Consider the following 144,179-nt stretch of genomic DNA (forward strand, 5'->3'; position numbering starts at 1 on the left):
CAGGCAGTGAAGTCTTTTTAAAAGATGGAGTTCAGATCCCCAGTCCTGGGGCATGAGACTTCCAGAGATAAACAAAACTATCCCCAAGTAGATTTGGTCTGAACTCAGAGTCTGTTTCCAGGTCTGTCACCTGTGCTCCTGCAAGAGATCCCAGCCTTTCCCTCCACTCTAAAAGGCAAGCAGGCACATGCATCTCATGGTTCCTTCCACACCTGGACTCAGCAGAGCTCTTCGTGGTGCACAATTCCTGGGAAAATACCTGCTTGATTGGAAAATATCCTCTTGATTTCAGCAAAACTTACCCAAGTAACCCTGGCTTCACAGAATGCTTAGGGATAGATGAATGGGGGTGGTTTGGCTGGGAATGGTTTGTCTGTGTCAATAACAAAGTGACAAATCGTGAAAGTGTATTGTTTTGCCAAAAGGAAAGGTTTAGGAAAAAAACATGAAATTTTTGCCCAGGTGCTGTGTCCATAGGAGCACTCAAGCCTATTTTTTGCACCAGGAGAACTCACTTAAGCTTCCTTCCTGGTGTCCAGATGGGTCTTTGCATGCAACTTGCTGGGTTCCTCCTGCAGTTCCAGGTAGGCAAGTTATTTATTACTTCCTCTCCTGAGCTGCTGGGAGCCTGTTTGTACACTGCTGATGTTTGCTTTCTCAGTTCAGGACTTGGCTGCATTTCCAGAAGGGGTGCTGTTTGTGAATGGTCAAAATGATCTCTGGTGTCAATCTCTATACACAGCTAGAAACAATGCAGCAGTGAGGTAGAGATTTCTTGATGTGAAAATATAACAGAGAGCTTGGAAGTCCTGCCTCAATCCTGCCTCCACGTACCATAAAATGCAGTGTCCTTCATATTCTTTTACACCATATATAAAATAATGCAGTCTATACACTGTTGGAACACTATTAATAATATCTTGCACCTTTGCTCTCTGATGTCTTAAAAAAACACCACTGTGCAAACCTGTGCTGAGTATCACTGTCAAAGCCCATCAGCAGCTGATAATCCCACTAACCCAGACAAACAGTAGGCTAGCTATAAATAATAGGCTGACAGCAGATGTCATTTCTAGGGGAGCTCACCCCTCACCATGCTCAGTGTGTTAGATGAAATGAGGAAGAGGAGGTGGAGGACAAAGAGTTCTCAGCCCTGCTTCCAGTGCTGAGGCAAGGAGCCCCTCCCCTCCAGGGAACCATGAGGCTTCTTCAGTCTGCAGGAACATCTGGGCCATACAATAACTTCTCACAGGCCACAAAATTTTACACATATGGTGTGTGTGATTCACTCCTGGGTATTGCCATACCCTCAGTGAAATCTCACCAGTGACTGCAAAAGGAGAAGGATGAAGATGAGTACTTCACAAAATCCCATGTGTGACAACACTCATGGATCAGTTCCAGAAGCCTTTTAAGGAAGCACTTGGGCTGCCTGGAGCCTGGTTACTTGCCTGTCTTCCCAGGCAGGTTTTGCAACTTCCTGGGAACAAAGTTCCGCCAAGGCTGGATGGTTACTGACATCCACTCTGGGAGCCCTTTGGGCTGTGTTTTTGCAAACAGGCCTGGCTGCAGCACAAACACCCCAGGGGCCTGAACCCACTAGGATTAAACAAAGATTCATGATTTGGCCCAGGAAATAGCATAAGGTGTGATCTCGGGTCTGCCATCTCCCTCCTTTCTTCTGCATGGTGGTTTGGAAGCCCAGGCTGGACTGATCCTCCTGTGTATTTGTATCCTGTCCCAAATCCCACAGCTTCACATGCAGCAACCCACAGGGCCCATTGCCTGCCCAAGCCTTTCTGTTGCTCACTCCTTGGACCACAGAAACTCTACTGGGGACCCAGCTCCTGCCCTGGGGCACCACTCATCCTCATGGCAGAGATCCCAGCATGAGGAGGGATGGAACACTGGTCCCAGAAAACTGTACCTAACTGGGACATGCCTCAAGCTGGTGCTGCAGAGATGGAATTAGAGTCATAGAATAATCTGAGTTGGAAAGGAGCCACAAGGATAATCTAGTCCAACTCCTGGCCCTGCACAGGACCAACACAAGAGTCACACCATGTGCCTGAGAGAGTTGTGCAAACACTTCTTGAACTCCGAAGTTCAAATCCCTCTGAATTGTGGAGGGATGGAAATGCTTAAAAAATAATAAATTATTTTCTTTCCTCTTCGCTGCCTTACTAAAAGTGTCTGGGCAAACATTTTACCCCTCAGGTTTGTTGTCACTCTTTTCTGAAGTTCTGAGCCTTTCACCTGCTCAGCACCCATCTATCTGCTGGCACATCACAGATTGAAGGCACATCTTTTTCTACTCGCACACATTGAGGGGAAAAACTCCATTTGTTGAAAGACATTCAATTGAGTTTTGTGAAAGAAAAACCTCTTCCAAACAATGCTGCTGCAAAGGTGAGACTTGCATTTATTATGGAAGATAAAAGAGCAGATTAGCAAGTCCAGCATGTGTTTTGCAGTCTGGCTGCTGAAGTAAAGTACAAATAAAAAGTCTCTCAACAGCCACCACAGAAGCCAGTGGATTGCCTTCTTAAAAAAAGGAAAATCTATCTTTGCTTTAAAAATTCACTCAATGCTCCCTTGATCACTCTGGCTTCAGGTAGCTGGCAATGCTCCTGAACTCCTGGGCCAAGATGGATGTGTCCTGGCTCCTTGTGGAAGGAGGGGCAGTGGGGACTCCAGTGGGAAACTGCCACCATCCATCTGCTCTCCCATCATCACAGCAAGGGACAGGACACTGCAGTGCTTCACTGCTCTGCCATGGACTCAGCCTTCACCAATCCAGGTGCTAAATGAAAGGATGGCTCCAGAGATTTGTGTTCTCAACATTTATCCCTGGTGTGCTTGTCCTCTGCCAAAACATGGTACAAGTGTGCTCACCCCGGTTTCTTCATCATGTCTGTAGCTTGGAAATAATTTACACTTTATATTTTTTAAATTCCCGATTTCACATTGTCCTAGTTTTGGCCAAGGCCATGAGGAGGGTGGAGCCTGGAGCTGTGTGGGCATGTCTGGGTTGTTGTTTTACACCACTCAGATCACTGAAGGGGGTAGAACTATGGAATTCTTACTTCCAACGAGGATAGGGGATGGCTTGCAGTCAGGAAGGAAAAGGTGCACGCAGAGGGTCTGGGGGACAATTTCTGTTCTTGTCTCAGGAGCTGTGTGGCACCAGCTCAGGTCTGTGAGTCAGTGAGAATGGTTTTTGTATGTAAATCACCCTCTTTTTGTATACTTTTGTTATTAATATCATTGCTGGTGCTGTCACTCTTTGTTAATGATTCTAAGTCATTGCTGTTTCTAGTAAATTCATATCAGCTCAGGATTTGTGCCTTTTGTCTCTCTCACCAAATGGGATGGGGGGAAGGGAGTGGCTCTGTGGGGCTCAATTTCCAGCTTAAACTATGACGGACATTTACAAGTTACTTCAATTTTAAAATCACTTAACAGAGTGTATCCAGGTTTCGCTTCTCTCTTCAATCTTTATTAATAAATAAAATAGGCCAGGGACCATTTGCTTGCTCTGGGGCAGAGCAGCACAGTGCAGCTCCCATCCACATGGCTGAGCTCTGTTCCTGCCCCTATGCACTCTGGCTGAGGTAAAACCAACCACAGGGAAAAATCATTGTCCTGTGGTGCTCCTTGGCTGGTTCAGGGTGCTGCTGGAACAGTTCTAGGCAGTATAAGACAGCAGGAATGGGGTCCATGTTAACAGCTGGACATGCTTGTCATGTGTGCCTGTGGCTGAACCCCCACTCCAGCCTCATTTTATGGACCTGGGGAGAATTAATTTATTCCAGTTTAGTTCTCTTAATCCTGATGCCTTCTAGATATTTGTAGCATATGCTTCTAAATAACATGGATGGAAAAAAGTTGACAATTTTATTTAATTTATGTCATGATTTATCTCATTAATTTTCAACTCAGGAACTTCATGGCTATGGCCAAGCAGGGTGTCAAACTGTGCAAACGTGGCTGGTAGAAGTTTAAGAACTGCATCTGCAAAGGTGAGAAAGTCAGAAGAAATACACGGGCAGATGGCCCAGGGGACAGAGCACACACAGAGAACGTCTAGGAAAACCTGACAAAAGAAAAATCATTCTGAAATATAACACCCACACAGCCACTCCAGCTTTCACCATAGAGAATCATAGACAACTTTTTCTTAATTTTCCTAAGGGATCCTACCAACATCCTGGAGAACAAGAAAGTTAATCTGCATCCTCCAATGGTCAAGGACCACAAGGTTTTCTTTAACAGGACTAGATAAACTTGATACATTTTCAGGAAGAAATAAAGCCCACAAAGACGATTACTTTGCTATTTATTCTTCACTGAACACCTTCGTGTCTTGGATAGCTTCAGCCACGGAGTAAATGGGAGTGTGGGCAGGTGATTTTCCAGGCAACCCCTGCACAGCCAAAGCCCAAGGGCAGGTTCCTATGGTGACTGAGCACTGTAAAGCTTTTTTGCCTGGCTCTTAGGAAGCTTTGCAAAGTGGAAATGAAACACTACTCTGCTTAAAATCTTTTCCACAGGATTTATTCACCTGTGGCCTAGCAAGCAATTAACCAGCAGCATTGCTCCTGAGGCAAGTGATAGGCACTTGAAGCCTTGAGTGTGTCTCTATTAGTCCTTAGGTGTAACCATTTTTAGGACTCAGGAATTGCTAGGGCTGAACCTGCATAATTCTTTTTCACAAAAGAAGATGCCCTTACTGAACTTACACAGTTATATTATGGATGGCATCTCATAGAGCAAATACATTGTACACTGGTGGCAAAGTGGGTATTAATGTAGTTTATTTAATTTTCTAACAAAAACAATGAAGAGTCAGACTACACTTCATGTAATTCACAGTGTATGCCATTGAATTCTGAGCCTGTCAGCCCTGTGCCAGTGAAAAAAATTACCATCTCTAGCCTGGTCATAGTAGTTTGAACTGCAGGTTGTCAATATTTTAGCCCCAAAATTCAACTTTAAGCTTTTTCATTTATTGGCTCAAACGATGCCTACCACATCTGCCAGAGGAGGTGAGAGGTGATCTGCCCCTCTGTTTCCCGTGTGGGTTCCCCAGGAATCACACACCCTGCCAAACTCCTGCTTTCCAGATGGATGATCAAGAAGTACCTGGAGATTCCAGGAGCTCCGTGTGCTGCCATAACCAGCCACAAACTCATCCCTTACCCGGCTCACTGGTGCCAGAGGACATTCCACCGGGCTGGGCTCACCTGGACCCTGGGCATGGGGACTGCCCCTCAGGTCTGCTGCTCTGCTGCTGGAGCCAAACACGCCCCCAGGTTTGATCTGACCTTTACAAATCGCTCCTGTCACTCCCTGTTAGGAATCCTCTGAGCACTGACAGGAAAAACAAGTCACCCTGTGAGTAGCGGGACTAATTGGTCGTTTCCTGTGCTTGAAGCATTCATTACAAAGCTCTTTCTCTCTTCATTCAGTTATCTAACATGGGCTGAACTCTGCAGCCTCTCCCTCAGTCAGGCACTAATGGAGTCAGCTTTCTTTTCCTATTTCTGTGAAACCCATGGAAAATAAAGACCTTTTGCAACAGCTTCCTACTGTCCTGACCGTCCTGTGAGTGCAGGGTTTTGTGTAGGTGTTGTACCTGACTCAGCTGATCAACACTGGGTTATCACAAATGTCAGGGTCTCTTCCCTAGGAAGGGAGTATTGCTTAATCGTGTTAATTTAATCCATTTTACCATACTTCTAATCTTGGTCAGTGTAGGAGGACCTCTCAAAGTGCTCCTGTACCTAACAAGCACACACAATATCCATCTGCTGTCAGCAGCCAGGAGTGCATAGAGGGGCTGCTAAATGTACTAGAACCCTGAAATGGTTACAGATGTCCTGCAAATTATTGCTGCTGAAATTTGGTTGTGTGTAAACCTATTTTGCACACAGAATCACAGAAAGGTTTGGGTTGGAAGGTACCTTAAAGACATCTAGTTACATATAGTTACTCCCCTGTTGTGGGCAGGGACATCTTCCACTATCCCAGGTTGCTGAAAGCCCCATCCAGCCTGGCCTTGAACACTTCCAGGGATGGGGCATCCACAGCTTCTCTGCACATCCTGTTCCAGTGTTTCACCATCCTCACAGGAATGAATTTCTTCTTAACATCTAACCTAAACCTACCTTCTCTCAGTTTAAAGCCATTCCCCCTTGTCCAATCACACTACACCCTTGTAAAAGGTCCCTTTTCAGCTCTCTTGAAGCCCTTTTTGGTACTGGAAGGTGCTGTAAGATCTCCCCAGGGCCTTCTCTTTCCCAGTTATTTTGACATGCTTACAGTCCAGCTGGCTTTTCCCCTGCACTGGCTTTCCATCAGGAAAGCAGGCACACATGAAGATCCATCAGCCAGCTTCTGCCTCCTGAATTCTATTCTCTGCGAAGAATATAAAGGCCCAGGTTTCAGCAATTAAGACTTTCAGAATGGTGGTGTATTTCACCAGGATTCTTGCTCCTGGAGGACTTTGGGTGACCCTTTGGCCTTCCTCCCTTGCATAAGCATAACCATGCAAGAACAACAGGAATATAAGAACCTGCATAGGACAGGCTCCTTCAGTCTGAGCTCTCTGGACTTCAAAAGCCACACGGTGACACTGACCACAGGCCGGACAGACAGACAGGAAATTCCACCAACCACAGGCTGCTGGCATGAGGCTGCACTCCTGCCCCCTCAGCAGATTCCTTCCTGCCTGTTTCTGATTCACCACCACCAGATGCTCACATCTCCATGCACTGACTGTCCTGCCTGGTGGCCCTGGTGAGCTATTCCAGAGGAGGAGTTCCACCCTGAACTTCAGTTACTGTTTTTTCTTTTTCCTTTAGTCAGATACACTTTGATTACAAATATTGTAAAACTGCTTCATTTTTTAGCATCAAAGTCAGGAAATATTGGCAGATCCTGGTGGTGTGTGATTTTTCCCAACAAGTGAGCATTAGCCATGTCTGAATGGGGTCAGACCTCACACCACAGGTGATGCTCACTGGGTACATGAAATAGCACAAGGCTTTAACCAAAGAAGCCAAAGGAAAAGCACAGCAGAGTATGACAGATCTCAGGTGTTGTATTTATTTCTCTTGGTTATGGCCTATCACAATTGATATTTGGTAATTTCTAAAGAAATGAAAATTACATTTGGTTCAGGTTTAGTAAGTTCCATGAAACTTTTGTCCTGGTATGTATACCTAAGATCTTCCTTGTTATCTGTGTGCCTCATGTAAACAGCAGGTAGGGTTTAGCTGAACTTTTTTTTCAACATAAATATGAATTTCAAACCCCTCACAAACTTGCATGGTCTGAGGTCCCACAGGATGGGCCACCTGAGAGATGCCTCATTCTGGCCAAAGCTACCCATCCCTAGGGCTGACCAAGCACCTCAGCAGTGTTGTAGGCAGGAAGATAACTCCTCCAAAACCCAGACTGGTGTTTCACAGACGTGGGACTGGTAACTGAGGAGTAATGTAGAATGAGGCACTCATGCCCTTTGTTGCTTCAGCAGTGGTGCCAGCTGCTGAGACTGTATTTAGGACTGAGCACAGATTCTTTCAAACAAATTTATTTTATCAATTATATGCATATATACAGACTTCTGCTGTAGGATTGTAAAACTTTTCAGCCTTCTCTCTACTAACTTTTCAATCAGCGCTGTAAGGCAATGTTTTTTTCCTTAATAGAGGAAGATATTAAAACACAGAGGATGAGCTTGGTGGAGAACAGCATTACCACATACAGGATCCAAAGTGGATTGATTGTGTATCAGAGAATCAAGTTGGGAGGGACCTCAAGGTTCATCTGGTCCAACCTTCCCTGGCAAAAGCATGGTCTAGGCAAGATGCCCTCTACCCTGTTGAGCCAAATCTCAGAAGTGTCCAGTGCTGAGGAATTCACTGCTTCCCTGTAGAGATTGTTCCAGTGGCTTGTCTAGATTGTAACACATCAGCTTCTCTAGGAGGAGGCTGAGGGAAACTGTATCAAAAGCCTCTGAGAAATCTAGGTAAACAATGTCCACTGCTTGCCCTACATCTACCAAGCAGGTTACTTTGTTGTAGAAGGCAATCAGGTTTTCAAGCACAATCCAGCTGTGGTGAATCTGTGCTGGCTTTTCCTAATAATATGTTTCATCTGATTTGTGCCAGCCCCCAGGAGGAGTCACTCTATAACTTTCCCAGGGACTGAAGTAAGACTGATGGGCCTATAATTTCCTGGGTCCTTCTTTAAGCCTTTCTCAAAGATGGGGGTGACCTTAAGCTTCTTCCATTCCTCTGGGATGTCCTTCCATCTCCATGACTTCTCTAAAATTACAGACAGTGACCTCAACTATGACATCAGCCAGTTCTCCTGACACCCTTGGGTAGGTGTTGTCAGAGCCCGTCAATGTGCAGGGGCCAAGCTCCTGAAATAGTTCACAGACTGACTCTTCCTTCACTGACTGTGAGTCTGTGTTTACCTCAGCCTGGACTTTTGTTCTCAAGGCCTGAGGGTCCAGCAGTGCTGGTAAACACAGGAGTGAAGAAAGTGTTGAGCCTTTCCAGTGTTGTTGGTGACTAACTCAGCTCTCCTGTTGGACAGCAGGCCAATCAATATTTTCTTTCTGTTTCCTCTTGTTGTTTACATACCTGGAGAACCCTTTCCTGTAGGTTTTGACAGCAGCTCTTGCCCATGGGTAGTTTGTCCCCATGCAGCTCGTTGGGAGTGCAGAGAGCAGCCCAGCCCTGGGAATGTGACTGTGCTCTTCCTCTTGCAGGGGCAAGAGGGATGTCTGGTTTGGAGACCCTCAGCTCTGCCACCACCTCCAGACTGCAGGGACTAGCCTTCAGGTGCCTTTCGTTACTATGCAGTGCAAGAACTTCTGAAAACATATATTTGTTCTCTGTAATAAACACGAGAATATTTGGGTCCAATATGGTCAATAGCATTAAACTGGGTGAGGGAAGGCAGGGGAACAGGAAAAAGTTTAAACACTTATTCCTGAAACTTCAGCATGCTTTTCAGCCCCCTTTTGGTCCTTGTGTGCCTGAAGAAGAACCACAGCACAGAAGGCTGTGTAGCTATCTCTACAGGGAGAAATGCCAGCAGTGTCTGTGAAGATTGTACCATGGCGTTTCTCATTGCTCATACCTCGTTTAACATGGATGAATGCAGTGGAAAGGAGTTCAAGGATTGATGGGAAGACAAACTTCTCAAGAGGCAGTGCTGAAATAACATGCAAAGTGCCCTAGCTGGCCAGAGGATTGTACTGTGCAGGATTTATTTTCCCATTTATGAAAACTGGGGATCAGTGTAGGAACCCTCTGCATGGAATAATTTCAGAATTTTTTTTCTGTCCTAGATCAACAGTAATGCCTCCATGCTCAAGGTTAAGTTGGCGCTTGTGCTGCATCATTCAGAGAAAATATGAGGAGCCCCAGGTAACCTTCTATTACTGCAGGTAGGGAAGGGGAGGCATGGCCTGAAATGTGCTACTGGGGTAGTAGGAAAACAAGCTGGAACAGGCATTAGAGGCAGTGGTGTTTGGTAAGGAAGGAAATGAGCTCAGTGCATAGAGAACACACACTTTCTCTGAACAATACAATGTTATGGTATTATGTAAGTTCCTACCCCAGCCTAAATTCCCTTTCCAGGCAGGAGCCAGGGTGAGGACATGGCTTCAGAAATCCTGTTGGAACCACAGAAACTGGCTGAAGATTCCCAGCTTCAGTTCCCAAACACATGGACAGCACTTTCAGAAACACCAGGAAGCTGGACTGCCTTGTTCCCAGTGCCCAGTTCTCCTTGATGTACTCAATAGGAATCTAAAGGAACCTCATTTATTTATGTGAAAGGGACTTTGTTGGTTGCTGACTTGCAATGGGACATGTGACATAGGCCTGAAGCAAATCAGTAAATACAGAAATTTTCTTTTGAGAAGACAAGGGTGGGGCAGAGGACATGGTAATTACATTCTCCATGAGTGTTGCTTTTTTTTGTTTGCCCAAAGCAGCTTTGGAGAAAGCATTCCTAATTGTGTATTTCTCATTTGCACTGCCTTTTTTGTATTCCCATTAAGAAGGTTTGTCATTCTTTCCATGGAATCCAAGAGTGGTGGGGGGATAACAAAATCCATGGTTGGTGGGTGATGATCTGGGATGCTCTGCTGGAAACCCTGACTTGTGTACTGTGACACCAGCAGTATTCAGAGGCCAAAGCTCCACGCAGAGTGGCTCTAACACATCACATGTTCCTAGGGGGTTTGCTGCTGTCCTCTTTTTCCTTCTTCCCTAAACTCTCCAGCTTTGCTACCTCTGAGAAGATGGGAAGACAAGGACTTGGAAACTAAGTGTCCGATCCATCCTTTGCTGAGAACTGCGCAGAATGGGACAGCTTCCATGAGAAGGACAGAGTGAAGGATGGGGACAACAGTGATGAATGGAAGGAAGGACAACAGTGATGAATGAGGATTTCCTGTTGACCAAAAAGCAAGAGAACTTGCCACAGTGTTTAGTTGTCATCTTGGCAATGAACAAGGGTGTTCTTGTTCCTCCCAAACCAAAAGTTTCTAGCCCTAAGTTATCTTTTGACATCGTCTGCTTTGCCTCAGGTAGCACTGGAATCATGTGGCTTAACACTGGAAGAGTGTGAGTACCCCTTCCCCTGCCAGGACCTGCTGGTTTAGAGACACTGGCTGACTCTGCATTACCTGTAAGACCTCTGTCCACCAAGGTCGATGGAAGTGGAGAAGGTAGGGGAGTGCCAGATGCAATGCACCTCTACAGGAAAGCGAACATGCCAGTGAACATTCTGTTGCACAATGCTGGAGCAAAATGGAACAGAAACCCACCTCTTTGGAAATGAGCTGCAGCCTCAAAGGCCTCAGTGTTTGGCTGTAATTGTCCCATAGATGTGTTATTACTGCTGTGGTTAATGTGTGACTAATCCTCACTGTGCAATAACCATACAACCACTCCTTAGAGCAGTGTGAGCGCATGGCGCATTTGGGTTGGAAGTAGAGATGGCAACATCTGAAAGGAATATTTAAAACTGACAGCACTTCTGAGCAGGGCTCTAATCATTTATGTCATGCCTGAGAAACTTGCAGCCAGGCTCCAGTGCATATATATATGTATAACAAAAAAAGACAAACCACCTCTGAGAACAATAAACAGTTCAAAGGCTTGTGTTTTCAGGCAGCTGCTATCAAACATTAACAGCACTATTTGAGCAGGAAGAGCAGACTCAACCAGCACTTTCAAGAGCATTTGCAAACTCTCTTTTCCTCCAGTAGTACCCTAATAGCAATAATAATAATAATAAAGCCACATTTTCAACTTGAGTAAAAGGCAGGTAATGTTGCTCCAAAACATCCGTATTTTTCTCTGTGCCGCACTGAGAACAACGAAACTCCTAGAAGTTCTTGAACCATTGCTCTGTGCAATGAAGACTGAACAATCAACTGAACAATCAACTTCAAGTTATTCATAGAGGCAACTTCAGGCCTGGATGTACTGAATGAGAAATGACACCAGGGCTATGTGCTGCATGTAGCTGCATGTACAGTCCTACTCTCTGTGTGACACTCCCTGAAGGGCTGGCCAAGCCCTGGTGTCCATTCAGAGGTGGGCTTTGAAGGCCCCTAACCATGACTGAGATGATATTTGATTGCCAGCAAAGTCAGCTTTTCATGGTATGGACAGATAAGCAATTAGACAGGCCATCTGCTCCCTTGTTTACATACATGCCAACTCTTTCATTTTTTTTTCTTTATTTTGAGGAGTTCTAGTCTGGTTGGGGCAGGGGGATGGTGGTAAAATACAACAATGTTCTTTAATTTGTATTGCACAGACATCCTAAGCTTCAACACTTTTAATCTTTCCTCAGCTAAGGTGTTGTGTAAGGCAGTTTGTGTGTGTGTGTTAGAATAACAAACTGTGTGATTCCTTGTGCTCACACTCTGGCACCCAGCACGCCCCCTAAGCACAGCAGCAGGTTCATTAACAGTATGTGTCCATGTTTAGGGAGCATCTCCAGAGAAGCAGCCCCTTGCTCTCAGCATATACTACTTCCAAATCTGATGGGAGTCAGGTGCCAGAAAAGAGAGGTATCTTATGTAGAACCTGCATTTCTCAGCTCCTGCTGAGTTTCTGCTGGCACTCAAACCCTCTCCTTTCAGAAGAGATGCAACCTGGTTTGCCACATGAAGGGAACAGCTGTCCAGTCTCCTAAGGCACAGGTTCTCAGGCTTTGTTTAGAGGGAGAAATGCACTGGTGGCATCAGCATAAGTTTCTTCCAGGCTGCCTCACTCCTTTCCTCAATGTACCTGCCCTCACCTCAGTCACCAGCAGCAGCCCCAGCTCTGTGCACAGGAGGAATCCAGCTGGCTCCTGCCGGTGACTTCCAGAGGTAAGGCAGGTGAGATAGGTTTTGGTGGTGGATTTTTTGAGGCTTGGGGGTTTGTGATTGTTTTTCTCTGCACACTATTTTCAAATGCATTGCATATCAGAGGGGTACCACAGTTTGGGACCCCTGGCCTTGTGGCACATGTTAAGCATACCACTCTCTCCCACACAGGTTCTCAGGGGCCAGGAATGCTTTGATGGTTGGCTCAGACAAGTAGGGGTTCATGCTGAGGACATTTTTACACAACAGTGTCATGTGGCTTTGGTTAAACTGGAACAGCTGTGTGCTGGGGTCCAGAATCTATCCAGATCCTAATATTTATTTTTAAATCACACCTATTTATCCCTAGCTCTATGCAATTTTGAAGTAGGATTTTCTACTTTTAAAAGCACTTAATATTTTCTGATTTTTTTAAAGTTTAGTCATTTAGTGATTGCCCTTCTCTTGTTCCTATTTTAATTTCTCATTAGCACATAGTTGTGTGTCCATGCAGATGCATAGGCATAATTACATGTACATGTATATACATGTGTGTGTGCACAAAGCAGAGTACATTGGTCCAAATCACCTTTTGTTATCATCTCAAAGAATGCTCCAGAAGGCTGCTCATCTGCTTTTCCATGCTAAAGGAGGAGAGTAATAAACTAGAGTAAATTAAAAAACAAACCAACCAACTAAAAACAACTGGGTAAGAAAGAGGAAGGGTTTTTAACTGGTCTCTGTGTTCTTTGCCCAGACTATTGGTTGAAAGACATCCCACTGGCTCAGGAACATTTTATACTGTAATCTTCCTGAGCATCCAGCTTTTGTACTCAGTACTTATGGATCATTTCCCCTCACCATTAAGGGAATGATTCTCAAAGTTTCTAATTTTTTTAATGTTTATACTTGCCAATTTTTTTTCCCTTGTTCCCGAATTATTTTTTTTGCCTAAATTGCTCATCCCCATCTTTGGTACTGTCCTGTAGCATGACAAACATGCAGACAGTAACTGTAGGACCCTTCAGTCTGTGTTTCCCAGAGCTGGACAAACTAAGTACCATTACCTTACTGTGGGAAAACACTCTGTTCTCCCACATAATTTTAATGTTTTTCTTCTGTTCCTTCCCAACATGAGTTAACCCTAGACCATGTAGGTGATGGTAAGCAAAGGGCTCATTAATTCTTTGTATAATGATACCCATGATGCCAACAATTCCCTTTACTTGCTGGAAATATTTGCTGGCTACTACATCCTGTATTGACTTATTTTTTCCTCTCTTACAGCTACATCACACATAATTATTCTAAAACTGACTAATTCACCTAGCCTTCCCTTTTTATTCCCAGGTTACAGCAGAAATTCCTTTTGTTACCCCTTTAAGCCTGACCTCGTTAGGTTGAAGTTGACTCTAAATGTTACTTGTCAGAATACTAACACATCCTTCACACTCTAAAATGTCTAGGGTGCCCGAATTCCCAACAGCAAATGTAATTTTGTGCATTTCCTTCTATGTCAGACAGTATTTAAAAAGATGCCCCAAAAATGATGTATTTTCTCCCTACTAACTCTCTGCCTTGCAGAGCCTGCTGCTCCTTAGCTCATTCCTCACCACTTTACAATTCTTCCACTAATCCCTGGCTTCCTCCTTTTGACTATTCATTTTCTGTGTGGCACTGATAACTTGTTTTAGTGAAGTTCAATTAGGAAAGATTGCCTTTGACTGAAAAAAACCTGCTATCAAAAAGCAAGATATCTGATTAGTCAGGCACAATCTAATTTTGGTGAATTTATTTTGTGCTGTATTATCATCATCCTACCTTTTCATTTCTCTGTCCATCAGATCCTTTTGTAAGACCCTGCATACTGCTGAGGCTGCACCTTTTCCTTCCCTCTACCCTTAATGAAGACACTGCAGTTCATTTTCTGAAGTAAAATTGCTGTCCTTTAACTTGACAAACTTATTAGAAATTCTGTCCATCAGGCTTGCAGTTTTATGACCAAAACACTACCCCAGAATGCTAAGTAACTACTTGATTTTGAGCCTCTGCCTCACCTCTTGCATTTTTAAAAGCCTGGGTTGTTGTTTTTTTTTTATTGTTATTATTTTGTGGTTTTCTGGGGTTTTTTGATTTCGTTTGTTTGGTTTGGGGGTTTTTTTGGGGGGGTTGTTTGTTTGGTTTTGGTGGTTTTTTAGGGTTGTTGTTTGTTGTTGGGTTTTTTTTTTTTGTTTTTTTTTTTTTGTTTTTTTTTTTTTTTGTTTTTTTTTTTTTTGTTTTTTTTTTTTTGGGGGGGTGGGGGGGTTTCTTTTGTTTTTATTTTTGCTTTGTGGGGTTTTGTTTTTCAGCTATCTCAAATGGAGCAAATTCTACCCTGCACCTTCATTCCACTACTCATTTTCATCAATATACACACTAGTCCTGGTGAAGCCTCAGATAAGGCATTTATGAAATGCCTGACATAGTTTTTCTTCTCAGCACCCCTGCAGAGTGGCCCTCTTTTTTCTCCTGTTCTCTATTTCAATTACAAGATTATACACCCTTTTAGATTTGCTTTAGCTTCCTTTATAGGCTCTAATACAACCTGACAAAGTGAGAATTGTGAAAAGTCTTCCTTCTCTCATAGTTTGCCTTCTTTGACATTCAGTGCATTTACACCCTCCAGCTCATTTTTCCAGAACAAAGAAGGGGTCAAATTTTTCTGCCAGCCACATTCTTTGCATCTCACTTGTGAACAAGAGCAAATGTGATAATTGCTCCAGCATGGATGAAGAAGAAAGTCAGGAAACACAGTGAAACAGAAATGTGACTCAGGAAAACCCAGGCCAACCTGTGCCAAAGTACAGGGGCAGACCAGCCCTCCTGTAAATAATTCTCTCTTGGTAGAACAAAATTTCTCTCAAGTGCACACTGAGGATAAGACAAGTGTTGCATTTGCAAGGATTTTCACACAGGAATTTCCCACTTCCCTTAGCACTTCATTTTATTCCCTTCCTGCCACCTTAACTTCACACATTATCACTGACTGGAACAGAAGAAAAAGTCCTGGTAGCCCCTAAGGAAGTGAATTCACAGCTGGTAAGGCCCTGCAATGCAAACCAGCCAACTCTGATCTTACAAAAGTCTTTACCCTGTTTAAGGGACTGGCAAAGTTGGCGTGGAGTTAAAAAGCACTTTTCAGCTGTATTTAGCTATGGAAATAAGTCTTCTGAATTCAATCCTTCAATCCTTTTGCCTGATCTCAAAACTTTGTCATTACCAAGATTCCTCCAAATGTTTGTGTTTTTTTGTAAACACAGCCCCCCATGGTTCCAGAGTAACTAAAGTGAAAATACAGGGGCCAGTTACAGAGCAAAAATTAAGTTTCTTGCAGTTCAAAACTTTACAAAAGAAAGTAAGTGTAAATCTGCAGTTAGACTCACCCAGACAGACAGCAGCTCCTGACTTCCCTGTTTTGTAAAGGACATTTTCCTCTACTTCTGTGTTGCTCCATCTCCCCCCACACAAGCCATAGCACCCAGACTAATTGATGCTGCACAGCAGAATACTGAGGACAGACCTGCTCTGTTCTCCTTCCTTGGGGGTACAATCTCCAATTATCTTGGAAAGCAGGTTTTAATAGAAGGCTTGGGGCTGCCCTCCTGCAGTCCTCTCTGCTCTCAAACTCCTGAGGGCAGAAGACAAGGAGCAAGGGGAAGCCCTGTGGAAGATTTGCAGCTTTTATCACCATTTTGGGGATGGTAACACTGCACAAGGAGAGGTCCCAAATCCAGCATGAAATGTTGCAGGGCTCTAACAAAGCCATTTCATTCCAGCCTCCAGCAGAGCCCAGTTGTATCCCACACCAGTGCCTCCAGCAAGAGCAGCTCACTGCTACCAGGACACCCAAGGCAGGGTGGGAGGGAAGGCAGGCCACGCTCTTCCTCTTCAAATGCTGAACTGAATCTCTGTGTCTTTAGCCCCAAAATTCATAGTTCTGTGACCCAAATTCCTTAAAAACCTAGGCAGTCTTAAAAACAACATCTACTTTTTGAACTAATACACACATCAGTGTTCACAGACAGATTGTGTCAGACACATTCTTGCCAAAATGCCATTTATTGCAGTATACCTTTACATGGCATACAGATAACCCAATGTTGCATCTTCTGTCAGAACTCATATTTCATTTGTACCACTTAAATAACACAGAATGTCATGTTTGTTTCACAAACTGTCAGTTAAGACTACCAAAATATACAGTTTTTTTCCTTTCCCCCTAACAAGGTTGTGAGGTACAACTGAATTTTACTACTTTATCTTCCTGTGCTTTACAAGAACCTTTTCATAGACAGACCTATCAAACATTTCTACATTCCTATACAAAGCAAAGAATTACAGCTGAAATTAACACCATCTGGTCATTGCATTAATCTATAAAAATTCATTCAGTTAAAAAAAAAAAACAAAAACAAAAACAAAAAAACCAACAAAACAACCCTAACAAAAATCCCTAATGGTTGTTGCAGCTTTATTTTAAAAAACCAGCCAGCTACACATATGCACAAGTTCTCCATGTGCATAAAGAAGAGTTTGGAATCAAGACATTTTGGGTTTTTTTTCCTTGTGTTTGCAGAGAAGGCACCAATTTTAGCTGCATGGCAGCTCAGGAGTGTTTTATACTTCATTTAAATTACACAGGTTTTTAAGTTTGTCTGTTAACGTGCAACATTTGTACCAACTGTTGCAATATTGTCCAATATACTCCAATCATTCCCTCTGGCTCAACAGTACAAATATTTACATCAGTTGTAAACACTCCTCCACCCACCCCATACCTTCTGCACTGAGTGACGAGGAACTGAAGTGGCAAGAAGCTTCCCAAAGGCAGAGCAGAAGTAAGGCTTGTACAGAACACCACACTTTGTGTTCGCTCAGTTTGAGATAGTCTGGAGAGCTCCAGACCCCCAGTGAGGCCCCAGTGCCTGACACCTGACAGCACACTGACCACACACAGCTCCAGGCATCCCGACTTTGCTCAGGAGGTGCTTTTCTGGTCCTTACTAGCCTGACATCCCTGGAGTGGCTCCTCTCCAAAGTGCAGGAACAGCTTCCAAGGAGCTGCTCCGGAGTAGCGAGAGTCAAGCACGCCAACTGCTGTATCTGTTTAAGGCCACCTACACTCAGCCTTCCCCAGGCTCATTTCAGATGCTTCTCTACTCCTTAGCTGCAGTCATGATGTGCTGCTTCCCACCTCCCAGCCCTGTGTGCCACAGCCCCCTGTGGCACAGAGGGCAGACCGTGTTCTGAGGCAGCCACAGTGACCGGAGGTGCTACAACACGTCCCCGGTCACCTGGTACTGCATGGGGAAAGATCAGCTACAGCAGGAGAGCCAAGCTGCACTCAGCACCTGGGAAAGGGAATGTCTGAGATGAGACTGCTCAGAAAAATCTACTTCTTACCTAAACCAGGAGAGGGAGAGAGGGGGTAGTGGGACAGCCCAACACTATTGGTAAAATTAACTCTCTGCTTAGTTTTAGGGGTTGTTTTTTGCTAGTGTGTGTACCAGCTGCTTAGGAGCTGGTTCTGAGTATGGGATAATGCTTCCAAAATATAAGTTACTTTAAACCACGTGACAGTCATTTGTTTACCCTGCCCCTCACACCTCCTTTTCAGCAGAGATCAAATTCAGCTTGATGTTTCATAGGCATTAAGTGCTCCAAAAACAGCTGTCAGAAAGAGCTAGAGGATAGCCATGTACCAAATGTCTGCCCAGCACAGCCACTTGTTACACTCAAAACACATCTATGAGTTAAATAGTAAGGAATCCCTGCTATACAGAATTTGAGCACTGAAAATCGGTTATTCTTGCTAGCCCTTTCCCTAAATATCAAGAGTTTTATACATACAGTGCTCCCTTATCTTCTCCCCACCGCCCGTCCCAGCAGTCTTTAGATAAACCAAAGTGAGTTTAGGAACTTGCAGTTCCAATTCTGTTAAAAAAAAAAAAAGTTGTGCAAGAAAGCAGGGAATGTTCAATGAATCCAGATCTACTTTGTAGTTATAAAATTTCCAATGGCAAAGTGGTAAGGGCAAATAACCCAATGATCATATGGCTTAAGTTTAATGCAAAGCACACTAGGAGGTCCACGTGCAGGGAGAGAAGAGTCCAAGAAAGATGGAATAAGAAGCGTCCTGAAGATCAGTGTTTATGCATAGAATTCCTCTTGTTTGTGTGGTTTTTGGTATCCTCCATTAGATTGTTTTGGTTCATCCAGTGAATAGCTGCCTTCATCTTTTTTCTTCATTCTGTACAGCATAAATGCAACTAGAAACACTGCGAACACCAAGCCTACAAGTCCTCCAGCAATAACACCTGGAAGGGGAGAAAAAGACACAGTTTACTCTAGATGCCATACCAGATAGTGCTACTATGGTTTTAAGTTCCAGATTGTTCCTCACCTGCCCATGGCTTAATGACTTAAATTAATTTGTCCTTCTGTCCCCTCCTAAACCAAACACCATTATCAAGCACCTGCTCAAATACAGCAGCCAGTCCTAGGGACATGGATCTCCCACTGGGCTATGGTTTTCAACCCTGGTAATTTGACTGAGGCAGAACAGAGAAATTTTACTTTCATTTTTCAGGAGTAAAGGAAGTGGTTTAAAGAAAGTTGCAGCTAAAGCAGCCACTGCTAGCTGCTATTAGCAGACTAATATCTGCCCCTGTTAAGGTTCTGACAACACAGAATCATCACCTTCCTTTCAGAGGTCTAACATAAAAGGTTGGCCTCCTTGCTCAGAGATGTATTTGCACAACTGCAGCTTCTGCTGCCTGGAGACTCCTACAGCAATCTGTTTTCACCAGCTAGAAATCCAAAATATCCGGTACCTCCAAGAACTTCTTTTCTGTCCATAATTCCTGAGGCTCCTGCTGCTTTGGCATTCCTCTCAGAGTCAGCCAGTACTTCTGAGTTCTGGGTGGGGACGAAATCCTCATCTTTAGTCAAGATGAAGTCTCCCTGTTGGGACATACAAGGCAGGTTATTCATGTTTCTCATCATGTCTGTTTCTGGAGACTTTCCAGCACACTGTTTTTCTCATCTAAAACCCTCCACCAACATAACCTATTAAACCAATCACTGTTTTTGATAACACCCATGCCCACCAAACCAACTTACTACATGCTACTAAATCATCTCCCTGGAAAGGGTGTGATAACTATCAGTCCTCACCGGGTCTCCAGAGCCATCTTCAGAAACCTCCTCCTGTGTAGGAACGACCTCCTTTGGAGCCGTGGCCGCGGGGGTGGCAGCGACGTCCCCCTCACCATGGACAGTGGAGTGGGGCTCGGGCACCTCCTTGGTGTCTGGCACAGCAGAGCTGGGGATTTTAGGTTCCAGCTCATGGACCACAGCAGAGGCTTCTGAAGGAGTCACATGAACCACAGAAGGGAAGTGAGCAGTGGGGCTTCTCGCTGTTGTTGTTGTGACTACATGGCTTGTTGGTTTCCCATCAGGTGAGCCCATGATGGGTACTTCGTCCTTCACAGCTACTACTGGTTCCTCTGTCACGAGATTACTGGTTGTAGAAGGAGGTATTACTTCCTTTTCAGTTCTGCTCTCAATCCCAGGAAACGGCTGTTCACTGAAATCCACTGGTGCTGCCAGTACTGAGGAATTAGTCGATTCTCCTGGGATTCTCCAGGTGTGAGACTTGTCAGTCAGGGGACCTGCAAAACAAACAAGTAAATATTATCCTTAGCCAGTTTAGATGCCTATTAATTTTATCTTCAGGACACTGGTCTAAGGAGGATGCTTAACCTTCATAGTCAATTTTCATAATAACAGCAGTTCAGTTTGTGGTTCCTCACCCTTTTCAGTAGAATAAGGAAGGGAAAGACCAATGTGCTACCAAGCAATACTTTGTTAGTCATCTGCTTCTCCCCAAGGCAAAAGTGCCCGTCTGTGGTAAGGTTGACAAGGGAAATCTGCTTTCAGTACACTGATTCCTCAGGGTGGTTATCTGAGTCTTTTTCCATAAACACTTTTATTTGATTTAGAGCAGTCACACCTTCAGTCTCTACTGCACTTAGCACTGATTTCAGGGTCTTAATTTCTGGAGAATTTAATGTAATTTACAAGGTTGTGGCTGGGAGGAAGCAGAAGGATAGCATGCTTCAGCTTCCAATAGCTTGCTCTTTTCTCACTAGCATCCCCTCAACTTCAGTACTGAACACCAAGAATCTCTCTCATGCAGTTCAGCAATTATTTTTATATAATTTTTAATAATTTTCCCCTACCCTAAATCTCTTTTATCACTTATCAAAAATGACAGCCCATGGGAATATGGCACATCTGATGACAGATAAAGTTTACACTTGATACATGTTGGTAGGCTGGGGTTTACACACCCTCAAACATTATCTCCTACCTGCTCATAAAGGGCCTTGTTTTGATCTCTCTTCCTCATCAGTGAAGAATCAAGACATTCTTCACACAACATCTCACATTAGCAGTCACATGGACTCTACTTCTGCTTCTGCTCCCTTTCAGGTCTCCTACAGCTCATTTTCTACTAATTGTTAGTATCTCAAGGAAATCCAGATTAATAGATTAGGCCCCTTCTCTGCTCCTAGCTCTCGTATTCTGGGGCAGGGGTGTGTTTGTGGATTCCTCCCTCTACCCCCCTTGACTTGGGGGCTTACTGAGATCTCAATTGCCACATCCTAGAAGGACCAAGCACTACCAGCATAGGTGCAAATAACTCACCTGCACCTGAACCTGAGAATGCATCATCTTCATCACCAGATGAGTCAAGGTCTTCAGGGGGAAGGTTCAGATTTGTAGTTTGCTTTAAAGAGAAGAGCAAAAAGATGTGTCAGTGATGAGACTGAAATGATCACCTTTCTTGCACAGAGTCCTCTAGGGGTTCCTAAAGGTCATGCAAGCTTTTTTTCGTTCAGATGGCATTTTTTCATCTTCCCTCCCCAAAAGAGTAACTCTGGTTAATATGTTTGGGGTTGTAAAGGTCAGTCTTGCTGTCTCCCTTCTCTGCACTGCTTCCAGGCTGCTGCTGCTTTGGGAAAAAGAAGAAAGCAAGGAATCCATTCAGTGCTGCATCCTGGTAGCAGGCAATGCTCAGTCTTTACCAGCCTGTTTCAGGTGCTGACTGTTTGTGTCTTCCCTATCTGCCAACCATTCCACCTGCAAATCACTGCATTAACTCTAAGGAGCAGAAGGGAAGGGGAGGGGAGGCAAAATAGTTTGTCATCTTTCCTTTTTTGACTTAAATATTGGTCACATATTTGAAACTACAGCACCTAGCTGGAAGGAGAATCAAAGTCCCTCAAAGTAAGTCCAGAGATAGAAGCCAGCCTTCACTGTTGGAGAGTAAGCCCTGAGCTTTCTCCACTTACACTCCAAGAAGTGCACTAACCAGCACTGAAATTCAGCTGCTGAAACAAGAGGCCGAACCCCTGTTCTATGGCACCTTTTTGTAAGAGCATAAAACATCAAAGCTATTCAGGATCTCCAAAGATGACACGACTCTTTTACTGTTTACTAATTACAGAATGATTACTTCATGCATCTCATTGGCCTGTGCTATATACACTTACTGCTTCTGTCACTACAACATGACTCTCAGCTCATGACTAGCCTCAGGTTTATTTCTGCAGGGCTACCATTACCTAACCAGTCATTTTCTCTTCTCAGATTTCAAACCAAAGCCCTGTAAGTCACTTCTTCCAGATTTCATCTTCTTGACATCCAACTGCATTCCCTGTTTTCACAAATTTTGACTTCTCTCTCATCCTCAAGTCACCTTCATCATCCCTTCCAAGCACTGCCATCTGCAAGATTCGTGGTCGCATTGAATCATCCAAGCTGTGGGACCCCTATGATACCCAGAAATGCAAAGTCTCATTTTGTTACGTAAAAAAAGGACATATATTCTTGCCAGCTTTGCAGCCAGGCCCACTGTATTTCTCTAGCTTGCATTAACATAGTGTCATTTAAAAATGAATATAACATTCATCCTCATCCCAGGAAGAAGTTACCCAGCACCAGTATATACTGTCAGAACAATCCAGCTCTGTAGTTGTCACTTTATTACCTACAATGGATGTGTTTGATCCTATCTCCTTCTTATTCTTAAGATACCAGGTTTATCCAGTTTTGTCTTCCATCCTTAATACCTTATCCCTTCCCCATATTTCTAGTTTCCAAGGTGGTTAACTAGCCCATTAGATTCCACCTCTCTGAAGACAAGCAACCAAGTTGCCACCAGCCTATTCAGCCCCAAGATCTTACCCCTTCTAGGCAATTACTGTAGTTATATGATTTTTTTTTAGTAACAATAAACTAGGAACAAAACTCCCTCATATGGACATAATTTTTTAGCTCTTTTCTTCCCTACTGAAAATAAACCCCTAAAGCACTATTCCTTAAGCTTCTGCAAGCATACTTCTAGAGTGAATTGCCCTTCGATCTCTTGCTTAACTGCAAGTCATGAGGTAATTCCGATTTTTAGATTTGTCCCTGCTTGTTTGCACTGTGCTTTTGCACCTTCCTACGGAAAGTAGGTCAGATAAGTACTTCCCATGTGTTTTCCTTCTTGTGTCGAAGGGTGGTGACTCACACAGGCTGATCTCACTACACTTCAAATATTAAAGAGTACGAACTGTTGGTGCATAAAGAATAAAGAAGGAACTGCCAGGCTGCCCAAACCTGGCTCCCTCATGTGCCCTTTCCAGTACATTCAGAAGTGAGGCCTCAGAAATTGCACTGTTTTTGTTGATAGGGGGCTGGGGACAATTTTTCTTCCTCACTTCTCACACCAGCAGTGGCAAGCACAACCCTTTGTTCTTTCACTCATCCTGGCTGAGTGCAGAAGGGGAACGTGTTGCTAAAGGTGGGGGTTGCATTCTCCTCCCCGTGGGAAGACTTCCTTCAAGCAGCTAGAAAGCAAACTTCCCAGCTTTTTATTGAAGTAAGGGACTGTCAGTACAGTGTAAGATTGTATCACCATGCACTGTCAGCTAGGATCGAGGCTACCATATTCTGAATATTCAGAGGTAGCTCATATGGATTTCCAACACCTGGACAGACTGGTCATCTGCAGACCTCAACAATCCTCCTAGAAGGATCACAGGCTCAAGAAATAAAATGGCAGCTCTTGATCTTGACTATTGAGCCTGCACCCCCCCTTCCCCTCGAGGGGTTAATAGGTGAGGCTTGTTCAGTTGTGCCACACTTCCTTTGTTCTTACTTACCCCTCCCCTTACCTCTGAGCCTCTTCCCAGGCTGCTGTAAGCTCTGCTTCTCACAGCCTTTGCTATGGACCCATTTGATTCCTAGTTTGATTTCTGTATCTGTATATAGATATCTCTATATAGAGAGGTTCTCCTCAGAGGAGAGCAGCCCAGTGTAAACCAGTGGCCACCCAAAGCTGTCCCAGGGCAGAGCTGTCCAGCAGCTGCCCAGCACCCACCCTCCAAACAGGACCAGTCCCAGTCCCCTGAGGTTTGACTGCTGCACTTAAGAGAATAATAGAAAACGTGAATCAGAATCAGTAAAGCCTGCTTTCCACAGTTTTATATGAGAACTTAGTGAAGTTACATGTCCCAAAGGGTCTTTTCCTCAGCTGCTCCTCTGGGCATTGTGGCACCTCCCTTTGACCAGGCAGTTTGAGACTTGGGATTTGAGAAGAACTTTCTTTGGCCCAAATACTCAAGGGACAGTGTAGGGGATTGTGCACATGTGGATAGCAGTCAGAATACCCACAAAGTGCTGTAATTTTGTGACTTCATCCAATTTCACGACACACGAGCATTGAGGAACACTTGCCCAATTTATGTAACAGTGTAGTTTTATAAAAACTACATTTCTTGCTCCATAAATTACAGCTTCAATGGGCATAAAAGATGGTAAGCACCCCACAAAACACAAGTACTGCAGAAAGGCCATGCTTCCATAATGATCTGCTGCTGAAGGATTTCAGACACAGCAAGGTTAGAAAACACTGACTCAGGACAGCATTGGACTGAACTAATTTGGGTGTGCATCAGGAAGACAGACCATGCTGTTCAAACACCAAACACCTCACGGTCAAGGTTTTTCCATGACCTTTTATTGAAGCTGACTTACACCAATGGGAAAGGTTTTGATTAGCCAAGAGGATTAGGGGCAGGGAACACTGGGTTATGTTATCATACAAAAGAGCTGAAAATAATTCCAGCTTAAAACGAGCTTACTCCACCTTTCAGACAGTGGATCCTTCGAAGGATCTCTTACGGTATCTCACATGATCGAGTCAAAAAATCTTTACATTCTTATTGAGCACCTACAACATGTTGCTTTTTTACCATTTAACAAACTTGAATATTTTTGTCGGGTTTTTTTTTGCAGTTCAGACAACTGTTTGGAAATACTTCTGATTTGCTGCCACTGAATTCAGTTGCATGTGAGGGGTAAAATTTTTTAACTGTATTTTTGATATGCTTTAACCAGTTCTCATTAACCAGTGGAAGACCCTCTTCCGAAAGGATCAAAGCAGCCTGTTTAGGGGAAACCCTGGGGTGACTGTTAGCTTCTGCTCTTGCTGAGCACTGCATTGTTGCAGAACAATAGTTATTCAGTTCTGCTGGGACAACCAGAAAGCTGCTTAGTGGCATCTTCAATTTAATCAACAATGGGCCAGGCTTTCACAACTCATTAGCAATATTATTGGATCCAGAAGGCTGACATCCTCCAGACTTCTTCTCTTTTTTAAAGTATCATTTTTAACTATTCTTCAGTCTTCATCTTGGTCAGAGTCTCAAAACATGAATGCTTCTGGGCTTATCCCACCAGCTGCTACAGAGCTCCCTCCTGCTATAGCAGAGATCTGAAGCACTCTCTCATGATGAGGGGCAGATTTGTAGTTGATTAGTTGATCTAACCCTGCCCCAACTGGGAACCACATTTATTTAATTTGATACATGCAAAAGGAAAGAGCTTTTTTCAAATTGCTCTTTGAGGTAAGCAAAACCACTGGCTTTGCCACAAGCTGCTACAAGCCCTTAACTAGATTAAGGATGATTTGTATCCAACTCTTATTAATCCAGTTAGTGATCTGCAGCGTCAAAAACACTTGAAATCCTCCATTATCTGAATAAAGCTGTTAAATTTGCACATTTATTTCTCCTAATAAATCCTTCTTACTCAGCTGAAAAAGAATGAACTGTAATGAGCTCTCCCACCTCAAACACCTCCCTAACCATCCTGTGAGAGTATTCCAACTGCATGGGAAGGAAAACCAAGTTTGCTCTTGTTTAAGAGATACACAAGAGCAAGACAAGCATTTGCCCTGTAATTTGGCTACAATAGAGCATCTAGAAGAATACTTTCACAAGGGTTTGAACAATTAATTCTTAAATAAACTCAAACAGAAAGGTTTGTCATTGTCTTTTCCTATACACTGAAGAGAAGAAATGCTCTCTGAGGCAGAGTAGCCTGAAGAGCTTCTAACCTCAAAGTAATATTGGTATTAGTGTGGGGGGAAGACAAAACCACCTGCTGAAGGAAACTTTAGCTTTGCTAAACTTTGATATTCTGCAGTTAATAGCCCATGAACAATTAACTCCAATCCCAGATGTTCACGGTCAAGAGACAGCTTAAATGGTTAAGGGGGAAAAAATTAAAAAGAAAACCATCCAACAACCAAAAAAACCCCACCCAAAAACCATATAAAACCCACCATCAGCATCCTCACCTATCCCCCTTCTTTTACAGGCATACAGACTCTGGAATTAAGTTTGCCATGCAGACCTTCTCTTTTAACAGTCAGCCATAAATTCTGGAATAGCAGAAAGAGAGCTGATGTTTTTAAATGGCAAGTCAAGAATAAAGCTTGCATGCAAGCCTGTTACATCAGAACTCAGCAGCAGAGTGGCACCACTTCACCTAAATTCTCTTGCTGTTGTTCCTCCTGCTGCTGGGTCAGAATAAACCCTGATGCTCCTTGGTGATCATGTATGCTAATGAAGTGTTTACCTTCCTAGAGGAGCCAAAGATGCAGAGTAACTGCACGGGCCAAAGAGTGCAAAGACAGCTACAAACCACAACGCAGTCTGGATTTAGGCTGGACAGTCTAGATTTAAACAGTATTTTATCCCTGGCTAGTGTTCCAATCAAGGACTGCCTTGATGACAGGGGTATTGGAACTATGTGATCTTTATGGTCCCTTTCGACCTAAACCCTTCTATGATTCTACAAACTAAGTCACCAGCCCTTCTTACCTCCTAGTGCCCTTCCTGTTTCAGACCCTGGTGTTCCCCTGCACCCTCAACAACCTTTTGATGTGTATCAACAAGCTTGAGCATCCCCACCCTTCCATCCATCAATCTGTGTCACCTGGAACAAGGCTGGTTAGTGGCTCAGAGGGTTCTCCTTTCAAAAGAGAAGCAAGTGAAAGCAAAGGGGCTCTTTTGCTCAGCAAGGCAAGCACCATTTTAGCAGTCAGGAGGAAGAAAGCCAGTTAATCTGGCTGCTTGTCTATCAGATCATTATTAGTGTAAAGAAATATGGAAAATCTTGGTTAATTGCATTCTTACTGGCCTCCTCTTCTATTTTTGCCTGGTGACTTGAGAGAGGAACTATCTTTGAAGGAGAAGTCCTGGTTGTGTTTGAACTCCCTGATCATCACACAGTAGTTTCCTCTTGGCACTCAGCTTTCAAAGGCAGTGAAACACCTTCCAGGAGCTGCTCAAAATAGGATGAGAGCTCTTAGGATCTTTTCCACTATGGGCAGAACAAAACAGACTGTGGACTGCCCACTGTTCACGAGGCTTTGATCCTCCTTTTCTTCAAGCTGTAGGAGCACAATATGCAGTGGCCAAGGAAGAGCACTCCACAGGCAGAGCAGCCAGTGTCCCAATGCTTCTAGAGGCTCCACACTATTGCCCAATCAGCTTCACATTTTCTCCTTAGAGTGACAGGGCAACTTTTTTAATTAAGTAGGGCAGAAACACAGCAATCAACATGCCAAGAACAAAAATGAACCAGCCTGTCGCCATCAGGTTAAGTTTCACATCGTACAGCAGGGCCCTTTTAACTCCCACCTCCCACAAGAGCATGTCACTTCATGTTTCCTGGACCATCCCCTGCATGTCTGTTTGTGCACTCTCATGGTGAACCAGATCAGGGAACTGGTCTTGCTAAACTAAACAAAAGGGAAAAAAAAGCAAAGAAAAAAAACCCAAACCAAACAAATGAAAAAAACCCAACAACAACAAAAAACCCAAAGAAAGTAAAAAGAGGATAAAATATCATGCAAAGAATTTTCCAGCAGGACCAGTTTTCCAATCCTACTCAGTGCATGAATGCACAAGTGCTTGTGTTGGCACAGGGCAGAGCGTGGCAGCCAGGGCTGCTTAAGCATTCACACAGACTCGCAGCCCGCGCTCTGGGATGCTGACACTCATTCCCCAGCCCGCCATGCATTATGGAAATGCTCATCACCAGACTGCAGGCAACTCACAAATCAGAGCCTGACTCAGAGGGCCACACAGGTTCATACAAAAATGAGCAAGGACAGGGGCTGTAGGGAGAGTTCTCTTCTGCAGCGTTTGCTCACCATGGATAATGTTTGTTCCAAGGTCTGACAGCAGTGCTTTTTAGTCCTTCCAGTCTTCCTGGGAGCAGGAATACACAGTAGCAAATGATAGACAGATGTTAAAACAGGAGCGATTCTACTTTCATCCTGGGCCACCTAAACTTTACAGGATGCCCAGTGCAATTGCCATTTATTCCTGGACAAAGAGTACACTGAACATCCTTCATCAGACAGGGCTGAGCAATGCTGGAGTAGCTGGAGTGCCAGAGGGCTATGGATTCCTCAGCAGGGGAAGCTCATGGCCACGCACAGGCAGCAGGGACAGCACACCAGCTCTGCAGGGGAGTCCTCCATGCCAGAAGTGCAGAAAGCACCATGCAGGTTCTGATGCAGAAGAGCTCAGCTGCCTCTCCATTCCCTCTCAGCCAGCCCTACCAGAAGCCTGCTCAGTCTCTCAGCAATACAGAGAAGTGAGTTACAGCCTGTGCTCTTGCTTTTTCACCTGGACAATATATCAAACAATAAAATTACACACTGCTTTCACTCACACCAATCTGCTCCTTCCAGTCAAGCAATGCAGCCCAGGCCAAAGACTGAATCTCACTGCAGATCAACACATCCACAGAAGCGGCACACAACTCAGCTCTGTGTCAGTAACAGGCTGTCACAATATGGCCAAAAGTGGGGTCCCTTTTGTCTCCCACGTTCAAGGCAGCCTGTGCTTTGAAGATGCAGTTTAATGAGAAAGCTCATTTCCCTGCAGCTAATCTCATGAGAAGCAGCCAGTTCAATTTTATGTTATAAACCACTTTCCTTTAAAGATCCTTCCCTGCAGCTCTTTAACATACTTGATAGTTCAGGCATTTGTTTTTTTGAGTTAGCACAAGAAAGCCACAGCCAATGTATAAGCTCAAAGGGTTGTGCAAAGTAGGTGCAGCTCACTGAGGCCATCCATCCTGGGAAATTAATTTCAATCTACTTAAGCTGGCTGGAGAGATGAGCAGTGAACTGCCTAAGTCAAGACTAGGCAAACCTAGCTTGTCTTAAAACTCTTTGATTGAAAGTCACCAGCACTTCTTACTGCCTAGTGTAGCAAAGTCAGCAAAGAATATTCATTCTTCAGTCACTTCACCTGCTTGTTTAGAAAGGAACAGACTAAGAATTGCTTGGCTTCAGCAGAGGCTAGAGGGGGGCACCAATCCCTGAAACCTGACAAAGTGAGACTAAAGAGGGGAACATGCTGGCAGGCAGAAAATCTTTATGATATGGAAACCTATCCAGCAGAGAACTTCAGCTCAAACCACATTACTCACACATACTGGTAACTACAGCACAGATAAATGGGACTGTCTTGCCAGCAGAAGAAATTAGAAGTGACAGTATCTAAATACCTGCTGCCACTTCCTCCTGCACACATGCAGCCCCTGCTGTAGAGTTCAGGTGAGAAAGAGCCTCACACAAGGCATCAGCAGCCACAGCCACTTTAAATAAGAGACTGGACTCTGCAGTGTTGCCTCCAGCACATGTAAACACACTGAGCTCATGTCTTCAGCATTCTTTGCCAGTTATTCCCAACCAGCAGACCTGTGGTGGAGGGAAATTCCTTTCCTTGCCCCATCTCTTGACACACACTCACCCTGTTTAGTGTCCAGCACTGAGGACTGTCATTGCAGTTAAACTTGCTACAGAACTAGAGTTTCTGACAAGTGAACAGAAGGCTTCAGACTGACTGATTGCTCTTTAACAGCATGTGTGGGCTGCAGTAGCCAGGCTCCTCTCTCCACACACCTCAGGAACCACCCAGCTCCCAGTGCAGCAGACCAGTTGGCCTCACAGCCCCGAGGCTGCTGAATGCAGTCCAAGGCTGGGTTTGAGGGAAGAGCTGCAAGCAGCGAGTGCCCCCACTTGTTCCATTTGGGACTGGCTCCTCCCAGCAGCCTTGGGAGTTCCAAATGGTCAGCCTGGGGCTGTCAGCCACCTGCCAGGACTCAGGGAAGCTCAGCCCTGCCCGCTCCTCCTGCCCAGGACAGAGCACAAACCTGCAGCTCACCAGGGTCAGCACACTGCAGAGCCAGCTCAGAGACTTTGGTCCCACAGGAGCAAAACTTGCTCTTGTCATCTTCAGCTCAGAAATTGGAGGTGTGGCTATAGCAAAGCAAGATGTGGTCTGTGGCATCTCAAGTTTTCAAATCAGGATGATGGCACCCCGTCCATCACTGCTGCCTCTCAGCAGCACCAGAACACATGTGCCCCTGGCCTAGGGAAGCCTGTTTGCTGGTAACAAATGCTGTGCAATTTGGCTGGTGGAACTACTACCCATTTCAAATAAGCTCCATGCCAGCTTTTATGTGATCAGCAAACTACCACAATCAGTGCTACAGCTGCACAAGTGCTCTGACCTGAGCAGATGTGGTCCCAGAAGTCAAAAACCACCTCATCACTATGCTACACAGTATTCTGAGGGGGAAATAAGCTGTTCTGCTTCACCTGAGAAAGGGAAGCCAACATGCAGCCAGGAACAATTGTGAGACAAGAGTAAATGCAACAGCCTTCAATGTCCACACACATGGATAGGAAAAGACTCAGGTTTTTATCTCAAGAGTTTCTCTTCTCCACTCTGAAGTCCAGCTATTACCTAATGTGAGATATGCCAAGGAGCCAGGAGACAAAGCTCTAAGATTTCTTGAAGGATCACAGAAGCATTTTCAGTCTATTACTGATACATACATGTTTCTAATTTGAGCAAATTGCTTGCAGTGCTATACTAAATTAGCAAAATCCAAGTTTCAGATAAAAATCCCTAGTGTACCAAACTAAGAGCATACTTAGGGCAGGACCTGTGGTTTCTAGCAGCTAGGATGTTGTTTAAACCTCAGCAGAAAGATGATCTTGCAATCCTGGAGTACCAAAGGTCTCAGCTAAAGCCATTGGTAAACTCAAGTGAGACTACTCAAACTTAGAAATACTTACCCTTAGAACAACAAAAAAGCAGACCAGGTGTTCCAATTAGCTACACAGAGTTACAGTGGAACTTTCCAGACAATGTTTTATAAGAGGATATATCCTACAGAAACCGGATATGCATAAGACAACAAAAGTTACCTTTTATTTGCTTATACTTCAGTGACAGAAACACCTGCCAGCTGCAAGCCCTGTTGCTATCAAACTCTGCATTATCTTCCCAGCTGATCTGCTCACAGTCTAACTTACAGAACTTACATCAGCTCCTTCATATCATGACAACAGCTCAAGCCTCAACAACCCAAGACATGGCCTTCTTGACTGCTTTTGTGAAAACTCCACATTTTCTTCAGAGGGATGCACAATCCCAAGTCTCCAATGCTTGTGAAATTATTTTTTTTGCTAACAATCTGTACACACATACACACATCCCAGACGTGTTCCCTTGCAATACTGTATTTCACACTCAACTTCCCAGCTGCAGCATTACCACCAGCCCTTTCAACCACAACCCCCAGTGATGAGCTGATGGATCAGGGGACTGGAAGCACCCAGAAGGAGCTGCCTGGCTTGAACAGGCACCAATGCAATCCCTCTCTCACATGTGCACACCAGATGGCAGGACCAGGGACATCCCAAAACCTGATCCCTTGGTGCTGTTACTTGTCAGTCTAGTACAGAAGACCTTTGACTATTTGTAAGGGAGTTACAGAAGCAAAACTTGGCCATCAAAATGAGCCAAGAGTTGTCATTCCACAGAACCTTCTGATTTAGTCTTAGCCAAGCTTCAACCAGTTCTAAGGGACTCTGTTCTTGCACAGCAGGGCTCACAGCCCAGTCTGTTAAGAATGAACTCATGAGTCTCAATCAACAGCCAGTGGCTGGACTCACATAGACCATGCAGACAACTTTACATTTTGTGTTTGACCCAATGCAAGGCAGTTCCTGCATCTTGGCAGGCCTTGCACTAGCACACAGTGGACTCAATGATCCTTGTGGAGTTCCAACTCAGTATATTCCACAATTCTTGGTGTTCTTTTTATATTTGTTTCTATGGCTCACCATTGCCAGCTTAGATGTGACAAAATCAAGTTTCTCCCTACATTATGAGGCATGCTATCACATTTGTTTTATCCACAGGATCTCAGTGTTGACTAAGCCAAGGTTGTTTATAATGCATAAGTCATCCCTGCTAACAGATGAAGTTACACCACCATGACTAAGTCATTCACTAAAGGACTGAAACATCTCCACCATATGCAGGAGGCACATCTCAGATCAGAAACACCCTGCTCCCCTGTCCCAAGAGTCTTCTTAAAGAGGCACTTTCACCATTATCCCCTCCTTCCTCAACAGTCCTAGCAGCTCCTGAAAAAAAGCATCATGCAAGTGTTTTGGGTGTGGCAGCTCTCCTTGGAATAAGCAGCAGCAGCTCAGATGGTCTTTGGACACAGGCTGGACCACATTTCACAGTTATTCTAAGGTGGAGCACAGTTCAGACTGCATGGATTCCCTTTGAGAAACATACATGCTCACAACCACTGGAGCACACAGCCAGGGATCTACCCAAATGAAATGGCACAGATTAAGTTCACAGCACTTCCTCCTAGGACACTAATTGTCTCTGTGCTCAGGTTTACAGAGGCATTGCTAATCCTGCACATACTACAAAGTCCTAACAGCAGTTGCTTACTGACAGCAGTTGCCCTATTCACAGTCACATTATGCAACACCTCAGTGAGATTATGAGAGCTGACTGGTGTACTTCCATGCTGAGTCACGAGGGTGTTGAAGTATCATTTCAGTGATGAAGCATCAAATGAAATCCTCCCATCAGAAACAGTCTTAAGAAAACCTGCTGCTGCAATTCTGCTCCAGTCACCTATTGTTCCACTCATTTATAATTAATGGACATTAGGCGTTTCTTGACCAAACACCTACTGGATCAAACTAACTCTGACCTAGTCACCCAGTTACACTGTGTCACACCACATCTGTACAGCAGAGCCCTGAATAAGGGACTGTTACAAGGGCAAAACAGATCAGAGCTTCCTTTTGATCTCAGCTGTTATGCAAGTCTCACCTCACACTGTCATTTTTGGGAATACAGCTTGTTCACCTGTCTTCCCCATGGCCTTCTTTCAGAGCAGCCACCAAATCAGGTGGGGAGGTTTGAGTTTAGTGGGAGATGCTACCATGTTTGTGCACTCTAGATGCTCTCCTGCATCTTATGGGCAACTGTAAAATTTTAACATCCCTGGGGATGTGAACATCCCTGAGTTTTACACACACATACTGTGAAAAGACAGAGACCACTAATGCCACCTCTGAAAGATTGACAGGAACCACGACAAGTGAATAAAACAGTGCTAAACTTGCAAGACAAGGTGAATGCTTTACTATGAAGTTACTCCTAGCACAGCATGTCCCCTAGTCCAGATCACTTTCTGTCAAGAGCTATCATCAGCACAGCCAAGATGTGATATAACAACAGATCAAACTTGTAAGACACTGTTCAGACATCATTAAGTTGAAGATGTTTCATATATATGAATAAACTTCTGGGTCTACTCACTAACTACCAACTCCAGCCAGCACATTATCTCTCTAAATAAAACAGAGCACAAAACGCTGAAGGACCACTTTATTGGCCAAGTGTAAAAGCACAGGCTGAACCACTGGCATGTACCAGCACCATCCAACAACACTGAAGGCTGTCTCAGATGTGTAGCATTCACCCTGCAATCCTCAGCTGAGATGACATAGGACTTCTCACACAACTGTACTTGCTCATCTCTCTGAAGTATCCAAAACAGGTTCAGTTTCCAACAGAAGACTTGTGATCCTCCATTGTGAACTTTCACTTTCTTTTACTGGATACTGCAGTTTTCTTAACTTCATAATATTCTGGGCCTGCAGCCAGAGACCCACTGGCTACATCACACTAGTAAATTAAATAACATCAGAGAACATCCCCAGGCACTAGAACACAACCAATACCATCGTATTACTAGAATGATTTATGGCATAGTTTTGAGCCTTGCCAACCAGTATGCCCCCAAACAAGCACAGGAAGGTTCTCAGCAGGCACTCTGGTGAGGGGGGGTGCATTACAGACCAGAAAATTAGATTTCCTACACAATTGTGACTCTAGCACTTAAGTTGGTCACAAGACCTTGTGTCTAACATGCTTTACTGTAGTGGGTTTGCATGGTAAGATTTTGGTAGCAGTGGGACTACAGGGATGGCTTTTGTAACAAGACAGAACTTCCTCCAAGCCTGACAGAGCCAGGACAGACCCACTGCTGGCCAAGGCTGAGACCATCCCTGACAGCAGCAGTGCCTCTGGGATAACACAGTCAAGAAGGGGAAAGAAGTTATTGAACAGGAGTAATTGCAGCCAGAGAAGAGAGGAGTGAGAATATGTGAGAGCAGCGACCCTGCAGACCCCAAGGTCAGTGAAGAAGGAGGGACAGGAGGAGCTCCAGGTCCCAGAGCAGAGATTCCCCTGCAGCCCCTGCTGCAGCTGTGACCCCATGGGAAGCCCATGCTGGAAGAAGCTCCCGGCAGGACCTGTAGCCCCCATTGAGAGAGAAGCCCACAGCAGACCAAGTTTGCTGGCAGGACGTGTGACCCTGTGGGGGATCCAAGCTGGAGCAGCCTGTTCCTGAAGGACTGCACCCCATGGAAGGGACACAGCCTAGAGCAGTTCATTTAGATCTGCAGCCCATGGGAAGGACTCACACTGGAGAAGTTTGCAGAGACTACCTCTTGTGCAAGGGACTCCACACTGAAGCAGGGGAAGAGGCAGGAGCAGCAGAGACAACATGTGAAGAACCAACCACAGCCCCCCTTCCCCATCCCTTTGAACTCCTGGGGGGGAAACTTGGTGAATTTGGATTAAAGATAATCCAGAAAAAAAGGGGAAAATGGGGACAAGGTGTTTTTAAGATTTGAGTTTACATGATCGGTAATAAACTAATTTCCTCAAGCCAAGTCCATTCTGCCTGTGATGGTCACTGGTGAGGGAATCTCCCTCCCTGTCCTTATCTTGACCCACAAATCTTTCGTTATATTTTCTCTCCTTGCCCAGCTGAGAAAGGCAGTGACAGAGCAACTTTGGTGGGCACCTGGTGCCCTGCCAAGGTCCACCCACCACATTTACTTACAAACACCAGTGTAGGAACGTTTGGTGAGTCTTTTTAACCCCTTCTGGCTGCATGCTGGGGGGGAAAGGGCACACTGAGCATTTAGCATTTTTGAGCTACTAGAGTAATAACTTCTAATTATTCATAATCGCATCTTCCAGCTTGTGTAGCAAGAAGCTCACCAGTGTTTCACAGCACAGTGCAACTACAGATGCAGACTGGGAACGTTTTGCAGGTTAAACACACTTCAGAGGGAGCCAGTGCTGCTGCAGGATTAAGCCAGCAGCTTTCTTCTGCAGGCCATGAGTCAGTCGATGTGAGCACACGATAGCACAGCACTCCTTGCCACTGCCCAGACATGCCAGAGTCAGCCTCTTTTGTTCCATGCTTTGTTCACTGATGGGAAAGTAGTCACGATCTAGATGATTCCTCCGTTAGGACAGAAAGAGATTTAGAAGTCAAAGCTGTCTAGCTGCAGGCTGTTAGGCAAGTTTCGATGCAAGCCTCATCACCACTTTTCCACTGCATGTGGTTGCCACTTCCACGCTGCTAGAGCCAGTGAGGTGGACAAATCTCACTTGTCCATCAAATCTGCTGGTGTGAGAGTCTCTATCACAGTTTCATAAGCAACAGAGCAGAGCAAGTGAGTGAAGAATATCACATATATTAGCACCTGTGTTAGATAGGAATTCAAGTAAGCTTATGGTTCCTCTCATTTGGGCTTTTACCCATCAGTTTCCTGACTGAAGAAAGCCTGGACTCTGTCCCTAAAGAATAACCCTGTTAGCTGGTCAGTGGGATAACGGGTTCTCTCCTCTGTAGATGCTTTTACCAGAGACTGATGTTTTGGTAGATCAACAGGCTGCTCTGAGCTCCTGTGGTTGTGCAGAGCACAATCTCCCAGATCACCATGCTGGGAACAGGGCACACAGCCTCCAAATTCTGCTGTCAGCTGGATGACAAGTAGCACATAACAGGTATAGATGTCTCTCTCTATAAATATATACATACCTATATTTGTACTTCTCCACTCTGATCTCAAAGCATAGAAAAAGGCAGCATGGGATCCTGTTCTGGGACAGGAAAGAGCCATGTAGTCTCTTCCTACAGCAGTGTAGCTGCCAGCTCTGATCCCCAGAGAACACACAAAGGCTTCCTACCAGCACAGCCCCAGCAGCACCACTGCTATGACATGGAGCTTCACAAGAGCTCTCATCTGGAACTCGTTACATTAATCACCACTTGCTCTCTAGAAAGCAGACTGGCTCCACTCACCCCTGCCCACCTCTGGCTTCAATCTACAGTCTGCTCCTCCAGTAAACCCTGTATGCAAGGGGCTGAACTGGAGCTGCTGCCTGGCTCTGACCAGGATGTGTACAGCCACCAGCATTAGAAACTAATTAGCAAGAGCCTTCCCGTGTACAGCACAGGACAATCAGGGTCTGCAGTGCTGCCCGGAAAGCATTCAGCATGCTCCCCTTCCAAGTGGAATGGAGTTCAAGTTTCCTTACATTTAAAAGAGGCAATAAGCTCCTCATCACGTGGCAGAGGCAGACAAAGAGCAACCCCCAATCTCCAGCTCTGGTTTGTGTGTGCTCAGGTGATGGAGCCAGCACACTCTGAGGAGCTGTTGTGTGAACTGGCTGTACTTTGCAGAAGGTTAGCTGACAGGAGTGTGTGCCTGGGACTGCCCACAGCTAAAAATCACCCGCCTTTTCTTCTATGGCAATCAAGACATTGACACTACTGCACAGGCGGTGTAGAAAAGCTACACAGTGGAGTATGACAACACAGGGCCCCCATGCAATGCAGGATACCCATGAGTATTTTAAGGTGGTTGGCAGGCGTCTCTCTGCAAGAACAATCTGGAAGACTTTCAGTTAGAAAAGCCTGAACACCAAGACACAAAATGAATGGACATTAAAGAGAACCATGTTGCAAAAACATGGGCTATGCAGAAGACAGTTCTGCCAGAGAGCAGAGCAGCAAGACAGAGATGAAGCAGCAAGAGTTCTTCAACTGATAATACCCCAAGGAGCTTCAAACTAGAAGCCCAGCAGGGAAAGCCATGACTTACAACACCTCCATGACTCAGTTGTTACTGCAGCTCCAGTGACTCAACGGAAGTTCTATTGCCAGCTCCATTCCAAATCCCACTAACACACTGGTTCCCATCCAGCAAAGCAAGCCTCACTGGTGAGACTGGTCTCAGCAGCAAGATACAAACATTACAGTGGAGCATGGCAAGGAGCCCAAGCTAACAGACTCCATTGGACCCGTGCCGGTTCCACAAGACCCAGAACGCTGACTGCAGCCAAGCACTGCTTGAGAAACAGAGAGCTTGGGAAACCACCACATTAGCAGATGTTGCCCCACAAGAGTTGCTTGTAGGAGGTCCAAATGTTATCTCACCTTGAGGTGAGGCTTCAGAGAGCAGTAACTTTTCCATTAGCATCCCTCAGAGTAAAAAGTGCAGTATCCCAGGTTTCTAGCCAGGCCAGATAAGGCTCGTTGCTGTGGTACACCAGTAGCCAGCAGAGCAGCAGTTCAAGTGAAGTACACTCACCAGCCCTAACTTAGAGACCTGTTAACAAAGCTGACACTCAGCACTCCAAAGGAGGCACCACATGCCTTCTATATTTAAGAGTATCTTCTCAGCTCAGAAGTGAACCTATAAGAAACATCAGAAGTCTTTTTGCACTGTTGGTCAAAACGACTTCCTCACTGTTAATTCACTGCCTATATCAAAGTCCAGGGAGTAACAAAAGCTCCTCTCGTCTAATCCACAAATAATCAGTGTCAACACTCTGATGCCTACTCAACAGCACACAACCACCCCCCCAAATACAATCACTTGTGTTTCTGCTCATCTCAGAATGCTGAGACAGGACCCAGCTCTAATCCCTAATTTCTTCCACAACCTTTGACAGAGCAAGACTACAGTTACACTAGAACAGGAGAGAGCTGCTATTCTAGCTAGCTGATGTTCTCCACTGCTTTGCTAGTTCTCTGGCAGGAACAACACCTGTCCCATCTGTTTGTTTATGGAGAGAGTTACCATAAATTTCCACAGATAAAAAGTCCATCACTTTGAGCTAAATCGCTCTCAGATAAAGGCACCAGAGTAAAGGTGTCTTATAGGCAGCTTGAGATCTAGCCAATAAAGCCCTGACAAAGCAACTCACCTTGGAGTAGACGTGCAGGGGCTGGTCAGATAATCACCCTCTTTGGCTCCACTGATTACATCCCCTCGGCTCTAATGAGGGCTTAAGCACCCAGCACACACAGACATCTACATTTAGGTGCCTCAGCTGAACGCTGTCCTGAGGGACTAGTGCCATTTGAACACAGCAAGCCCATCAATCTTCAGCTGTCATGGAGTGCTGTATTAGACGACTTCTACTCTTTATTATCTCAAAGCTATTAGGACGAAAACACTAACGCTGCAATGCTGAAGCTCTGCAATTTTATAATTGGCAGCACCGACTCAGGAAAAGGCCCTATCTTCTCTCTCCCAAGAAACTCCCTCCTCCCTGTAAGGAGGGCCTAAAATCCCAGCTCCTCAGATGTCAGAAACAAGTGTGGAATGTCCCTCTCAGGGGTATTAGTATGGTTCTTGGACACAGGAATCACTTCAAACAAGGTCAGGACAAAGTGCTGGCATACAAGCCACCTGGAGACATCTGAGTACAGGCAATGCAAAACTCATACTTAAAATGGACCGATTTTGCTGCTAAAACAGCAGCCTACATTTCAGGTTTGTGCACTAACTTAATTTTAGAAGGCTTACAGGTTTCTTGCACTTGCTGCAACTTGTCTCAGGTTGTTAGAGAGGATTGTTTGTTTCCAGAAATTTCAGAGTGCTGCCATTAAAAACGTTAGCTCTTCTCACCACTTGAAACTGAGAAACCTGGAACAAAGGCTACAAAACTGCACCAGAACCCCCCTTACACCACACAAGCTCCAGCCCATTTGCTGCTGCTCTACTCAGATACAGCAGTCACCGTTTCACTGGGAGGTGGCCACCACCAGCAAGTCAGTGTTCAGATGGAGAAGCTCTGTTTACAGTTCTAGGTGAATATTGTGACACTGCTCTGTGCATGCTATAGAAGAAAGTGTTTCCTCCCTATCCACTGCCTGCATGTTTAACAAGCAAGCTGGACTACCTAATTTCTTCTAATTAGTTTACATTCAGATAGCAATGACATCACCCTTGGAAAAAGGTTTGGCCTGCTCTGCTCAGCTTGTGTCAGCCACCAGCATGCACCTACACCAGAACCCTCCTTCTCTCACCATAGGGGCTGGATTGCCCACTGCCCTCCTGCAGCAGGATGGGCATCTTGGCTCACTCGGCTTCCTGGCAGTGTTACACTGTGTAAAAGTTTCCATTTGAGAGAATAACAAGGTTAAAATGGTAAGATGTGTCAGCCTTCTTATTTCAAGGAAGTCCATGCCCCCATCATAACAACAGAGGGCAATTACTCTCATAAAGAGTGTTTTAAGCAATAAAGTGTCACCTTGAAAGAGACTGGGAACCTCCGCAATAATTGCTGCAGGTAAGAGTACTTGAGAAGAAAACAACTATTGTTTGGCCACTTTCTTGCCAATGTTTGTTATTCCAATGACAATATGCATAGATGAGTCAAGTTACACAGCAAGAGCCAAGCCATGTGCCAGCAGCAGTGGCATCCATCCCAACCATCAGACCACCAAGAACCCAACACAACCATGGCAATGCCCACAGCACTGCAAGTCTGGCAGAGTCAAAGCACTGTGCAAGGACACTCTGCTTCTGTGTCCAACACAAGAGGTTTTCAGCCACTCAATGCAAAATCATAATTATTCCAGATGGGTGGGAAAGGCAGATTAGTCTCTGTCACCGACATTCTGACATGGAGAAAAAAGCCATGTGATCACCAGAAGGGAAGAAGCCTCAGGGCTGAGTCACCCTGGAGAGCCCCGAGGACTTCTGCTCCTCCTGTGCTCACCCCAAAACCCCTCAATCTGCAGTGCCAGCCAGGCCTGAGTGTCTCCCAGGCACAGGAGAGCTCCAGACAAGCACTTACTTCATGTCCTTACGATTTCCAGTAAGGAATATTTATCACAGGGGAATTTTATCCAAATACAGCACAGAGGCTGCAAATTAACTGCAGTTTTCCCACTTCATTAAGCAGAAGCTTACTCAGAAGTTGAGAGCAGAGCCCTCCTCCCATGGAACAGTGCTGCCTACACTCACATGTTTGTAATTTTTAGCCATCTCATAACGACCCACTGCCATGTGGGCCAGGAGGGTCCACATCCAGAGCTACAGGCAAAGTTCACAGACAGAAAGGTACAGCAAAACCAGAGGTATTTCGAGCAGCTCAGATCCCACTGTGCACTTTGTTCTGCCACTCCTTATTCGGCTGGTGCTGCAGTTCATCCCTAGGCAAGTTTTAAATCAATCACTTCAGAAAGAAAAAACCCTCCAGTTTTACTTTGATGGCTCTGCCTGCACAAACTACCTCATGCTCCACTTTTCCCTCCTAACTCATCCAGAGGGGAAGACTCTGGAACCGGTGCACGCTCAGGTCTGGTGGGGGGGGCACACAGGAAGGAAAAGCAGCGCGTCCCTGATCTCAGAAGAAAAGGATGGGACTGGGGCTTTGTGCCTCTCGAGGGGCGGCCACAAGGCTTTTCCCCCGCGCCCTCCGCCCGCACAGGGGCTGGACGGGGCCCGGGCTGCCGGCACGGCCCCGGAGCGGCGGGCACGGCACTGCACAGCCCCCGGAGCGGCCGGCAGAGCCCCGCACAGCACTGCACGGCACTGCACAGCCGGGTTTCCGCGGACGGGCGCTGCCGGGCGGGCGGGAGCAGGAGCAGGGGCAGAGCCATCCCCGGTCCGCCGAGGACACCTGGCGGCTGCTGCTGCCCCGGGACCGGCGTGTCCACAGCTCGGGCAGCCCCAGAGCCGCTCCCGGGACACGCAGCGGGGTCGGGCCGCGGGGTCCCCCCGCCCCGGGGACACTCCGAGCACCGGCCCCGGGGATTGCCCGGCCGGGTACCTTTGTGTCCGCGGGCAGAACGCGGGGCGCACCCCGGGCCGGGGCTCCCGGGCACAAAGGCGGGGGCAGCTCCTCGGGCTGTGCCGGGGCAGGGCAGGAGCGGCCCCGCTCTGGAGTCACCGGGACTTGGGCCACGCCGAACCACAAAGGGCCGCACGCCAGCGCTGCCCGGACCCGCCGCCAGACACGCCGGGGGGACGGCGGGAGCATCCAACCCCCCTCCCATCCCCATCCCATCCCCATCCCCACCGCGGCCCTCCGGGCACACCGAGGGTCCCGGGGCCGGCCCGGGGTGCGGGAGCGCCGCCCGCCCAGGGGCCCGGGGCGGAGCCGCCGGCAGGTCGGGAGCCGCCGCGGCGGGTCTGGTTTGAATTAAGGCTGCCGGGGCAGCCGGGCTGGAGCCCGCCGCCAGCACAAAGGCCACCGCAGCCCTCCGCCCCGGGCAGGGCTGGGCAGCGCTGTGCTCCCCTCGGGGAGCCCGGCCAAGCGGGGACCGATCACCCGGGGGTCCCCCCAGCCCGGTTCCCCGAGCCCCAGCCCCAGCCCCAGCCCCGGCCCCGCTCGGGCCCCCCAGCCCAGCCCGCCCCACGTGCGCCGCGCCCGCCCCGCCCGGCCCCGCTCACCGGGACGGCAGCCTGGAAGCACAGGGCCACCAGCCACACGGCCACCACGGTCATCATCCTTCCTCCGCCTCGCCGGGCCCCGGGAGCGCGCAGCCTGCCCCTGCTTCCCGCCGTCTGCAGCGCCGTTCCTGCCTCTCGCTCCGCTCCTCTTGGAATTGTTTTAAGTAGCTGCGGGTTTGCTCCCTTTTCTGGTTTCTTTCTTTCTTTCTTTCTTTTTTTTTTTTTTTAATTTCTCTCCTTTTCTCCTTCCTTGCACGCAGCCGAAGCAGCCTCCCAGCAGCGCTCTGCCACGACGAGGAGTTGAACTCTGTCTTTTAATGAACCCACTGCAACAACCTTCACCTTACGGCCACCCCCTGGCCGGCCCCGCCCCGCTCCCCTCCCCTCCCCTCGGCTCGGCGGGGCTCAGCCCCAGCCCGGCTCCCCAGCCCTGCCCTGCCCTGCCCGCCCCCGCTTCCTGCCGCCGGTACCTGCGCCGGTGCCCCTTCTCTGCCTCCCTTCTTTCCCTCCCTCCCGGCCGGTCCCCCGGCAGCTTCCCTTCCCTTCCACTGCATTCCCAGATTTCCTCTCTGGCAGAGCCATCGCTCCCGTCGAGCTTCCTTCCCTCTCGCTAAAAATAATAATTCAAAATAATAATAATAACAATAATGATGATGATGGCGTTAAAAGCCCTCCCTTCCCGTCTCGCTGTGGGAAAAGTCCGGGGGCGCTCGGGGAGAGGGGCGGGGGCGCTCCCCGGTGCCCCCCAACCCTCCTGAGCCCGGCCACCTCCAGCGGGGCCTTCTCCCCCAGAAAACGCGTGTTTGGGGAAGTGAGGTGTCCTCCCTCCTGCCCCTGGGGCCGGCCCTGTAACCTCTGCCCGTGCCTTGCTCCGCACGCTTTTCTGCCTCTCAGGAACAGGATTTCTGGCAGTGTGAAATGCTGCGAGAGGTTTGCGGCAAAAAATGCCGCTTTGAAAGAAGCGCCCTCCTGCAACTCGCCCCTTTTTTTTTTTTTTTTTTTTTTTTTTTTTTTTTCTGGAGTTAAAAGCGACTTCAGTGCTGCTGTGGCTTGGTTCTTCGCACGTCCCGCCGAGGATGGCAAAAATGAGGCAACAACCATCCAGCAAAAACACACCGCGGGACAAATTGTATCACCCTGCCACAGGGTCAGGCCTGGAGTTCCTGTTCCAGTCCATTCATTTGTCTTGTTTTATTTTCTCCGCTTGTGCCAGCACATGTTGAAATATTTGCTATAAACAATGCAGCTGAATGTGTGTGCAAATGTTATTAAAAAAAAAAAAAAAGGCAGTTTTTAGGAATTTTTACAGCTGCTGTAAGCTGTAGCAGCACACACTGGCCACATGGCCAATGGGCACGGCATGGCCATTGGGGCAGCTGGATGGATGAGGGATGTGGTTAAGCCTGTAGCCATTGGGCTCTGCTGCTCTGGAGCTGCTTGGGAGAGGGGGAACCAAAAAAGAGCCTAAACTGGTGTTTCTTGGTTGCTCTGGAGGCTCTCGGTGAGCATTGGTCAATCTGTCCCAGACCCAGGATCCCTTCCCACACCTGTGGCCCAAAGGCTTTATAGACCTAATTGGATATTCAATGTGGCTAAAACTGTTAAGATTTTATCACATCTTTAATTAGCTTGCTTTCTTTCCCTCTCTCTTAAATTACTCATGCGGCTCCTACCACCCCGCCTTTCCCTCACATGAGCTGTAGCCACCATGTTCTTCTTCCTGCCACGTCTTGAGCCTGGTGCACCCAGAACATTTGACATGAGACTTTTGGGACGAGGCTTGGGCCAGAGGTGCTGGGCCCTGCAGAGCAAGCGGCTGAAAGCATCACCCAGACTTGGTGGGTGAGTGGTGACCTCCATCTGCATGGTCATCACTGGCAATCAGGAAATGCATGCTGGGCATGCCCAGCAGATTTTGATGGAGCAGGGGTCAGCTGGGCCAAGGCTGCATCTGGTGGACCCTGGCAGCACAGAGGAGAGAGAGAACACTCCCACAGCACTCCTGGGAGCAGTGGCAAGGCACTGCTGGGGTTGAGTGGCACGTGAGTTTCATGCCAGTGTGTGCCTGTGTGCGTCCTCGATCAAATAGGGCCGTGTTGCTTCTTGTTGGATTGGCCAGAAAACACTTCGAGCTTGATCGGGATGTTCTGGTCGGGATCTGTGAATGGGGTGAGAGAAGAACAATGCAGCGTTTGGGAGCCAAGTGTTTTCAGTGACATTCCCGTGCCCTCTGCTTGATCATTGAAGCATGTTAAGTATTGTGGTTTCAGTCAAAAGAACTCCATGCTGAAAAGCCAGATGAGACTTGCATGGAGAGGAGTTTCTTGGCAGCCTGGAGCTCAGGGGATCATAGGAGCTGGTTGCCTCTGCCCAGTACAGTGGAGCTGTGGGGATTTCCCAGAATTGGATCAAGGACTTCCAGCAGTGTAGCCCAATTGAACTCAGTCTCCTTGGGGGAAAGGAGCTGGTTTGAGCTGTGTGCTGCCATGGGAAGAGGGGAAACACAGCGGGAGGAATCTAGCCCACTGCTTCCCCTACCACCAGAGGCCAGCTGGGAGCAGGGATGGCAACTGTTCCTTTTGGGCAACTGCCACCCTTCTGCACTAGGTTCTGGAGCAGAAGCTATGGACCCCTGCCCCCCAGGGATGTGAGTATCACAGAGCAGCAGGAGCTGCCTGGCTTTCCAGGTGTCAGACCCACCCACAGCAGAGTGTGAAGATGTACCACTGTCACTCTGTGTCCTCACCTTGCAGCAGTGCAGCCTGCAGAGCAGATGACTGAGGACTCCTGGTGCCATGTGTCCTTAGATGGTTTATTAATGTACTGTGACCAGGTGGGTTAGGGTTAGATTCTGCTTTGAGTTCCTTAACAAGGGCTGGATTGTACCTGGGGCATCAAGCTGGACCGACTCACACATCACATCTCAATGATTTCATCAGCTGAAAGACTGAAGTGTGGTACAGCCTGACATCCTGGGATGGAGAAGAGAAATATATTCCCTAAGACACAAGACACAGTGGGAGGTTAGAGTGCAAATATTGAGAGGGGAGGTTATGTGCAAACACTGAGATTGCTCTAAGTGTCCAGGTTGCCCACCTACTGGGTTTGACAGCTCACTGCTCTGTGCTATTTCTGGTTGGCTTCAGGTACTTGGCTTCTGAGGTGATGATTGCCATTTTCTCTGTTGTTGCTTTTGTGACAGAGAAAAAAGTCTGGTTTTCCCCCTATGTGGTTGCTCAGTTGGCTAAAGGGGATTTGTAAGAACAGGAAACTCACAACTTTTGTGTTTCACTTCTCAGGCATAACGGGTAGGCAAGGCTTTAGGTGAAACCATGAATTTATGTGGTGATTGCTGAACAGGACAGAGTGGAAAGAGGGTGCATCTGGACACATGGGGCAGTAACAGGATGTTAAATATATTTAGTTGAATCCATTAAGATTCAGTCTGCCCTAGAAACTTCTTGGAGTGAGGTGGAAGATGCACCCAAAAAAAAAAAAGGATGGTGTCTGGGAAGGGCGAAGTTTACTGTCAGTGATATCAGGTTTTTCCCATGGATAGTGCCTCAGAATGGTGAGCTGGCAACAAGAAGCTTTGATCAGTGAGCTAAAACCTGGAGAAGGAAGAGGAAGGATTGTCCTGACAGGAATAGTTAGGACAGGGTGGCTGGTGGCCTATTTGGAGACTGTGTAGACTAGGAAGATTTGCAGTTTCATTTGCTTCTAGCCTGGAGCTTCTCTTCTTCTTCCCCTTTCAAGTTCCTCAGGCCAGTGCCTCTATTATCCATGGCCCACACCACATCCTTCTTTTTCTAACTCCGTGCAGTAACAAAGGAGAATCTGTCCAGTCACTAAACCAAAACAAACATTAGGAATGGGTCTGAAGAGGAAGCAAGCTGGACCTTCAGCCTCAGATTACCAAGAGCTTTTCTGCCAACGTTCAACATTTGATATCCAGCTATTATGCTACTCATCTTCTGGGCCCCCAGACACAGGGCTCCCCTATTCACCAGGCCACTTCTCTTTGTTCAGGCTGGTGGCACCAACTTAACACTTAGGTCTTCCTAACTCCTTGCATGCCTTGGCAAACCCTGTGCAGTTTAGTTTGGATGTCATTTTGCACTGATGTAGAAATAATTGATTCTGCCCCTTTCATACGCAGCTGTGACTTGCAGCAGGATCACCTGAACGCACCCACTTTGCTTGCACAGTGGTATCTGATTTTGCTTGTTCTGTCCGGCCGCCTTTGCAGTGAGTCAGACATCTCTGAGCAACTCCATCTGCCTCCTGGCTTTCACTCCCAGGAAGTGAGAGACCAAAGGAGACTCCCCTGTGGCCCACCCTAAGGTGTGGAGTGTGAAGTTAGCCTGAGGCCATGTCTGCTCTGATCTCCCTTCTTCTCCCCAGTGTAATGCTCCCATGGAAAGGAGGCCTTGCTTACTTAGACAAGAACAAGCCTTCTTGTAAAAAATCTGAAATTGGGGTTTTTTTCCACTTAAACAATGCAAAGTGTAGATGGTCCAAGTGTAGGGGTAGCTGTAGTGTTGGCTTTATGGTAGACAACTCAATCAACTGGACTGCCCCTCTCAAGAGTTTGGAAACCTTTTTCTTTCTCCTCTATCCCTTTTCCCTGTGTTCTGCTAGTGAGAACTTCTGTGTGGACACTGAAAACTATATATAAATATGTCTGTGCCACTAACCAAATTATTCTTGACCTAATTAAGCAGAGTTTCCTTTGGCAAAAGCTCAGCTGGCAGCGGCATGCCACTTTTGTGATAGTTTTCATAAACAGCTGTAATAAAAGCAGCTGCATTGCTTTGATGCTGCGTGTGAGGGCCTGGTAGGATCCTGCATGCTCATTACAGAGAGCCTCAGAGCTGGATTTCGGGGGCTGGTGCGTGGAAACCTACGGAGGGGTTTCCCATTAGCCTGAAGTTACACGGGAGTTGCCCACAAGAAAAGACTGACTCGCTCTCTCTTAATGAGGACTTTTCCTGTAGTACTGGATGCTGCTTTCACTGTTCAACAATTTTGGCCCACCACTTTCAGAGCTTGTGGACTAGGCAGGTATTTCTGAAAGCATTCACATGAATAACCACATTTTTTGTTGTTCTTTCCCTTGCCCAGTGGTCAGCTCAGGGCAGCTCACTCAGGGTGACTCATGCTGGCTCACAGTACGTGATCCCTCGACCTCCGTGACCCTAAATAATTTGAGCACAGAATGGGATTTGCCATGGCATGAAAATGAGCATGGAGAGAAGGGTATCACGACTCCCAGGAACATACAGGCAGCTACTGTGAGCTTTGGAGAACAGGCAAGCAGCATAGGGAGGACAGAGCTACCCTGTTTCCACAGCACCCCCTGCTTGGTACCTGCTGCCTTGCCCTCTGGCAGCTGCCCCGCCCTCCAGAGGAGGTTTCCATTGATCCTGTGGTCCTCCTGGGGACAGGAGCTTTCTTCAGTGCATTCAGTGGAGAAGTGCTGAGAAGAAGTTTAGCAGATTGCCTGAGTTGCAAACCCTCTGACCATGAGAGAAGTTGGACCCTGCACAGCTGCCTGCCACCCTTCAAAATAGGAACTGTGATACTTGGTGCCTTTACAGTAGTACCTCAATAAGTGCTATGACAATAAAATATGTGTATTTTTAATCCTACAGTTGGCTCTGGCAGTGTCACAGAGACCCATTATTTGCCTGGGAGAGATGGGACTCCAGATGGAGTGAGGTATAATCTCTTGTCAAAGGCCTCCTGTATTTTCTCTGTATTCCTTTAATGTCCTGAGTTGTGATAGAGGCTTAGGCTCTATTTTATGATAGGTTATGATTTAATAACTTGCACAAAACTTTAATAAAAGATCTTGTGGAATGTGGTCCCTATCTGACCATACTTGATATACAACAAACCCTTAAAAATTAGCTATTGGTTTTTGCACAAACTAGAGCTGTACTTCTGGTTAAAAAAGTTCCAAATGAAGGAGAAATGAAAGTGTTTTGACCAAAATGCTGAAGTATTCAGTCCACATGAAACACGTTGACTGTAAGTTTCAAGACTGTCACCTTTAAACAGCCAAGTGTCTTGAGTTAGGTGTTTCTGCTACACAGAGAATTTGAGTAAGCACGTTGAACTCCAGGAGTTCTGCCAAAGCAGGTTTAATACTCCTACGTATGCAAAAGAGCTGGTCTTGGGAGAAGCAGATGCTGCAGTTGTGAGAGCAGGGTTAGGCTGCATCAGAGATTTTAGTTCCATTTCAGTAACAGCTGCTTAGAACAGGTATTTGGAACATTGTAAAAAACAGTGTTGTTTTTTTGTGCATTCATCAAGCTGAGGTGATCTCAGACTGGCTGAGGGTCTTTGAGGAATGATGGCTCTGGGGACAGCCACAGGTTTTACCATTTCCTCTTGCTACCAATGGTGACTACGCCATGGAATTGATACGATATAACCAACAGGTTTTCTTCCTGATTAACCAAACGGATGCATCTTGCTGCAATTATCACCCTTCATTTAGCATTTCAAGGCCTCTTACCCCCTTCTTCAGGCATTGGCTGTCTCAGGGCTGAGTGTAGTCACTCCTGGCCGAACCCTCCAGGTGGTGCAAGTGCCTCCCAAGCCCTGGCTGTCAGAGCATTGATTCACCCAGCGATCCCACCCATCCTGTCTCATCATCCCTCACCCTGGTGCTTGTCGTGTATTCACCTGGAGAACGCCCTTCCCCAGCTGCTGGGAGTGGAGATGCCCCATACCCCAGGTAGGTTGGTGCTCGTGTGCTGCAGGGATGGTGCAGGTGCAAGGCTGAAGCAGAGACCAAGCTGTGCCCCAGTGTCTCCTGTCAGCACCTTCCTGGGGATGAACCACCTCCATGGGAGCATCTGCCCCGGGGGGAGGCAGGCACAGGGCCAGAGGGAGGAGGGCAGGGGCACAGTGGGGCGCATCATTGGGTGAGGAGCTGCAGGGAAGGAGAGGAGCAAGGGCTGTAACCCTGGTTGGGCAGTGGGGGGTTCCTGCACTGCTGACCTAGATGCCTGTGGGGAAGAGAAGGCTGTGTGTTTACCATGGGTTTAAGCTTAGTGTGGCATGAGTGCCTGATGCCTGCTCCAGTCTGACAGCACTGACTTTGGCAGGGTGAACACAGGTATTTTAATTGCTTCATATTTTATGCTCTTTTGTTTCCTTTTTTTTTAGTTTTATTTCTTTTTAGGTGACTGTGAAATTAGCTATACTTCACTAGGAGGCCTGAAATGAAGGTTTTGCAGTGCATGAGGCATCTTTTTACTATTATTACTATGTTATGTACTTTTTAAAACCACCATTTGGTTTTCAAGGTGCTCCTTCTGCCTTCCCCTCCCCTTCTCCCATTATTTGTAATCCAAAAGCTCCTTATGGCTGTTTATTGCACAGTGGTTACAGTAGCTTTGTGTGTGTGTGTGTATGCTTTATTTCGCCACCTCTCATCCCATTCCATTCTTCGGTATTAGGTTGTTTTCACTCCCACCCCCAGCAAACTCTTTGGGCCTAGACTTCCCTTCCCTTCCCTTCCCTTCCCTTCCCTTCCCTTCCCTTCCCTTCCCTTCCCTTCCCCATCTTTTAACCATTGATTTATAAAATGTTGCTTATTGTTTTCTGGTACATGAGAAGTGATGAGACCCACTATATATATTAAGGTGTCCAATGCCATCTAAGATTTTTTGTTGGAAAAAAGGTTTGGCTGAGGCAAGCTCCTAGGGAATGTTGCCCTGCCTTCCCCAGGTGTCTTGGATGCAACAGGATCTAAGTATGCAACAGGATCTGTTCCCAGTGTGTGAGCCTGCCTAGAAGTGTCCACATTTAAACAGAAGTGGTTTTAAACTGGGATGGTATTTCCCCCATAGCCTCACTGGTGGGGTGCAGCTGCATGGCCCTTGTAGGGGTATCCCTTCTCCAAGTGGCCATTGGGGCCATGCAGCACTTCACAGAAATGTGGGGTGGGTCACCTTGAACACCCTGATCAGACCTCTGGACTTTTGCATGTGGAGCCAGTAGCACATGGGGTAGGGCTGCATGATAGACCCTTTCCCAGCAGGATGTGAACTTGTACGGCTGCCAAACTGGGATGAATAATCAAACCCTTAGTTCTCATGAGACACATGATGTTCCAAGGAAACAGGAGACATCATGTGAATGTTGGAGTACTTAAGATGGTGAGTTTTCATACAAAAAGGCTTTTTAAGAACCAAATGGCCCACTTGAAAGAGATCAGTGTATAGCTTGGACCTCTGACAGGGTTGAACTCTGCTCAGTTCATCCCATCCCTCCATGCAAGGGATTGCAATTGACTCTGTGATTTGCACTGTTTGCCCATCCTCAGCTCCTCAGCCCAGCTTCAGCCCTCTGGTTCTTGCTCATTGGGCGATTGCTCTGATTATTGTACCAGCAGTGGATCCACTTCACACACAGGTGTGGAGCCAGGGAACAGCATCTAGGCACACCCACCAAAACCGAGCCCAGACAACGGGCTGAATCCTCCTCCAAGATCCAGCCTCTATGAATAGATGGCCCCCCAAAACCTTCCTCTTGAATTGATCCTGTGTGAGGAGGAATGAAAATACTTTCTGATGCTGTATTTTAGCTCTCTTAGAGAAAGGGGGATGAGAATTATACAGGGGAGGAAAGAGAGATCTTCATTCCCACCAGGAAACCTCTGATTTTTGATCCTCCAGGTTATTCAAGGAATAGGATGTCTATATTTGGGAGAAGAGAATATAGCTGTGAAATGTGCTGTCATCATCTCCCTGTTAACCAGACTGGCTAGTGCTTTCTGCCACCACCTGTGTGTGTTCCCTTGCCATAACATGGCCCTTCTTAGTTTCCATAAACCCTCAGTAAGCAGTTGTATGTCTTTGGAGATTTTTACTTTGGGACCTGCAACTGTTCTGCTTCCCAAAGGCTGAGGAAAGCCCTTTGACAGGAGCAGACAGTGGCCTTGCAGCCTGAAAAGACACAGCCAACATCACCAGTAAGGAGAGGGACCTCAGCAGGCTTGGCCAGTTCCTCCCCAGTCCCCAGCAGTGACATTCCTCTGTGGCAGTCAGGTACTGGGGCAGCTCTGTGGGTTCGATCCACAGCCAGTACTGGGAGTGAGTGTGAAGCTGAAGCGTGTGAACCTGTCCTGTGATCAGCAGACACGCAGGCAGCCTTCCCCACAGCCCCCACTGCCCGAGCACTGCTGTGCCGGGGAAGGGCTGCCTCGCTCCCCGAGGCTGGGCTGGGAAAAGATCCAGCAGCCAGGCTGAGGAAGGGCTGCGGTGCTGTGCGGCTGCCAGGAAATCTGAACCCTCCAGGCAGGTTTGAAGCTCAAACGAAGCTCATTAGGGCTCAACTCTGTAAGAGGTGTCTCCCTGTCCTGTGGTCTTGTACACCAGCTGTGCCACCTGCAATGTGCCCCAGCTCTTGTCTGCAGATCTGGGGAGTTTAGGGTTGGGTAGGCACCGTGTAAGCAGAAGAGACAGAAGGCTTCCTGTGCCCAGAGTACTGATGCTGGCGAGGTGAACATTTTATTCCAATATTTGTTCTCATTAATGAAAGGAAGAGGGTCTTTAGAATAGGTCTTCCTGCATTTCAGCTGCTTTTTATAAAGCCTCTGGAAAGTTTCCAGTCTGATAATGATGGGGGAATGCTGCTCCCAAGATATATTTTGCATTAAGTGAGTCTGGGAGAATCGAGGTGGAGACAAGGATCTCAGGTGCAGAACCTACTAACTCCCACCTGCGTGCTTTAGGAGTCATGCTCCATCTTGTGCTCTTTGTGATGCAATGAATGGTTAAAGCTGTACTAAAAGCCCAGCCCAAATTCAGGAGTAGAAAGTAAACCCGCCCAGATCCTTGTGGTTAGGAAAATGCCTGTGAAGTGAGGGAGGTGGGTTCAAAACCCTGAGGCTGGTAATGGAAACTAATTCAAGCATCTCCTTTGCTGGGCAAGTTCCCTGACCACAAAGCGAGCCTGCAGAGGGAGCAGGCTCCGTCCAACAGAGGAAATGCTCGTGCACCACCTCACCGAGGAGAACCAGCAGCTCAGTTAAATCCCTAAGCTTGGAATCCCCTACCTCTCCTTGCCTCGATGCAGGGTGGTCACTCCCTATCCCACAGCCTCTGTGTTCTGGCACCAAACGTGTGATGTCGGGATGTGGTTCATTCTCCTGGCTAAAGCAGTTATCTCTTTTACTGCACCAGCTCAGGAAACCCCCTGTCCTATATTGGCAGTGCTGTCAACACTGGATGGATGGACATCCTTCCATCTTTCCATGTGTGACTCTTCCTGTGACAACAGTGCTGGTTTTTAACTCCTTCTGATGGGGAGTTGGAGGGGCCTGGGCTGCTCTGCTGCAGAGGAGAGCAAACACCGCAGGCTCACTCTGCAGCATCTCTGATTGTCTCTTCCTGGGTGGCAGGATCTACACTTGCCAAGTTCTCCCACACCTCCCTAGCCCAACATCAGGAACCAAGCAGAGCTGCAAGAGGGATATATCCCTGACAGGAACCAAGCTTCCTCATTCCCAAGCCAAGAGGTGCTTGAATCAGCATCCTTTGGGCACAGATAGTTCCTGGTATCTCAAACTGTTTGGGCTGAGTAAAGCACTGCCTGTAGCTCATCACATCCGTGCTGCCCACAGACTAATGAGACTTGAGGTGGTACCAGCGGCTTGGTACAATGTGAACTGCTGTCTTAACAAACCACAGCCACTCCTGCCCTGCCGTGGGCTGTGACAGCTCAGATCACACAGCTCATGGTTCTCCTTTCCTTCCTCAAGCAGCAGCAGAGAACTGTGTTGCCACGAGAGCAGGATCTGCCACTTGCAGAATTCTGCACTGGAGTGCTCCGTCTGCCCTGAGTGCAGGGGCAAAGTGCTGCTCTGTAGTCTGCCCTGAGTCTTCCCCCCAGATGCATGACTTACATGCAATCTGCCATTTCAATGACCAGTTGCTAGATATTAAAATGCTTTTGCATTCTCTCAGCTTTACTTCCCCGAATGACAGGGTGGGAGCTGCTGTCACCCCACTGTAAACCCAATTCCTGAGTTGCTGGAATGCTGAGCATCAAACATCCTTGTGGAGCCCAACCCCACTGCTGTGCTACTAGGCTGTGGTGAGCCATAAGCATCTCTTCAAATGCATGTTCCGTGATGAAGGGAGAACAGTGACTAAATTGGTTTCTAAATTTGCATCAGCACTTTAAAACATCTAAGCATTATGACCCTAAAACCTCAATTTTCTCCATGCTCTGATGGAAAAGGCAGGGATGGACGGATGGGCATTATGACTGTTTTGTCCACAGGGGCCCCTTAGGTGAGTTATTTCCCACCAGGCTCATTTCCTGTGCTGTCAGTCCACTTCACTCCACACCTTCAGCTAAAAATGGTCTTTTGAAAAACCTCCTGGGCTGTAACAGAAATGAGTGTGGATCCAGGGATGCCACAGAGAGCTAACGATTTCTTCTCTCATTTGAAAGCTAACCCTCTCAAATGCTCCAGAACTCATCCTGGATCCAGGGATTTAGGAAGAAACTGGCAGGAGGCTGTAAGCCTTAACCAGTTGTCAGTAAAGATGTTGTATAAAACAGGAAGGTTTAGCTGCTCAAAACTACCCTCTGAAAATTTAATCATCTAATCCAGGGTTCTTCAATAATTGCCCAATTCCCATCAGAACAAGTGACTGAGCACCTTCCCAAAGCTGAGCTCCACAGACACAGGTAAGTCACAACTGAGAATATGGCTGGTTTCCTACAGGAAAAACACAAGACCAGATATATTTCACACAGTGTTATTCACACATTTTCATTTTGATTTTTACAGTATATACACGTGAACATTACATTATTCAATACGAGCCACCTGGAGTCAAACCTAATCAAACTGGTCCGTAAACAATCTATATCAAAAAGCAATACTTGAGCAAAAAAGTCTAGTGGTTCTACCCAAACCCTAAAATAGTTGAAAGGAAATCCAGTGATTTTCATGTTCCTGGATAGAATTTGTGCACAAATGATCTCAGGAGAGCAAGTGGAAGATTATACTCAAGATACTGAAAGCACCAAGGATGACAGTTACAGGACTGTTTAAATTCAACCATGGCATGAGTGCTGCAAGGACTAAGTACAGGGACATTATCAGTTTCTGCCTGGACATCCCCAAAAGCCTGACGTACTGTCTTATGTGTTGAAGGAATGTCGGCTCTGTGGATTATAACACACAGCACAGGTACACAGGGTAAAGATAGTCACTGAGGAGAATTCATGTGCCCAAGGAAGTGGCTCAGAAGTCATCCTTTGGGTGACTATGGGAAAGCTCTGGCTCCAGTGACAGGGCTGGTACCTCTGGGGAGGAATTTTGTGAACTGCCATGCAAAAACTACTTGGCAATTAGAATTGTGCTTACTCAAAATAACAAGGCCTACTACTTCACTTCATGCAGGCACTGGAAGTAGGCCAGAAGAAACTTTCCCATTTGCCTATTAAGGAGTTATCACTACCATTAGAAATGCAGCGCCTCAGATGTTTCCTTTAGTAACAGTTATATAACCCTGGTATCAACAGTAACATGACAGAATTCCTCATACAAGTTTATACCACTACTATTTTCTTTCTCATGAACACACCCCTACCAAACAGCCTTTTATTTGATCAATGCCCAAGACGTTGTTTCCAAACTACCACGTTGATCAAAACTTTAGGTTACGCCATCCAAATGAACATTTTACACAAAATACTTACTTCAACAACATACAAAGCACTTTCTTTATCTTTCAGAAACTGAATATACAAAGTAAGCTTTTTCCAAAATATTTCCATAGGCAAAGGATTAAAAAGGATTTTAATTATACACATATGGTCACAATTCTGCCTTAAAAAGATCATTGGGAAATGTACATAAGGCCGCTTGTATATGTACATCATCTTTATGTTACTGTTACAATGTCATATGTCCAGAGAAAAAAATCGACAGTATCATACATATTTGCTTTACGCTGCGAGAAGGCTATTCAAAAATACAGTACTCTTCTGTACAAAAAATTCATGCCACATTTATTAAGATGGAAGAAGCATTGGTTTCTGTGATAACCAAATATTTCAGTCCACTTCTTACTATGCTTATTTATCCTGATTTAAAATTTGAACAGATTGATTTCCCAAAGTGTCCATATGAACAGATTCAACAGCTATGTTACAAACAAAACATAATGTTTCTCACAATAGATAAAAAGAAAGCCGGTTCATATTTTTGAAACCATATAAAGATAGAATTTTAAAAAAATCACTCTTGATTTGCTGAAATAAATTTACATTATACAACACTATATGCCAGGGGGAAAGAAGGGAATGGGGATATGAATATACACTAAAATGCAAATTTTTGTCCCAAAAAGGAGTAAAACAAATTACATTTACAGCATGAAGGTTTACAAATGTACATCTGTACAACCAAGGTAAGCATCACTACTAAATTAGCAAGGCTTTGTAATAAACATCGAAACGAGAGATTTGTTTTCAAACTGTAAACTTACACCTATTAACTACACGTATACAATGCATATATTTATAGGAAGCAAAAAGCTATCTGAATATTTAATCAATCATGCTTAAATGTTGAGCTATCGAGTTTACTTTTCAGTGGCCCCTTCTCTTTAATCATTACCTATTTTTCGCATCTACAGTGAGAAAGCAGAATAAATGCTCAACACTTTCAAATCCTTACAATTCTATATGCAAAATAAAAAAATACATATCTCTACTCTTCCTGCCTTGTAAAACTGACTGTAAAGTTAATACAGGGTTCACTCCTTTTCCAACAGAGTACTTTGCTGAATGAAGTACCACCATCTTTTTAATCCCTCTACCTTGTACAACAATTAAATATATAAGTATATACAGCATTTTAGTTTTAATACATTGCTAGAGAAAACCTTAGGGCATGATTTAAAAAAACCTGTATCCACAGCAAGTGCCAAAAACTAGTCTTTTAAAGTTTCCATTATTTTGTTCTTCCCTACTTTAATTTGCTGTGCCCTGTTTATTATTGGGATAGGATGTTGTGAACCACCAAAATACAACTTAACTTTTCAACATGTTAAATAATGTTTATGCAGCTGATCAATTTTAATCTGGTATAAAAGACTTCACACAAAAGGGAAAAATAAGGATTAATTCTATATACAACTCTATAAACCTGTTGTGCTATGATGCTGGGTAGACCTACCAGATTGCAAGCCAGTGTATTAAAAGAATACTGTACTTTTTCCCTTTAAAAACTATTTCAGTGACTTTACAAGGTAAAAATTTACAAAATATGTGACAGCTATTTTGATACAATTACATCATATACAGGCATTCTGTGCTTTGCCAGCCATCCAATCTGATAGGTCTCCGGATCAGGGCTGGAGATATTTTTTTCTTTTTTTTTAAACAATTCACTCCCCAAAAATATACACAAGAATAAAAATTTTACAAATGGATGAACAAAGTCAATAAATAGATTTAAAAAAATCAGAACATTTAGAGTTAAGTTGTAGGTTTTGATAATTCACAATTTAATTTTTCTTCCATTTCTCTTTGTCTTTTACAGCATCCCATTTGGTGGTCCACCAATTGGCCCCAGATCAGCACTGTTCTTCAGGTAATACTTTTCCAGCTTGGCCAGAATGTGTTTGCCATAGGTGTATTTACGCAGAGTCGTGATGTGGGGTCGAATCTGTAATAAGAAACACGTTTGGTTTTTTTTGACATCCACACTTTTAAGTAGAGGTGACTACACTTCAAAAAAATTACACAAAAAGATGCCAAAAGCCTGTATTTTAACGTGCTGGAAGTTTCTGGAAGGATGTAAAACTGGTGATTTTTGACTCATCAAATAACTGATGTTCCTGTTGCAGGAAAGGGAGGCAGTACTTTTGGGAGAGCCTGGTCTGTTGGTGACCAGAGGAAGCAGAGCTTCTGCAGGAATATCTTGGGCCCTGTGTTAAACAGCCTAGGACCATTATGGCAACAGCACATTTCTCCATGTCTGGATATTCTTAAGGAGAAATGTGCCTGTATGCTAGGAAGTGTAGGAATCTCTTTTGGGGGAACTGCAGAGTGGATTTATATCCACAACCAGGAAATAAAGAGAGAAAGCCATATTTCTTCTGTTATATTAACAGTGATGACAGATACTACATTTTCCTGTTAAAAGTATTTTCACATAAAAGCTGGCACAAAGACAGGAGATGAAATCCAGCTACTGAAACTTCCCTTTTTTAACTCAGTGTTCAGAGACCTGAATATTTTCTGCTTTACCCAGCTCCACTGAATATCATGGTTATACATCAATCACAAATCACAGAATGTGTAGGTTGGAAGAGACCTTCAAGATCATCGAGTCCAACCCATTCCCAAACACCTCAACTAGATCATGGCATCGAGTGCCACATCCAGTCTTTTTTTTAAACACATCCAGGGATGGTGACTCCACCACCTCCCTGGGCAGACTATTCCAGTATTTAATCACTCTTTCCGTGAAAAACTTCTTCTTAACATCCAACCTGTATTTCCCTTGACGCAGCCTGAGACTGTGTCCTCTCATTCTGTCAGTTGCTGCCTGGAGAAAGAGACCAACCCTCAGCTGTCTACAACTCCCCTTCAGGAAGTTGTAGAGAGTGATAAGGTCACCTCTGAGTCTCCTTTTCTCCAGGCTAAACAATCCTAGCTCCCCTCAGTCGCTCTTTATATGGCTTGTTTTCCAAGCCCTTCACCAGCTTTGTTGCCCTCCTCTGGAGGCGTCCAAGTTCTGGATCACAGAGTTTTACATGTGCAGAGAAAGGTGCTCTGGCAGAAAAGGGGGCACACTCTGAACCACTATGCCCACACACACCTTGTGCATTATGATTTTCCTCTGTGCGGGCTCGGCCATGTCGATCATCTTCTGCACGACGTAGTTGGCGTACTGGTCCTTCATCATGGTGTATAAGGCACTGTGCGGGCCGTCGTTCTGGCAGCACACCTCGTCGATCAGCAGCGCTCGCTCCGCGCGCGACGCGTGAGTCACGCACTTCTCTACCACATTGCTGAAAAATAAGGCGAGTCCGTGATGGGACTGGAGGTGTAATGTTCTTTCAGGTAACAATTATTAGTTTATCTGGTAGTTTGTCAGTTCTTCAGGGCTCTTAACGCCAGTAAAAAGCATATTGCAAATGCATCAGTTCCCCATTTCCTAATCTCCAGGCTAACAACTGAGGAAGTTACAGGGTTATATATCCCTATTTTATTTCACCCATGTGAAAAGGTTATTTTCTGATTATTTTGTAGGAGAGACTTTTCCACTAAACCTACATAGGCATTACATACTGGACATTAGGCCGCAGGTGTGTGTGTTCTAGCACATCTATTTTGGTTGTGAGCCCTTTGAAGACACAACAGAGAAAGCCAGATATGAGGATTCTTGCTCTTTGAATAAATGCCCTTTTCAGGAGGAGCATGTCTACATCAGAGATTCCATCAAATATTCTTTTGTAGAGCAAGTCTCTGACCTTCCAGTTTATTTCAGAAGCTGGAAAAGTCATCAAAGCTTGTAACATAGCAAAATGATCCCAGTCCTAAATTTGTGCTTTAGAAATTAAGCAAGTTAGAGGGTTATGAAGAGTTCTATGCAGGCAAAGAAAAATAAAATCCAAATAAACTAGTTTGCTAGCAATTTTTAAAACAAATGCCCCCATAACATCACAGTGCATTTCTACTGCATTCTGATGACAAGGTTAGTGTCACTGAATCACCTAGAATGAGTTCTCAGGTGTATTATTCCTTTGCAAAAGGCACATAATCCATATTTCAGCCAAAAGCACAAAAGGAGAGGTTTTAGGTTCCAATTTCAGAGTAGTTCTGGCCTCCTACAGCAGTCTTTCAGACTTTCTAAGGCAGAAAATCCTTGTGAGACTGAGCTACCACTTTTCAAAGCTAGCCTTGTTATACTTGCAAATTGCTAGGCTGGATTGAGAGTCAGCAAGTCCCAGCTTATCATCATCAGCACATCACCCAAGTTCCAGCAGAGCTTTCTACCTGGCTCTGGGCATCCTTATACGAAAACTTGGAACCTGTTCCCTGCACTTGCACAAAGTGAACAAAAGCCATCTCATAACCCCACAAAACCTCTTCTGTTTTGCTACAGAACATTTCCCTCTTCCCTTCCCCAAACCTAGTATAAAAATATCACTACCATTCATCTCTATAAAAAATATGAAGTTTCAGGAGGCAAGATAAACAAACAAAATTATCACATCCCTTTTGTAACATAAGAAATAAATCCAGTATTACAACTTTACAAGGTTAATGAATCTTTAATATATGAAAGTTGTGCAATACCTGGCAAATTTGTGCTGACTCAGAGCTAGAACTTTTCCTCTTATTTCTGAAACAATTTTGCTTTTGTCTTCAGGACGACCATGCTCCAGTACATGTTGAATAACGTAATTTCCATATTGATCCTGAAAATAAGATTACTTCAATTTTCTTTTGTGTTCATATCAAGTAATAAATACTGACAGCTTTTGTACATGAGCATAGAGTATGAAATTACTATTTGCATGGATATAAAGAAAATACAATAATGCCAACATTACAGAAGCAAAGTGATGCAAGAAATATTTCATCAAGAATTACTTAACAGACCACAAATTTTACATGAAAAATGTAAATAATCTGTAAAACCAGTGTTTTGCTAGAGTATTTTTTATCCTCTTAAAGAAAGAAGTCCTCAAAGATCAAACTTTTTTAACAGCTGTGATATTCCCCTGAACACCAAGCTACAGTCAAAAGTATAAGAAAAACACTGTTTAGATCTTCTTTGCCTCCCAACTTTCAAATTCATTTTCATTAAAACTATGGAAGGAAAGAAAAACAAAAAATCAATGTCTACAAAACTAAAATGAGGTAAATGCATTTTAACTAGGATACAGGAGTAAATGATGATAACAAAAACCTCTAAAATGCATTAAAAATGGGCATAAATGCACTCACCTGCACCAGCTGTTCTGTGTGTTGATGCAATTCTTCTAAGATTGGCAAAGTCTGCTCAGCAGTGCAGTGCTCCAGAATACGCTGGATTACTCTACAACCATATGGGTGAGTTGAAAGTACAAATACCTTGAAAACAGGATTGCAAACCGAAGTTAAACCAACTGAAGCTCACATCTCTTGCAACATTGCTGTATTCAAAATGGAAATGAACATATTAACTACTATTAAAAAAAAGCTTTGCCTGCCAAGACCAGAATTCCATTTCCAGCAAAAGTCAGGAAAAGATGAAAAAGCAAGTTTTTGTGTGTCAAGGACTCCAGAAAACATACAACTAAGAACCCAAGTGTTCATAACAATGTTTCTAGCCTATATAGCTGCAAAGAAAAGCTTGGAAGTATGACTCTTAGTTAAGTGCTGTTCAACTTCCAAGATTTCCTTTTTACTTTTTTTTCAAGTTTTAAGACTTTGACACTTATAAAAAGGATTTCAATGACAGTGATCAATTTTCACCCATTTCATGTTCCAGCACACACAAGAGACTCCTAGTTACAGATGCAAAGTTTGTAAATAACTACTCAAAACCTACAGCCAAATCTTGTTTATTCCTTCTGATGGTTTCTCCAGAAGCTATATTTGTGGCTTGGAGACTAATTCCAAAAATTTCAGTGTTGGTCAGGACTGAACACAATCTTGTATGATTAGGCATCAATTCAAATGATGCAGGCAGGAGAAAATATTAAGTAATATCACATAAGTGTCATTTGCCATTTTATGTTAGCTACTACTTTCTATATATAATTACTTGGTGCTTAGAATGGATGTTCAGTAAATAAAAAAACTCACACTTCAGTCAAGGGGCTCTAATTACAATTTAAAAAATGCAACTCATGTACCTCATACACACTTTCTGTTGTAAAAAGACCAAACCCTAGAAACCTTGGTATGTAATTTAGTACTATGTAAAACAATAATTCAGGTATTGCTGTTGTGCAAAATGAGAAAGATATTGTAGATTTTATTAGGAAATACATTTGGCCATCCATTAAAGTAAAATTTAGTTATATAGCCACATTAGTAAGATTTTTACAATTCTTCTCACGACTATAAAAGTACACACTTGTCTCAGAGGATTAACATGTTATTTAGCTGCAGCACATTCACTAGCCTGCAGCACAATATCAATCTTACAGTAATAACATTTTTTGGAAACAAAACAAAAACCCCAATATGAAGTAAACAAATACAACACCCCCTTCACTCTACACTAGTCCATATGTAGGGAACAGATTAGTGAATTTCCTCACTTCCTTCCTTAAGGGCTGACATTCATTGGGAAACACTGAAAGACACACGTGCAACACAAGCAACAGGAGAGGAAAATGTAATTTTAAATGAAAAATATATAGAGAGAGCATATATGTTATTATGATATCAAAAATGGCCCTGCCAAGAGTTGTGAAGAAAATGTGAAATGGTGTTATCACATAACACAAACACAAAGCCTGGGCATGCAAAGTTTCTACTATGTATTTATATTACATCAATAATTATTATTATTATTTATATATATCAAAACATGTTTTTCTAGACCCTCCTCTCCAACAAAATCATCTTTTTACAGCGTGTTAACTGTCTCTCCAATTCCTTTTCCATGTCATCATCCCCTTTTTCCTTCTAAAAAGAAGCCGAGTGCAAAGTGGCAAACACTATCTTATACATGCAAATGATGGACAAAGACCTGTAAATCTTTTTCTGTGCAATCTAAGCAACCTGCAAAGAGGAAATGAACCACTGACACTACCTGTCCTTTGAATGCATCAATGATGAACTGGAGCGACTGGGGCTGAACACACTCAATGCATTTTTGTACAACGTGGTTTCCATTTTGATCCTTCACACATTTCAGAACATGGCCATCCAGCTCTTTCACCATTTCATTCTGGAAAAACAAAGATTATCCTTGTCTTTATGATGGTATTCCCCACCCCCTTTAAATGGGGAAAAATTTCATTTCATCTTGACTCCAACCTTCATATTCACTGGTATTAACTGTGTACCTCAGTACTTTCATTTTAACTATTTTAGCCCCTAGGATATTTCATGATGAAGGGAATAATCAACAAGTTAATCAAGTAAAAAGTGGGATACAATAAAAATAAATAAATAAAATTTAAAAAAGCATTGCTCTAACTTACAATTACCTGCTGGTCAGGTGAGATTGACTCAAGTGCTTTCTGGATGACACGACAGCCATACATCTGGAGGGCCAATGGCAGAACGTGACCACGGATGCGTGTTGCGAGGGCTAACTTTTGATCCAGGCTTCCAAACTAAAAGAAAATAAATATGCTGTTAACAAATGACAACATATTGCGGACATATGCTGGAATTTACATGTCAGATTAAATATTTTCAAGATGTACATCACTGTAATATTTGAATAATTTTTCAGTTTGTATTTTGGTGGGGATATTTACCAGCAGGTTTTCTTTTCTAAATGCAACATTTTGTAATATTCCACATCCAGTTCACATACCTGCTATCAAATGCATGACCTTGAAAGACACAGAAGAAATCAATATAGTTTATGTTTGTCTGTCTGTAGGAATATTTAAGTGCAATAAATCACTTTTTCAAATAAGTTATACCAGCAAAATGATCACAGGTCACTATTAGGTATGAATTCAAATCAGATTTTCTATCTCAAAAGTCAGTGTATCTCACATCTTTAAGAGAGGACACAGAAGTGACCTCCTGGACAATCAATTGGTGGTACAGCAATATACCTGCAGCATTGCTGAGAACTGTCAAACTCCACAGCTGTAGTCAGCTCTGAAGAAAGCTTGACCAACAACTTCACCTGCCTACCTATACTGTAAACTGAGGTCCCCTACTGCATGTAAGGCCATGTGTGCCTTTTTCTTGAGAAGTGTTCTGCTGAATTAAGATGAAAACACTTAGCTAACAATGATTAGCTATGTATTCACTCTACTTAACATTGTGGAAAAACTAGAAAATGATGACCCTTAAGCAAAATCAAGATCTTATATATCGTATATCAGTGACACTTTACAGAAGGTATTTTGATTGGTTAATAAAAAAGAAGTAAAAAAAGTGAGCACATTGTTTTATAGATTACTAAAAATTACATTCTTGTTTACAGCAAGTATCTTATTTCTTACTGGACATCTTCCAGCATCACCTTCTCTCCACCACTCTTTGATATGACCCTTAATTTGAAGTACACTATACTAGATACCTTTCCTACATATAACTTTTCCCAGGACACAGTTATTACTTTTCTTCTCTCTGCAAGCCAAACCTTCTAATTCTTTGATAAGGCTTTTTTTTTTTTTACCACGTGGTTTTTAAGAGAAAACAAATCTGTTTTAAATACTAGTTGTTATAATATTGGATGTATCTTATGATAGATACCCGTTACTCAAAATTCTTCTGCCTCAATACATTTTATGGGAGTTTCCTCATACACAGCACCGGATGAAGTTCACACAGCTATTTGAGCACAAGGGTGTTTTCCAGACCCATTCTGTACCATGATGGAGTAACCAATAAAAAGCACCTTTCAAATATTTATGTTCCCTTTCATCTGCTGAAAGTCTCTCTAAGTTCTGCTAAGAGGTTTTTGAAGCCTAAATGTGCAGCCTGTGCATTCACTAGTATTCACCAACACATGCACCACCAGCGCAGGCAGAAACTGTGCCCATTATAGCAAAAAAACGCCTGATACAGAACAGAAAACATCTACACAGAGTTACACATTTGGGTTCTGTGGAAGTCATGTTATGTTTTAAGTTCTGCTATGGTGTTAAGGAAAAGACCAGGTAAATTTATCAGATTTACAACACTCCATTTGCATGTCCATCCATACACTTAGTGCTATGCTTACCTCAAAGAACTTCTGTATTACATAGTTTCCAAACACATCAGTCATCAATTGATAGGCTGCTTGCAGGATCTCATTAAATACCATCTGGCGCTCAGCTGGAGTAGCTCGCTCCAGCTTCTGCTGTATAAATCTAAGTGCAAATAAAGGTACATTATGCTTTGCATCAACAACAGGAAAACCTCTCAAACACTGTTTCAATGAGACACCTCAACACTCTACAGAAAGCAGTCAACATTTATAAAATTTATTAAAATGAAAGTAGTTCCTTTGCATATAAAAGGATACATTTTAGTAAAATTAAGACTTGAAAACTTTCATTTGAAAAACATTAAAGATGAAAATAACAGTAACTAAGCACCCAATGATATACTGACAAAAAAGTTTTACATTCCAGATGCCACATACTTTGTTTTCTTAATCAATGCCTTTTTGATACCTTAATACTAGAGTTTACAAGTCTAGTTATGAGACTACTTCTACACTGAGAACTTCTACAGGCAGCTAAATAAATACCACTTTTACAATGAAATTTCTTAGAGAAGCTCAGCCTAAGAGTATGTGCTCCAATTATGCATGCTTTGAACTAAGACGACAAGCACCTCGTTCAAAATTCGACATTAATAAAACAATATTAAAGCACTAAAATATTATTAACCATTCTCATAATAATTACCTAGAACCATGCTGGTCTTGGGAAAATTCAACAATATGTCCAACAAGGTCCCTTAGTTGAAGGTTAGGGAAACGGTTGTTTCTGAAATCTTCCAGCAATCGGCTGCGTCCCGAGGGCATAATGTCAGACCTGCTGTAGCGGAGGCGCGAGGGAGGGAAGAGCTGGCTGGTGGAGCTAAAGAGACTGGAGGTGCTCGCCGCACTGCGATACTTGGCCTCGGCTCCGGGGGCTGCAGAAATATACCGACCACTACCATTTGTCAGTCCTCCTACAAGGAAGCAGCTCTGTCAGTAACAGCCCGGAGGAAAATAAAGCAACAGCAAAACAGCAAGTGAAACTAAAACTACGGATACACCCTGGAGCCAAAGAAAACAACAGCGTTGTCTTGTTATTTATCATTATCCTCATTATGGTTGGAGGAGTTAGATAGCTTTATCTCGCAATAAATAAAACCATTCTCCTCCTCATTTTTAATTTATGTGAAGGGCACCAGGAAAAGAAATGTCATTAGAAGAATATATCAAGGCAGGTAAAGTGAGCACCCACTCAGCCTTACAGAAACTTTAAAACTGGGTGGGCCTTTAGCTTAGTGGGCAGATTTCCACTTCACAAGTCATACTGGCTTATACCCTTGTTAGTAGTCTTGGTGTTAGCCAATTGTGACAAAACAGACCATGAAATCTGAACTACCCTTCAGTCCCTACTGAGATAATCTTTCCAGAGTGTTAAGGGCACTTTTGGGGAGGCACATGTGGCGCCTCTAGTCAAGCTGTACCTGTCCTGCAGGTTATTTGATGACTTCAGCATCCCAAGCTTTCAGTCTGGTACCTCAGCCCTAAATATGTCAAATTTCAAACCAGGTATCTAAGAATGCTCTACTTAATTATCAAACAATCACAGATATATTAAACTGAAGCTCCTTTTAGAAACATGAAGTCCTTTCCTTGCTGCACAAACACTCATCACTCTCACTTCATCCTGCCTTACTTTCTAAGAACTGAATTGCCTTTCTGTGTCTAGGTCCTACTCCCTTTTCCTAGTGATTCCACCTACAGCTCTTGTCACTCTACAGTCCTGTGCATTTCTCCTCACATCCTGCTCTCTGATCAGTTTGTGTCACTCTGAACTCCTCCAGCAGGCCTCTCCCCTCCGCTTTACAACAGGCAGCAATTATCATAAAAAGCATCCTAAGCATCTTTCCCAGCTGCTGTATGACTTTTTAGAGGAATACTCTTACTATACAAGCAGAAATACTCAAAGACAATTCCCATATAGAAACCTCAATTCAACTACTAAAACCAAACTAAGGAAAGAAAAAGCCAACACTCCCTAAAAGTATTGACTACAAACTGGAAAAGGAAAGCATTTTGTCTCCTTGTCTAGGAAGTGATATTATAATTAAAGCCCTTTCAAAGTCAACAGAATAAATATCTACATTTGAATTTAAAACAAATTGCAGTATGTGCTGTTTGAATGGTGCTCTATTACAAATTTAATTTTAAAAAAGAAAAAAAAAAAAAAAAAAAAAGAAAAAAAAAAAGAAAAAAAGAAAAAAAAAACCCACACCGAAAAAAAACCCCACCAGCTGACTGTGCCCCAGCCAAGCCTTCTTTTGGTTCCAAGTATTTATAAGGCTAGGCAACAACAGTGTTACAGTGGACTGGCAATGTATTAATGGTAAAGTTATTTGTTTCAAAAGGTCAAATTCTAGTACCAGAATCTGAGATGTTAGTCCTCTGGAAGACACATGAAGCATCACATTTATTACAGTGTATAGTATTTTACCCTAAAATAAAAATAATTAGTATTTTTTTTATAATTAGTCTTCAAAATTCTGTGATAAACATCAATAAATACTTTATGCTCCAAAATATCTTTTAAAAACCACTAGGTTTTCTTTTAAATAAAAGCCTCTTAATCCTCTATGGCCAGGAAAATCAAACTTTTGAACTATGACTTTTAGTTTCTATTGACAAACATTATGGTACTGGCAAACAAAAGAAAAAACCCCAACATTCTGCAGGTGAAGCAGTGTGCAGAGTGAAGCTCTGCCATAATTTCTCCTCTAGGAATGGCGTTCTAAAGAACAAAAAAAAAGTTCTGCAGCTGAAATGACGGTATTTCTCATCTGGACTATGTAAATACATCAGTGCAATCCTGGCTTCCCTGTACATGCTCTGCAGTAACACTATTTAATATCACGAGAGGGCACCAGAGCCCATCTGAAAGGAAAGTATAGGCTACTTTCCTATTGCAGCATCTCTATCACTCCATTGATCACATACTCAATTCTGTGCCAGAAACTAATAGGGCAGTTTTGGTCATATGCTCACAGTCAACGTACACAGTCATGGAATTGCATGTGTGAATCAGGAATGGTTTCAGCTTGGTTTTTTTTAACTGAGTCTTCATCTCTATAAATTAAATGCAACAATTAATCCAGCAACTAAAATAGAAATTAAGAAACTTGGTCTCTTTTAACAAATATGCTATATATGTGTAATATACATTTCCTCCTCAGAATTATTGAGCCTTTTTCCAGTCTAATTTGGGAACCATCAGTTTTTTAGACTTGTAAGACAACTATGCTGCAACTGGGAGGCTCCTGTCTAGCCAGTCAGACTATTTCAGATAATCACATTAAGCAGGACAATAGTACAGGAAGGCTGCATTAAGAAAGCACATCCATTGTGCCTAGAAGAATCTGTGGTACTCAGAAAGCAGAATCTTGTAAAACACTGGACACTCTTATAAATAAGAGTAATTTAATTAGCTTCTATTTTCACATAACCTTTAACAACAGCAATGTTATGGCTCAGTGGCAACTCTGCAGATTTGGAAAACAGTAAAACTCCCAAAATGAAGGCATATTGTCTTAGGTACTTATTACATGCAGACAAAATTGTGAGTACAATGGCCTATTTTCTTCACCAAACTAGGAAAGTAACAGCCTATGTCTTGTAAGTTATTTGGGGAACATACCCTACTGAAAAAAGCACTGAAATATTAAAATACTTATTAGACATCAGTATAGCCAAACAATTCTAAACTCTTGGGGAATGAAATGTGCGGTTCATTCTTTGGATAATCAATTAGCTCTCACTTCTGATCTCATAAAACAAAGATCTCCGAAGCACTGAGTAATATTAAGTTGTTTTACAATTTAATTGAACCTAAACCCCCATGGATAATCCACAGGGAGGAAAAGGCAGAGAGATGTAAATGGGATATAGATCATCTAAATCAGAGCCCAAGTTTCAGGGACACAAAGCATGTTAAATTATTGACTCCTTAACATATTTAATGTTAAAGAGAACATGAAAAAATGTTAAAAGCTAGATTCAGGCACATTTATTTTGACAGCATTAGTCTGTTAGTATTTATTAAAGTATTTTTTCAATTATTTCTAATAAAGACAAAAAACACATCTACTGCAAAGTAACTTATTTACATGTGTCAGCAGTATTTCCTAGTAACACACAAACATGTACAGAAATGCTTTAAACTTAATTTCTATAAAGGATTTGTTCATCATGTAAAAAAGTAGCTTCATCTAATCCTAAGCCAGAAGTTTAATTTTCATATGGGAAACATAATTACACATATCTATGTACATTTTAGGAATCAATGCACATGTTTGTGATGCCTGGTTTACTGCAGCCTCACAGAGGAGGGACAGGCAATGCAAAGCTCCCCACACTGCCTGACCAAAGGGCCTTTACTCTTACCCAGAATGACCATCTCTGAAAGTGAAGCATCAATCCCAACTAACAAGCTTGGCTCCCAACACACAAGAAATAATTACCTCCAAAAGCCCAGATTTTAGAAATCCTATTCAACAACAAAAGTCTACTCTTAAAAAGCTGCAATGTACCATCTAACAGGGTAAGGACTACCAATCTAAAAGGATTTTTTAATGACAACAGAAAAACACTTCCTCTTGCAGTTTCTTGTACTTGGGAGTGAAAGGGTAGTTCAAATTCATGACCTTACTGCTCCAACTGATTACAGTAAAGAAGCAGTTACAGACAACTGACAAATCCCTTCAAATACAGGAAAACTGACACTAGCACAAAGTCATTAGCACATTCCTATTTCAAGATGTCGGATAAAAGTTGGTGAAAAGAGATAAAAACAGTAAAATATCACAAATTTCTTGTAAAAGGGAAATTGTTCTTTTAAGCTACAAATTGCAGCAGTGTCTGACAAAGGGGTTATAAAACCATGCACCCTTTCCCAGTGTTGTGCTCTAGATTCTGGTGGCTGAAACAGGAGCAACCGAGTTTGATGCCCATTTTAAAACAAGAGTTAAACTTAGCTGAACCTGTTGATACAAGCAGGCAGGACAAGTTTGGAAGGTGGAGGGAGAGCTGCATTTGACAGGCATTATCAGAATACCAATGGAAACTGCATGCAGACATGAACTTAGACTTTGTTCTACTCTGAAAAGTGACTACATGATAACCATACCCTTCTTAAAATACACTCCCTGTTTGATTTCAGGTATAACTTCTCACTTGATGAGAAAGCTTTGATTTTTTAATTTTTTGTATATGAAAACAAAACATGCTTCCAAGAGTGGTTGATGAACACACCATAATAAATATAACAAGACAGACAATTAACTGCAGAAACAGTCTTAAACTCTGAGATGGTGCACTTTGAATGCAACTGTGCAAAAATATGGCACAGGGCAAAAAGGCTAAAAAAAATTACTGCATTTTTCTGCATTTTTTGTGAAAGCAAATATCCAAAATACCTCCATTTCCAAATTTCAGGCTGATTTTGTAATATAGCAAAAAGTTTATCAGTAATCAAGGTCCACTTCACTTGGAGGATGAAGAGGACACATGGAAGCCAACGAGGTTGTGTCAATTTTCAGAGTACAACTGTATATTCTGGCAGTTACACACTGATCTAGTACATGATTTTAACAAGCTATTAGGCTTAGCTCACACTGCCAAACAGTTCAAAATGGGTCAAAGTCAGTATTTAACAATTTCTGCTGATAGAGGCAATCCTCTATACTGATCACAGCCTATTTTCTCGGAACTGAAAAGAAAGTCTTTTAACATTTATCAAATGTGAAACAAACAAAACTTTGAATGCTTTAAATTTTAGATAATGCCTTCCAAAATTTGGTTTAAATATAGTTTTCAGCAATATGAAAACTATGGTGAGAGTACTTTGAAAAGAAAGAAAGAAAAAGATTTCCATGATAACCCCATTGTCAGATGTTCAGAACTTTCTCAAAAGCCTCCATTTGGGCTGAAACTTTCCATGCTTGGTCTCAGCCCAAAGGTGCACTTTGTAGACCTGAAAAAGGAAAAAAGGTAAGTAAAAAAAAATAAAACGTGCTGAAACATCCCCTTGCCCAGTTTTATTTCGGGTATTCAGCACTTAACCTTGAAGGGGATACTGTACTGCAAATGTAATATATTTTAATTATTTAACCTTGTTATACAAATCACTTATACATTTCTCACTTAAGGTGTATTCTGGTAGGCATTTAAATTTTTTTTCATGTTTTATTTGCATTATTAAGTATAGGGGATTACATTGCCTATTGCAAGCACAGAACTGGCATTGAACAGTTACTGGAGCAACTGGCCACTCAATCTTGAATTACATCCAGTCTCACTGAATGATTTTAGCATCCAAATTAAATGACTGCAAATATTTGCAGCAGAAAAGAAAAACTGTATCAGGTAACCTCAGGTTAGAGGCATTATCTTCTAAATATACTTAATACTGTGGTGGGGTTTCTTTAGATCTTTTATTTTATTTTAGTTTTTGTTTTTTTTTAAAAGAAAGGTTGAGCTCCCATGTCATCTTACTAGGCAAAAAAACATTTGAGAAATTATTTTCAGCATTCCTTAAAAAATACATATGATAACAGAGAGCCACCACTAACAATGCCTTTGCTACTTCTTTGACAAATGCCTTTTTTTGTCTCCTTCCATCAGCCTGGTGATAAACTACTGTATTCCTGGCAAAGTATCTTGGCCAAGAGGTTGATGTTCACGAAGTGGTAACACAGTGGAGGAGAACCAAAAATAATGCACCTTTGCTTGTCATACTGTGGAAACATAATAGAAAAACGACCAATAATTCTTACTGGGCTCCCTACTGGGCTTCTGCAAGGGAAGAAAAATCAGTTGTTGGCCTGATACTGCCAAAAGCTGAGTGCCCTCCACTGTCAAATCAATGAGCATCTGAACATGCTCTTCCCCTTTCAGGAATGGCCCCTCTTCATTACAAAACTGTTTAACAGCAAAGGTAATGTGACATCTCTTATGCAACATATATTTTACACATAGAAATACATACACACATACAAACAAAAAGTGTTTTTTTGGTTTTTTGTTTTTGTTTTTTTACCTAAATGCAAACTGGATGAGGATCCATGTGATGAAAGTGATGGCGGTGGCGTAAGTGAATGTCCTGGCGTTTGGCTTGGCAGAGGCATGCCTATTGGACTTGGAGAGGAGGAAAATCCCAGACTATTGTAAAATGGCTGCCCTATGGGTGCTAGGCTGCTACTAGATCTTTTGTACAAGTCAGAGCTAGTAGATAGAGAATCTCTCCTTGTGGCACTACTACTTGCAGAACTGCCAACTGAAGAAGAAATAAAAAGACCCTAATTACACAGTGTCAACTGAATAAAACCTATCCCCAACTACAGCTGGGCAACAACAGATGCGATCACAATAATTACAGCAATCGTTATGACAAAGACAGTTACTGTGATAACCACACATGCTTTAAAGTAAAACCAAGTGGGTATAAACGTACCACTGGCAAGTAATTTCACCAACGTCCATGTCTTTCAACATTTCACACTAGACTTCTCACAGTAATATTGCAGTACTCTGTTTTAAATGCCTGACTTCAGGCTTTGGGACAAATATGGAATCTTTAAGATTAGATTACACTGTCACTTTATAGGATAATTTATTCTAAAAATATTGCCACTAAATCATTTGATTTTTTTTTCCACCACAAATTATTAGTCAGACAGTGACACTCATTTCAGGAAAAAGTCTAGAGGAAATTAGTTGTTGTTTAAGGGTTCACAAAATAATTTATATTGCTGTTCAGCTGTTTCTGAACTTTCTTGTTTGTGAATCCTCACCTGTAGAAAAAAAATTACTACTTTAATTTCCCTATGAGAATTATGGCTCTCAAAGAAGTGTTTTGTAAAGATATTATAAAGAGGGAATAGGCCAAGAAAGAAGATGAGAAGCACAGCAGAGATAGGAAAATTAGGTGAGAAATTAAAAACATGATTTTTCTCCTATCATTGTTTCTGAAAGTCACATTAGACTAGAGGCTTTTGATAACAGTGTGTTAGTGAAGGACTGGTTATCCTGCACAGCATCATTCAGCAGGGCGATGAGCAGTCTGGGACAAATTAGGAGAACAATAAAAAGATTTTAGAAATGTTAAATTCTAGTATCTGCTGCATACTAGTGAAGTATTAAACTAGAATGCCTGTTTTAAACACTCAACATTATTATACTCATGAACCAAACCAAGATTATGGATATTTTAATAACAAATCTTTCTTAAGCTGAATTTAGAAAATAGATTACTACTGTTGACTACTTCAACTTAAAAAGGAAAGGTCAGAATTTTTACTTCCATAACCTTTAACCTTTTCAAGTACCTTCCTATTAAAGCTGGCAGCATGGCATAATATAAAGGTCGCTTGAAACTTCCCATTTTAAGACATTAATTTGTTTTCTCAAAACATTAACAACTTGGCTAATATTTTTCATGGCAGGAACTTGCTTGGACAAAGTATTTACTAGAATTTCTGTCTGAAAACTGCCATTTCAGAAATACTGGCAAAGAAAGCTGCAAAATAATCTAGCTACTTTGAGAAGCCAATGCTTTCATGTATTTAGGCCAAATATGCCAGCAGCAGACCTTTATTTTCACACTCTCGGGTTGAACTAAAATCCTTTGCAAAATCACAGTTCATCCAAGTTCAGCACAGATCTGCTACAGATTCATGGCTGAAAACTTAAATTCACAACCATACCCAGCACACCTGAGATGGTTGATTAAGGCTGTGCCTGCAATTGAACTTCAGTGTGCCATGTCAAAAGCAGACTCTGAAACTGCTGTCCAAGACTCCACCTTGTGTTGGAAAGGCCCATGAGGCAATGCAGAGAAGAAGTTTTCTATTTCAAGTGCAGGGGAGACAAAAGCCAAACACAAGAAGTAGACTAGGGAGGGGGGAAAGAAAGAGAAAAAAGGAATCCAGAAGGAGGAAGAGAGAAAGGTAAGACAAAGGAGCCAACAAAGAGACTGCAAGAAAAAACTGGCAAGCAGTTTCAGTGGGACTGAGGATGAGAAGAAAGCAGATCTGAAGAAAAGTTAGGCTGTAGAAGGTGTATGTGATTGTGGGGCAAAAAGACTGGAATAGTAAGCTGATGATGGGAACATCACACAGTACAAGTAGAAACAGAAACATACTTAGGAGGGGGAGGGAAGCAGGAGATAAATGTTGCCTGGAAACTTGGAAGGAAGACATACTAGAGGAGAAACCAGAAGGAAAAGATACTAGACTAACTAGGCAAGAAGATTGAGAATAAGAAACCAGAAAAGCAAATTAGGGCAACAGTTGAAAGAAATCTCAAGCCTTGAGACCAGCTCTACAGGCTCTGGCTCACTGAACCATATAAATGTTAATACAATGCTACATGATGGATTGTTATTTTTCCATCTTTCGGGGTTTCTTACTCAGCTAAATTACTGCAGCTTAACAAGTTACCACGAACCAGCTGAGCTGCATTTTCACACACACAAGCAAAGCTCACATTACCCAGAAGATAATTTGCATTAGCTTACTCCTCCTTCCCTCTACTCTAGGCTGATCAGATTCCTTTACAGTTGTTACAGGCCAGAAGGCAGCATCTGGAAAGCTGCCACAGTTGATCTAATTCTTGGCTACCTGTTAAGCTGCAGTAACTTATCATCATGTACCTAAACCTTTAAAATGGAGTATGAATAACTTTATTATAAAAGAACAGAGACTGTAAGTACATACAGTCATTTATTTGGTATGCTTGCCACTTTCAGTTGTTACTTTGTTCAGTCATTCAAGCTAGAACATGCTCACCTTTGCATTTTTTGCAGCTATTTTTGCCCCCTGCAAAAACTGAAAACATAAGGGCAAAATGTGTTCTGCCATTTGTTATTCTTTATGACTATATTTTAACTGAAATTCAACCTTTTCAACACACTGATGGGAGTTACAAAGAAGCTGAAACCTTGGCACATAAAAAATTAAACTTGTTTTCAATTTGCCTGAATATGCATGAATACTACTTGTTTAAATGTTTATCCGTGTAATTCAATTCATATATACATACAGGTCAGAACTCTAAAAAAATAAATAAATAACCAGGAAACATTTTTAAAGTGGCTATTAGGGCAAGTACAGTTTATACTAGGCAGAAGGGCACTTTCAATATAATTTTATTAGAATAATACTACTAAAAATATTTCAGATTTAGATAGCACCTTCCATCAGCACTTCTCAAACTGCAAAAGCATAGGCTTCTTGCTTCCCTGTGCAAACTACCGTGCTAATTAAATCACCCTGGATACTACTGCAAGATTTCAGCATGTGCTCTCTGTGCTGAGGGCTTTGGACTAAGCTCTGGAACTGACCTTTGCTACAAGAAAAAGGCTTAACCCCCTGTGCCAGAAAAAGCTATGCTGATTTTCTTAAATAGATAAACAACTAAAATTTGTGTTCTATGGAGGTTCTTCAGATAATGCAGGACAAAACCTGTTATGACTTAAATCTATTCTATCTAGAGGCCTTAAATGCACTGCATTAAATATATGTATTTATTATCACTATCTACCACTGTAATGAAACTGCACCTAGAGTGAAACACAGCTGCTAAGGATTCACTGAAACCCTACAAATAGTTTAGGGCAAATTATATTACATAATATACACTTGGATAGCACAATTTTGGAAATAAAGATTACTTGCTCTGGCATTACGGAAAACTAAGAAAACTCCACACTACTGAGCACCCTCAGTTTTTATTTTTTTTTTAATTGAACATGGGATGTTTTGAGTCTCCTCTTTAAAATCCAATACTGGACAGGATAAGCGTAAAAACCTGATTTTGGATTTCCTACCATTAGTTTTGTTCAAGTAAATATTTTTTTCTGATTATTTTATGAAAAACAACACTGAGAAAAACTCTTGTGTTGATATGCAGTATATTTGATGTCACTAGTCACACTTAGTTACCAAATAACAACTACCATGTCTTAACAATGAAGGGTGTGCTTTTCCTTCTGTTTTTTCTCCCCCATATTTTAAGCCATTTTGTAATTTTTTGACAATTTCTTTAGTGCTAATTTTCCTTAATTTTGAAAAGAATACTGTTAGAGTACATACAATTCCCCCAATTTCTACCCATCTGCAAGATATGCAAGATTAAACATGCTCCTGATTTCATTAAAATAATATTAGTAGTAAGAAGCAATTCAGTGCTGTAAACTTAGCGATTAATAGCAAAAGGAAATATTCTTTTTAAAAAGTGTTTCTCTTGCCTTACTAAAACTGAACCTGAAATATAGGAAAACCTACCTTGCATGTTTAAAAACTGGTGGATATGAAATTTCTGCTTTAGAGCAGAAATGTGATAGAATGGGTTTTTTTGTTTTTTTTTTCAAGTACAAACAGGTTGGTAACATTTAGGAGTATCTATTGAAATAATTAAAGGCCCCAAATGTGCACAAAACTATTTAGGCTTAACTGTATCTATGATTAAACCTGCAAGAGTTAACAGGGACTATTCTTGGGTATTAAGTATTTTTGTTTTATAAATCCTTTAAAATGTTATGGAAACAAGCACCTTAATATTAGATCAAATTTAAAAAGTTATATGCTGTTTAATTTTTTAAAAGAAATTATGATTTTTTTCTGATATGATAATTAAAAGAAAAGAATGTATATCTTCACTATTGTTACTTTAACCACAGAATGAAGACTTCCTTGAAAACAAAAGCAGCTTACTGAATAACAGTAACAAACTTCTGGGGCAGAGTACAGTGATCAGTATGGAAAAGTATTTTGGAGATACCTGTGACTAAGGATATTGTTCAAAAATGCATCTTGTATACAGAACCCAAGTGAATTTAAAAAACTTTTTATTCCACTGTAATTAGTTTTAAACTTGAAAAACCTATTTTTGCATTCTTTTTAGAAATGTATGTATATATATGATGCCTGGTACAAATACATTTTTTTGCTTAGCACAAAAGTCTCACAGAATGTCCTCACTATATTAACAACCTACCTGATGAGCCAAATCCACCAAGTGCAGAGCCGATAGCTGCTCCTAAAGAGCTGCTACTTCCAAAGCCAAGAGATGTGCTTCCTGGTTGGCCAGGACCATGTGAAAAAAGGGAACTGCTCTGGGAGTTATTGGTCAAAGAGTTACTGCCATAAAATGAATTGGATTGTAGGCTACTATTTGTTTGCTGTTGCTGTTGTTGTGGCTGGGCACCAAGTGGCCGAAATAGACCGTTCGTGGCTCCCGCGAGATTGTTTGCTGTTCCTCCAGCTGAAGCAGCTGCAGCTGTAAAACACATGTTTTCAATCATAATTACTCTCTCAAACATTTCTGACTGAAAATGGATTATTCAGAACTAAATTGTATTTTCTTGAAGCCCTCTTAAAACAAGCAGTAATTCACATATTAAAGGACTAAGAGACTTAATAGTATTACACAATCTTAATTACTCAAGGAAAAACGGCGAAGACAGCACATGTTTTAGGCTAATCAAGGCTGCAGAATTGTTAATATAACTGAGGGAATTTGCAGTGTAAATATATAAGACATTATTGTTTACTGAACTTTTTATATCCAAAGTTGCAGTAGCAGAGTTGCAGCTAAGAGTCATTCAAAGACATCTTCAGCTACTGTCAGAAGCAAGTTCTGCATAGAGAAAGAAGCTGATAAGATTAAGTTGAAATCTAATTTTCTGAACAGATTAAGTTAATTAATCCAGAGTTAACATTCTGGAATTTAATTTAACAAATGCAATAAATGGTTAATTTGAGTAATACTAGCTAGATCTTACAACTGGTAAAAAAGAAGGAAACTACAGATTTTTGATACAACTAATTCTCCTCTTTTGATTTCTATTCTATACATAGCTTTCTCCTTGTCACATTTTTCAGGAGAAAATAAGTTTCATGAGAAAAGCATAGCAAGGCTCCAGAGCAGTCCATCTTCTGCCAGGCCGAAGGAATGAAATGATGCTTCCTAGAGGACACCATTTAGGGGATTGATGAGAAGTGCATGTTATAATGCATGGGGAGAGGAAGGAGAAAATGTTCCTATCTGACAAGCAACATTTGCAGAAACATGCCTATGTATGTATGGGAAGAGGACTGTAAATTCCAATTAAAAATGAAAACCCCATCTGTGAGAAAGAAAAGTCTCAGAGAACAGGAGGAGACAGAATAATAAAGCAAGCATGCACACTATATCCTTCCAACTAGAAAACTTCACAGATGTACAGAAAACAATGATGTCAAATACTAATCAACATTACTGTTAAGATTCAGTAGAGAAGTAAAAGAACCCTCTGTGCAGGATTAAATATTTACCTGCTTGTGCTGCTGCAGAACTGATTAGAACAGGAGTTGAGGCCACCAATCTGACTGGTGCGCCAAGCCCGGTTCTCGCTCCAGGGCCTACCACTAAGGCACCAGTCTGATCGTAATAGGCAGTGGGAGCCAGCACCTGGTAGCCTACACAACACAGGAGACAAGGATTACTGGTACATTAGTCTCATACAGTCAGCACTTCCTCTCTCCTTGAAACATTCTAACCACAAACTATGAACCAGCATTTCCGCCACACTGTCTTTGGACATCAGCTAGACATCAAAGAAAAAGCAGTAAACATCATGGGACAAAATCAGATTTAGAAATGCTTCAAGTAATTTTTTTACAATTTAAAAACTGCTAAAAATAATTGTCTAAAGTTGAACTTATTGTCAAGGTTAAAGCTGCTAACATCATAGTGAGAAGGTACAGGTACAACACAACTGGCACTATTTGGATCATTATCAAATCAATTTCTTTCAGCAGTTTAAAATACTCTACATTTCTCTCTTACTCCTTTGTACATGGAGAAGCTATTGAGATGTGCACAATTAAAGGGCTGAGCTAAATGCAAGTCTGGAAATTCCACACATTACCTAGCCACACTTAAAAGTCCATTTGCAAAAAACCCATTAGGAAAGGAATGCTGTGTGTGCAGGAGTGCCTTGGACCAGTCAGTTTCACAGGAATAAAAAAGACTGCAATCGAAGCATAACACTTCATTCAGTTGACAGTTAAGAACTGGAATTGATGAAGGGAGGAGGAGTTGAAAAAGGAGAAAAGCAAGTAGTAGGAAGGAATACAGGATACAATATATGAATGAATAAAAGCAAAAGAGACAAAAGAAAGCCAAGCAAAAAAAACCCTTTATTTAGAACAAGAGCAAGAGAATTAATTTTAAAGCTCTTGACACTTTATAATGAAGTACATTAACTGGAATAAGAATCCCTAAAAAATGGAAGACAAGCTACGATAATCTAAGAAAGGGTGCTGATATTTAAAATAACAATTTCTAACTGTTAGATTGACTATTCTTATGAAGCAGTAAAACAAAATCCAATGGAATTTCAATATTCCTCCCATGTTCAAATATATACTAACACTATCAAGAAAAAAGACAAGACTGCAAAAGTCATAAATCTATTTTTGCACGTGTAAGAAGAGATTTTGCATTCTATTTTAAGTCAGTTGTTCCCATCAGCTGCCTTGTATGTTCAGAACTAGGTCTAGCAGAGTTCTCCCTCAAATACATATGGACCTGAACATAACTGGACCTCTGATTTAAGGTAAGTACCACAATCCACCCTTCCAAGTCATATTTTCTCCTCCTCAATTTCTAAAACATCTCTGTAATCATCATCTCTCCCTGTGGCTGCACAATTTCCCCTCAAAATTAACAATTATCAAAGCTCACTTCAGTGCCTTCACACATTCAAGTTCACTGTGGTGTTCCCATGGAGTCAGAAAACTAAATCATACTGTCTCCTAATCAGTTCCTAATCACACCTTTTATTTTAGAGTTCAATTGCTCTTTCTACACTTACTGTCTCCATATCAGCAGAGAAAGTGAAAATAAACAATCTAGTTTATCAATATGGTGTTTTGCTGAAATGATTTCTAAATGTCTCCAGAAACCATAGACCCTGAAAAACTTTCTGATTCTTATCACATAAACCTAAAGAAAGAGAGGAAATGAAATCTGTTCTCTTGGCTTATGTAGCTCATCCTTAGTATTGCATTTATCCATCCAGTAATCCAACTTCCCTCAGTGATGACATCCAAATGTATGCCAGTTTGCCACTTCTCTACACACAATTTAACAGATGTGACACTCCTTGCTGCCAACTCAATTATCTGCCCCCTTTAAAAATGCCATCCTCTCCCCTCCCCAACTCTTTCTCCAAAAACCTGAAGCCCTATAACCTTTTGCTTGTTCTGACAAAGACATGCTCAGCCTTATCTCTGCACGTTCTCTCATACATCAGATTCAGAGTTTACTATCCTGCCAGTAACCAGTTTCTATGATCACTGTAACTTTGCCTATACTGTGTATCTGCCATAATGAAGTTTGACTTCTATTTCATACTACCCACTGCAATGTCACACTTCAAACTCCTCTAGGTAATAAAACCAAAAAATGCTATGCTAATGAATAGAAATTGTTGATTTTCATGCTATATATATACATGGGCTTTTTTCCCAGACCACTCACTTTACATGTCCACCTGCAAGCCAAATGCACCATGACAGCTTTACTGTGTGAACTCCATAAAACTAAGTTGGTATCTTACCTAGTCAGTGCATTCAGTGGAGCCTCTGGTGGGATTTGGCTGACCTGCTGTTATAAACATCTATTTAGGGTAAACTGAGCAGCTCTGCAGACTCTTTACAGCAACTGCACAAAAGAGATCTCCACTGAGCACAATGACTCCTTCCTTAGACAGATGAAGTCTCAAGTAGACTCCTGACTTTGGATGATTACACAAAGTCCAGAAGTTGCCTGTGATGAGGACTGGTTTTATTCGTAAGCAGAATGTATGCTGATGGCCCTATGAAACTGAGAATGCCCTCTGATGCTCCCATTCAGCCACATATATTCAGGCAAAAACACTCTGGTTTTTAAGAACCTTTGTTATTGAGTGACTTGCTCAATTAGGATAGGAAGACTTTAAAATGGAATTGCATAACTCCAATGCCAAATGCATCTTACATTTAGTGGTTTTAAAAAAGAACCTAAAGTTTTACCTTTAATCAGCCTTCCAGTGCCCACAGGGGCCTACAGGAACGCTGGAGACCTTTTACAAGAGCATGAAGTGATAGAATAACAGGGAACAGCTTCCAATTGGAAGAATGTAGCTTTGCATGGGATATTGGGAACAAATTCTTTACTGTGAGGGTGGTGAGGCACTGGAACAGGCTGCCCAGAGAGGCTGTTGCCACTGCACCCCTGGAGGTGTTAAAGACCAGGGTGGATGGGGCTCTAAGAAACCTGGTCTAGTGGAAGATTCCCTGTCCACGGCAAGGGGTTAGAACAAGATGATCTGTATGTAAGGCCCCTTCCAACCCAAAACATTGTATCATTCTATGATTTCCTGAAGGGAGACTGAACAGCAACATTATGTGAAAAGTAACCTGGATTTCAGGCACATTCTCTCTGCAACACAAGAATACACTTCCTAAACAGTTAACAAAGGAACACCTGAGATACCAAATTTTAAAATAAAACCATCACATAGTTGGGATAACATGAATTTCATCCCACACAAAAGCTGTGACAAGGAGAAAGCAGTTCAAATAATTTCAGGACAGCAGCATGGACAAGCTGAACAACAATCTCACCTGCTACATCACAGTGAAGCCAAATTAAAAATACTCTCTCTGTAAAGAGTGTTTAAAAACCTTGACACTCAATTTAGACCTTCATGTTCTTGTAAAACATCTTAGTCCACTGAAACACAAATTCCACATTTCTTAATCTTGTTTATTACATTACATGTGTTGCTCAGTGGTTGCTGTCTGGGATTCACTGAGTCACATTTTGGTATCTAGGTATAATTTAGTCATCTTGACTCAACTTTATAGTAAGGGAATAGAAAAAGGCATCTCTGGAGCCAAACTCACTTTATCCTAAATTGGGAAACTAAAATAGAGGCAGACAAATCAAGAGTAAAAGTTCCTATTTCTCTTTAATTGCTATAAATGGAGCCCAAGCATCTCTCCCAAATACAGACACCAAACCAAGTGAAACAAGTTTCCCACATATAAAGGCATGTATTCATTTCCTCATCCTATATTCTTCTCACCCTAAAAAGAGGAATCACCAGCACTCACTATGAACCCATCTGAAAATGGTTGAAAAAATAAATGTCTTTCTTTATATTTTGAGCCCTATTCCCTGTAACAGTGTGGTTGGTAAGGCTGAAGTCAGTTGCACACAATTCCTATTACAGAACAGTCTGAAATATATTTACAAGAATAAAGTTCTTCTCTGGCCATCCAGGCTTGAAGCATCAGATGGGATAAAGCAGGAACCTACAACAGAAACTGAATAAAAAGACTCCTGCTCTCACAAAAATCCTTTTGGGGCTTGTGGAAGAGGAAAAAATGTCTTCAAGTACCTTCTTCAAAGGACAGGCTCTTGCACTACTGAGGTTAGATATTTGACCTCTCAGTATTGCTTTCAATCATCTACCTGGAGAGGGGGTGGGGTTTATGGGTTTTAAGAACTAGTCTTAAGACAGCTACTACTCCAGATCCAAAGTAAAAACTAGTAAGCGACTAGAAACAAACATACACCACACCCTCTCTCAAAAATTGTTACAGCTAAGTCTTTGAGGTAACATTCTCACATGCCTCATTGTTTGTAGGCCTTATCTACTGCTTTGGTGAGGTGCAGAAGTACCACCTGGCAGATGCCAGGATAGCACTTTGCTGATTCTCCGTTTTAGGAGAAAGATGCTAAAAGCTGAAGATAACTACTGCAGGAGAAGAAATAGAAACTGCAGTTATAAAAGAAAGCAGACAAGAAAGACACAATAGCCAGCCAGCTCTGCAGCTAGAATAATGTGCCCATGAGAGACCAAGCGTACAGTGCAGCCCCGGAGCATGCAGCAAACAACTCTGACTCCAGGCTGCAGGGCATCTCACAGCGGTGTTAACAAAGGAGAGAACTTGCACAGGCCAAAGGAATGCATCAACATTATCCAACTTAACTATGTAAAAACTTTAATTTTCATACTGCAGAATGGCCAAGTACACTGGAATTGCTCTTGCTCAGGTAACTGTACAAACCCTTAGAAGTGATGTTGAACTTCAAGCTAACCACTTCCCAAGACATGAACCATTCCTCAGGAAGTCAGAAGCCATGCACACTAAAAGAATCTGAGGCTCCAACCTTTGGAAGGCTTCCAAGCATCTTGTGATCTTCAGATCTGATCAAGCAGTAATTTTCTTTTAAATTTCCTAATTTTGGACTCTGAATTTTAGATACTATTATCTCCCAAATGAAAGTTACTCTAGCAAAACTTAATACTTCCTGTTGCAGAGGAACCAGAGAGCACATCACTTTCTAAGACAGCATGTAGTTGCTTCATTATATATGAAATTATCTTGCAAAAATCTGTGATATTCCTTGTGCATACATTTGTAACAGCAAATACAGAGAAAATGCTCCAAATAACAGTTGCTAGAAGAGTTTCTCATGGTCTAAAAATATTGTGCCAGTATTTTAAACCAACTGAATAACATAAAACTATAAAACTCAATTCTAAGCAGCTTTTCGTAAATGTAACAGGACTTTGTTAATCTGTTACCTAATAACAAACACCAATATTGTTCCCTTCCATGAGTCTCTTAATCCACTGATAACATACATACCTGGCATGCCTGTAGCAAGACCCTGACCAAAAGCCAAAGCTGGATTTGCTGCTGCAGCTGCTGCAAGTGACTCTGCCTGCTGCCCTTGCTGCCCCTGGTTGGGAGTGAGTGGGCGCTGAGTTGCTCCAGCTCGCAGGACCTGCAAAAGGCCGACACAACACCCATTCCTTAAAAGGTAAGGAAGCCAATCTATTATGTGCTAACAAAGGTCTGGAACAGTTGCTTTGAGCATTTGATGCCTCTCAGCCCTGATTTTCACTTTGGGAATACTGCACCTCGTTGGTTTCCAGAACATACACATAAAAAGAATAAAAGGTAGACACCATTTTGCTGACAAACGTGACCATAAAATATCTGCCCTGCTTTGGACAGCAGGACTCAGGTATGTTCTATCAATGATAACAAATATAAAGGAAGAAAATCTGTAAGAGTGATACATTTTACGACCTACATTATTTATTAACTGAACACCTGACCTTCCTTGATAAACACATTTGTTTACATTACTTCCAGGCAATTGAATGATGTAAATCTGAGTATTTCAGCACTTGTAGTAACTTGTCTAAATAATTAACACTCCACTGTCAACAGTGCTGTAAATAATGCACCCACTAAGTTTTAAACATTCACATAACACTCCATCACCATGCAACACAGGCGTATTTTATTATGCTCTGGCAGCGATTCTCTGGGAATCTGACTGAAAAGCAATTGAAATTTTTACAAGTACTCTATTTCTCTTGGTTGAAATCAACTTTTTCAGGTAAGAAATAAGGGAGAAATACAACTCACAAGATAGTTCCACAAAGAATTGTGTATGTTATTTGCATAAATTGGATACTAATTTTATAGAAAAAAAAGAAGACACTGCAGAGATGAAATACATTCAGTTGTCAATGCAGGTTACTGATAAAAACAATTAGTAGAAAGAAATATCCGCCTGAATATAAAAATAGTGATAAAACCCCTGGAATTACATGGTATCTCGGACTTCTTATATTACATTTCTAAGAATAGCACTAAAATTAACCTAATAGCACTAAAATTAAAATTAATTATTGCTGGTAAAAAACTTGAAATGCATTCATTCAAGTGTAAAGTAAGTGTAAAATTGCGGTTTTCTTTTGTCAAAATTGTTGTTCATTTACACTGAGAACTCAAGTTTAAAAAGGTATCCAGACTAACAATAGAAAATTAACATTTTTTTAAAAATTACTTGAAGAAATGGAATTCTCAACAAGTTCTTGTAACAATTGCTCACTCTTGCTTCACTAAGGCAAAAATACCATATGGCACACGGTGATGCTGCAATACAATTAATGCCACAGAAAAAAAAACCTGGGCAATCCTTCTTCCCTGTTAAGCAACAGAACTAGTGGTAACATCTTTATTTCCCTAATTTTCCCCTACTTTTTGAAGTGACAGAAAAATGTGTAACATTTAATCTTCCAGCTGATTTATGAAAACACAGATCCATTTTTTTTCCAAACTTAAAAGAAACAATATACTCCTAAAATTGCCTGAATGTATCTTTTTATCCCCTTATGTCAGTTTTCTAGAATTAACTTTACAGTAATTTACTACACAGGAAGAATTACCTCCACACATAATAGCACAGCAACATGAAGAAAGGAACCATTTTTAGTGCTTACTGTCTTAAGAAACAAGACCGGAAAGTAACTTCAACATGGTGTGAGACAGTGACAATCAGTAAGAAAATGGAGAGTTTTTAACATTCATTTATTATACAATAAAATGCCACATCTGAATTATGTAAAATTTTCTAGCAGCTGACCCTTACACAGTGGAATGTTAAGTAAGGCACCTCTTGCACCTCTGCTTTTCATGCTGAACATACCGGTTGCTGCCCCTGCTGTGCCTGGGAAGCCGCTTGCTGATTTGCTGTGGTATTTGCTGCTGCAGCTTGCTGCTGGAATAAATTGGCTGGATACACCCCCCATGGAACACCATAATACTGAGGTGGAACCACAGCAGGACCTAAAACCGGAAAGCATGATTATTCCATCTAGTGCAGCTGCTTAAAATACTGTTTGTAGCATCCCTCAGTGATCCATCTTCTCAGTGTCAGAAGACAAATCGGTATTAAAAAGAAAGAATTCCCATATTAGATAAAATGACACATGAATACAAATGGGTTAATTTAAAAAATTCACACCAAGTCATATCTTCTCTATGAAAAAATGAATATCTTTGTGAGACTCAGATGACAAAGAAAAAACTTAAAGCATTCAGAGTCTGTATACCAAAGAACATTCAAAATCAGTTTTCATGGTTGGAAGAAAAGATCATTTCAGAACATCACAGAATGAACAAAATTTATCCTCCTGATAGTGATGTACTGAGACTTTGATCATTTGTGATTCCTCCTTTCTGTACAGTGCCCTTGCTTACAAACACAACTATTGCCTGTGCCTCCCCTCCATATACATGATGCTTGACAAAGTGGGCACACATTTAACTCTTCCAGTCTATTGATGAAGAACCTGTAGAAGAATAATCTCTCTGTATCATGGCATTGTACATATAAACTATTATGAATACATGCCTTTTAGTTTTTTCTACTGCCTTCCCTGTGAAACACCATGTGGAAACAAAGGGGGGTTTTTAAAATGTTATACTCAAGTCTGAGCACTACTGGGACTTGAATACTCAGTCATGTTGTTTCACAGCAGTATCTAGTAACTTTTTAAGAGATTTTCCTGAGTTTCTCTGTTGTCTGGGCCTTTTAGCATGCTGGAGACCATCTTTATTCTTATGCCCACTGAGAAAGAGAAAAGCTGGAATTAGAAAATTAATGCACTGAGTAAAAATACAGAAGGAAAGGTTAGCGGTCTCATCTCTTGAAAATAATACATATTGTCAATGTTAGATGCACCTTATTAAGGATAAACACTATTAGAACTGGAAAAAAAGCCCTAATGTTTGCATATGAAAGTCCAGTGGCAAGAGAAATTTGGAATCCATATATAACAGACTGAAATCTTTTCTATTTTAGTGAAAACTTTCAAAATGGCAGTATTCATTTTCCTACAAGTCTCTCCTTCCTTGAACTATATTTGCAGGGAATAAACAGGACAGATTTCACTTTTTTTTCTCTTTTTGTTCAGGTGAATTATCAAGACAGACACCATCCAGTGTTCAGTTACCTGCTAGGGTAGCTGCTGCAGCTAATCCAGCTGCAGTGTACGGGTCAGTCCCTGGAGGAGCAGCGCTGATAATATACGGGTTTGGCACAAAAGCAGCTGGGGCCAAGCCTGCGGAGAAGACGCCTGCTGCAGTAACAAACACAGTTCCATTACAGCCAACATTCTTAGCCAGCATCATCATATTCACACCACCCAAATCACACAGCCTATCTGTTAAAATCAGAACTGCTTGTACTTTGGAAGCTCTTAGGAGCAGGTACGTAATTACAGAAATCAACACTTCTGTGTCTTCTCATCAGTCCTTTCTTACTAATCCCAAGGTCTAACATCTTTGTTTTGTTGCATATACAGACTCCAATAAAATGTATCTCATATGTGTCTATCCATCCTTACACAGAAGGCATTATTCAAAGCGGATTTTATCTTGCCCAACTTTAACTATCTGAAAGTTAAACTAGTCATGCAAGGAAATCTGTAGTAGACAATCATCTAGTGTCTGAAGTGAAATAGCCAGATGAAATGAACCACCTTCTAGAGACAAAAATCTCTCTTCACTGACAATTAAGAAAAAATTTAACCAGATAGTTTAAGTCAGATACTTAGCTTTTAAACAGCCAGTTATGAGATGCTAAACTTACTTCCCAAGAATCCTAATTTGATACAGGAATTGTAATGAAAGGAGACAACTGCAGAAACTCCAGCATACAAAGCATCACTACCCAGTTTCCTGTCAGTAGGGTTTACATACTTTTATCCAACACTGAGTCAGCAACTGCTGCAGCAAGCAAGGCACATTAAATTAGGTCCATCCCTCCAAATATTTCTTGATTAATTTCTATTAATATGCACATGACAAGAAGCTGCATTTTAAAGAGGAAAATTTCAGCTGACTACTCAGTCAGCACTTCATACAAAGTAGAGGCTTCTCCAAAGTTTAGAAGTCAAAGACAGAACCTGTGGACTCACACAAACATCTCAATCTGCCATGCTTTCAGCTCTCAGCCTGTATTTGCCAGCTGTGTAACAGTAAAGAGCTGCCACGTTGCAATCCCAGCTATAGCCTGCTGATCCCTGTCTGAGCAGACCTCACAACCTACCTAAAAAAGCCGGTGGGAAAACTTATTTGCAGTAGGGCATGGACACATCACTGGAGGTGCTTCCTACTTCTGCCTGCCCTTCTGATCCTGAGAATCTTTTTATTCTCCCAGAGGAAAGACATTTGTGTGCGCACCTCAACAGCCCAGCAGAAGTGGAGAGAGTGGAAATCTTTAAATCCCGACTATCTCCCTTTCTTAAACAAAGAATTGCTTCCACGTGTGTTCCAACCTTCCTCCCCTAAACATCAACAACATCCCCAGAGCGGAAGATAAAATTGTTGTCACTGAAATAAAGCCTCCATGTAGAGTTGCAATACATGAAGAACTTTATGCATTTAACTAACTCACTGAACTAAAGGCACTCAAAAAATGCCTACTAAAGAATTAGCTCTATCACAAGGGTACCTGCAAGAAGAAAGAGCTGTTTAAATGGTGCTATTAACAAGGAAAAATTAAAACTTAATCAACAGAACAGTATGATTTCAAAATTCTACTCTACAATGATATTTAACTGGATTACTAAAAATACTGAAGTGCAACAGAATCTTAGAACTGAACATTGGAAAAAGCTGGTGCTTCTATTACTGCTTACAGCAGTAAGCATTTTTAACTTCTACTCCTATCAACATTCAACTACTATGTTACTTGCTAGAAGCAAATATAAGTTTTATTTCTTTGTATACAACTGTCTAAAGGGGAAAATTTACAACAGAAAACCTCCATTAAGGAGAGTACAGTCACAGGCAGTCATTCTGAGCAGTTTTCATGAGAACCACTGCAACGGGCCAAGTGATCAGTATCTATTTGAATGAGAAGACTGGGTAAATTGAAAGGATTCTATCAAAGCAACACACCCACTTTTGGCAGGGACACTTGCTGTATTGTACAGAAACCTCACCTATATGTGGCTGCTGAGCTGCAGCCAGTGCATATTGCTGCTGCTGGGCTGCTGTCAACTGCTGAACAGTCAGAGCATTAGTCCTCTGGAAAAGCTATTGGAAAAAAAGAAAAAAAAAAAGAAAGATGCCTTTCAGTTTTCAAAAGTCAGGGCTATAATATACTTGGATTTGCTTACCAAAAAAAAAGTCAAACCAAGCTTCCATAATAGCAAGTTACTGAACTAGAAAATTTTGAAACAATATTCTTCTAGATTAATTATACAATTATTTGCCCTTGGCTAAGTCACAGACAAAATAATACTCAATGCATTGCATGTTGAAATGACTGATTATCAAGAGGATAAACCACGACTTAAAGGATCAATTTGCCACAGTCCATTACTAACCTGCTGCTGAGAATTGTAGTCAAAAAGTCCTACAGTAGCTCCTGAAGAGTCCATTTGTACCTGATTGCCAGGATAGTCAAACTGTAGAGAATCAAGACCAACTTGTTCCATGGCATCTAGATTCTGATTTTCTGGATTTGAAAATTCTTCTACCAGAGGCTTGTGGGCTGTAGGATTGGGAAGTGGACCTAATCCTTCCGTAGTGCTGGGATTGGGGCCCAGGCGTTCAGCTACTTCTGTTGGGGAGGCTTGTCGACTTCCAGGGGTACGACTGTTCAGAGGAAATTTAAGACAGACTCTTCAGTCTTCAATAAAGCTGTCCATGGACAGAGTATAATATTTCTACTTTCAAAGCAGGTCTGAACTCAACAGACTTTACAAAGGGAAGTGACAGACTCATTTTAACATCTTCAACCAGCATGCATTGATGGCTCAAGATAAAGGATGTATTTAACCCTAAAGCATAATTTTATTTGGTTTTTGTTAAAGTTTGACTATAGAGCTCTTCAAATTACTTGTGAGAAAAACAAACTGATCTGTGAGGCTGTTTTGAGTCAAATGGAGTGAATTGTGGTCACCTGTGAATTTTGGGATGTCTATTGTATTTTGGTAGTGACATGAAATGTACTGAAGAGAAATTAAAAAAAAAAAATGGCTACGGGCATTTCATGCCAAAGAAAAAAAGACAGCAAAATTTCAACTGGAAAAGAAACATACAATATAGTAACCATTTTTCACATGTGAAAAGCAAGCAATTTTACCTTGAGTAAAATGAACTAATAACCACTTCATTTAGCATGTGACAAAAACATTTCATTTCCTACACAACTCATTTAACAGACTATACTACACTGATGATTTAGGGGGAAAAAGTGTTTCTAATATAACCCTGAATAGAATATACAATATCATAGATACAGTATTATATATAAAAGCTGAATTGCTTTCTCATCTGACTGGCAGTATTAATCACATTCCCACTGACTACAGGGGACTTTTTTGTACACCTATAAACATCTACAGGCAAAAAGATGAAGTGAGATGTCAACAGAGTAACATCCTAAAGAGATTCCCAACAGTATTTGGTTAGATTTAGGATGCTTTAATTTGGAGTGGTACCCCACCTTCTGTGGGAGGCCATATTGTTTAGGCTATCAATTTTTACTGGCAGAAATCTAAGTTAACTACTAGTAAAGTGTTGTGTGAGAAAATCTATGATTCTCTAGCATTACTGCACTGGCAGAATTTTATGGTTGTATATTGTTTCTCAGGAAATGTAAAACTTCTAGTTAAGTTTGTTTTACTTGTGAAAACTGGGTTCAAATACCAAATGCCACCTTGCAGGAAGAACCTATGTTTATTCCAGCAGTACAGTGCCAGACCAGTTTGCTGTACTGCTAATTCTAGGTCAGACACACAGCCTCAGTACTACCTGTTCTGCTTCTTCAGGGCTCCAAAGCCAAAGTATCTGTTCCTCACTGGAGCACATGACTAATGCAAAGAAATCTACCAGTACTTATGTAATGGCTGATAATAACACTTAAGTCTGTACAACTAGAAATCAGCCTTTTATGGAGTTTATTGCAGCAACACTGTGATTTATTACTCTGGACAAATTATGACAAACAAGGAGATTTTGACTAGAGTTTTTTTTTTTAATGTAACAAGCAACCTCATGATGATTGTATATAACATGCTGGCTTACCATCTAAGTATCCTAGCAAGCAACCATGTCCTGCTCAAAACTTGAGTTTAAAGCCATTTATTATTCCCTATTTTTCCCAAGTGAAATACAGCATCAACAAAGTGAAGAACAAAAGGAAAAAAGGCAGTTATTTCAGTACATACTTAGTTTAAAAATGCTATGAGTACAATAAAAATACAAGGAGGAGGACAGGATGAAATTTCTTTGTTAATACTTATGGTAAGCTAATACAGGTTGCTCCTTATATTGGTGCTGTTCTGTTGCTATAGTTAAAGTTGTGTCAATACTTCAATTATAAACCTCTGTTTGGAGGGCTCTATACCACCACTTTATATGGCCCATTTCATTTAGGTGGCCTTTTTTTTTTTTTTTTTTTGAGAGGTTTACTGGCTTTGGATGCTTTTTTGCATTTGTGTACTTTTCAATAACTTCTCTCTTTAAATAATACAGAAGCTACTTCACAAACACCTATTTCAAATTTGAAATAGATATTGGTAAGGAAAAGCAGGACACAAGTTATTCTGTATTTGTGATGGGTAACAATGAAGGTAACTAGGTAACTTTGTTTATTGTGCATATTGCAGCACATCGGAAAGGAGCCAATGTGAGCTCTCCGGTATGTTTGGTATTTTATTATCTTCAGTGATACATCTTGAAAAACAGACTTGAAGAATCCCTCCTTAGCCTCAAGTAAATACACTTTTTCAAGGGTGGGAAATACTTACGTATGGGATTCAAACATGCACTCTAATATACTTGTTCAGTAATGAACTAATGAAACCACAACTATCTGGTCATGTTCATCACATTAATACAAATTTATGAACAGCACTCTAGTTCTCTGTCTTTTTAATTCTTCTGTATGGCACTTACAAATGCATCACAATTATTCAAGAAAGAAGGATCAGCCCTTAAAAAATACCAATTTAAAATGCAGTTTAGTATTAGGAAAAAAAACCCCAACAGACTGGCTGTGCTGTCATATAGAGTTTACTGTTCAAAAGCTTGAGCTTGGTCCAATCCACTTTTCCCTACAAAAACAACCAAACCACACCACCAATTCCTTAGGTGACAATTATATGAATAGGAAAACACATTGTTCCACCTTAGTCAAAGATATGGTTTCTATAAAGACTTATGGGGAAACGATTAGTTGTGTTAGGCTATGGTATCCACTAGCAAAATCAGAAGGAAAGTTAAAATTCTGTAGGACTTACTCTCTACAAGAACACTCAGATGCAAAAGAGCATTAAAAAGAAGCAGAGAGAGAAAGAAATTTAGTTTGACATTAAAAGGGTTAAAGTTTTCATCCCTCTTTAATTCAGCACATTCAGAAGGTACCCATTAACTTTTAATAGTTACTATGTTAAGATGAATTTGTCTCATGAGAAGTGACACACACATTAATGACATCCTAAGAAACATGTGGCACGGTGGGAAAGGGAAGACTTGAGAGGGGAAGACTCAGTCTGCAGCTGGGTAATGTTTAAAGCTGACACACAAATCAGAACTATAATAATGCCCTTAAGAGACATGCTCGTCTTCTCAAGAAACAGTTAAAAGCTTACTTAAAATCTTTGCAATCGGCATCCATTCCATTTGGCAAACCTCTGCCATTTATTTTAGTAACATCCTCATCATCTCCTTGTTTAAGATCTCTGTTTTTGTCCTCCTCAAATGGAGAAGCCTTGCCTTTCTGATCTCCTTTCTCAGGTCCATCTGTTTCAGCATCTCTAGTGCCCTGAGGAAAAAGAATCTGTTTGATTCTGAATATTGAACAGAACACAATAGGATCACCACAAGGTGACCTAATTCTACACTACAGTGCACGTAAACAATACAAACAGTTTGTTGTCAATGAAATTGCATTTGGTGGGTAACTTGGCCATCAAGTTTCAACCACATGCAATTAGTAACTGCCAAAATGTTGAAAGGAATGCCAAGATTTATAATGGAAGAGCTAACTCAACCTTAACTATAGCGGTGCTGTTAAAGCAGTAAGACTTTGATTTAGATAAAAGCTTATTTTATACAATTAAAACAACCAGTTACAAAACAAACCCACATGAAAACATAGAACAGGAAGATCTAGAATAAAGCTCATCACACATTTTAAATTAAGCTATTTGCCATCTTTTCCCTCTAAATAAAGTTTTTAGGAAAGCACTTTAAGATGGATATTTAGCTAAGATTCCCAAACCACTTCCCTCTTCTGCCCCCTCCAACCAAGGAAGACAGACAGATAGCAACTACACACTTCCTTCTAAAGAAAAGAATTAAAAAAAAAATAAAAAACAGACAAAGAGAATAGAAAATATAACCATGTAACAAAGACTATAGCAGGTAACCAGGCAAGCTTAACACGCTGCATTACTTACAAAAGCTCCTTTCCTAAACCGGGAATCCAATTTATCAGCTGGAGAGGAACTTAACACATATTCTACCATGCTCACTCCAAGGCCACCACTTTCTGATCGTGGAGACAATACAGCATTTACTTCACTGTTTCCATGAAAACCCTGTCCAGGCTTTCTCTGTACCATAATAGGCTGGGACATAGAATGGTCTGTTGAAAACAAATAAATAAGTAAAGCTATAGTATTTTTTAAAAATACAACTTGTAATGGTTTTGTATTTCATTAAAACAGCAATATTAAGACAATAAATTAAATAAAAAATTCCAAATCACGGTTTCAAAAAGTGTTATTGAAACACAATCACCATGCAGTATACATTTTCACTAAATGAAAATAAAATTTAATATGTAGTTACAAAATTTACTTTGAAATAATATTCAGTTATAAAGACTGAATGTCAGTACTTATACAACAGTCACTTACGAGGAGTTCCCCATGCAGTCTCTCTCCACTCGTCACCAAGGAATATCCCTTTTTGTCCATCTTTTGCTGAATCATCAGGTTCCCAAAACTTTTTGGCAGGTAAAAGCTGTTAAAAAAGAAGATGATTTCATTTAAATATGCTTATAGATGGGCAAAAAACTCCAGTATTATTAAGCAGATATGCAAGTAATTAGTTTTACATCATGGAATCATAGAATGGTTTGTTGGAAGGGATGTTAAAGATCATCTAATTACAAATTCCCTTCCATGGGCAGGACTGGCACTTACTACAGCAGGTAACTCAGGGCCCTGTCCAACGTGGCCTTGAACACTTCCATGGACAGGTCAGCCTATCACAGCCTATGTACAGCTTCTCTGTACAACCTGTTCCAGCGCCTCACCACCCACACAGTAAAGAATTTCTTCCTTATATCTCATCAAAAATCTCTCCTTTCTTAATTTAAAACCACTTTCCCTCATTCTACCACTATCTGCCCTTGTAAAAATTTGCTCTGTTTCTTTTTTTGCAAGCCCCCATCAAGTACTATGAGGTGCAATGAGTTCTGTTCTCCAGGCTGAGCCACCCCAGCTCTCAGCCTGTCTCCACAGCAGCAGCAGAGATGTTCCAGCCCTCTGATCACTGTGCCATCCATCCTGTGGACCCACTCTAACAAGTCCACATCTTTCCTGTGCTGAGGACTAATACAAAAGTCAGCTTTCACTAAAGCAATGCACATTGCTGAGGAGATCCTAACTCTTGAAATTGATTTCCCATTACTGAAGCTAAGGCTGTAAAAAGGAATTGCTAAAATAACTCCAACAGGATTGAGATTCTGAAGCTATGAGGAAGAAATACAGAAGCAGCTGTGAAAAAGGCAAATCAAATTAATCCCTGTTTAAATCAAGACAATCTTCTCAGAAACTTTAACTAACAGTGCCTTCCTGCCAAAGACACAAAAGCTTGGCAGTTAACTAATACTGTGATAACCAGAAAGAGCAGCAGTTCATTGTGAAATTCTCTACACTTGGAAATGCCTCATGTTCCAAATTTTACAAAGTGACTAATACACATGGTAGCAAGTCAGCTCCTTTGGACCACAAAAATCTGTGACATTCATATGTTAAGTTCCACATACCAACACTTATTTAGATGAATAGTGTTTTTCATTCCTACTTGTAAAACAGAAAGTGTCATGTTAGATCAGAATCACTTCTTGTACTGTCTTCAAGGAGAGAAAGACTCAAGTGTGCCATGACAGGAGCACCACATAAACAAGTATTTCTCAAATACTATCATCCTTTTCACTTTGATTTTACTGCTTTATTCCTGTACCTTTTCCTATCAGTAATAGTACAACTGCCAAACTCTACATGCCATATTTTCTCTACTTGTAACTAAGAAACTGTATTCTCAGACAGAATTCTCAGTATTTTACAAGGTACATGAACAGAAGCTAAAGTGAAAAGAACTTGCAAAATGTAGGGAAGAAGAATGCTGCACAATCCATCAGATTCTGCATAATTGTAATGCTGTATTTAGAATTTTAAATTTAGTGAAATTAGAAAAAAAAAAGCCAAACATAATCTGATGAAGCTGTTTGCAATAAATGAGTACATTCTGGAAATCTGCCTCTTCTGTAACTTAAGTGACTATAAAACCTTTCTGACCTTCACAGTTGGTTAGTATGAGCCTAGATGAAACTACTAACAGGAGTCAGTATATAATACAGATATTTCTTAGTGTGACACTGAAAGCACTTGTGAAAACACCCTCAGGAGGAGGTGGGTAGGACTGTCATTTGCAGGCCTCAGTATTAACACTGCAACAGAGGTGACAAGGGCTCCTCTGCACAAACTTAAGGATTGCTGTTTTTCTTTGCCGCCCAGAGCTCTTAGAAATGAAGGGGTTTGACTGGTTAACCTCAAATCCCTGGGTTCCTTACAGAAATTCATTAACAGAGAAGGATTCAGGTGGGAGGATGATAAACAGCCAGAGCTCAAAACTGCAGAAGAGTGTTATGCTTGCTAGAGGTGCTGTACTGCTGTGATCTGCCCTGACAGAGATGCCCAGTTTCAAATGCATTGTAAAATCACCACCAGGTGTCAAGCAAACATACTTTGTGAGCAGCAGGATATTAAGTTTACCCAAATTTAAGGGATAAAGTTAGCCATCTAAAGGCAGAAATAGATTAATGGAATCTTACAACTGCACTTCAACTAAAAGCAGATTACAAAATTCAGATTTGCCTATGCAATCCACACACCTTCTTTAGCTTTCTATTTGTAACACGTTTGCAATACTACTTAATTTTCATTTTGCAGGAGAGTGGTAGAACAGAAAGCAAGCATTTAATGTTATCTACAAAACCTTGGTTTTGGGAATAGCATTTTATTTTAAATGGTGTCTAAGCCAATTCCAAATATGTGTCCAGCTGAGAGGTTTGAAACGTGTAAGTGAAGACATCACCACCTAACACAACCTTGTCAGAGTAAAACAGATCTGGTAATATCTTGGGTGGCAGAAAACAAAGTATGCTTAGCCTGAAATTAGTAAATTCCACTATCAAACAGGTATGTTCAGATAACTCAGTGTTAAGAACAATAAACTAATTTAGAGCAGAATACACTGCAATATTGGTTTTGATATCAAAACTCATTCATATTATTCATATGAAAGGGAAAATTGTCCCCTGCTAGAAAGAAGCAATAATCCTCCGCAAAAGTACAAGTTGTTTTGGGGCAATTTTGCTGTTGTTGTTTGTGAACGTTTTTTAAGGTTTGTTTTGGTTTGCCTCTTTTTTTTTTTTTTTTTTTTTTTTACTACTTACTCTCAAATTCTAAACAGATAAATTCAGCTGTTTCAGTCTTCACGTACACTTTGGTACACAAAGAATATAAAGTATCTTTAATACAAAACATAATGCATCATCCCTATTGAGAGGCCAAACTTAAACTACTGAAGATTAAAAATATTTACTGAAATGATTTTCATAAAATTTGAAGGACGACAAAGTCCCTCAAATACTTAAATAAATGCAATTTTACAAAGTTAACAATACTACAACTCCCTGAGAGCCACTGATTTAGATTTATTATTTATTTTGACAGATGGATACGACATACAATATGCTCTTTTTAAATGAATGTATTAGCTCTGGGACTGTCAAAGAAGCAGCCCTATCAGCTGTCAATTCTTGTAATTGTGGAATTAAAATAAAAGAAGAGCTTTTCAGAAAAATGAAACATGTATTCCTCTTTGACAGACAGGAAAAACAATGTGTTTGATTAGTTCTACTGAAAAAGACTTAGTCTAGAAGTGATCTCAAATCAATACAGGTAGTTTAAATCATTGTGCTTTATTCTTTGATAGCATGTGTTTTCCTCAGCATTTGCTGCATTTAGTACACTAAAGCAAACTTTACAAAGGTACATCCAATTATAAGTAAAAAATAATAGAGAAGGTTGTCGTATTTCTTACTAAACCCTCTCAAAAGTACAATAAATGTGTCCTTTTCGGTATCAGCACTGACCCCTGTTAGGTGTCTGCAAAAGAACAAAGTCCTTTACCGCACACAAATAGTAACAACCAGTTCTGCTAATACTATCTCTTTAACCAGCTCTCTGATATGAAACTCCACAGTCTCCATTACTGTCTCTTGAATTAAGAATCCTTAATTATTTTTTAAAATTTATTTTTAAAATCAGAAGTTACTCCTAGAGAGCTCAATGGACACCACAGCTGAATTTCTCTGAATGAAGTTTTGACACTAGAAATGAATACTTTGTTCTTAAAATGACCTCTGTGTGCTTCCACCCTGTAAGTTAAACCAACAGACATTATCAAAAGAAGACTTAGTTTTCTCTTCTGTTTTGTGTGGCTGTAGTGGGTCACACTAAAGGTCCTGCAGCCCACTCTGCTCGCCCTGAAATCTCAACCAGATGCCTGGAGAGAAACAGCACCACGTGTTCTTATTCCTTCAGAATACTAATATGACCTTACAGGCCACCATAGATTTTGGGAGCTGGAGCCAGAAGCATGATCAGTGTATAACCAATATAACAATTTAACCAAGCTAAAATTTCAAGAGACATTTAGAGAAAAATGTCTGCAACACAGACTTAACAGCCTCCTAATACTAAGTATTGATACTCAGTTGTGAAGAAAAGTATCAGTAAGGATCAGAATTATGAAAAAGAAATTGATTTCAATTCAGAGAAAAATCTTGGCAGACAGAGAAAACGAGGATCATGATTTCCCAATAGCTAGAAACAGTTCACTTGACATGACCTCTTTTCATACCTTTCAAAACATATGGAGGATAGCATGTAGGAGCCTCTACCAATTCTAACTTACTTTATAAAGATGTTTCCTTTAACATTCTACAAGGCTAGAATCAGGAAGAAGATTAAAACAGCCATGGAATGTATCCTACAACTACTTTAGTGTTGTGCAATACATCAAGAAACTTAGTGAGTATGTCAACCTGGCTATGTGAACCTGCATTACCTTAAGATGCCTGCAAGACACCATTGAAACGAAAGACAAAATAACCTGGTGTGTGCAGGGTCACAATACAGTATCAATTTCTGATGCGGTAGTACTGTATCAAAACTCTTTGTGTGTGTTTTTTTAAACATCTTTATAGATCCACTGAATGCCATGAAAGCAAACCAATAGAATCCTAATCATGCAGAAATACATCCCTCCATCTGAGATAACCTAAAATGAAGACTAGTGTGAACAGTCATTTTATATTGTAATTTAATTCCCAGGCATTTGTGCCATCCTTCACTTTCACTGTTTTCAGTCTTTTTAGAGTACTTTGTGGGTGTCAAAAGACTAATACCACCACAAGTTTTACCCATCCACTTTATCACACTGATGGTACCATCACAGATACTTCACTAACATTTTTACTTTTAAAAAGAAGTTTTAAGAGCTGAGAGGGGAGCAGTGTGGCTACTCAGGTTTCTAAAGAACAGGGCTTCATCTACTACTGTTTTTTTCAAATGGCAGATGGTTGAAAGACAACCCTGGATGAAGCAAAAACTGCTGAAAAGCCAAGTGATTGCTTCATTAAAATAAAAAAAATCAAGTAGGAATGTCCATGTGTCAGCTCAGAAACACTCAGCAACTAGAACACAGTACCTATTTTTCATCAGCAAGTTATGGTTTCCATAAAGACTTCTACCATCATTTTAAGAAAGTTAGGCTGCAATATTGTCACTGGTTCAAGTATCAACTGAATTAGGTAAATATCCAGCAAGACAAAAGGATCCACATTTGAAATCTTAGTTCAACACTAATTTCTTCACCAGGTCCTGTCGGCAAATAACCCTAATACTTGTCAATTACCTTCTAAGCAGTTCAGGGAACTGCTTTTGAAGGAGCCAAGTCATCCTTCATGTTCTTAAATTCCTTCCCCCAACCTTAAAGTACACTGATTTAAAAAAACCCAAACAAATCAAATCAGTCAAAAGAAATAGTCCTTCTTCCCTCCAGCTAAATTACATAACAGCACTCTTCAGCCTAGTTAAAAGCTTTTAAGGAGTAATTACCAGTGAAAAAAAGTAAATTACCACACATTTCTGCTGGGTATGCCAGTACACTTTTTCTGGAGCCAAACCTTTTTTTTTTTAGCCTTGACTTCTCAGGAGTAGCAAGCAGTTGTTCCACTAGCTTAGATACAGTGAGACTGAAAACATGCCTCCCTTCATAGAACTGTACACTTTTTTTAAAAAAATACCCTTTCATTTCCCTAGAACTATCACTCATCTAACAAGAATGACATAGATACAGCAGAACCAGTCAATAACAATCCCAACCTTCTTTTAACATGCGTAGTACTTAGTTTCTCTTCACCTTGGACAGAAATAATCAACTTGTTCTTAAGAGAAGCTCTTTGCTTCATGTAGTATTATTTAGACTTCTTAAACTGTATCAACATTTCTAAACCACCAGCTGGATTTTCAGCCCTCAATAATTACCTCTCCCATTCCCCGAGATTCTAGGGCAAGAGCTTGAAACTCATGATTCATCTCATCCACAGATCGAACCTGTTAAGGGGAAAACAAAAAAAAAAATCCATTAGTAAAATATCTTTTCAAAAGTTTCAAAGAGTTTTCAATACTCCACAAGGTTTCTGAATATTGAAAGTACACAAAAAAAATGCTTCCCAATTTAGCCTGAACATGAGTCTAGATTTCATGAACAGATGCAGTTAGTGACCAATTTAATGTACCCTGCTAATATAAAAACATGCAAGAAATTCCAAGAGACTTAAACCTCCAAATATCTGTACCAATATTACTCACTATAGAAATGGCAGCCAATATTATATTCGCAATGAATGTGAAAAAAAAAAGGGTGAAATTAAAGATTTGGGCATATAAAATTCTTTAGAAAGAAGAGAAACTGTTGCACACTGTGTTACTGAGTACACCTCGCAGCAAACAAAGCAAAGCTCCCAAGGCAAGTCACAAAACCTACTAGTAATGTGTTGCTTTTAAAATCTACTAACTGACTGCACTGTCACAATTCCTCATGTTTTCTTCCCCGAAACAGCATTTTTCCTTCTCTGTAGGTTGTTTTTGTTTTTTTTTTTTTGTTTGTTTGCTGTAAGCATGAAAGGTATTTTACTAAAGCAAGAGTTGCTGCTGCAACAAACCACCTCCTTTTTCCACGGCACAGACACAATGCACTGGGCTCATTCTTTTCTGAGAAAATTGTTTCCATAAGGACTTTTCAAAGCCAGGATAAGCTTAGAAAAATAAATTAAAAAAAGGAAATTCAGAGTTGTTTCTTTCCCTTCCCTTCTCTTCCAGAAGTGGTAGGCAGCAGGTAAAGTCAAATTAGTTTCCCTCTCAACACCAGTGTCTCTTGAGGAGTTACTTTCACTAGTAAACCCATCTGTTTACACCAGCCAACAAGCCAAACTGAAGTTACTCCACATAGCTGATAATACATAACTAACACTTTTCAACAGACCCTCAAATACCAGGCAAAGAAACAATCTGCTACTCTCAACATTCTGGCACAAACAACTCTATCTTAGCACTGGAAAAGTGGCCAATAGATGCTCCATTCTCGAAATTCTACTCCCAAACTATTGTTATTGCTTCAATCATTCTAAGCCATTAACTTCTGAGGTTCAGTGTCTCTGTGCTTTTGACAAAAGAAATTTCACAGCTCAAAGAAATATTCCCCCAAGAACAATATTTTAGTTAAGATGGAGTCTGAAATCACTTCCCAACAATTTCACTGAGATACTGAAGAGCAAATTTAGTTTCAGACTGAATTATGAGGTAGGCATGTCAGCACACTGGCCTTATTCCAGTAATGCTGACACTTCAGTCAATTAGGTTGATTTTTTCTTTTAAATACTGAAAGCAGATTTTAACATATCCTTAGAAAAGCTAAAGACATTTTTCTTCAAATGAATTTTTTAAACAATAGATTAATATTTTTTGCAAAACTTTTATTAGCTCTAAGGGATGATCAAGTATTTGTGCCTGCACATTGAAAATAAAATGGTAGAAGAGCAACTATTTAAAAAGAAAAATCAGAAACTCTGTGAAGACTTCTGAATTCAAGTATTACATTTTCTAAAAACATAATTTCTTCTACAGATTGCTGAAAGAGATGATTATCTTACCTAGGCCACTGTTCATGCTGAGGTCATGCACTTTAGTTTCAATTAGAACCCAATATTAATTTAGGTACTTCTGTCTCAATATTTGGTTTTGATCTAATCATCTCTAAACAAACTTGCAGGTAAATCTTGCCAAACTATATTTACCATAAACACTTCCCAAATCACTGTCAGATAACAAACAACCAAGAGGCATATTTTTTTTTTTTTTTTGTTGTGGTGGTTGTTTGGGGTTAGTTGTTTGGGTTTTTGTTGATCTTGTTTTAACTTTCAGTGCTGGTAGTTTTATTTGTTTGCCTTTTTTTGGTGTTGCAAGACCTAATAATAAATGCTTATTTTTCACAATTCAGTGAAGTACAAAACCATGGCTACCCCTCCTTCCAGGTCTCTAAGAGAAGACAATTCAGGAGTCAGGGTAAGAGCACAGCTAACTCTTTTTCCTTCTAAGGAGTTCAGAGACCATTATAAGAAACTGAAGTTTTATAAAACTGTAAATATATTTTAGCACAATGAACATTAATTTTGCTCACTGGCCTCCTTTTTAAAAATTTAACTTAGCGTTATCTATTGCTACCAGCAGCAAGAGAAAAACACAGGCCTTTATTCCATCAAAAACAACAGCCCATAAGATCCTGCCCCATATCATAGATTTGTGTTTCACAGATCATTTACAAACTGGAGAACACACAGGCAGCACCAGGATCTCCATGTCTTTCCTCAACACTAACCCAGCCCTATCATTACAACAGAAGAAAACATACAGAATGACACTGGGCTGCATCTCCTACGTAAAAAGACATGCCCTTTCCCCAAAGGAAAAACTTTGGTTGGGATTATCTGTATTACCAAGGAGTTTTATTTTCCTCTAATTCAATATCAGCATTAACCTAATTCATAGGTTCCAGAAATAAACATTTTAATACTTTTTTTAAAAACAGAAATTCAGAATGTTTTTTAAAAAATCCTTCTTCTATTTTTATTCCTAACTCTGTCATACAGAATAATTCATAAGTCAAAAAGAGAGGCCTGTGGAACACAGTGCTCAACATTTACAAGGGTTTTTTCTGGTTTTGTTTGATTATATCATTGCCTCATCCCTGGAACTGCTCAAGGCCAGGCTGGAAGGGACTCTGAGCAACCTGATCTAATGGAAGGTGTCCCTGCCCCATGGCAGGGGGTTGGACAATGGTTTCAAACATCAAATACACAGCAGATCATTCCACAGGACCCCCAAATTATGCACAAACAGATATTACACACCGAGCTGCCTTTAGGTAAAACAGTTCCTCACATACTGCTGGTAAGTAGGCAGAATGTCCTAAGTATTCATGATTTCTTCCCCCTTAACACACCAACAGAAAATTCTCATCTTCTTCCCCTTCTACAGGCTCTAGATATAATACACCAGTGTGCTTTAGTCCATTTTTTATTGCAGCATTAGGAATGAGATTTTAACACAAAATTTCTGTTTAAAAACAAAATGATGTTTTAGCAGACTCTTTCTTCCTAAGGTTTACACTTCCTCTCTCTCCTCGAAATTTAAAATATTTTTTTATAAATGTAGAGGCCCACACAAAACCCATTCCTTTACTCTGTTGAGACTCCATAGAGGACAGTCCTGCCACCCTTCACCCAACAGCTTTTACCACTCCCCTTGAATGAACTTGGTAACCATCGAGGTAACTGTTTGATTCAAAAGGTTCTTTCTTTCCTTTTCCATGTATGAGAATTTCACTAGATCACCCAGCTGAAGTGGGTAAAACACCACAGAGAAGACAGCACTCACTACTTTGGACTTGGGGAGAGCAACAAGGAGAAGCTGGTGTGGAGCCAGGTGGGACAGGAGCACCCACCGAGGGCTGGTCACTCCGCCGGTAACACGAGACCCTGTACTCAGGCAGAACGAGGGGTCAGCTTGACTGGAAATCATCCAGGATTACCACAACAAACCCTGCTCACAGTCACATCCATTTCTGAAATCCAGGCATCCAGATCTTGAGACAACTACTCTCTCAAATAACCCTGAATCTCGCCAGAAATAAGATTGTAACCATTTTCTTGCAAAAGCAAAGAACAACCCCTTCTTTGGAAAAAAAAAAAAAAAAAAGCCCGTGGAAAATAGTAACAAAAAAAATACAGTATCAAAGATAAAGATGTGACCTTATGTTATACATCAAAAGTGGTTAAACCAGATGACCAGAAGTAGGAAATCCATTTTTTCTGCATTAAGAAATTCCAAACCCCCTTCCCTCCCCTCTCAGGTGAATCCTCTAGCCACTGTGACAAAGATGACATATTTTGTAGTTGAAGTTGTGTCCTAGGCCAGAAATTCAGCACTAAATACCCAGTAATTACAGCACTGGGACTGGAAAAAAAGGGAAGCTGCTGTTTACACTGCAAATGATTCTGCTTTTTTCTTAATTTTACTGAATGATTTCAATACAAAATACCCTTCCAGCAGTTTTCTACAGGGGTGGCTCTTCTGTAGCATTATCTTATGTAAGACATATGCTTATGGCAGAGACTTCACTTTATGAGCAACTTAAACTATTTTGAAAACCCAATAAATTGCAATTCTGTCAGTCCTCCATTAACTTAAACACTATATTGTGAAGCTATGTCAGACACTTAACAAGACATTTAAACTCCCAAAAAGACAACCCACCAAAAACCTTTCAAATAGAGGACCGACTTAAAACTACTAAATAAAAATAGTATTTTAATACAAATATTGGACAGAAATCTAGAACAGATTCATAGCAAATGACAAGAAAGTAAAACTATACAACCAGCCTAAACTGCACATCTCCAAACCTGTTACACCATACTGCAGTAAAGGGCTGTATCTAGAGATTTCTACTCTAAAATTTTTGCCAAAATTACCTAAAACATCCCCACTTCGGTTTAGAGGCAAACCCATAGTGCATCCAGATAACAAAAGCTGTTGAGCAGCTGAACAGGCAACTACTAGAAGCACAACTGAACTGTTTCATACACCAAACATCAACTATTTTCTGTAACATTAAAAGAAAACAAGACATTTGTTTGATTAAAACTGCTTTTGAGTAGATGCATCTTCTCACACCTTTTTGAAGCATCAGAGAACCAAAGGTTCACTTACTACCAAACTGGTTCATGACAGTTGCTGCTCCCAAGTCATTCAAAGTCAACAGCTGCTGTGCTTTGGTAAGAGGTGAGGTTTTCTGAGGGCCACATGGAACAGTAACACAACTGAAAGTTTCACAAAACACTCCAAATGTCCAGGCTCCTTAAGCAGCCCAAATAAAGAAGGTGTTAGGCACTTCTGACAAAAGATTTAGGCAACTAATTTTAAGTTCTAACAAGTATTTCTATGGTTACAATCTCAAAAGTACATCTTCCTCCAGTAAGGACTTAACAATTTTCACTCTGTTAAAACAGTGTTTTAAAATCAACTAAAACTTTTGCAGGGAAGTGAGTAATTCTTCAATTGCAGTATTTCTGGCTTCTTAACTCATTCTCAGACTGAGCAGTACTCTACTTCTGCACTCTATGACCCCTAGTACATCCAAATATTCTAACAAAACCAAATTTCTCAATAGAGTTGGCTTGGCTCAGCAATCCCTCTGGATCTTAATGTTCTTGTGCTTTATTTCCTTGTGAGTTTGTATTGTAGTGGGAGAAGCAATCCTAGCAGCACTGAGAACGTTGACAATGACAGAAAAGAGCAGATTTTGAGGTGAGGTTTCTGCAGCACATTAAAGGGAAAGGGGAATACACTCAGCAAGAGCAGAGTCCAGTCTGCTGAAAAAGCCAACTCACATTCTTTGCCTGCTTGTTTTCAATAGGAGTATCAATAACCCCAAAGCCTGCACAGAGGAGAAATGAATTCTCCAGGTTTTAATCAACAGCAATAAATGCATAAACATGCATATATGTTATTTCATATATGTCCAAGTATGCTGAATAGTATCTCACAAGTCATCATCAAGTTTGGAAAATACTGATTTATTTGCATGGCCTTCAGCCAACAGATGATACAGAGAAATGATTATTGTATCATCACCATCCACAAAGACAGCAGAGCACATCTTGCCCCGTTTCAGAACTACATGATGGTTCATGGCCTAAAAACCCAGCTATGGACTCTAAGAAATTGCACTTGCTCCCCCTAAAAATGAACTCTTCCATCATGTAAGAAATTTGCCTCTCCATTCCACAGGCTTTGATGATTCTCTTTCCCATCCAACCAGTTCAAGCTCTGCCCTAAGACTGGCAGAACTGTTTGTACAAGTTTTCCTAAACTGCTGTCAAATGTCCTCAAGCTCAGGATTTTAAGCTATACAGCCAAATACTGGCAGAGCTACCAGGCTCACATATATTAATGTCTTTGTACTGACACCGGATTTCATAACTATTTATAACAGTTACACTGTTTGCACCATTTGAAAAGCTGCAGTGATATATTCCTACATAAATAGGGCATATTGTTTAGACTAAATAACCTTAGCAGGTTTCTCAGTTTTTTAATTGTGTAAGAAGTTATCAATTCAAAAGAGTTTCTAAGAAATGTACAGCACAGCAGGGAGGGTAACAGAGTTTGCAAAACAAAAATCTAGAAATTTGATAAAAAGAATGTAATTTTACAAAATTATAACAAGCCCATAAAAACTTGTCCAGTGAGAGCTTCTGTAAACAGAAAACTATTTTAAAAATTTAATTAGAACAATTGATTAAAGTATTTCACATACTTTTTTTAGCTTATTATTTGAATTAGTTACAAGAAAAAGTAATTCTTTAAAAAAGGGGCTGACTGGTCCTTTACTGCTCAGAAATCAAACTGAAGAACTAATTTTCATACAAGAGAATTTTTTTCATACAGATTTAATTTTCAGTATGAAACAGTTTAGGCACAAATCCCACATAATTTAGTGCATTCTTCACCTTCCTCTGCTGCACATATTATTTTGCAACTCTCACTCCAATGTCCCTTCATAAATATACCAGAAACAAAACAAAAAAAAAAGACACTAAATATATTCACAAGTACGAAAGCTGTGAAATGAAATACGAGTTGCAGGTTCTGTCTTAACATGCTTAATTTAATTGGTGATTACTTATATGCATATGGCTAAACTCTTTTTTTCCTAATTTTAAATATCTACACTTCTTGTTAAGCTGGTTAGCCAGCATCACCCTTCTGACAGCTGTAGCAAGTGCTACAAGTGGTGCAATAGAAGTTTAGAGGAATTTAAGAGCCAAATTTCTAACCATGACTATCCTGTTCTACACAGAAAGGCTCTGTCAGTGAGTAATAACTGTGCAGCTACTTCTATACAGCAGTGTAACATTAATTTGATGTGCTGCTGTTTTCAGCCTTCATTACTTCATCGTTTGCTCTCATTCAAAAACTTTATTTAGTAAATTAAAAAACTTTAAAAAAAATCTTCAAGTGCTTTCCAGGCAGTACACTATAAAAAAAGGCTTAAAACTTTGCCCTTTCTGAAGATGAAAACTCTGTATAAACTCTAAAGATATCTACACACAAGCAGGAACTAGGAACAATTTATCTCAATGTATTTTGTAATGATTAATGAAACATAACTTTCATTTTAATAGAGTCAACAAGTTTTTCTTAAATGTGTTAACAAGAATGGGAACACTGGAATCCACAGGCCTTGAATCAAGTAAAAATTTCCATAAATTGATTTACTACATTATAATCAATATTCTTTTTGCTGATACATTTTCTTTAGAAATTTCAACTTTCACTTTTCTGTCTACTACCAAAGAATCTGAAACAGAACATCTCCCCTACACAAATGTCTGAAAAGTTACAAAAAAAAAAAAAAACAAAAAACAAACCAAAACCAAAAAACCCAACCAAACAAAAAGCCCAATCCAGACTTTAAATTTCTGTTTGACAAATTATGGGGCTTTAACACCATCTTAAAAATGTGATCCTAAGGAATCCCATGGAATATAACTCATTTATAAATAATATAATTTATATGAAGAAAATTATTTCATATGTATGTACATACACATGGACCCCACCCCTATTAAAAGGGAGGCTGAGGAAATTCCAGAAGTTATTATAACAGAATTCCCAGGAAACAGTTTTATTTTGTGTTATTGTAGAGCTGATGTCACAAACACTCCTCCCACTCCCAGCAGCTGATATGTAACACTCTTCAGAGCATTTACTTTCATTTTGTTCACTCCTGAATATGGCAGACACATTTACCACACAAAATATTAATTTCTCAAGGATATCGTTTTCAATAACACTACATGGAAAAACTGAAGTTCTCCCACTAATTCTCCTGCTCAGGAGTTTCTAGCACCACAAATTTTTCTCCCTCATGATCCAGTACCATTTGAACAAGCTGTTGGCCTTTCAGTTTTGCTTTTTTTTTTCCCTCCTGAACAGGCAAGAAGAAACTAAAGAATACCAACACAGTCTGATCTTCTCCAAGTGGGTGCCACAACCAGAGTTCAAACGACCTCGTTCTTATGCAATGAATTGAACAGTTGATAGTATAAAAAAAAAAAACCTCAAACAAACAAATTGGAATTTTTAGACTCCTCATTCCACTACAAACAACTAGCTTTTGCAAAGAAAGGTGCTGACACAACACACAACTCCTCTGTATCCCCAGCATAAAATAACAGTGATAAACCCCAAGGTTACAAGTATATGTCAGTCTGCTTCAAAATCCACCTTGAATTTTTTTTAGCATTTAAACTCTGCATATCCTCAAGGAGAACCAGGGAACACTAAAACATATACAGGCCTTCAGTGTATTTTTTTAGTTCCTCCTTTGCTACAGGGAAGCACATGAGTTCTCTACTTACCTGTCTACAGCAGGTGAATGGACATTTAAAGAAATTGCTGTTATCAATTATTTCAGCTGTTTTCTAAGGATGTTCTCTTTGGATAACATGTATTTAAACAATCCATAGATTTCTACAATTGCCTCAAAGCTGAGAAAACCAGCCAACTCTAAAAAAACAACTCGAAACTACTTCTAACTCAGTAAGCCTCACTTCTAATTCTCTAAGAGTTACAGCCTGGCTTTGGACATTAATATCTCATTAAATGCCGGCTAGCACAGTCCTTCAAAGGAAGTAAAAGTCTAAAATAACATCAAAGACTTTATACCAATGACAGTAAACAAAAGAAAACAAAATTAAGTAGGCTATTTAGAATTCAAATTGAAGTGACAAAAGCATTTTACCAAAAATTAGTTCCAAGACTGATACACCTATGCTTCAGTGGATTTAAAGCCAACTTTTTCATTTAAGAAGCCAGAAATTTAAGAGCAGTTATATGTAAGAGCTGCCATCAGTACAGGAACAGGCACAGCATGTAGGGCAGGCAAAAGTAGTAATTGTAGATAAAAACAAGCTATGTTTGACTTATCATCTAAAAAAATATCAGATGGTGATTTTGTAAGCAAAATCTCTGGTTAGATGTCTAAATTCCAGGTTATTCATCCTTACAGAAAAGAAAGTATTCCCTAAAATAATTTACACAGCTACATGCTTCCCTTCACTATTTATCCACTTTGATTTTCTCGTCGTCTTTATGCTGAAGAGAAAAAAGCTCTCACGTAAATCTTCATAAAGACACACAAGGGCCTTCTTCACCCTGACTTTAATGTCACTGGTACCAAATCAAGGTAGTTCAGAAAGCTAAATGCAGCTCCTCCATGCAATACAGCAGTGTCATATTTTCAAAACCACTAATTTTAAATCACATTAAAAAAAAGGCAAACAGCATTCTAAATCCATAATAAGGAAATTAATAAGAACATATCAAGAAATTTGCTGCAAATGAAAAATGCTTGAATGCCCATATGCAGTTATTTTTAGCCAAGTTTATTGTCTCCCATCACCTGAATGCCATGCAAAACTCTCCTAGAATGCCTAAAACAATTTTGCACTTTAGGACAAAACTTCACAACCACACAATAACCATGTTTAGAACACAGCCTCACTCACAATCTCACCTGGAACCTGGAGCACATGGGAATGAATGCAAAAAACCTCCAGCTGGCTCCACAGAGCAGCAGCTCAGGTCTCTGCTTCCTACCCTGGTGCCCCAAGGCTGCTACCAGCACACACTGCCCCTGGAAGCAGCACTGCTGTTCAGGTTTATGCTGCTGTCAGCAATTCCTCACAGACCTGAACAGATTCTGTGCAGAGCCACTGCTGCACGAGCACACACCACAGTTTATCTCTATGTAAATCCAAGATAATGCACAGCTGACCACACGCTATTTGTTTGCTGTAATATCGAACCAGGCTCTCCCTATGCTAATTACTGAATAAGCACCAAAATATGCAGGACTCTGCTTCAAAGAACTCTAAGTGTAAGACATGTTACAATGACTGATACAAGAAGAAACCAAATTGGTACAGTGAGAATAAAGCAGTCATTCACACGAAGGCATTCAACAATGCTTGCCAGGTATTTGGAGATACCGAGGCAGGTGGAAATATAAAGGAGAATGTGGACAAGGACACTGGTGAAGATCTTTACCAAAGGCACAACTAACACAAAGTCCACGTGCAGGAGGCAGCAGTTCACCACTTGACACCACAGGAGACAATATGCAGTGGGGGGGAACTGGTCAAGTTCCTCACCCCCCGAAACCATCACCTGCAGCTCCAGGTGCTGGTGAAAAGGTCAGAGACTGTGCAGACACACAGAAACACCAAATGTGATAGGAAGGAGTGATTAAGAAAAGGAGCCTCTAAAGAACAGAAGTCACACAGAACAAACTTGCTTGCACAGTCAAGTGACTGCAATTATTCTCCTTTTCCCTGCTCTGATGACATCAAATTCACATTAAGTTGCCTATTCCATGCACCACATGCTGGAAAACACTAAAAATACAGACCAAGTATCAGCAAAATTCAATTCTGTGATTTTCTTCTATCCAGGGGAGTGTTTTAAAGCATATCACTTAAAATTTCTCAATGCTTTTCTTTCAGTCCAATTACATGAAACCATGTTGCAACACATCACAAAATACTCCTTCCTCAGCTACTTCAAATCAAAGAGAGGGGAAAGACAGACACATTTCCTCTTTCCAGTTGTCTGCTATCAGAACTGAGAGTCACAAGTAGGCAATAAAGTGATATCTCACTAAGCAATCTGCAAGACATTTAGGGGTTTTTTAACAGAAAAAAAAAAGGCCCAACCTTACAACTCACTCGAAAAACTCACAGTATTTGCCCCATCTCATGCAATACTATGACAGAAAAATCTCATCAGGAACTTATTGAACAAGATGTTTAACTGGGAACACATTTTCCAAACCAGGAATCAAATGCCCTCCCCCTCAGCTCTCCTCTAGGCACAAAGGAAAATCCTGCCAGTCTAAGATTTCTTTTCCTAGTTTGTGAGGCTTGAAAAGTTTCAGTTATTTGCAAGTTTGAGAAGCTGCTTAAATCATACATTCAACAACCATAATCTGGGTTTCTGGTTTGGTGGAGCTAAGTGCTACTGGAACTAATTGATGACAATGGCAAACTCTAAATTAAACCACAGCAAACCCAAGTACAGAAAGATAAAACTTGTTAGAGAACTTGTTGCTTGCCAAAACAGAAATAAGAACAGTTTCAGAGGAATGTTAACTTTACAGGGAGAACAACCCCATCAATCAGCTAAGATAAAACTTAAGCTATTACAATGAAAAACTAACAAAGTGTTCATGTGTTGTAAGGTGATTAATGCTTGAAAAAGTCTTAAAATATCTGTTTATGAGAATTATTTTGAAATCACTTTAAAATAGTTATATTTCACAACTACACTTCACTTTTAAGCTGAAGTAAAAGTTGCAAACAAAGATATGAAATCAAAAAAATGGACTGCCAGCCTATTTAAATTTCTAGAGACAGTTTTAAGTAAAATCTATATAAAAAAAGAACTAATGATTGAGGAAACACAATTCCCACTGTAAGGTCAGGAAACAGATTATGTTGCTCTCAATCTGAATGAAGAGATTATGTTCATTGTTTCAAGGGATAGCTGCATGACTGTGAGGTCTCATATGGGAAAATGATTTCCCAATTTCTATTGCACAAACATATTAGTCTATCTTATTTGAACAACAAACAAAATGATCTTATTAAAACCAAGGCAGAATTTTTGCTAGGAACTGTCCTTTTCATCCTGTTAATTATTTGCACAATTTGCTGGTTTAATAGCATCTATACATTTTCTCATGGTTACAAAGTTCTAATAGACCCCCACGGAAGTCAGGATGGATACTTGCAAAAACTGAAACACAGCTCCTCCTCCAGACCACAAAAGTGCCCAAAAAGCTCTTGAATTCAGTAAGACTCTTCCCTTTGTTCTCTCCTCTTCCCCTCCAAGGAAGGGTTTGTCTTTGTTACAGCAGCTACTCACAAAATTTTGAGATGTTTGTCAATTTTAACACAATTGAGTTGCAGCAACTGCAGCTCAATTGAAACTTTGTGTAAAGACACGATTTATGTTCTTTTGTTTATAGCACCACTACCCTTTGGATTTTTGGAAAAGGCTGCTACAGCCAAAGCTCTTCTCTGTCAGTCTTGCTTATCAATTCTTGCTTCTTCAAAAGCAAGAAGCAAAGATACCCAGGCCATGTTAAAATTCACAACCCAAAATATTTAGATTAAACTAAGGAAGCATTTAACTACCTTTGCTATGAGGGAGGAAAGTAGATGGAGCTGAACCAGGAAAAGACAGGAGAAGTAGCCCGGGCAGTATCACACTGTGGTAGCTGTTTGCTTCAGCATGTGGGAAGAACATCTGCAAGTAGTCAGACATGCTAGAAAATACATCCTGACTTTAAAAAAACCTTCTTCTCTGTAACTCCAAATATTACATAGTGATTGATGATCACTAAGCCTTTCTATCCTAGACAATTTTTCATTTCTGAAATGATGTGAATGAATGACAAACAGATCACTAATCTATCTGCAGCCCCATGGGGATGTGAGCAAATGGATGATGCCACAGCACACAGCTGTGTGTCTTCCTCAAATGCTCTGCTACCAGAGACTGAAATGTGTTCTTGGTCTTGAGGGAAAGAAAAAGAATGTCCAAACCTCAACTGAAATAGTTTTTATACTTAGTTCATTATCCTTTATAACTCTTTTCACTATTAAATATTTTAAAGAAAGATTATTGAGAGTCAGGCATGATTATGTCTAGATTAAGGAGTTTATACTTAACCCTGTCAGTGACTGGATGGTCACTACTGTTTTAACAGGGAAGGTGACAATGGTGGTGTCCTGACTCAAATTAACAGTGCTGGCTTTGATCTCTTGCACTGAGGAGCTGGGCAGGCACTACTGTTCACCTGAGTGTCCAAAAATTTTTGGTAATCACCTCTCATGTAAAGCACGCTCCTCTAGCCTCTGCCCTCTTCTATGCTGTAAATTATTCTTCTGAGCCTCCCCCTCTGCCTGCAACGTAGTTCAAATTTCTGAAGTGTTGGCCATTAGTAACTGTTGTCCACCACTTCAGTTTTTATTGCTACAGCTGAAGCAGATATGGAAGAACACAACAGACTGAGAATATTAACATTTTGCATGTTTCTGTGCCTCTTATGCTGAAATGCTCTGTAGGAAGATGATTTTAGTTCTGAGCCAGTGGTTAGTTAATTTGGACACCAATGTGTCAAATTTGGACACCAATGTGTACACTTAGCAAAAGGAATTTTCCTTTTCAACCAAGTGTTGAATCCAATTCCACATGGTGTGTTTGTACTTCCTGCTATTCTCTTAAATGTATGTGCCACCTGGAGTTCTTCCATTAGTCTTGATAATTTCCAAATTGGGGTACACTACACCTCAATACTACCGTGGATCTCCAGGATAAACCACTTCATCTTTCCCTGGGCTATCAAAGGCCTGCAATGCTACTGTGAATTAACATATAATAGAATACTTCTGGAAGGAAATATATAAATATAGAATAATATATAAATATAGAATAATATATAAATATAGAATATTTATGGAAGGAATCATTTAATCAAACTACTTGATCACTTCAGAGCTGACCAAAAGTTAAAGCATCTTATTAATGGCATGAACTGCCTTCCAACTATTGACACTTCAGTGATAATTCCCACAGTTCATCCCTCAATAACCCCTTATCAAGGACACTGACAAGCAATTCCTCATCTTTAACCACAGTAAAAATTAAATATCCTAGTAGATGAATAATTATCTTTACTAAAGACATAATCTTGCCTTATATTCAGTTCTTTTGAAGATATTTCAGATGGCTTTCAGAAGAACAAGATGTTTCACTAGTCTTCCCAGGAATTAATTTCTTGCAATTAATGAAGTATATTTATCAACTTCTTATTCTCCTACTGAGATTCTTTAGCACTTTAACTAATTTGAAGACTCTTCACATTCCATTAGTGACTCCAGCCAAGCTGATCTCTTTATCTTATAGCTCCCAACAACAACTCTGAACTCGCTTCTCTGTATCACCCTGTGTCAGTCAAAAAGTATCAGGTATCTTCAGGTATGAAAGTGGATACAAGGTCTTTCCACATTCTCTATTTACTTGAAATGACCACTTAAGGCCTCAGGCTCAGGGGACTTACTTGACAGAAGACTATCCCTGGAAAACTGGATGGAGAGCAATGCTGGGGAGAAGCTCTTGGGGTTTTGGAGGAGAGCTGGGTCTGCACAGCCTGGAGAAGGCTCTGAGGAAACCTCAGTGCACCTTCCACTACCCAGAGGGGTTACAGGAAAGCTGGACCAAGGCATGGATGAACAGGCAAGGGTAAATGGCTTCACAGGGACAGAGGGCTTACAGCAGGTATTTGGAAGAAATTCTTTACCCTGAGGATGGTGAGGCACTGGGATCAGTTGCCCAGAGAAGCTGTGGCACTTCCTTGGAAGTGTTCAAAGCCAGGCTGGACGGGGCTTGGAGCAACCTGATCTAGCGGAAGGTGTCCCTGCCCATGGCGGGGTGGGGGGCTGGAAATGGATATCTTTAAGGTCCCTTCCAACCTAAACCATTTAGTGATTCTTTGAACATCAGACATTACAAGATGTTTATCTACTGTATTTGCTTCTATTAGTTTTCTTTGCATTTTTTTCTTTTAATGCATTAATTTTGTTTCATATATTAACCTACACAGTCTGTGTAGTAGACAGGAGACCACAATCCCAGCTAAACTCCTCCCACTGTTTGCACAAATATTGATTTTAGAAAACCCATTTCTTTAGTACATCTAACTCTAGTTTTCTATTCTGAAAACAGTAAAACAAAAATCCCCAAAACACCAGCAAAAACTAACAAATCCCCCCCACAAAAAAAAAACAACCCCCGAAAAAATAAACCCAAAAACCCCAAAAAACCTCCAACAAAACAGTAACCTCCATCTTAACTAAATCCCAAAGAACACTGGCACACAGAACTCAAATAAAAGAATTGAAATGGAGAAGTCCCCTGACCCGTCCTTGATTTCTGCTGGTTTATATTGGTATGGAAGAATGAGAGCAAATGAGTCAAAAAATGCTACAACAGGAAGATAATGATTACAGTATGCTGAAAACTACAATTCCCACATGGATAATGCACAGCAAAGAGCAGCTTCCCCTTCACCAAATCTTCATAAAGCAAAGAATCACTGAAGCACTTCAAAAATTAAGTGCAGTTCCTCTGCATCCCCCACTCAAGTTCCCAGAAAACACATCTGAGGTTCATGACATTCACCTTCAAGAGGAATCCACAAGTATTTGGTTGGACCTGACTGAACTAAACAAAGCTGCTGAAAAAGGCACAGCTCTGATCACTGGGGATGGAAAGCAGGTGGCAAAAGGGAGATAAAACTGTTATTCAGCATTTACTTAGCTGTGAGTAATTTTACCTACAGAACAGATCAGCCTTGAAAAATGCCAGTGAAAACCAGCACCATTACCTGTGCAACTCCCACTAGCAGGGAAAACTCATCATTTTCATTCTCAGGAAGTGTATCCAAATGGACAAATAAAATATTGTAGCATTTCAGATTTACAAAACTGCTTTATGGCTTCTGTACAAGTAATAAAAAATGTGATACAGCATGAAGCAGGATATTAGGTAAAAGGTTTTCTATTTTGCTATGTAGGCCAATATAAGAGGAAGAAAATAGTAAAATAGAAAGCCAGAAACAATGCCAGAAAGAATGTCAAAAGAAATTAAAGAATGAGAAGGAATAGGTGAAGAAAAACATGAAGATACATAACAGATATTTGTAAGGTCAGCAAATTTTGTTTATTGACATTTGCTCCTATACTTACTACATTTTTTGAGTACAGTTCCTACGTCCTTGGGCATGGGAAGGTGCAAAAAGCTCCTTGTGGACCTAAAATGAGGCACACTACCAGAATCCTGGAGGAGAAAGTAATTCCTAACCTCAAATCCAAACAGAAGTTTTTTAAAAGAAACTTGGGAAGCTGTATCAAGCATTTGAGGGCAAAAGGCTTAAAACTGGATTTTTTTTCTCTTCTAGGCTAGCATATACAATAGTAGAGTTACAATTTAATCTACACTTAATTCTACTTCTATTTCACCTGAATAAAACATTCTTATCCCTAAGTGTAGCAGCTAAGACTCAGTACTAAATGCATATTACTTCTCATAAAGCCTACCAGGAGTGAGTGCCTTTTCAAACTTAAGCAATTGCTTTACATAAATTCAAAACTAATTGTTTTATCATATTCTGATAAAAAACAGGCACTCAGAGAAATATGATATTGCTTATGCAAGTTAAACAAATGGTTCCAACGGAACATTTCAAAATTACTTTATGCAGTTTCATGTATAACTGCTTTAATAAAATTAGTAGCAAGTTTTAGGTTGCATTATTACAGCCTTGAAAAATCAGCTTAGCTCACACGTATTGTTCTTAAAGATGTGGATTTGACACAAAACACAGCAACTGTTCCAATGAAAAGCAAATCAACAACCTACTGTATGACATATATGAACACCATCTCCTGTGGGCCATCAGTGTTTGCCAGACACTCAGCTGCCCTCAGCCTGCTGCTGAAGAGATTCCAACTGTGGCATGGAGAACATTCACTGAGGAGTACCTGGATACTGGAAGCCCCTGACACCACAGTCACAGGGATGGTGTGAGGAGGGCTTCCACCTGGACTGGGCCCTGATGTTACTGCAGCTTCTGCTCCAGCTGGGGCGACCCCTGCTCTAGCCCCACTGGCTTCCAGACCAATGTTCACCTGCATCATACACCTCCCACCCCCAGCCAGGACACTTCATCCGTGCCTAGGGGGACACAAGAAATGCTCACTCCACATTGAAAGCTAAAAAGAAAAATGCTTGATAACATTAAAAGGCTGTCCTACACATCTTTAAATATATACCTCTTCTAAATAGGACTGGGGAAAAAAAGAAGTCCAAGCAATACAAGAACAATATTTATTGGGAAATATGTTTACTGATTTAAACCTTAAATCTTAAATGCCACTGCCAAATTAGGACTCTAAAAGAAAAAAAGGCACCACAATGTATTAAAATGGTAGAGTTCCATACATTATGAATGCTTGCCCACATATTTCCTTGCTAAAAAAATCAAAATACAATTTTCAATCACAAAGGCAGCAGTTTCTCTTACATTATTACTCAGCATGATGTGTAAAACCACTAATTCTGTTATACTGTTATGTCTGATTCTATAATTAGTAGACTCTGTAACAAAGTAGCACAGAAAACTAACTTCTCTAGCTAAACTACATCTCATTCTTACACCCCAGCCTCAGTTGTTCCTTCAAACGTGTTAAGCCACATAACATTCTAACATAGTAACTGACATTAAATGTCTCTAACCCACACAACAGTACATGTAGGGGTCTCCACAAAATAAAGATTTCAGAGTCAGATTAAAATTAAATTCATCACCTCATTTGCGAAACATTTAAGACTTGGCTTAAAACAACTATAACTGACAACAGAAAAACACTCTGGTATTGACAAAATCCCCTCAGGAAAAAGCACCTGTCCCTGCCTGAACACCCCCACTTAATGATCTCCACACATTCCTAATCTGCCATAACTGATGTACTATCAGCCTTTTAGTATGGGAATGGACATAAATCAAATGCCACCTACAATCTAAAATATGTACGTTTTAAGGGAGAAAAAAATAATCAAGTCCAAGAAATGTCTTATTTTTCATGCTAAAGGAAAGTGGTAAGTTACAGTCAAAATCTAACATATGTGGACAGGTATTTAATCAGACTACAACACTTAGATCTCAAATATAGACAAAATAAACCAGTCCTTGAATCCCTCTACACAATTCTACCTTATTCACCGACTCTTACAGACTATTAAATGTTGCATCTTTAAGGAAAACTATATTATATAGACAGTTATACAGTAGGAGTATTTTTTTACAATCTTGAACAATCTTGGTTTTGTGAGTAATACAACATCTAAAGCTACTTTGTCTTAGTACTGTTGCAGAAGATATTTGCTTATTGTCAAAATACTGTAGTAACATGAGTTCTGCAACTTGTTCAGACTATGAGATTAACTCATCACTGTACTGTACCAGAACTAAAATTTAAGCAATGATATATCATAGAGGAGACAAACAGAAGGTACTTGAAAAATGAGTCAAGCCAGACTCCTTATTTTTAGATCAACTAATACAGAAAGTCATTTCCAGCAAGTCTAGCTTTGAATTTAATCAATACACACACGTGAAGAGTTACAGAACTTAATGCAGCTTTTAGAAACTCACTTCCCTTTGAAGAGATTTATGATCTAATTCTACATGAAACTTCATACCAGCCATGCAAAATGACTATATGACTAGTTCAACCCATTATCCAAAATTCTTCCTAAAAAAACATGGATGAAATCTAAGACCAAAGTTATCAACAAAGGTCTGACACAACTCCACTTTTTTCCACTAGGATTTACATAGTGGGAGCATTATATGGAAAGACAGACAACCAGACCTATTACCTGTAACTGAGACTTTTGCCAATACCTTAATGAAGCAAGAGGTAACCTACCCTGGAGTTGTATGAAAAATTAAATTTAAAACAATCACAAAACTACAAAGCATACACCAGATTACTTAGTCCAAGGTACATAAATATTTTGCTGTCAAAAAATAAGCCTGCCTAGAAAAGCTGCAGATGTGATTTTAGCAGAGCCTGCAGAAGACAGCAAATCATATCACCACTAAAGTTTAGGGCAAATAGATGCATAGACAGAGAACTGGCAAAAAAGTCAAATGTGGATTATTACTGAGATGCTTTTGCTATGGAGTTCTGCATTTCTTCCTTGACTCCTAAGATGGTTGTCATAACCTCCTCAGATGTATTTCTTCTACATAACTACAACTGCTCTTAAATAACCATGTTTAGAAAAAGTATCTGTTAAGCAATAATGAAATATAACCTTTAGAGATAACTGGTCTTTATTTGTAAGCTAAACATTTCACATATCATCTCCTGCCTACTATTATAAAAGCCACAGCAGGTACTCTGAGAGATCCAAACTAAATCTTGCTGTGAAGTTTCAGCACGCAAGCCATTGTAAAAATTTTATACAACTTGTCTGAAATGACACTGAAGTGGCTACAACTAAATCCTTTACATATTTTGATGTAATTTAAAATGCTTTTCCACTATATGCCTCTGAAGTGCCTCCAACTTCATTACTAGCAACACCACACAATTGCTATTATTTGTTCCAGGAGCTTTTAAAGGAAAGATTTCTTGCCTTATTCCCAAGACAAGGCCTGGGCAGTGGCTTATACAGAATAAGCAAGACAAGAACTAAGTTATGGGTGGGGAAATCCCAATTAAACGAGGCAAACATTTGCACCTAAATTACCTGAAGAGAAAGAAGATTGATAACTCTCTTACATACCTACACTTTTGATACGCACAATGAGAAGCATTTATAGATCATGTCTACTGTCTTATGTTGTTTCCTCTGCAGAAAACATAAGACTATCAAACTTAAAACAAAAAACAAACCAAGGTATTAATGTTCATTTTACAGGAGATTCTCAACACAGAATTTAACATTCAAGAGCATTTAGGTTTCTTTTTAGTGTAATAGTTAATTTTCATATAATTCAAGAGAGTTTAGGTTTCTTTTTAGTGTAATATACAGTTAATTTTCATGTAATTCCACATTAAAAAAAAAAAGCAGGAAGACCCATCAAACAGCAGGAATCCAAACCCTCTACTGCCTTACTTGGCTACGTGTATAAAAACTTGGTCTAATAATTTTGGGATTTTGGAAAGCACTGTACAAAGAGAAAGATGAAATTATCAAGGAGAATGCTTCTAACACATGCTGATTATTCAGTGCACACTCAAATATCACTAAATCAAAGAGAGGGGACAATATCTAAAAGTGAACTAGAAAGTGCTGTTTAAAAATCAGACCTAGTTCACAGTATTCAGCAAGCTGATGTTCTGTTAACACACTTGCCCTAAACATCTGCAACATCTGGCCCACTGAGAATATTGCAGAGAAACACCCAAGGAAAACAGCTACATAAAGCCTTCAGTGTACTCCACAATCCAGTGTAAGATTTAATATAAACTGTCATAACAAAAGGCATCTTCTCATAAAAAGACAGGCAAGCCCAGCTCTTTCAGCCAAGTGCTTGCACTATTAGCTCAATCACGATACCAGATAAAATTACAATTGCCTCAGCGCTGTGCCAACATCCCTAACACAGAAGAAAAGATTCAGTACTACAGAAAAAAAAAATTAAACCAAAACATTCTTAGTAATGCAGAAAAAATAGTATTTAAATAACATGGACTTTCCTATGTGCAACATCCACATAATAAAGTGCAGAATGTGCATTATCAAGCAGTTTCTCACATGCATTTGCCTACTAACCATTCTGCTGGGCCAAATTCCAAATTTTCAACTCTGAACACTTCAGAAAACTGTCAGGTGATTCGGTGTCATTTCCACACATATAACCCAAACCACACCACCACTAAATTAGCATTTCCCTTTTTATTCGAGTTTCCTTCTCCCACTTCCCCAGCATATTTATATTCGCACTGACACAGAGTTGTTGAGCAAAGTAGGCAACATTTCCCTGAGCTTCTCAACAAAACTGCGGCTGTTGTTAACATCTGGTTTTAAACCTAGACGTGACTAAATACAACAAAGAAGCATGCTTTATGTGTAAAAATGGTAACACGGCATAGGAATTAAATTTCAAATGCATTCATATCCCACATACCTGAAGACCTACACCATCAGCTCACTGAAACTATGAAGGCCTGATCTCTCAGTGGAGATGCAACAAAGAGAAAGTAAAATAAACCACAAAGTATCTTGTTAACATGCAGTATATAAGTGAATATTAGGCGAATTAAGAATTTTACCGATTTTCATTGTTCATACACATCTGGTCGCTCAGAAAAAAGCATCCCGAAACCAGGCGATAAGAACCTCTTTATCACATCTCAAACACGCTGCACATTTTGGTATTAAGCCATCTTGCTACAAACTGTAAACCAGAAGAATTTAAACCGTCCCAAAAATATTAATTTTCTCTCAAGGAAACAGGAGTCTGACCTTAGGAAACGCACGGAAGAAAACAATGCCAAAACAAAAACCGAAAATCTTTGCACAATAACTGCCACGGAGATTAACCCCGAACTGTTCGTTGTACGCACGATCCGCTCCGGACAGGAGGAATTTTCCTCAACTTTTTGTTATTGTGGTCTGCACGGGCAGGTTTGAAGCAGAATCAAACCCTCAGCTTCATTGTGTACTACCAGCTACCAAAGGCATCTGGCCTTCTCGCTGCACCCTCAGGAAGTGAGGATGTTATCTTTAAAAGCACTAAAAAAATAACACAAGTTTTTCGTACGTTCGAACAAAGCTCGAGTGATTCCAGCCACGCAATGGCCCGTGGGGTCCCAGCGCCGCCCCCGGCCCCGCTGTCCCCGGGCCCATTGTGGCCCCAGCGCTGTGTCCGCCCCCGTCTGCCCCGGGCCCCGCCGCTCTCCGGGCACCAGCCCGGCCCCGCACACCCCGCCGGGCCGGCCCGGCTCCCCCCGAGCCCCTCCGAGCGCACAATGCCGCCCCTCCCTCCCCCGGCGCCGCCGCCCCTCCCGGCGCTCGCTCCGTCCCCACCTCGGCGCCGCTGCCGGGCGGACACAAAGGCGGCGAGGCCGCCGCGCAGGCCCCGCGCCGCCCGGTGACCTGCCACAACATGGCCCCCTCCCTCCTCCTCCTCCTCCTCCCCTCCCTCTCCCCTCCCTCGGCGCGCAGCCGAGCCCGCAGACAAAAGGGGGCTGGAGGAAGGGGGGCCCGCCCGCCCGCTCCGCCCGCCCGCGGCCTCCCCAGCGCGGCGCCGGCCCCCCCGGAGCTACTCACGGGCTGGCTGGCGGCGATGGAGCCGGAGCGGCCGCTGGGACACGCCTGCCCGCCCGCCGGCCCCTTCCTCCTCCTGCCGCTCCCGCTGGGCGCCGCTCCTTCCTGCCTGCCCTCCCTCCCGCCCGCCCGGGGCTCACAACAACATGGCGCGGAGGGACAGGGACAGCGAGAGCGCGGCTGAACCTCCCCGGCCGCTCCCCCCCGGCCGCCGCCGCCGCCGCTCGGCCCCGCCGCCCCTGCCCGCCCCGGCCCCGCCGCGCCTGCGCGCCCCGGCCCGGCCCGGCCCGCGGGGAGGCGGAGGGAGGAGGCGGCGGCCCCCGGCCCCTTCCGTCGCGCATGCGCCGCCCGCCGCCCCTCAGCGCGGGCACCGCGGGCGGGGGATGTCCCTGTCCCTGTCCCTGTCCCTTGTCCTTCCCGCCGCACGGCCGGGAGAGTGTCTGGCTCTGTGTGCTTGTGCTCACTTGCTTTTACTGCGTCCACTCTGGGCTCCTCAGTGCGAGAAAGACGGGGAACTACTGGAGAGGGTCCAGAGGAGGCCACAGAAATGATGTGGGGTCGGGAGCATCTCCCGTGTTAGAAGATACTGTGGAAGCTGGGCCTGTTCAATCAAGAGAAAACAGAGAGGGCATCTCATTAATGCATATAGGTATGTCAAAGGCAGGTGCCAGGAGGATCACAGAGTCACAGAATTTGTTGTTGGAAGGGACCCATCAGGATCAAGAAGTCCAACTCCTGGCCCTGTCCAGGAGATCCCGAGTGTCACACCATGTGCCTTAAAACATTGTCCAAACACTTCTTGAACTCTCTTGGGCTTGGTGCTGTGACCACTGTCCTGGGGAGCCTGTTCCAGTGTCCAACCGACCTCTGAGTGAAAAACCTTTCTCTGGTATGTAACCTAAACATCCCCTGACTCAGCTTCAGCCACTCCCTTGGGTCCTGTCACTGGTCACCAGAGAGGTCATTGCTACTTGCCTCTCCACTGCCCCTCATGAGGATGTTGAAGACTGAAATGAAGTCTCCCCTCAGTCTCTTCCAGCCTGAAGCACCTGGCTGGTGCCACACTTTAAAGGGGTGCCCAGTGACAGGAGCAGTGGCAATTAACTAAAACACGAGAAGTTCCACCTCAACATGAGGAAGAACTTTACACTGAGGGTGGCAGATCACTGGAAAAGGCTGCCCAGGGAGGTTGTGGAATCTCCAGAGACGTTTAAAAGCAACCTGGATACATTCCTGTGACCCTACCTTGGGGGGGGCTGGATCTCCAGAGGTCCCTTCCAACCCTAACAATTCAGGGATTCTGTGATTTTAGGCCTTTCAGGAAGTGTGGTGGTGGGAGGTGGTGCCCACCTGAGGGCCTGGGAGACAAAAGGGGAGGCGAGGCCTGTTTGAGGGGTCCCCAGTGGTCCCTGGTGACTCCCGAGGTCCCCACACCCAGCACCACCCATGGGATGTACATTTATGTGTGTGTGTTATACCAAACAAAACTGCGGCTCAGCAGTAACTAATTTATGAGTTAACTGCTGCAGTAATAGTTATTGTGTGGTGATTTGGGGCAAAGAGCCAATTATTCATTTCCCCTGAGAGAGTTAAGGATGGGATTACTGGTACAGAGGGATTGTGCTGTTGGTAAATACAGTTCTGGTGCTGGTAGGTACTGCCAGCGCTGCAATAACCTCTTGATAACCTCACTCATTATGAGCATAAATTCCGCATATTCAGCAGCCCTTAAAAATTAGAGGGATCTCTGCATGTCAGTGACATTTTAAAACAGGCATTTCACAAGAAAATCCCCTATTTTGCCTTTTTACCCATTTCTCACTGATTAGAGAGTGCTCCATTGCAGGAAACAGTGACAGATGCCATCCACAGATCAACCTTCAGACAAGCCTGGCTCTCTCCTGTGGGCACTGCACTGCTGCTGCTGCTGACCCCTTGGTGTGCAGGCAGGGAGGAGTCAGCCCTGCCTGTGGCAGTGACTCCAGGCAGGCTGGGCTGCAGGAATAGCACCTGTACTGGTGCTACTGCTGGCGCAGCAGTTGTGTGGATGAGATGTCTGTGACTACCAACTGTGTTCTTAAAAATAGAGATGTCTCAAAGGAGAAAATCCTGACTGTTTTCAGTATTTATAGACATGGCTAAGAACATAAAAGTTCCCAGCTCATGATAAAGATAGAAACATTTTCTGCAAGAAATGAAAATGATTTCTTGAGCCTAATATTAGTCAGCTAAATACTTGGATGTCTGCAGCCTGCTGCCACTCGGCTAATCTCTGTGATCCCCAGTGTCCCATCCCACTGCCACCTGGGGCTGTCTCCAGGGGGGTTGCAGGGCTGAAAAGCCAATTCCTCTGCTTACTGGAGAGGGAAGGCCTCTAAGGCACAGCCTCCAAGCCAGCCCTTCCCTCCATGCAGACCAGCTGGGACTGAAGGAAACCCTGTTATGCTCTTGGCATCCTGAACACTTAGAGCAGCTGGTCTACATTACACCAGCTCTCCAGCTCTGACCCTTCTGGGGACCCTGTTTGTCCTCAATAATTCTAATCAGTGTTTGTATAAAGAATCAAATCTTCACAAAGAACTCAATATGCATTTGATAAGCATAAACTTGAATGATTTCCAGATTAGTGTGCTTATCAGTGTGCTTTTTTCTCAGAAAAATCCAACCTGACCATGAAACAGAAAAATGTTTAAGTGCAATCAGTTTGGGATTTGATCTGATAAATACAATTATTTGATTATTTTCTAAAATATTTTTCTAAAAAAAAGAACAAAGCAATTCCGCCATCACACATCTCACAATTCAATAATGGCACTAAAGTTTTTGACTCATGCTAACATAGTTCAAGAAATGCCTTTCTCTCTTACCTTTGTTCTGAGTGGAAGCTTTAAAAATACTTAATGCTTTAGATAATTTTACTTGATATCAGTCCATTACAAAATGTTTTTCCTAGCTATTCCTCTTTTTAAGGATGTGTTAACAGCTGACTGAGCTCTACTTACACTCCAGACGTTTCAGATAAACTCCTTTAACACAGTTATGTTTTGTTTTTTTCTGTGAATAAGTATCCTCAATGAAAAATACTAAACAAACACACAGTCTACAGTTTACAACAGTAAACTGTAGATATGAAAAGGATATGAAAAGCCTGGATGGCTTCACCTTCCTCCACAGTCTCCTTCTGACACCTTGGGTAAGGCACTTGACTGAGGAGCACTCACAGAAACTGAAAGCTGCAGCCCCAGCCACCCCTGCTCAGCTGGTGCCTAATCATGAAGAGGGCTATGTTTTCTAAGGCCACAAACTTCAGGACCTAAAACTCTGGACACAAACAGAAGTTATCCTGCTGTGCCATGACATTCACGTCCCCCAGCAGTTTTGACGAACTGTGCTGTTGGATCTATCAGGGTAGCAAATAATTAACCTGTATTAATTAAAATGAAGGTGTTCCTCTGTGAAAATGAAACAACTAGGTGTGGTAGACACTCTCAAACCATCTTCATAAAAATTAAGGTCCCTGCAAAAGCTCGCACTCTTTTAAAACAAAGTGTGTGACATCCTTCACTTCCAGGATGGGGGAGCACCCAGATTTGATTCCTTTGCTCAAGATTTACAGGCATGACTTCCTTGGAGAGAGTCCCCAAAATCAGCAGCCTACTTTGGCTGCCCTCTGCTGCAGCTGGGCTGCCCTGCAGGGAAGAAGTCAGTATCTTCATCTCAGATCTTCTGCTTAATGGCCTTGCAGTCAGAGAAGCATAGAGCTGTTTGGGTTGGAAGGGATTTAATGACTCTTTACTCCAAACCCGAAGTCAAGCTATCCCCTGTCTAATTCCCAGTCCAGCTGTCATCCTATAGCTTAAGAGGGGCAGTCCTGGATGTGTGAACCTCTGAGTTCTCTGAAACAACAGTTGCAGTTAACAACCTACACCTTCACTGAGGGCCAACCCTGCACCTTGGGAGCCACTGGAGCTATCTGTCCAAGTTCCAGAGCAGAGCCTTGGAATGATGGTTTATATCCTTAGCGTGTCTCTTGTGAGCTACATCTTGGTAAAATATGCTGATATAAATATGCTGATACATTTCATGCATTTGCAGGAGCAGATCCCATCCTGAAGTTAACTTTCCCAACCAGGACTGCATACCAAATCTAGACACCCAATGCATTGGATTCTGCATTTCTTTTTGTCAAGAGACTTAAAACTAGTTAATAAAATCAATGAGTCTGAAATACTACGGTCACTAGACATGCTGCTAGATGCATTGCTGTAGGAATTCGTTTGTATTTCATGTTTTAGGCCGGCAGTGACCATAATACATTAGGAGGATTTACTGTGGTAAGAGCTCTGTCCCAGTGAACCAAGCCTCCCCCTTGGCTGTTCTGTTCCCAGAGCCTCAGAGAAGCAGCTTTAGGAGCTGCAGACTCTTTTCACAGTGGGACTTTCCTATTCACGCATAATTTTGCTCCACCATTGCCTCCCAAGCACAGCCTTTGCCTGTCACAGCTGTTCATGTGCTAAGTCAGGGCTGATCTATTCTATTGCTTTTGACCACTAACCTGTTCATTAACTCAGCCTCTGCAGCTTCTCCTTGTACTGATACTGTTGTCTGAACTCCCTCAATCTTCACTGCCTGTCTCAGCCCCTCTCTTCTGATATGGAAACATTTGACCCACATTATGCAATTGCATCCATTGTCCAGTGTTAATGTTTAATGTTTACATGTTTTAAGCTTTCTATCTCATGTGTGGGAAGATCTCTTCTGAGTTACTTATCCTTCAAATTTCCCATTTAACACAAAAACTGGTACAAAAAGGCCTTCCCCTAGTATTATTCCCATAAACCCATTTGACAACAGCCAGCCTCTCAGTATGCTGAAAAGGCCAGTCTGCTCTATTCCTCAAAATTGTGGTATTATTGCAATTTTTTCCCTACCTGTATGTGCACCTGTACATTTCTTCAAGGAAGACCACATATTCTGGGTTTTCTATGGACTAGATAGTAACTGGCATAACATACTGAACTAGTGCACATGAGTTTAGCAGCAACAGAAAATTCAAAATTGTATTATAGTAGATTTTGTCTCTAATCCCATTTTTGAATGACTCATTACTATACTACTATTCTAAAACGCTGAGTTGCCATTCAGTTGCACACATGGTCATTGCTTCTGTAGACATTATCAACAAGATAATAATTCTGCAAGAACGAGAACAAAATGTTTAAAGGAAATGCATGAGAGGAGGTGTCAGTGAGTGGACTACACAGGCCTGCAGCACAGATCATCATGAACTTGTCCCAAGAAAGAAATGTTTAAGTCTGTACTACAATGGCAGAGGAGGTGTCAGCTGAAGACTCGTTTCTCTTGCAGGATGGCTTTGGTCCCCGAGTCATTCATCCCCTTGTAATTGGCTGAGGTCTGAACAAACTTCATAAACATACCTCAGAGTCACAGCCAGCAGAGACTGCCATTGTAACACAAGAGTCACTAATGGCATCACCTCATGTACATGAATGAATGTGAATAGCTGTGAAGAGCAAAGCCAGACATAATGCCAGCTGGTTTTTATATTCACATTCACTTCATTCACAACAGAGTGGCATCAATGTTTATCTTAAAAAAAAAGAGCCTGTCTCAATAGAAGTATATTTTTCTTTCCAATGGAGAATTAAGTTCTGGGAACTCTCCATGATAGAGGCAGGCTGTGGCTCTTACAGCTGAAGATTGCATATGATACTTGGTACAAAGAAGGAAACCTCAGAGTTGGGCTGATAATATCATTTCATATATTCATATATTAATCAGCAATGAGTAAACATTCTAATTTCTAAAATGAGGGGAAAGTTCAAAGGAATTATGTGAAGCAATGGAAGCAAGCACAAGAACTCTGAATAATAGGGAGTATTTTTTTGCACACTTAGGATGACATAATTCAGCCATATCAGAACAAGAGTGGCAAGAATGCATTTTTTTCTCTCCTAGGGAAATACATTATAAGAACCCCAAGAGCATATCCAGAAGTTTTGATTTTTTTGCATAAAGTTTTGCCAACTCATCTTGCATGAACTAGAACTTCTCTGTATCTTCAAAAATGAGAAGTTCAAAGGATAAACTAGAAGAAAGAACTGCAATAGTACTTTGACTTACATAGTTTCATGTCTTAGATTCATTAGCACCCTTCTACCTCTTGCCGTATCAAATACTGATCCTCCCAATTGCCAAAGGTTCTTCTGGCAGGGCTCTGAACCAGCAGCCTTGACACCAAGTGGACTTTGCTTAGGGTAACATTTGGACATCTGCAGTCATCTCTGCTCTTTTGCTGTAATCATTAGGCTGTAATTTTTTCTTCTATCTTAACTGCACCTGAAGCTCACCAGAATTTCCTGTTCTTATACAGTGTCAAGGGGGCCCAACCACAAGCAACAAGATGACTGGACGCACCATTTAAATGCCAAAATGGAGCACAGCACAGCATTAGCTCAGAGCTAGTTCAGACCTCTGTTCTGACTCATCATTATAGCATGAAGACATACCCACTGGCCCCCATTTCTATGCAGAGAACCCAAAGCTCCTTCTGTGCCAAACATGCCTTCAGAGCAGCAAGGCACAGCACAGAGTGCATAGAATGCCAGACACAGACTGAGGAAGGGAAATTCCATCTTGCTTCCTGAGCATAAACAAAATGGTTGAGCACTGTAAAACTGAAAAGTAGGTGCCAATGTTATGATCATATTTCATAAATAATAACAGTGTATTCATACCTCTGTGGGCTTACCTTTAATTATATCTGCAGGTTTTACAGACTTCCAAACTACTTTTCTTGTTTCTGATGCATCCTTCTTCCTAGGCAGTTAGTCAAACACAGAAAAAAAAAAAAATAAATTCACTGAGCTGAAACATTGTGTTTCTAAGCATTGCAAAATTCAAGTTCTTTTTGTGAGTCAGCTCTCCCTCTCTTGCAGTACAGGACCCATGTCTTCAGCTAATCTATTATCAGGGCCCAACAGCCGTTTGTGCATCTGCACCCCCAGTGCTGGGGTGGGGACCCAAGGGTGAGCCGGCATCTGGAGCAGAAAATGGAAAAAGCAGGGCAAGAGGGAAGAGAATTGCTTTGTTTTCCTGTGGGAGCTGCTGGGGGAGGAACCCACCACCCAGCCAGCCATACCTTTGCTGTCTCTGTGACACTGGGAGCAAAGAGCTTTTCAAGTGGGAAGCAGAGATTAGCTCTTCAAATGGGAATAATCAATTCCCATTTCTCTGGCACAGGAAAAGTAGGCATGAGACCACACCCTGCAGCCTGTGGCTTGCTTTGCCTACTGGCTTGAGCTGGCTCCAGATGGAAATCCAGTCTGTCTGGAAAACGTCTTCCCTTGTAATACATCCTGTTAGTGGATTGCAAATAAGGAAGTTTGTATGTGTAAATAAGAGTGCCTTTCCACTCATTTTGGCTAAGGACTAAGAATTAGAGGATATCGTCTGCAGATGCATCCAATTTTCATTCAAAAGAGCAATACTACTTAAGAGTGATTCCTGTGCATCTATGTTACATCATGCTGACTGCATCACTGACAAGAGTGATTATGGAGCTGTGATCTTTAGACCAGGAAGAGTCCTCCAAACCTTTCAGCACCGTTTTTTTCCTCATACAATCTCAAGGGGAAATTTACCAAATGGAATGAAAACCTGGCTCCCATCTCCCACACTTACTTCCTCTGTAAGGCCAAGAAAAGATGCTTAATCCATTTCATCCTTCCTTTTATTTATATCTATTTTTAGATTTAACCAAAGCATACAGATGGGAGGAATTAGTCTCAACACATCACTATCTTCCCAAGATCATTAGTTTTTCTGTAAAATGTACAAGATGAAGCATTAGCTGGAAAATACGTGTTTGTTTCAACTTCATAAAGCACCAGCCAGAGATGTTAAAGAGTCATAACTTACATGACTTGTCCAGGCAAACATCGGTTTTTCCTTTATATTTGAAAGAGTCTAAGTGATGTTATAGTTAAAGAGCATTAAAATTACCCCCTTGTCCTAGCTCTTTAAGAAGCTAGGCAGTAACTGGTATGGAGACTGGCTGAGCCCCCTTGACCCTTGCTAAGCTTATCCCAGGAGATCAACTTCACAGGGCTGGAAGCATGGATGGCCCAGAGCCCATTGTACAGCTTATAACCACTCCACAAAGGAAATGTTTTGGGCATGTAGGGACAAACCCTGCCCCCGTGCTGGCCCTGAGTGCGAGCTGAAGCACATCCACCCCTGCGTGGGGGGAGAGCAGCGGGAGGCTGATCTGCCCCACACGTGTTGACAGCAGCAGTGCCAGGCAGGGATAAGCCACCCAGCCCCACCCTGCGCTCCTGACTGTGGCCCAGGGAAAGCAAACAGGCGGAGGCGACTCAAAAAACTTCCACCAGCTGCTGCAAGCAACGTTACCCTGTTTTCCTTCCTGGCTGTTGTTCTCCATGTGCTTTCCCTAGTCTGCTGGTAGTAGGGCAGGTCCTCTGCTGTGCCACACTACCAAAGCCGGTGCTTCCCCCACTTTTGTGATTAAGAAGAAAAGAGGGGCGTGGGCAAACAGCCTTTCAGTCCTTGGGGTTATTGGGAAAATGTTGAGGCAGCAGTGGGGCCAGGCTGGGGAAGGGACCTGCCTTCTGTGGGCCCTAAATGTCACTTCTGGTTCAGAGTTTCATTCAAAAATAGGGATCAGGTTTCATGAGGTTTTTAAGGAATTCAGTTTAGTACCTGCAGTTACTATGTCCCTTTTTCACCTGAGGAAAACTGGAATTAATTGGGCCAATGTTATTATGATGTTTCTGACAGGAATTGTACAGAGGAAACTATTTTATTATAGAAAGCTACCTAACAGAGTGAATATAGATTTGCAGGTTAAACTCTAAGCACGTGTTGTAAAAGTTTATTTTAAAAATAATAAAACTATCTTGTGTTAGTGAGGGTGTTATTGTGCATCTACTCAGAAATGTAGGAATGCCTTTCAGTGATTAATTAGAATTTTGGCATGTTTAAGTTCCATTTTTAATCTTGTTTGGTAGAAAGTTTTCATGAAAATGTTTATTTGAATTCTAGTAATGACAACATTAATTTGATAATGATTTTGCAAAACAGACTTTGTATAGGATAAGATAATCTAATCTTGAATTAAAATAAATAAATGAAAACTTAATTCCAACATTTAAAAGGAGTTCTTAGGAGTACAAACTAGTGCAAATAAATTATTAAGGCTAATTTAAGGTATTGCTAGGAAAAAAAACCAGGACAGATTGTGTGTTTATATATATGTACACATTGTATACATATATAGCTAAAAAGCCAGAAAATAGAGAATGAAGAAAGAAATATAAGAAAATATAAGAAATTTGTATAATTTCCCTCAGTTGCTGAAAGTAAAAGTACTAATAGTATTTGATAGATTAACTTGACCTGTGCAAGCAGCAGTGAGATTTGTACTTTCCCCAAGTTGTAATTGTTTCTTTTCAGGTGTGGTTCTCATTTCATCAGTGTTTCATCTTACCCCATCAGTATCTTCTAGAGCAGCTAGTATCATAGAATCATAGAATCATTAAGGTTGGACCTCCAAGACCATCAAGTCCAACCTTTGACCAAATACCACCATGCCAACTAAACCCTAGCACTAAGTGTCATGGCCAGTCATTTCTTAAACACCACGAGGGGTGGTGACTCCACCACTTCCCTCTGCAGCCCATTCTAATGCTTAACCACCTTTTCAAAAAAAGGGTGAAAAATTCTTCCTGATATCCAACATGAACCTTCTAATGGTGCAGCTTGAGACCATTTTCTCTCATCCTCTACACTCTTTATTGTCTTTCACAGTGGTCGCTAGATTGAGTTCTAGCTGAGCTTTCACCTTTCTAATCTAATTTTCTCTCTACATGACCCAATGATATCCTTGTACTCTTCCTATGTTGCCTGCCCTTTCTTTCAAAGGTCATAAACTTTTTTTTTTTTCTTCTTTTTTTTTTTTTTTTTTTCTTTTTTTTTTCCTGAGTTTCAGCAAAACCTCCCTATTCAGTCAGGCTGGTTTTCTTTCCCACTGACTCATCTTTTGGCACATAGAGTCAGTCTGCTCCTGAGCCTTTGAGATTTCCTTCTACCTGGATCCCATTGTTTTTAAGAGGTGCATATGGCACTAGCAGCTTCCTCTTGAACACAGTAAGATAACTAAACAAAATATTCAGTGTCTAATTGGAAACGTGGGTTACCAAATACATTTTAATAAATAATATCTATAAAACAAAAGCAAGTCTTTCAAAGTTCAATAGTTGCAGAACCAGAATACACTGAGCTCTTGCTGAGCAGGAACAAGGAGGCTCAAGCTCAGCTGCAGGCTGTCTGCAGACCCAGACAGGGAGCACTAACTCAGCTCATGGTAAATTACTTGGTTTAAGATTCACTCTTCACCCCCCAACTTCAGATCCACAATTGTAACATGACAGGGAGAGGGAGTTACTCTAAATATAAACGAACTCAGTTTTAGTGATGATTCTTGTGAAGCCTAGGGCTGTCCTGCATCCTCAGAAATGTCATTTCCACCCCACCATCCTACTCCCAGTAGCCCAAGCTGTGTTTTTGTTTTGCTAGCTGCAGCTCACATTGGCCTTTTTAAAATCCCAGCCAGAGCTCTGCTGCAGAAGGAGCCCTGTTTTTCACTGGTGCCTTGAGGGCAACCACACACTGCTGGCCCCTGGACACATCATGAAAGAAGCTGGTGGGTCCAGGCCCTCTCCAGTAGGGGGGAGGCCCAAAGCTGCGCTCTTCCAAGGCTCGGATGTGAGAAGAGCCAGGATGCACTGGGGATGTGGAGCCTTAGAATCAAACACATGGGACACCCATTCCCCAGGCAGATACTTCTCAATGAGTCCTCTTTTCTTTGTCTGTTTTCACACAGGACATCTGGGGTGTGTTGTCTCTCTGCCCCAATTTTTCTTCTGGGCTCAGGATGTATTTCAGAACTCCACTTTCCCAGCCTTCATTTCCTCTCTGTTCTCAGTCAGGCATCTCTACTTATATGGCAAGCACAGGCACCAAGATCTGCCTGCAGCTGCAGTTCAAATCTTGCCTTTTGAAGGTGAAAGTATTCAAGTTGATTTGTGGACCCACATCTTATGTCGTGGATGAATTTAGTACCTCTCATCCAACCTGATGTTTGTTGTTTGGGGTTTTCTTAATTTAAAAAAAAAAAAAAAATTAAAAAAAATCTTGATCCCTGCACATATAAGTACAGTGTTGGTGTCTACCTCCGAAGAAAGTTATGGGCAATGGTTTTGGCCACTCAGCCCTCAGATTACAGGTTATTTTTAATCCCATCCAGAAGTTTGTAACTCTTTTCCAAGTGTGGGACAAGGAAACCAAGCCCATAACTGTCTTCTAAATATCATTCCTGGGACCTAAAATGAAATATTGCAAAATATTTGCCCACATGTTTTGCCTAGTTTTAACCATTGACATTGACCTTTAAATTAGTCTTCTCTAGTCCTTATAGTTACTCCTGAGATAAAAGAGCCATAAGGACATTAAGGAGAGTTTTCAGTCAACTCGAATATAGTGTATTTGTGCTATCTTAGTGTTGAAGATGTAATACTTGCAGTAAGTTTTTCAGCCAGGAATGCAAAACTCCAAACCCAAATGCAGACTGAGCCATGTCGCATTATTTCTCGGGACCAGTAGATGGCAACCATTCATTGCAGTGTCAAAGGTAAGGGAGAATTGTTCAGGTAGGGGTTTTTTTAGGTGACAGCTTGGGTAGCAAAACTCTGCATAACTTGTATTTTTCACTCCTTCTTATACTTCTCTCTTTTGGAAGGGAGCAGTGAGTTGCCCTTTTACATACTCAGTTTTGACAAATTATAATTGTGACAATTCATTTGACTAAAATATCTTACGGCTGCTCCTTACTGCTAATATCAGTCAAAAAAAGAACAAGACAATGGAAAAAAAAATCCAAAGCAATCAAACTGCCTTATCTTCCACAGGAATAGCCTCAAGTTCTTATCATTATTAATTAGATTCCTTATTACTTTAGGTGGAAGCAGTTAGAACTGAGTAACAATGGGATCGAAAATAGACTTCCCTCTAGGAATTGACTGAGGCTATTGACATACCAGTTAATTAATTCTGGTTATGTGAGGGGCCTTACAGAAATTTTTTTGACATGATCAAGTTTGAAGAAATTCTAATTTTTTTTCCTACAACATTAGATTAAAAGTTATTCATTTCTAGGAGCAAGAACAGTAAAGGTTTGAAAAAATGCCCTCCAAGAACCTTGCATTTACACTTCAGAACAGAACTTCCTTCATTAAAATAGGAGAAGACTTAGAGAAATATATCTATAGCCTTACTAGAAGGATATTTAACTATCTGTAGTCATGTGAAATTTTCTTCTAGCGTTGATTTAACCATATTTTGTGCCTTTGTTTTCAATAAGGGTTGGTATACATAATACATGCATTGGTGCACACAAGAGTGTCAGTAGTGGAGGAAAAAACCCAGACCTTTGGACTGCTAAGAGATTCCAGTATCGCCTTACAGTGTCATTTGCAATTTAAAGAAGAATACACTACAAATAGCTAAACCAGAGAAGAAAAGCACTGTCACTTAGTAAAAGCAAACCAAAATACTCTGCATTACTGGGATGCCTCCCTCCAAGTTCTCAACCACTTTGCAAACCATTAACTTGAAATGCATTAATTTGCACCCTTGCAGTACAAGGTGTATGTTTATTCTCAGAACTCACACCTTTGCTTGGAAAGCTTGAAAAACCTACTTGATAGATAAAGTATAAGCTTTCACTTTTGTTACAGCTACCCCTTGATCAGCTGTGAACTTTAATAAGGGACTTTGAAATTAGGAGAAAACCAGCTGGCATTCATTTCCTAGTGAATAGTAGAGAGGTGATAGGAATACCTTCTGAAATCCTTTACAAAACCCATCAAACTTTTCTCATTATTTCCTTAATCTAATAATAACATTTAGACTCTAACCCCCCCTACTTTTTAATGAGATTTGAGAGCTTTTTTCTTCTTTTCTTCTTTAAAGTCCTTCAATCTGATGATAAAATTTGATCAACTTTATTTGCCTTAGCATGAGAAATTATGAGACTTGTATATGTTGCTTGTTTTTCTTGTGGAACCATGAGTTTTGTTAAGGGTCCAAGAGTTACCTTGGACCGTTCTTGCAGAGAACTGCAAAGCTAGTTAAATTTATTATTATTATTATTAATATTATTTTTTACGAAAAAAAAAAAAAAAGAAAGAGAATTCTAAATGATTTAGAAGAGATTTTTAGAGAAACAAAAGAAATACTGCTCTGTTTATAGGCACACTTTTTTTAGCTCAAATGCTTGAAAAGGACAGATAGTTTTAAAGATTAAAGGTATGGGGTTGCTATGACCGGCAGAGAAAGGTCTCATTTCTGTTACTTATCACAACAGAAGTTTGCAAGAGACCTCCAAGGACAGTATCTCTCCACTAAAGTTTAGTTCATGTTCAAAGGAATCTGTGTGGAAGTTCCTTTCCACTCAATACTTCATGCACATCACAGATCACAAAATACACCCTCATGCACTGTAATAGTCACATTTATAGCAGAACCTGCCTCAAGGTCTGGAATTTTATGTGTTAGATATCTGAGTAAGGGTCAAGGGTATCTTCAAAAGCTTGTGCCATGTTTCTGTCAGGTGTGCATTGAAATGTGTGTATGATGAGCTGTGACAAAGTGCTCTGAAGATTGTGGTATGGTAGGAGTGAGCACACCTTATGTACCTGGAAAAACGTAATTGTAGCCTTCTTATGCTTCTCCTCCTGCACTTCTTAAATTGGAAAAAGCCCATATTGCCCCCTACTACTGTGCAGAAAAAGTGTCTCTGGACTGTTTTTAGCAAAACATTTCTGTTTCTTTGATCAAGACACTGGAAATGTTCTTTGTTGAGCAAAGCCTTAGCACGTTGGCCAGCAGACTTGTTTGTTTGATCATGCTACAGTGAAGTATGAAAATATAATTGAGCACCAAAGCTAGTGCTCGAACATTGACTTTTAAGCAAAGAATAAAGTACAGATTTGCATGGGGACTTTGCTTACCTGATCTTTATTTCAGATACTGTTTGAAGCGTGATTAAAAGGAGAGATAACCAGGATCACAGTCCAGTAATGTGCTGAGTTATTTTGAGGTGGTGCTGGGTATTATCCATTACCATTACCTGCAATGAGATTCAGGGATAATCAAACTCAGTGTAATAAATTACCAAGATAAGATGGGTAATGAAAGAATGTGAAAGGCAGAAGATAACTTTGTGTCTCTCAACAGCATTCAGTGTGACTTTTGTAATTATTAACTAAACCTTAAAGCCTGAGGTAGTCCTTATTTCCTTGTTCAAATGCCTTAATCCTTTTTCAGATTCTCTTCTTACAACATCATCTCGTCACATTTCCACAATGAGGGAAAGGAAGACAACGGATCCACTTCATTCGGCGGATCCACTTCATTCGGCAGATCCGCTTCATTCGTCCACAGATGTGAGTGAAGGGAAGGAGAAGTTGAGACTGAAACGAGAGGTCGGCCTGATTAGCGGCGTGTCATTAATTGCAGGTACCATGATAGGCTCAGGGATCTTTATGTCCCCTGAGTGGGTACTACATCACATGGGGAACCCTGCCAGCAGCCTGCTGATCTGGGCAGCGTGTGGTCTCCTGGCCATGTTTGGAGCCTTGTCGTACGCTGAGCTTGGAACGATAATTAAAGAGTCTGGAGGAGAATATATTTACATTTTGAGGATTTTTGGTTCTTTTCCTGCTTTCCTTTTCGCCTACACTTCTGTCATCCTGGTGAGACCAGCTGGTTTGGCAGCTGTTTGTCTGAGCTTTGCTGAGTACGCCATTGCGCCGTTCTACCCAGGGTGCTCCTCTCCGCAGGTTGTCGTCAAATGTACAGCTGCTGCCTGCATCCTGATTTTAACCATCATCAACTGTCTCAACGTGAGGCTGGCAACATCTGTTATGAACATTTTTACAGCTGCCAAACTCTTGGCTTTGTTGATGATCGTGGTGGGTGGGTTGGTGCTGCTTGCCAATGGAAAAACTCAGAGTTTTCAGAATGGTTTTCAAGGCACGACTGCAGGTATTGGGACAGTTGGAGTGGCATTTTACCAGGGACTCTGGTCCTATGATGGATGGAACAACTTAAATTATGTAACTGAGGAACTGAAGAAGCCTGAGGTGAGTGAGTGACTGAGTGAGTGAGCAAGCAAGGTGGGTTTTACTTACTTAATCCTACTCTTAATATGTTTGATTCTATCTGTGATTGTGTTAAGAGTGATAATCAAGGGATTTACAGTGAGGATGGTGAGGCACTGACACAAGAAACATCATGGATACCCAGTCCCCAGAAGTGTTCAAAGCCAGCTTGTGTGGGGCTTTGAGCAACCTGATGTAATGGAAGGAACCCTTGCTCTTTGCATGGGGGTTAGAACTAGATAATCCTTAAGGTCCCTTCCAATCCAACCCATCTTGTGGTTTGGTCCTATGAAAGTCCTAAAATAACCCATTGACTGGAAAGAAATTATTAGGCAACACTTGGATGCTTTGGGGATGAAATTTTGTCTTAGTGTTTAGAGGATCTCTCTGTAGACACCTAGATTTATTCATTGAACACTCACTACTATAATCCATAAAGGATTCTTAACACCATGTATTTCCTTAAAGACTTGATCCATAAGTTATGCTTTAGAAAACAACTTTATCTCTCCCTGTTGCATCGAGGGGCAACTTCAGAGCAAGCCAAGCCTCATTGGAAAGGGAATCTAACTCTGTGAATGATCCCTGTCTTTAAGCATCTATGTTTTAGCATTGTGCAGTCCATGCTATGAGGACTGAAGTAGCTCATCTGCATCTCACATCAGCCTTCTCTGTGCCATATTACCCATTTTCACAGATGAAACACTGCAACAGTGAGCAACTCTTATTTTGCAGGAGTTGTATGAGTGCAGAGTTTATAGAGTGTGCTTTCTACCAGTGCAGCACACAAGATCCTACAGATTAAATGAAAATATGGAGTTAAATATTAACCTAAATGGCAGCAAAGATCCCAGGGCCACTCTCTCCCACAGGATCATGCACACTGATACTCAGGCCCTTCCAGAGCGGAGACACCACCATCAGAAATTGCTGTATCTTGTCCTGTGTTGAGAATGGAGAATGCAAAGATTGATATTTCAGGTTCTTAGATGCATACAGTTGCCATTTCCTGGTATTTTCAGTTGTATAAGATGATTTTAAACCATTGATTTTATTGAGTCTTAAAATGATTCTACGATGTTCGAAGACACAATTCTGCCACTAAGAAAAAAGAAATATTTCCTTTCTAGAGCAAATCCCCTTTGAGATTTTGAGATCAATCCCCTGTTTTGATTTAAACTGTAGAGCAGTTACACGTGATACAATACACACTGGAACTCTGTCCATGGCAGTGAGGTGTTTTTGGGGAGATGCAGCACACCAGGAGACATAATACACTAATAACAAATAAATCAATATTAAAATAATCAAAAAGTATGCAAAAGGCATCTTGGGCAGCTACAAACCAAAATCTTTTTAATAAGATTGGGCGGGGGTTTTTTGTTTGATTTATTTTGTTTGGTTGGTTATGGGGTTTTTTAGACTAACTTTGGAACTGTACAAGACTGGTGTGAAAACTGCCATGTGAATCTGGATCTACATCTTGTTCTGAGGAAGAGCTCAGGGAGTGGAAGAATTTGAATGAGAGACGTGGATGGTGGAAAAAAACAAAACAAACAAAAAAAGCACAGTGCAGGCATAAATGTGCTGCACCTAACACTGCTGTCATCCCTTTTCCAGGTGACCCTTCCCAGAGCTGTGATGATTGCCATTCCTCTGGTTACATGCCTGTATTTGCTGGTAAACGTGAGCTACTTGGCAGCCATGAGTCCTTCTGAGCTGCTGTCTTCAGGAGCTGTGGCCGTCACCTGGGGGTGAGCTCTGTGTGGGGCAACATGGGTAGTGCAGCCCTGAGAAACACTGCTTCTCTCCTGAGTTTCAGGAGATTTGAATGTTATTCCCAGAGGGAATGGCAGCACTGCATTGGTCAGGCCAGGAGGACCTGTTAGGCTGTGTTACAGAGAGGAAGAGGTTCTGTGTTACAAAGATGCTCAGAGGGCTGAAGCACACTGTTGTTTGAGAGAGCTGGGACTGTTCAGCCTGGAGGAGAGAAAGCTCCAGGGAGACCTTATAGCATGTTCCAGTGCCTAAAGGGGCTACAAGAGAGCCAGAAAGGAAGTTTTTACAAGGCCATTATAAGTTGGACAAGTAGGAATGGCTTCAGATTGAAAGAGTGTAGGTTTAGCTTAGACATAAGGAAGAAATTCTTTATTGTGAGAGTGGTGAGGCACTGGTGCAGATTGCCCAGAGAAGCTGTGGATGCTCCATCCCTGGAAACATTCAAAGTCTGGTTGTAGGGAGCTTTGAATAACCTGATGTAGTGGAAGGTGTACCTGCCCATGGCAGGGTTTTGGAAGAGGATGATCTTCAAGATCTGTTCCAAATTGTTCTATAATTCTATAATTGCGTGGTTCTTTGAGGCCAAGGCTGACCAGCTCCATCTGGCCATGATCTCCAAGGTGCATCTAGGCTGCCAAGATGGCACATTCCTTACTCCCCATTCCCTTTGTTTACGCTGGGAATCTGTAACTCCTCCCAAGTAATGTTTTACCTCATGGAAAGTGTCCATAAAGGAGAGGTGAAGGTCATACTAGGAGCATCTCCCCACAAGCACTGGGAATGCAGTGTGGGTACATATCCAGACTTGGGGACTGAGAAATTACCCACATTTGAGATCTCTCCAGGGAAATGGAGACAGCAATGTGCTGCCCTGCTAATGCAGAAGCAATGGTTTGGGAGTGAGACAGGAGTCAACTGAGTGAATCCTGGAATTTAGAGCAGACCAGTGTCTTTTGTCTTAGTTTCTCCATCTGTGGGGAAATGGAAAATGGCATTGATCTCAACAACACCTTTGAGAGGTGTTATAGACAGGTTGGGAAGCCTTTGGTAACTGTAACTTCAATTGGCTTGGGTTTTTCCAGAGTTGCATGGAAACAATTTCTACCTTTCATCAACCTGAATTATTTGGTGACATTAAACAGTTTCTGTACAAGACAAGGAATTTAGGAAGAGAGGGAAGGGACCATCATGAGAGGTATAGACACTACCAATGGTCTTCCACCAGAACACCAGTCATAGTCTGAATATTTCCAAAGACACAGAATCCCTGATAGCCGTAAATGAGTTGTCTGGCAGAAATGGTGACACAGTGTATCCACAGATTATGTACTGCTCATCCTCCTCCTAAAATGTCAGTAGCAGCTTTGCTTCTGTGTACATTTCACAAGATCTCCCATTTTAAGATCTGACTGAGCTCTTGCTGCATGTGTTCTCCAATAGCCTTTCACATCATTATGAGTAGGAGCTTTTAAAGGTCTAGTGCTTTGTTTGAGCAGGTCTGAAAGCCTCACTAAGCTGCAGTGTCATGAACTTTCCCTTCACTTCCTTTCCCATAATTCCTAATTAACAAGTTATTTGTGAGCTTCCTCCTTTGTAACACATTTCCTTTTCCTGCCTGATTAACCTTTTCACCCAAGAGTGCAATTCAGGAAGAAATATTGAACTAGTGACAGGAAAGCTGGGCACTCAAAGGCTGGGGAACAGGTAGGGAGCCAGTCTGAGGAGGGGGTGAAGGTTGTGACTCACAAGCAAGAGATGCAGCTATTCAGGCCATTAAGAAGGAATGGGAGGAGTAAAAAGAAGCCAGAGGAGGACTTGTCACATTTAAATGCATTTATTCCCTATATAAGAGGAAAACTGCCAGAAAGAAACATTGTTCAGTGGTGAGAAGTGCAGCCACAAAAGGAGCTCAGGAAACTCTTCCCAGTGTTTCTTTGATGTCAGTGATTTAACAGCAACCACAGGTTTCAGTTTGCTTGTAAATAAAATGGTCTAAAAAACATTTAAGTTTTGGATTTTTGCCAATTAGATAAACTGAGTGTTTGTGTATGTGATAATTACACCAAACAACATCATTTATTACTCAATTAATACTTTTAATGCTCTTTTATTCCAGAAGACATTCTTTACGTTTAGGTGAGAAAATGATAATTCCTTCCAAATGTTTACCTTGAACTCTGTAACTCTTCTATTTCTTCTGTTAAGGAGAAAGAAAACCAGAAATGCCTGAACATGTAGAACCAAACGTCTGGAATTCAAACCATTGCTTTGGCTTAAGTCTGATTCACAGAAGAGCAGTAATAGGTGCATGTGGGATTAAAGAGTTAAAATCCTATGCATATTCAGGAAGAAGTTATAATACAGAATATTTCTTCCAGTGTGGTGGAAAAAGTCTTTCTGTGATTTCCAAGCTAATATTATTGGTTGTGATAGCAGTATCTTTAGGCATTTTGCCAAAGCATCAGTACATGAAAAAGGTGGTTTTGCCTGTTGTGACTGCTTTGTACACTATTGCAGTGTGGACAGAATATATATAACAGGAAGAAAAGCTGTCCAGACAAGACAAACATACTAGTCGCTAAATATTATGGAAGTTGCAAGAAGACTTTAAACCTTTAGAAATATTTCTGAAAAAAAAAAATCCATATAATACAGAAATAATGGAGGGATGAAACTTGTCTTGTTCTACAGTCAGTATTCAATATGAACTGCATCTTATGCTGTGAACTCTTTCCCACCTCAGGGACAAAGTCCTGGGCAGCTGGGCATGGCTCATCTCTCTGTCGGTGGCCCTGTCTACGTTTGGTTCATCAAATGGCACATTCTTCAGCGGGGGCCGCATGTGCTACATTGCTGCCAGGGAGGGCCATATGGTAAGCACAAAGAAAGGGGTCTGGCCTGCTTTGAGCAGCTTCACCTTCTTGTGACACTGAAGCAGAGAGGAAAACACTGTGTATGTTCAGCTGGCAGAGTGAACCGCTCTTCAAGTGTTTTGTTCCTGGCTCAAAGACTTTAATCCCCATCTCTTTCAAATGTGAGGTTTATGTTGTCTCTGGGCTTTCTTCTTCAGTCAGCTGCTTTCAAAAAGATACATATTCACATCTAGCCTGAATTTTAAGAACAGCTTTGGAATAAACCACTCAAATATTGCTGCATTGGAGCACCAGGCACAGGCTGTAGGGTGACCTAGTCAATAAACCTGCCTGGGAAGGGGAACCTGGCCATATTCAAGTGTTGTAAGGCATCTTTGCTCACACTGGGAAGGTAGCCCAGCAGCAGCCAGCTGCCTTTGCAAGTTACACTGACTATACAGGTTGGTCTCAAAGGCAATCCAGCTTTTTCATGGGTAGTCCAGCTTAGATGCAGCATAGGATATCTCTGCTCTTCAAGCTTCATAGCAATTACAAGGTGATACCAAGCCTTACATCTCTCCTAGCTTGGGTTTAGATTGTTTTTGTTAGGTGGGCCAAATCTGGTAACCCAGTGGAGGTCAGGCTGCTGCAGGTCCCTCCTGCCTGGTCCAACCAGTAAGTCCAGCATGTATTCCCAGTAGCCACACACAAGCAAACACAGGTTTGAAACATACTTATGCACACACATATGTACGTGTATAGCTGTATATATACATACAGAGACAGCAGGGAACACAGAGCTGCACATACAGACATACCTGGGGCTCACACAAATACCAGCACTAACAACACCAGTGGCCTTTGATCCCCTTTCTGGCTGACCAGGGATCTATTAGTGAGAAATATGTATAGAAACATATGTACAGTGTGGGTCCCTCCAGCAGCTCAGATACTCATCCCCTGGATTTCAATCTCCCCACTTGCTGGTCCCTGAGCATACAAGGTCCCGAGGTTGCTGCCACATCCCAGCTGCTGATACAGACTCACAGTTATACCTCCCCACACACTTAACCATGCTGCTGCATAAAGAGGAAAAAAAAAGGCTGAGCTGCATTTGTCCTCTGTTTTGAGCAGGCTTCTCATGTTCCTCTTGAATCTCTCTGCTTTTTTTGTCCCTTTCCACCCATAGCCTCTGGCATTTCTGTCCTCAGGTATGAAGGCACTGAAATAGGTTGCATGGAAAGATTGTGGATGCCCAGTCCCTGGAAGTTCAAGGCCAGGCTTGATGGGACTCTGAGCAGCCTGGTCTAGTCAAAGGTGTCCCTGCCTGCAATAGGGATGTTGGAACTAGATGATCTTTAAGGTTTCTTCCAACCCAAATCATTCTATGAATCTATGATTCCACACCAGCCCTGCTCCTGGTTCATAGCAGGGAATCTTTTATGCATATGAATTACCAGATTGGTGGGGATGACTGGACTGGTGGTTGCTGGTTTTAGTGGTTCCTGGTTTCAGTGTTTACTGGCTCCTCAACTTCTCTCTCTAAGGATAGTGTCTGCTCCATCATGGCAAGCTCTGTGCTGAGAAGAGTACAGATGGTCTGAATCTGACCATACCAGACTATGAGCTGAATGTTGTTTCTCAGACACTCATCTCTAGCAAGAGTCCTTGCATGGTATTTTGGTTGGGAATTTAAAATAAAATAAAATAAAATAAAATAAAATTTAAAAAGTAGCCTTTCTCATTAAACTTTCCTAATGAAACAAGCAATAAAGAGGCTACTAATCCTGAAACAAATCCTGGTTTAATTTGTACTTACATTAATGTTTCAGGAGTAGTCGATGAGTTGTAGTCCAAATGAGTTGGCTCAGTTTCCAGTCATCCCAAGAAAAGTCAAGTCCCAGAGAGACATGGCAAAGGGCAGAAGATGTCAAAAGGTCCTGATGGTGGTCAGGAAAGCTCTAGACAAGAAATTCTGTCACATCAATAGTTTGAAAACCTCATTTTGCCTGCTCAAGCTGAACATATTTGATATGAAACCAGTGAGACCTTGAAGGAAGGTACCCTTGAAGGAGTTTTCTGTATTTACACTCCTTGGAGCTGGTCTGGTTTTGTATGACCCTTATTTGCTGATTACAAGTGGCTCTGGCTGCAGGCAAAGCTCCCACCCGCAGCTGAGGGGGGTGAGTAAGGACCTCTGAGTCCATGATATGATGATAACAGTGTTCTGTTTTGCTTTTCAGCCAGACATTTTGTCCATGGCTCACGTGCGATGCCTCACACCCTCCCCTGCTCTGCTCTTTACATCTGCAATGTCTTTAATAATGATACTATCAGGAAACTTCACCAGTATTGTGAACTTTTTCAGGTATGTGTGTGTAGGATTTCTGTTTGCATCCCCTGTGCTTGTGGGTTTTACATGGTTTATAAGTATTTTCTTGCATTATCTTTTTGAGCCTGGGCTATTACTTTCTAAGCAATACTGGGGAGAGGAGGAAGGAAGAAAGAAAATAAAGAGATTGGGAACCAGCACCTTTGCAATGCATGAATGCTTCTGTTATTAGAGACTTAACTGAATGTGATTCATCCCCATCGAATCAGTAATGTTCAGATAATTCTAAAGTCCTCACTGTTTGTGCTAGAAAGGAAATTAATGGAAGAACTACTAAATTTATATCAATATTCACCTTTTTAATTGGAGATATGAACATCTGGGATCTGCAAGGCAGGACTGACATTCCTGGATGATCTCACCCCAAGTTTAATGCTGTCTAGTTTTTTTTCTTTTCTTCAAGTTTTATGGCATGGCTTTTCTATGGAATGACTATTTCTGGGCTCCTCTATTTAAAAATCAAGAAACCAGAACTGCCAAGATCTTACAAGGTAAAGTAATAACATGAAACTCAAATATTTTTCTAAATTGTTCAAATTACTATTTGGACAAAAGAGTGAGCACTGCTGGCTTGCAGATTTAATGTGGTTGTCCTTCCTTTTTTAATTTCAAGTTTTGTGTCAGCAATGTCAACATGGGGTGAAATAGTGTGAACATGCAGGCATAAGTCAAGGTTGAATTCTCTGACTTAAAAAGCTAATAATGCCCTGCCTCCTCACTATGAAAATATATCTACCATATCCTCTTTTGTCTAAAATATTTAAGTGGTAAATGAAGGATGATTCTGATCTACATCAATCACCTGTTTATACTTGCAGACTTTGGGTAAACTCCTTGGAGGGTAGCCCAGGTGTAAGAACCTTGCAGAGATAAAAAAAACTTAGGTGGAGTGCCCCAAGTCCTTTGAGATGACATGGGGACAGGTTTGCTCCCCACAAAACAGATAAAAGGAAGGAAATCAGGAGTCACGTGTTCTTCACCTGATGCCACGAGTGAGCTGATCTGTAGTGTTTCCTCAGTGACTGAGGATTATTGATGAATGCACAAGCCACCCTCCTTTGAGGAAGGATGGCTTCAAATTGAAGTTTAAATGCTTTCTGACCAGGCTTACAGAAATTGCCTCTGAGATTGCCTGTCCACCTGTCTGTCAACACATGGATAAAATGTTTTGTACAAGGTGCTAAGGTACAGTTGATTTGAATACAATTCCTCTGTGTTTTGTCTACAGCTTGGCTTTCAGATGCAAGGTAGTAGGGAGATCAAGAACTGACTAAACCCAGTAGTTTGCATCTTCAGGTCTAGGAGAGCAGGAAAGACCAGGGGTTAAGGTGTGATATGGTGGTGTAGCTCTTGCAGGGATGTTCAGCCTTGGAGTGGGGGTAAGCTGG

The 144,179-nt window shown here is 41.6% G+C and overlaps 3 protein-coding genes across 13 annotated transcripts in view; 1 reads left to right on the forward strand and 2 right to left on the reverse strand.

Annotated features, from left to right (window-relative positions):
- Positions 1 to 16,484: 16,484 nt before the first annotated feature.
- SDC1 (syndecan 1) lies at positions 16,485 to 42,223 on the reverse strand. The gene is made up of 5 exons (XM_083856068.1): positions 41,748 to 42,223; positions 21,146 to 21,227; positions 19,610 to 20,106; positions 19,267 to 19,396; positions 16,485 to 18,750 (listed from the first exon to the last, which is right to left on the reverse strand). Exons 1-5 carry the CDS (start codon positions 41,802 to 41,804, stop codon positions 18,584 to 18,586), a joined length of 933 nt encoding a protein of 310 aa, XP_083712194.1. The 5' UTR covers positions 41,805 to 42,223; the 3' UTR covers positions 16,485 to 18,583.
- Positions 42,224 to 53,520: 11,297 nt separating this feature from the next.
- Positions 53,521 to 120,611, reverse strand: PUM2 (pumilio RNA binding family member 2). 11 transcript variants are annotated; one of them, XM_083858052.1, is made up of 21 exons: positions 120,509 to 120,611; positions 98,453 to 98,521; positions 92,465 to 92,570; positions 92,003 to 92,190; positions 91,193 to 91,365; positions 87,920 to 88,190; positions 87,533 to 87,626; positions 85,538 to 85,660; positions 84,229 to 84,368; positions 82,371 to 82,509; positions 76,995 to 77,138; positions 75,676 to 75,957; positions 70,718 to 70,954; positions 64,337 to 64,604; positions 63,664 to 63,793; positions 61,952 to 62,086; positions 61,558 to 61,695; positions 59,757 to 59,882; positions 59,103 to 59,224; positions 57,619 to 57,811; positions 53,521 to 56,460 (listed from the first exon to the last, which is right to left on the reverse strand). In XM_083858052.1, the coding sequence occupies exons 2-21, from the start codon at positions 98,501 to 98,503 to the stop codon at positions 56,329 to 56,331; spliced, it is 3,192 nt and encodes a 1,063-aa protein (XP_083714178.1). In that variant the 5' UTR covers positions 98,504 to 98,521; positions 120,509 to 120,611; the 3' UTR covers positions 53,521 to 56,328. The 11 variants fall into 11 exon arrangements, with proteins under 11 accessions (XP_083714178.1, XP_083714177.1, XP_083714184.1 ...); XM_083858051.1 differs by having other exon boundaries at positions 85,538 to 85,663; XM_083858058.1 differs by having other exon boundaries at positions 61,958 to 62,086; positions 85,538 to 85,645; positions 120,509 to 120,589.
- Positions 120,612 to 134,728: 14,117 nt separating this feature from the next.
- The window catches only part of LOC310906793 (b(0,+)-type amino acid transporter 1-like), an 11,181-nt gene continuing 1,730 nt past the window's right edge, over positions 134,729 to 144,179 (forward strand). Inside the window, exons 1-5 of the mRNA XM_083856298.1 lie at positions 134,729 to 135,750; positions 137,389 to 137,522; positions 140,291 to 140,420; positions 142,643 to 142,767; positions 143,195 to 143,282. Coding sequence (XP_083712424.1) covers positions 134,971 to 135,750; positions 137,389 to 137,522; positions 140,291 to 140,420; positions 142,643 to 142,767; positions 143,195 to 143,282 — 1,257 coding nt within the window. The 5' untranslated portion in view covers positions 134,729 to 134,970. The remainder of the gene's footprint in view (positions 135,751 to 137,388; positions 137,523 to 140,290; positions 140,421 to 142,642; positions 142,768 to 143,194; positions 143,283 to 144,179) is intronic.

This window comes from Zosterops lateralis, assembly GCF_965231275.1.
Source record: "Zosterops lateralis genome assembly, chromosome: 3".
NCBI classification, from domain to species: domain Eukaryota; kingdom Metazoa; phylum Chordata; class Aves; order Passeriformes; family Zosteropidae; genus Zosterops; species Zosterops lateralis.

Coding starts and splice junctions, on each gene's coding strand:
- SDC1 (XM_083856068.1), bottom strand. CDS start 41,804: ATGATGACCGTGGTGGCCGTGTGGCTGGTGGCCCTGTGCTTCCAGGCT. Junction 19,397..19,609: donor AAGATGGCTCTGGAGACCCG/GTGAGGACTGAT, acceptor ATGTCCCAACAG/GGAGACTTCATCTTGACTAA. Junction 18,751..19,266: donor CAGAAAAGAAGTTCTTGGAG/GTACCGGATATT, acceptor CTCCCCTTCCAG/GTGTTATTGCTGGAGGACTT.
- PUM2 (XM_083858051.1), bottom strand. CDS start 98,503: ATGAATCATGAGTTTCAAGCTCTTGCCCTAGAATCTCGGGGAATGGGA. Junction 91,366..92,002: donor GGTTTAGGAAAGGAGCTTTT/GTAAGTAATGCA, acceptor CTTTTTCCTCAG/GGCACTAGAGATGCTGAAAC. Junction 56,461..57,618: donor GGAAAATCATAATGCACAAG/GTGTGTGTGGGC, acceptor TTCTTATTACAG/ATTCGACCCCACATCACGAC.